The sequence below is a fragment of the Megalops cyprinoides genome, chromosome 20 (assembly GCF_013368585.1).
Source record: "Megalops cyprinoides isolate fMegCyp1 chromosome 20, fMegCyp1.pri, whole genome shotgun sequence".
In the NCBI taxonomy this organism is placed as follows: Eukaryota; Metazoa; Chordata; class Actinopteri; order Elopiformes; family Megalopidae; genus Megalops; species Megalops cyprinoides.
The window spans coordinates 21,715,255-21,859,433 of NC_050602.1; the positions used below are offsets into that span (position 1 = coordinate 21,715,255).

At 43.7% G+C, this 144,179-nt stretch overlaps 5 protein-coding genes and 1 long non-coding RNA gene across 8 annotated transcripts in view; 3 read left to right on the forward strand and 3 right to left on the reverse strand.

Moving 5' to 3' along the window:
- Positions 1-2,733: 2,733 nt before the first annotated feature.
- LOC118795768 (transmembrane protein 161A-like) lies at positions 2,734-9,005 on the reverse strand. Its single transcript, XM_036554487.1, has 12 exons — positions 8,885-9,005; positions 7,682-7,785; positions 7,477-7,560; positions 6,883-6,980; positions 6,615-6,771; positions 5,904-6,055; positions 5,397-5,457; positions 5,111-5,254; positions 4,784-4,897; positions 4,149-4,323; positions 3,638-3,734; positions 2,734-3,060 (listed from the first exon to the last, which is right to left on the reverse strand). Exons 1-12 carry the CDS (start codon positions 8,885-8,887, stop codon positions 2,762-2,764), a joined length of 1,488 nt encoding a protein of 495 aa, XP_036410380.1. The 5' UTR covers positions 8,888-9,005; the 3' UTR covers positions 2,734-2,761.
- A 17,982-nt stretch (positions 9,006-26,987) lies between these two features.
- Positions 26,988-80,183, forward strand: LOC118796159. Its single transcript, XR_005005842.1, has 4 exons — positions 26,988-27,588; positions 47,895-48,069; positions 63,025-64,664; positions 79,373-80,183. It is a non-coding gene; the product is annotated as an uncharacterized LOC118796159 (long non-coding RNA).
- A 12,935-nt stretch (positions 80,184-93,118) lies between these two features.
- Positions 93,119-102,853, reverse strand: slc25a42 (solute carrier family 25 member 42). Its single transcript, XM_036554210.1, has 9 exons — positions 102,461-102,853; positions 98,534-98,623; positions 97,755-97,903; positions 95,774-95,885; positions 95,547-95,572; positions 95,035-95,201; positions 94,661-94,777; positions 93,956-94,107; positions 93,119-93,560 (listed from the first exon to the last, which is right to left on the reverse strand). The coding sequence occupies exons 3-9, from the start codon at positions 97,839-97,841 to the stop codon at positions 93,238-93,240; spliced, it is 984 nt and encodes a 327-aa protein (XP_036410103.1). The 5' UTR covers positions 97,842-97,903; positions 98,534-98,623; positions 102,461-102,853; the 3' UTR covers positions 93,119-93,237.
- Positions 102,854-104,544: 1,691 nt separating this feature from the next.
- On the reverse strand, positions 104,545-107,924 carry armc6 (armadillo repeat containing 6). 2 transcript variants are annotated; one of them, XM_036554746.1, is made up of 8 exons: positions 107,866-107,924; positions 107,388-107,526; positions 107,115-107,200; positions 106,344-106,914; positions 105,876-106,021; positions 105,610-105,741; positions 105,369-105,506; positions 104,545-104,890 (listed from the first exon to the last, which is right to left on the reverse strand). In XM_036554746.1, the coding sequence occupies exons 2-8, from the start codon at positions 107,506-107,508 to the stop codon at positions 104,678-104,680; spliced, it is 1,407 nt and encodes a 468-aa protein (XP_036410639.1). In that variant the 5' UTR covers positions 107,509-107,526; positions 107,866-107,924; the 3' UTR covers positions 104,545-104,677. The 2 variants fall into 2 exon arrangements, with proteins under 2 accessions (XP_036410639.1, XP_036410640.1); XM_036554747.1 differs by having other exon boundaries at positions 107,388-107,516; positions 107,866-107,906.
- A 1,385-nt stretch (positions 107,925-109,309) lies between these two features.
- On the forward strand, positions 109,310-119,492 carry LOC118795762 (MAU2 chromatid cohesion factor homolog). Its single transcript, XM_036554477.1, has 19 exons — positions 109,310-109,582; positions 110,191-110,208; positions 110,570-110,635; positions 110,897-110,992; positions 111,502-111,596; positions 111,788-111,815; positions 112,072-112,227; positions 112,738-112,884; positions 113,592-113,682; positions 113,815-113,918; positions 114,480-114,557; positions 115,023-115,088; positions 115,776-115,859; positions 116,382-116,431; positions 116,745-116,822; positions 117,304-117,415; positions 117,792-117,882; positions 118,785-118,912; positions 119,254-119,492. The coding sequence occupies exons 1-19, from the start codon at positions 109,349-109,351 to the stop codon at positions 119,326-119,328; spliced, it is 1,797 nt and encodes a 598-aa protein (XP_036410370.1). The 5' UTR covers positions 109,310-109,348; the 3' UTR covers positions 119,329-119,492.
- Positions 119,493-126,581: 7,089 nt separating this feature from the next.
- Positions 126,582-144,179, forward strand: part of LOC118795861 (transcriptional repressor p66-alpha-like) — a 35,931-nt gene continuing 18,333 nt past the window's right edge. For both annotated transcript variants that reach the window (XM_036554613.1, XM_036554614.1), the window contains exon 1: positions 126,582-126,707. The gene's annotated coding sequence lies outside the window, so the exon portion shown is untranslated. The remainder of the gene's footprint in view (positions 126,708-144,179) is intronic.

The window sequence follows — 144,179 nt, forward strand, 5'->3', positions numbered from 1 at the left end:
TCTGTTGATTATCTTCTGCAGTGGTCAAAGACCTGTCCCTCTATTTCCCCAGGCTTTTTTCAGACTGTTCATATAATTTAACTTTCAGTTGTGATCTAATACTACTAATCGCTGTTCCTCTCCATTTTGAAGAAGAAAAAAAAAATTCCTGTAAAACACTGATACAGATCCTGTTCCTTCAGAACAAGATAATCTCCCCCCACTCATCCAGCTGATAACCAGCCAAGCCCATCCTTGCCTTTATCGATTCTTGTTTTGTGGAAATCAAATATCACTAAATCATATTGGCCTTCAGACAACTGGTCTCCTCGCCTGGGGCTAATAAGGACACTGGGGAGACAAGGACTCTTGTGTCGCAGTGAAAACAGGAAGCATTTTAAAAGACAAATATTCAGGTCCTGCAAACCCACATTCAGCATGTATAAAACACCCATTAACTGATGTAAATATTGAGAAAAGTGTGGAAGTTCATGCAAGAATTTTACATTGTATCACATTTTAACCTACTATTAATTTAGGTTCCACTGCATATATTAACACGAGTAGGTCCATTAATTTGTAATGCTAAAAACTACATAATAAATTAAAAAACAAAGAAACAGGTTATCACGATAATAATGATATCCATCTATCCAGTCTTTGCTGATCTGTGTGTGCAGCCACACATATGTTTTAAGGCCAATTAAACAATAATGTGCTAAGAGGTCAAAGGTCACAGACTCAGACACCGTTTTATGGGATGTCACTGAGCCGGACAAAAAAAGGGGGGGGGGGTGAGGGGTAGTGTCTGGGACAGCCAATTTCTGTGTGGCGAGACAAGCCATTGTCATTCATGAGGTCTCTCGTCAAAAAGGTTATCCGACGTTCAGCTAAACTTCCCCACGCTAAATCCCGCCACCACACAATTAAATGCAGTCCAGCAACCCTGGTGTCCTTGTGTCATCTCCCACACAGGGAATGTTCTGGAAAACGAAAAAACCCTACAAAATACCGGGGAGGACGTGCTCGACAACTACAGGAAGCACAGTGTGCCAGTAACGGTGCAATGATTTCAGGCCTGGGTTAACACACTACACCCAACTTGATATATTATGCGCTTACTAACTGTGGACCCATCCCACTAACCGCAATTCATTTCATTGTGTTTGTACTTTCTTTGTTTATTCAGTATTTAGCTCCTGTGTATGGCCACTGGAGCCTGCTTGCAATTATAGAAAACCTTGAACTTGGGGGATATCTTTTATGGTGTAAATCAATGTAACACCAAAGCTTTAAAACACCTCATTGTTTTAATCTTATCAAACCACAAGCCAACACACACATATGCATGAATCACACTATACAGCATCCAAAGATTTTCATTCGGTTCACATGTATCTGTTTTAAACAAACCAAAGCTGTTTTGGTTTATATAAATAAGACAATAAATACACTTATTAAATAACCATGTCTTTCAAACATTTTGCATTTCTTCATAGATTAACAGCTCACTGAATATCTGGATGGAGCACACAAAAACTAAACAAAATATCACAGTGTGGCATGTTTCATGGCCATAATGCAGGTACTTTCAGCTGCATAAGGACAATAAATAAACACATAAACACTAAAAATTATAATACCATCCTACAGCTGCATGGCATTTTAGTGTAAGTTGGTGTAACACTGATTGTCTGTATAAATTACGAGGATGAACAGAAACCATTTAAATCCTTTAAAATCCCTGAGTTTCCAGACAATGTAACATTTTTCCACTTTTAAAAAAACACTGCAACCGCCCACAAACATGTCTCCTCCATTTGGCACATTTAGAAATGACAGAGGCTGTTATGGGGATCTGAACAGACTGGAGAGAATATGTATAGATTATACATACACTTGTGTGTGTTTAAGAAGGACCAGATGTACCAACAAAAGCTATGACACTGACTGAAAACTAACAGGCACGACCCAGCAGAGCCCAATACTGGAGAACTGTAGTCCATTCATAGCCTTCCCTCGACCCCAATACTTTGCCACTTGACAGTACTACCGCCTGGTCTTAATTTGCCCAATTCAGCCACGCCCTCCAGCACTGAGGGTATTTATGTTTTAAAGAGAGCTGGAAAATCTGCCAGATTAAGGGCATCTGAAATCAGGAGTGTGCCCCACTGCATGAAACCATGGCTCACAGCACTTCATGCGTCCACCCCCCCCCCCCCCCCCCCTTATTGTAACTTTGGTAAAACATGCCGACTGCACTCTACAGCCGTGGAGTTTAATTGCGAAATCAGTCAAAGACTAAGAACAGACACTGTGTGCGTTAGGTAACTGTACTGCTGCAGATGCTTCTAGTTTCTGTTTCATATGGACCCCGTAAATGCATGATCAGATAAGATTATTACCAGGCCGAGAGACTGCAGTTGACCGTGTACCCAGCGTCTCGCCACTCAGAGAGACAACGCATGGGGCACTGAGCTCCAGGGATGGGGCTCTGGGCATGGGTGTAAGCAGGGTACACTCCTGGAAGATGTATCCTTTCCTACAACATCAACAAACTGGGGAACCGAAAGACACCTACACCCCAGTGCAAGTCAGTAAAGAACCGTGGACAATGGTAGGCAACAGATGTGGATGTTTAAAAAGGCAAGCCACCCCCTTCTAGGGATTCTTGTCCTGGTTACTGGCTGCAGACACCTCCTAGGGGCTGCTGGGAGGAAAGGCAGGGCAAACAGGATGGGAGTGTGAGGGTGGGGGGTGGGGTGTTGGGGGCAGGTGAGGCTCAGTTCTGCATGAGGTACTGGTGGAAGTAGATCCCGAACAGACTGCTGATGAGCTGGCAGGCCGCCACCCACCAGGCGAGGAAAGCCAAGATCCCCCTGAAGAAGATGGGCGTGAGGACCATGCGGAGAGCGCCCATGGCTTCCGACAGCTGGGCCACCGCCGCCTGGACGTCGTCCTCCATGTTGTCCCCGTCCTCGTCCTCCCCCAGTGCCAGGAGGGGTGGAGCTGCTGTGGGGACGGCCGCCTCCACAGGTGTCACGCCTGGGACCTCAGGGACCAGCCCCCAGGAGAAGTCACCTGTCAGCCAGCCACAGCAGAGAACACCGTTACTGACCTTTGACCCCTTGGTCCAGGATGTACAGTGAGACCAGCGTATGTGTTTGTGCAAACACCACCAGGATGTGCAGGAGTTACGCGATCATAAATATTAATAGACTATCCTTGATGTCAGGTCTTAGAGGCCAGGTTTTGTGAAATCTAGAACTGTGGCTCTCACATTTTTGAAATCTAGAACTGTGGCTCTCATCCTTTTTTGCAGACCATTCAATGAGACATTACGGCAAATTTCACATAAGTATTTTCAGGCTTTCACTCCTCAAGTAAAATGTGTTATCTACACATATTTATACCAACTCTGACACACTGCATTCACTGACAATGAAGGAAAGAAAGGCACTATTCCATCATAATTTAACAGTCTTTCCCCTCAGACGGAGCACCTGGGCACAGTTTGAGAACCACTGATATAGAATACGGGTGTACAGGAACAGCTCTTAGCTCTGATTGGTACAGAGTTTCAGGATACAGCATGCTATTGGTCATTAAATTCATGTCCTGCCAGTATCCCCCCCCATAGGCCTTTACAGTGTCTTACCCAGGGACTTGAGCGCCAGTGTAGAGAAAAGAATGAGAAGAATGGGTGCCAGGTACTGCAGTGTGACCACGGTCAGGTAACAGAACACTCGCGTCACCTGCGGGACACAGGCAAATTAGCATTATTCTCAGTACATTAAATTACACTGTCTCCATATTATTGCCGTTTAGGACACAACTAACCACATGTGAACGAGCATCAGTCTCAAAGTGCCGAGATCACAACTGCACACTTGGATCAGCTCGCAAGGGCAATGAACAAGTTCATCAGGTTTAGTCATACGAGTAAGTTCTACAAAATCCTATATTACAAAATTGCAAGCCTTTAACCTTGAGAGAATAGTGCTATGGACAAAGGTAGCTATAATGGACAAGAGATATATTTCCCTCTGCTTTACCACGTTCTGAATGGATCTGAAGAGACTGAAATCGGCATGTGCGGGTCCCTCACTCTCTCTGCTCTCTCGGTCACGGGTTTGGGTCTCAGTGGAGAGATCCCTCCCAGAGCTCACCTTCCTCTGGATGTCGATGGCGGCAATGCGGCCCGCCTCCCTCTTCATCTGCTCCACCCACTTCTGCGACAGGTTCAGGTAGGCCTGCAGGTGGTAGCGCGTGAGCGCCAGGCGCAGGACACACAGCGCCACTACGATCCACAGGCGCACAGAGCTGAAGGTGGAACTGGGGATGCTGAGCGTGAGGGGACATGAGAAACACACATCAAATACCAGTCATTATCAGTTGCCTCCTTAAATGTTTTGTCTCAAGCACTAATCATTATATTACATTATTGGCATTTAGCAGACACTCTTATCCAGAGCAACTTACTTGGGTTACAGTTTTGTTTTCTTTTCTACAATGTTATCCATTTAGATATTTAGACAGGCAATTCTGGGTTAAGTACCTTGCCGCAGAAGGGAATCGAACTGACAACGTTTTGGTTACGAGTCCTGCTCCTTAACCACTATGCTACACTGCTGCCCCCGGCACTCATTGGGTCTATTGTTTTGTTAGTCTCTCCTATAAACTGACAAACTCAGTAGACCCATTACACAGAAATCATGCAGGTATGGATATAAATATGAGTTGCCATGAACCCAGAGGCTTGCACCATGGGCAGGTTTAGTGTTACTGACAGCTGGTCACTTACAGGGTGATGGTCGTCTTTCCCATTGGAGCATTAGCCAGGAAGTCTCGAGCAATGGGTTTCACCCATAACATCAGTACCAACACTGGCGACAGGAAGCTGGCATGCAGTAGGACTCTGAGACAGGAAACAGAAAAACTGTCAAAGGCAGCATCTGACATAATAAACAACAGGTTTATGTTACAGCTTGTTTCTTCAAATACCCTTTGATGACATTCTGCCATGACAGGATTTGTTTCAGAGGAAGGCCTCGAAAGTGTTTTAGATTTTATATTTCTGGTTTAGACCTGCTGAAAAAACCTTCAGTGATGGAACAAGTGATGTTCTTACTGTATGATTGGCCGGTCTGCATTCATCTGGACTGCGTCCAAGTGGGTCTGGGCCAATCGGAGGCCAGGAAATGCCAGCAGAGCGCCAATGAAAGCGCAGATGACTGCCAAACCCAGCTTCACAGTCAACTTGGTCACTGGCACCCTTATGAAAAGGTCAACAGTAATCACAAAAAAAATCAAAACATTCCACAATCCCTCTACAAGTGTAAACAACCAACTAGGCTTGAATATTTACTTCCAATCCTGTATTAGCATGAAAACTATTTTTGAGACTGCATACTCACGACCACTCGTAGCCTTGCTGCTTGGCGAAGGCCTCAAGGTTGTTGAACAGATTAGCAAATCCTATTGTAAATGAATGAGAAACTTCATCAAATATGTAACATACAGCCTAGCTGTTCCATCATTCCAAAATAACAACATATAGATGTACAATTTAACTGATAACCTGTTCATGACTTATTCTTATGGGTCGAGCATTATTGTAATTGTCTGTGAGCTTATCATCAATATACTTTAACATAAAACAGACTAACATTTCCATTTACATTTATTCACATACTCAATTTTCTTGCTCAGTTTAACAGAGGTTTGTGTGATAGGTACATTTTGTTCAATATTTTATATGTTTGTAAGATTATGTAATTGGATTACATAATCATGAATGATTATGATTCACAGTTGTAAGGCTAGTATGTGTATGTAATCACCTACACATACTAGCCTTATTTTTGTTTAGTTAGTACAGTGCTGATGACAGCGATAGGAAACACAGACAGTGATGGGTATACCTGGCTCCAGGCCGAACTCCAGGTAGTCCTCTCTCACCACCAGCACCAACATAGCCACCAGCAGAGACAGGAAGCCGAATGCCAGGCAGACCGAGCGCTCGCCCCCTTCCTCTGAGCTGAAGTAGTGACCCATCAGAGTGTACAGGGTCCTCCTGGGGCCGCCGGAGGTCAAGGGTCACAGCAGAAAGGAACATGTGTATGTAGTTGTGTTTTTTTTGGGGGGGGGGGGGGGCTCAGAAGGGGGCCAACAGGTGCTACATCCCCTCGCTACTGTCAGCCCAAACATTCCCGTGGGTTGATGTGAAGGCAGAGCCACAAAGCATTGCATTTTAGGATGGCAATGTGGGGACTTTGTCCTCAACTAGGGTGTAACTTATCCAACACTGGGGTCACTGCCTTCACAGCCTAAGGAAGGTGCTTAATGTAAACCATGGCAGTAGGTATCCAGCTATGCAAGTCAACATTGTCAAATATAGGTTGCACTAGTAACCTTCAACACAAGCCTGCACTAAACCATTTTAAGAGTAAATAAAGGATCTAGTGCACCGTTTCAGCGCGGTTCATACTAATTTTAGGGGTCTGCCACACTCAGTGACGTCTACCGTGGGCAGAGAGCCATTTCAGCCAAACTGAAAAGGCCGTCCAGGACACAGGTTTGATTCCCCTGCAAGTTACACAATCAGGCGATTTCAGCTGTGGAGCGGAGGATACAGGCAGAAGAAGATGGTCAGCACACACCAGATGGCTCCAATGTTGACCTCTTTGCTGGCATCCACTGCGCAGTAGTAGCCCTCTGTGAACAGGTAAACACCCATGGCGTACACTGCAAAGTCGATCAGCCACTGGTACTCCAGGAAAAAACGCAGGACTGGACACAGGGATAAATTAAGTCAATAAAGGTTATGACAGGGACAAAAAGCAGCTCTTTAAAGACCCCCCCCCCCCCCCCCCCCCCAGGGATTTAGCTCCATGTCCTTACCGAGGGCATCCAGCACGTTCACAGGAGTGGTCTGGAGATGGAGGTCGATGTCTTTGGGCACCGTGAGAGGCTTGGGTTCCCCTCCCCCATTCTGCCTCCTGTAAGGCGAGTGAGATCAGCAGTGACATGAGCATGAGGCTTCATTACATTCAAAAACTGGGCGCAGCTCTTGTGTGCTTGATGCGCTTCTCTGTGAAGAAGTTGTTTGGACGGATCAGTCAAGTCAGTAACTGACAGCACAAGGAAGCCCCATCAATCTCAAGATTTGTGAAGCCTCACATTCCCGTCACTACAGATGTAGCTACCTGGTGGTGCAGTCGTCAGAAATATGGACTCTGGGCCCTGAAATCTACTGGATCAGTGCCCAGTTGAGACACTTCTGTTTTATCCTTCAATTGAATTGAATTGAATTGAATTGAATTTTATCCTTGAGCCAAGAGCTTAACTAAATTTGCCTCTGTCCAGCCATGCGCTGTACAAAACATAACGGACAAGGGTATGCCCTAGGCTTAACAGTCAAATGGTGTAAAATCCAGTCAAGCTGCACCCCAGTCGCTGTTAACGGTGCATCAGTTCCATTCCTCCTGTTCCTACCGGTCTCTCCGGCTGGGCTTCGGCATCTGCTTCCCAGCCAGCGCACACAGCTCTCCTTCTGACGGGTGTTTAAAACGGAAGAGGCTGCAGAGAGAGGGAGGGAGGGGGAGCATGTTGTCGTGTAACGCACAGGTCACAATCCACAGCACTTGCTGCATGTTGTTGGCGGGTTTTTAAACCGCGGTGCGAAACAGCACAGGCTCACCTGCCATTGCATAGGAGCCAACGTGCAAAGGAGCAGTGTGGCGCCATTCTCTGCATGATGCTGGCGGCTAGAAGGCTGACCACCAGCTGCACCCCCATCAGCGCCTGTCAGACAACACGGGGACAGAGTCACGCCCAGAGCTGACCCCAGAACAGTGCTGCCGGTGGGGGCCTACCAAAGGACATAGACTCATACCCAGAACTGACCCCAGAACAGTTATTTTGCTGACCACACTAGGCCAGTGAGGTGGGTGGAGAGACACTGATGACTGAGGACAGATTACAGCGGGGGTGTCCAAACCTCTCCTGGAGGGCCACTTGTCCTGCATGTTTTAGATCTCTCCCTGCTCCAACACAGCTGATTCAAATGATCAACTCGTTATGAACTCCTGAAGCTGCTGAATAACAAGCTGATCATTTGAATCAGCTGTGTTGGAGCAGGGAGAGATCTAACACATGCAGGACAAGTGGCCCTCCAGGAGAGGTTTAGACACCCCTGCTGTATTCTGTCCTCAGTCATCACTGGATTACAGTGTTGAAAAGGGGCGAGAACGTGTGGACGAAGATCTGACGCAACCCCATACATCTAAAATACATTAAGGAAGGTACAATTAGTAAGATTTTCTTATCACAAGATGAATATGGACACGCGTTCACGAGCGAACACACACTGTATCATCTCAGTTGAAGTAAAAACGTAAAGACATTCTTTTGACTAGCTTAAGAAATGTTTGCCAAGAAATATGCTTGCAAAAGGCTGCTACGTTCTTTATGATGTATTATAACTAAGAGTGTTGCGGGTCAGCTGGGCACAATTTGTCACCCTGTCCTAAGACAACAGTTCACACCAACATCGTGGGAGCCCGTTTCAACGCACCTGTGGAAGCCATTAAACTTACAAAGACTGAAGCTAGTTCCCGCAAGTAGCATGCACTGACAGTCCGTTTTAGCAAGCTAGCTAGCTAGCAATACGCTGACAGCTCAAAAAGTAAAACCATCTCATGAAATCTAGCAAGCTGCTAAAAACTGTACCTAGTGAATTAAAAGCTCTATTCTAAATCGCTAAAGCTACTAACTATCAAGTCATAGCCAAAGTTTCATTCTGCTAGCTAACCCGGTAATATTAGCTAGCTAGCTATGAAAAGCCCCCAATATAACCCACCAAACTGTAGCGAAACTACAAGTAAATAAAATAACTTCTCACCATTTTCTTTTATATGTCTTTCAACGCTCGAAATGATCGGGGAACACTTCTCTCAGTCTCGACAAATGCCAAGCTACGCACACGTGAAGTTTAAATCTCTCGCAACAGCTGAGGCTGTCATTTTCACAGGGACCATTTCAGAATGAACACAGTTAGTCCAACCTACTTCTCACGGTGATTGGTGGATCTATACTAAACACCCAATGGCATAGCAACATGACAAGAGTATGGACCAATCTTCGTGAAAAAGCGGACTCGGAAGTATTGTACGGACGGAAATCGCAAACGCTTCTGGGAAATAAAGTCTTTTGCTTTTGGAACGCGAACGACAGAATTGCTCCGTGGGCTGTCCCTACTTTTCACAACGAAGAAAAAAGTTCAGTTCGCCATAGATGATAGAGCTGATGGTGAGATGGGACGTTTCACTTTGCTTTCACTTTCAGTGGAGAAAATTAATGTCTGACTTTGCAGTTCTGCATGTGGCTTTTCAATGACCTCATGTAACCTTACTACGTTACTAGAACTTCTCAGCACCTGTTTTCTTGGTAACGCGAGCTCCCCTTCCCCCATGGGTCTTAGTTAAACATGTTTGTTGGCTACAGTCAAAAGGGACCAAAAAAAAGTCCCAAGGTCCTATTTTTCTGAAAGGGAGAAAAATGAAAAATTGGGGGTGGCAGACCAAGACAGAGAAATGCTGCATTATTGGTTTTTCCCCTAGCTCTTCGATTGCAGTGAGTTGTTGAAGTTAGCACGGAGTCCATGTGTAACTTGGTGCAAAGAGTTGAGTGCTATGCCTCTGCAAAACGGCAGTTAGGGACAACATAACCTTGCTTATCAGAATATATGTCATTATGCCTGCCTTTAATTTGGAGAGATCTTGCTGGTAAGCAAGGCTAGGTATATCACACCGGCTGAAAGACGGGCCTCCATACCATGTGCAGCATGGGTTGGTTGCACAGGGCAAAGTGGGTGGGGCGGTCCGATCAATAATTTCACCTGGCCTCACAGAACGTTGCAACCCATGGCAATAATTTCTTGTTGACTAGGCTACCTCTCTTAGCAGAGCCAGTGGGGCCCTCCCGTAGTTAGGGGAAGCTGGAACGGGCCGATCTGTGACACAATAATCATGTAAAACCACACCATTTGTCCACAGACCTTCTATATGGTGACAGAACAGTCAGCACGGTGTCCCTCACGAGTTCTGACTGTGCCATTGTTAAAGTTAGAAGTATAGTTAAAAAGCAGGCTGATTTGCCCACTGAATATGAACCTTCTTGAGTGGGTGTTGTCTAAAAAAGAAAATCCAGCACCGGTACCTCCTGTTAACCAATTGGAACCTCCTAGACAAAGGCTGGAACATGCAATAGTGCAAACCTGTGCAAACCTCACTGTGATTGTCATAGGAACAGCTGTACGTGTGCTGTTTGGATCCATCCATTATTGTATTCTTTGAGAGAACCCATGCCACTCTGCAGCAATGCCCCATTTTAGGAAGTGTGTTACAGTTGTATATACTGGTTTCGCTTTTGATCTATTTTACTGTCTTTGCAATACTTGCAGCAATTCTGCATGTGTAATATTTGTATGTATGAAGAGTTTATGTAAGTTATGTAAGAATGTGTGAAAAGGATGGTGGTAGCTCTTTAACTATGTTAAATACGTGTCAAGTTATTTGATTGGCTTGGCAGGACAGCATATTAAGATGATGTATAAATGTTCATATAAATATATATATATACATAAAACAATGGTTGTGTAACTGAAGGAAATTCTGCAACAAACTGCAAAAGATGAGCAACTACAGCTGGGGCCACAAGAATAAATAAACACGGAAATGACAAAGCCCATAAGCCTATCCACAGGGTACAAATGGCATCCTCCTCGCACAAGACGCTTTCGTGACCAGGGGTCTCACAGTTCCCACACTCCCTCATGTCTGCCTCATTTTAATACATGCAAATGAGCATTGCTGCCATTGGTCAGGATCCCCCCTCCAGACCCCTCCCACTGATGCTCGCACACTCCCTCCTCTGCAACCCATTGTGCATGCACAGCACTCCGCTCGAGCAGCCGGGCGGCAGAGGCAAATCCATCAATGGGAGGTAAGGAGACGGCCGAGATTCATGAGTGACATTTCAGACGGAGACGGAATCTCACAGGGGCATTGTGGGTAGGGAGGTGCGCCGGGCGCAAAAGCCAACAAAAGGGAGTCACTGCTGAGACATTACTACACCCCCCCCCCCCCCCCCCAATCCCCAGCACGCCTGTACCACCTATCATTGTCAGTACTGTACCGCATTGTGGTGGACCTGAACAGAATTTATTCCTGCAGCGTCGAATATCAGTTTAAAAAAAAAAAAACGCTGATGTTCAGGTCTGTGTCAGCCTGCACCTCTGCTGGGAAAATGAGTGGTATGCATGTGTAATCTGCTGCCATCTTGTACTCCAAGAAGCACAACACTTTGTAGCATTGCTTTGTTGTCATGTGGTATCTGTAAACTCTGTGTTCTCAGAAATAATCAATTAACGATATTTAGTCTGTATATGTATATTTTATATGCAGGCCTATATATGCATATATTTCCATTACTGTCTCTATCTCTTCAAGAGGGGTAGCAAGAGCCAAAGCAGTCTCCCACGCTACTAGCAATGATGCTACCCTTTTTGCTAAAGCCGCGTTTCCTCTGACCCTCCCACGCCATTGGTCAGCTATGACTGATGTGAGCTGGAGGCATTTCTACAGTAAATTGACCTGGATAGACAATATGTCAACCAGACAGCCCAGAGTCTACATGTATCAAGGAAAAGTAGTTATGCGGCCAGAAAGTACTTTTTACATGTGTGCTCACCACATGGTAGCATGGGCTTAACTGCACATCACTGGCAGCTGATGCTAGAAAATTAAACAGATTTGCATATATTAACACTCATTTGCCAAGATCTATTTTTGTTAGGGTTTGTTATGTCCTAAACGGGAATTATTAAAGCACAAAAGCATTCCAATTTCATCCTCCATTATGAATTAGCAAACCAGTCTCACTCATTTGTTCACAAATACAGTATAGACAGATGCCAGCGGTAACAGAAAAGGTCAGCTCTTTAAGATGTTCCAGCATCTGTTTCAGCAGGCCTGAAGCAGCAGGCAAGACTTCCTCTGTTGAAATGCAAGTGCAGTGTTTGGTAAATACAACTGAGGCGAGTCAGCTGTATGATCTCCACAGCTCTGGATGAAGTAGCTGTTGGCTACTGGAACATATCATATGCATGCCATGCACTCCCTGTGTTAGTTACAGGAGACCCTTGCAGTGCTTATGGCCAGGTATGATTGTAAACCCACTGCTGGCAGCAATTTAGGGACCTCAGGGAAACAAAGATGCTTCAGCTTAAACTGTCAACATGACATGCAAAGACCCTATTGCTTCAGAGGTTCAGAGCCAGATTTTCTACAGTCTGCTCTATGAATACGACAGTATTGAATAGTAGCACCTGTAAATGATAAGACATGGTTGTTGTTTTATTTATTTATTTTTTGACAATATTACACTAGAAAAGCTATTATGTCTCTGGAGTATCAAAAAACAAATTTCTACTTTTTCAGGATAAGGTCAGAAGAATGCATCATCTTCTCGCTCATTTTTGAGTTTGCTGTACGTTTGGACTTCAAGAAACAGGGAACTGTTTGGCACCGTAACTTGCAAAACCATTTAATTTGTTTTCTGAAATGCATTCGAGATGCTGTGGAATTTCATTAAGTGACTCTTCTCCCGATTTTCCTAACTAGTGATGGTAAGGTTTTAAGAAAGACGTGCGCTATTCAACGAAATAGGAAACACGCATTACACGTTTGGGTAAGTCGATTCGATTGTTAAGTACTGCCGTCGGGCTAAAATTTTCCATTTTCCATAGAAAAATATCTGTCTGGAAATTAAAAAAAAAAAACCTCAAAGATTACATGGCTAAACCGCCAGGCCTGGCCCAAATAAATATTTGTGAAAATACACGACAAATGTTTCTCAAAACTGTAAGACTTGCTCACATTCCTTATTCAAAGACAGGGAACAGGTGCTAGAATTATATGATCCTGCGGTTGTTTTTCCTCTTCAGCTTGCACTCCAGAGCACCCAGTGCTGTTTAGATTTTACACTAGGCTATCTATTACATCAATTGCTTAGCGTTTGATTATTTCAACAGAATTTCACAAGTTGTTTCACTGTATTGATGTTCTTTTACGATTACTTTTTAGCTGGTTCCTATCTGTTTAGCAGCTAAACAAAGTAAAGCGTGAAGCCACAGGCGAGAATGATTCATTTTTTTGTAGATAAGAGACCCATGCCACGTGACATTTGATTAGCGAATTATGTAGACGAGTTCCGCTTAGCGCCAGGCGCTAGTCACACACAGCTTTCAGCTCATGTAGTTAATTATTTTGTAACGTGAACTGAAAATAATGTTAAAACAGTTAAGTGTTTTTATACAATAATTTTCTTTTATTGAACATTTAAGACAAGCATCATGGAGGTTGCACTGACTGTTCCCTAAAACTTCGTTTGTGTGACTTCTAGTTAAAATGTAGTTGCACATTTAAATGGAGCCTAATTTTCGTCTTCTTTATTATTACTACTATTATTGTTTGATCATAATGATGGTGACTTTGACTTGTTTTCTTCGTTCGTGGTGTACCATTCATCACAGCCTATTGGAGCCAGTTTGACTGCAGTCAGACAGCGCTGTCTGACCCGCGGGAGGTCGACATACCCCAGCGATGATAATGAATGCGGATTCCTGGACTGTCTGCAACGCTATGCAACGCACGTGCACCAACTTTTTAGCGCCTCGAACATTTGTGGCTTTTATTTGTGGCTGTTATTTTTGCTGTTGTTTGAATCACCTGCTTATTCTTAATACACTAGCGGCAATCCTTTCATAAAATATAATCCAGTATACTCCGACATCATAATAATGGATATTAAAACATTATTATATCATACTATTAGTAGTAACCTGGTATTTATTCGTAGTAGCCCACTATCCTTATTGAGGGAACAGTGGTATTAGTAGGAATAATATCAATAGCATATTAATTCGATTAATAAAATCATCTGCTTATTTTTACGACAGCAGTCAAGTCTATTTTCCATTCAATTTTGAAAAAGAATGTTTCAAACTGAAACATTCTTTTTCACATTAAATAGGCCTAGAGAACTACGCAATAGTTCCATAGAAGTCAGTTGACTGCTAAACAATGGCGATTGTTCTGATATAATGACATGACAAATGATTTGGCCAGTAATTTCCTAAAACAATTTTAAATCTATATTCGGAAAATTAAGAAAGCATTTAAAGGGAGCTATTCTTTAAGAGAAAATGTAATCGTCACTCTTCTGTAGCAAGTGGACAGTTGTGCACAATGAAGTTTTTGTGACTCTTTCAAATACTATGACGCATATTTTGTCAAGAAATGAAACATTGAAATGTGGGAGATATGCATTCATATAATTCAATTTGTTATGGATTAACAATATTTAGTCAATGTGGCTGATTATTCGCTGTGTATATGCAAAGAAACAGAGTTTTTGATGCAAATTTTTAGTGATCCAGGCCTTCTTATAAACTCTTAGAAATAGCCACATGTTCGAACGCTATATTGCCTGAGACGAAGCATGCATATTTTACCCCTCTGCAACGTAATTTAGTAGGGACCCCCGTCACTACGCGTCTGGAATTGTAATTGGCCACAAGTTGCGGCGAAGACTTGAGGTTTGAGCTTGAACTTGACCGACGGAATTGCATGGGAAAGGAGACGCGAATTTGCCCCCGTCTTTTATGCGGCGCGAGTTGTTAAGGCTGATGTCAACCCTTATTATCATAAGATTCGGCCCGTTTCTAATTAAAGGACAGCAGCAGCCGCGAGCGAGTCTTTCTCACAAGGCGCGGAGTCGTCTGGCAGCTCCGTCCTCCACGGCGCGAATAATCACCGGTTGCTTTCGTTCGGTAAGATGTTTTAAATTGTCTTTACTTCGGGGAAAAGTTTTCATACTGTGAAAGAGAAGTGTGTCCGTTAAAATGTCTGTGAAAAGTTTTCGTCTTAAATTCGTTAAAAAAAAAGAAAAGTCGATGGGAAAGGTCAGTCAGCGACGGCGGGAGTAACTTGTGTGAGGGAATTTTAAGCGACGTTAGGCGCCTGCTATTCCAAACCTCGAGGCAGTATAGCATTATCCGCATTACTGCCCACCGGTACATTTTGTTGTTGGATTTTCCACAGCTTAATCCACACAGTAATACAGTTATGTCAGCGTTTATTCTTTATTGTGAAAAGTAATATAGAAGTGACTTTTCAAGCAAACAATATTTTTATGCGAATTTATGGGTATAGGTCTACTTATTGTACCAGTTTTAAACTGCAGTACAGAGGCTGATGAAAGTCAGCATATTTACACTTATTTGATCATTTTTCACTTTATTATTTATTGTAGGCATATATTTGAACAGATGGAATATGTGTTCCTGTATTAATGAATAGGGTACGACATATATGCAAGTCGTAAGTGATATGCAGTATAATTTCATACGCCTACCTGTAATTACTGTTTAAAGTATAGCCTTGTGGAGTACTATGGAGTGTAATATCTGTACAATCTTCCATGTCCATTAGATCACATATCATGATACTCATGACAAGTGATTGAATTTCAGATGATCTGATCCTTTCTCCATACTTAGCCAGGGAGTGACCTTTGACCTGAGTAATGAATGTGAACTGACACCCATTTAAAAGATTGTTCCACAGTGAATGAATGCTTAAAAATATTGTTTGAAGTTATGTGTTTGTAAAATTGATAGACAATGCATATTCAAACAAATGTCGCTTTAGCTGTGACCTGACAGCTTGAACCAAGAGCATGCTTCTGTTCATTCATAAACAGGTTTAGAAAATGTATATTTGGTTGATTGTTTCTGGTGGTATGGATGCATATAGCTTTGTTTGACTTATTTAAAGTGTTGACATGTTTTCAAGGTTTTTTACTTAAAAATATTTACATCACAAATTGGACACAAAAAGTGACAATAATCTTTAAATTAATTCAATGTTAAATAATTACTCTTTATTGGACTTCATTTATTTTAGTTAAGTGCCTTTTAGTAGGATTGCGATTTAATTTGCAATTGAAAGGTATACTATTATCAAATGAGCTTGTGTGGAGGCATGAATGTTTGTCTTTAATTTAAAGTCAATGCTCCCGAACTGGTGTTTACAGATAAACTAATTGCCTCTTTAATACAGTTGTGAGGTAAACCTTTGATTTATATTACACATACTGGAAAGATGACTGAAGACTAGATTGAATCTAGCTGAAAAGGTTTCCACTTAAGTTGAAATAAATGAAAGTACATTTTTGTTATTCTTACACATTTTAATGTAATTTTTAGAAACCACCCATGCTATGATATTGTATATAAAGTACCAGTCAAAAGTTTGGACACAACATTTATTCTTTTTTATATATATACTATTTCCACTTTTTAGAATAATAGTGAACACATCAAAACTAAATAACACAAATGGAATCATACAGTGACCAAAAAAGTGAAAAATCAAAACTATCTTATAGTGTAGTGTAGTTATAGAAGTAGTGAAAAATATTTTTTTAATAGTTTTTTTTTGACGCATCAACCTCACTATTTATATTTGTTTAGGAAACAAATTTCAAGCATTTCAACATGTCTTTATATCAAAATGTCTTTGAATGCATGTTTCCCATTATCTTAATCCAAACTTTTGACTGTTCCTGTACATCAGTGAAAGAAACACCTTGGGTACATTTGCCACTCATAATTCAGAGCAAAGCACACTGTGGTTAGATTAAATGTGAGCCTGAATAGTTTGAATTTCTTTGACATGTGTGATGTTAGTGTGTTCCTGTAACTTTAATATTATTCCTGTCGTTTATCCCTGTGTGTGAACAGGTATTCATGTGATGGTGTTGCTAAGAGGTTTGACATGTAGTGCGCCTACCTGTGGGTAACATAAAAGGGATATTCTAAACTTCATGGACAGTTGAGTCATACGTCCAGTGCAGCTGTGTGAAAAAAAAAACAATTTTCAGAATTTATTAATTTTCATACAGTAAATTATTGTAATTGAATTAATCATTTCAGCATTTCATCAGACAGTGTTTAAATTGTTAGCTGTATTAGTGGGCTTATGGTTTTCACGTTCAGTTATTCCACATATCCATGCCTGTAATTTGCAAGTGACCTGAATCAGCTCTTAAGCAAATTTGTAACATTGAATAAGGCTGTAATTGCCTATGGTGAGGAAAGACATGTCATAGGGCCAGATGTCATCTTACCAAGCTTATGTGGTTGATCCTTAACTTCAAAAAATAACTTTCAAAAGTCTTAGGTTTATTAAGAACCATTTGCATATTTGCCAAGGAAATTTTCCAGGAAATTCATGTGTATCAAAAAATGCTGGTAACATCTGCTTAAAATTCACAGTCAACGTTTATGGAAAGAGAAGTTACACTGCAGTTAGACTGAATCTTGGCCACGGTCGACAGCAGCAGGTTATTTGACCACAACTTTGTCTTCGTCTAAAATGGCAGACAGGGTGCCACATTGGTGTGCAAGTCAGTGTAGGCATGGCTGATAATGAGAACGATGTTTGTGCATTCTGGACTTAACCTCAACATGTGACACGCCTCTCCTCCTGTGATGGCAGTATGTTCCCATTCCTGATCTGAGAATATCATTTTCTTCCCCATGATGCAGAACAGAACATGGTGTTCACGTTCAGTCTCTTTGAAAAGTGTGTGTGTTTCGAAGGCAGATATCGGGTGCGGTGGTGTCTGAACATTTGGCTTACTTGAACATATGCCGATGCTTACAGCTCCCTGACACACCCTTACATACCCCCTTCTTACAGTACTGCAGTTGCTTACATCCTTACCATGGCAGGAAAGTGTTCCTACCTTTGTAGATGCTACATTATGAGCTTGGCAGTCTCTGAAATTCAGGAGAAATAATGTGTGAGGATTGAAAAAATTAACTGGTTCAACTTTATAATTGCTCAGTTTTGTCCTTCAATGCTAAGAACAGCATGCAGTTTGGTTAGATTAAATGTTGGTCAATTTGCTAGTATTTCTCTGGGTTTTAAATCTCCTTTATGTTCACTTGGTTTCAGGTCCAAGAGTAGGTGACTGATGTATCCAATGCTAAGGAAACATCAGGCCAGATTCAATTGATCTGCCTAGTTCATTCTGTCCTTTGAACGATCAATTTACGTTTTTGTTTTTTTGTTTTTTTTTAAATTTCACTCAGTATCTTTCATTATTGTCACTGACTGCCAATTGCAATGTGTGTAAATGTTTAAGAAAAAAAATCCTTAAAATTAACTCATTAAATGCCAATGCTTCCCTTTTTCCTTTCAAACCCAGGCTCAATGATTGCAAACATTAATGTCTGTAGCATAGGAAAAAGTAACACTTGCACTTATTTGTTAGTCAACGTTAAATACAATTAATTGAATTCAGCTCAAAGCGCAATGCAGGTAGATCGAGTGGGGGCCCTCGGTGTGGTGTGGTGTGGTGTGGTGTGGATGAGAGGGCGCACAGAGCGATTCAGAACTCAAATATTAACTCCCTCTGTGGCTCAATATGTGACCCTCAGGTCCTTAAGTCAAGCAAATCCCTTTGAAGTAGGTCCCCTGCAACACTCCCCGGCGAGCTCTTTATTACTTCAACTGTAAGTCTCATAGACAACCGCCACAGCATGCGTGCAAGGGATTCTGTTTTTTTTTTTTGTCTTCCTGTCAGTGTGCATAACTAGCCTTGGTATTTTTGCATGATATAGGACATGAAGTCTTTTCACAGTCAATAAATTGATTTCATATTTTAAACTGCGTTTTTTTTATCATTCAGACAGCTGTTTTTTTCATATTGTATGATAATGATTTAAACTTTCTTCTTCTATAACTGAATCAAACTCACTAGCACTCAGTTTTTAAACACACAGACTGCTTGCTGACGTCAAGATGACTGTCATTTGTCGTAGGTTTTTTATGACGGATTTTTTCTTTTTCTTTCACAATTTTTCAGTCATGCTCAGTGGATTTCTATGCTTGCGCTATCCTTTTGTTTCATTTATTTATTAATTTTTACTAATTTCAGTCAGTATGTTCTGGTTCTATTGGTTCTTTATTCTGTAAACATTTTTAGAACCCGTTGATAATTTCCTGCTGTAGTTTTTTGATGGTAAAATCCTTGCCGGTGAAAGATTCTTCCATTTTAAAAATCCCATATCAAAATTCTGTTAATCTGTCAGTCTAATATTGGTCATTGCATTTTACACTTAAATAGGAATAGAATCCAGTCCCCTTGCGTTTGACATGAATAACATATTGATACTCAAGTGATGCTTTCCTCGTCACTTGCGCAACCTTTCTAGTATATTTGAATCTGAAATAAAAGGGAAATACGTTAGACTAACCCAGAGTAAATGTTTATCCTTTCTTTATGAAGTTGCAGTCTTTGCCTATAATGCATGCTATGTAGGCTACTTTTGGAATCAAAGGTATTCTGTTTTCTCTATTGAAATTCGTTATATAATACAATACAATGCATACAATATAATACAATAACATTCACATTCAAATTTATGTCTGTCTGTCTATCTGTGTATATGTGTGTGTATGTATGTATGTATGTGTGTGTGTGTGTGTGTGTGTGTGTGTTTGTGTGTATGTACGTATGTGTTAAAAGCCACAGGTATTAGTGATTCAAGCGTAGACAGGTAGACAGGTATATACATATAGCCTAACATAAATAATCTAATGTTCTTGATGTAAATAAAAGTAAAACTGAAACATTAAGGGTCAGAGTGTTAGAGTGGCATGGAGTAAAATTTGTATCGACGTCGCAGCATCAAATAATCTCCTTCTGCTTTTTAATTGTAATGTTATGTTGAGGGACAAAACCTCCTCTTGCTTAGACCCAATACCGATGCACTCATTGCTTGTGCTTGTCTGATAAACTGTAGGAAAACGAGGGCAAGATAGGGTATACCGAGGGTAAACAAACGGTAAAATGCAAAAACGCCCCAAAGGACCTGAAGCGAAGATTGTTGTCTAAAAAAAGAATGTGGATAAGTAAATAACTCTTAGTTAAAATATGTCCTGTAGATCTGTAACCAGGAAACAAACGACAAAAACCTCACCTTTCAATAAAATCGATAGAATGACCGCGCATGCTGACATTTTTTGGATCAATCCTTGCTGAACATGACGCAAACCTTTGAAACAGGTGTCAAGTGAATTGCTTATACGTTACACACGAGTAACTTCGTTACTGTTCTTTCTCAGTTTCTGTAGAATGAAAAAGTAATGGTTTAAATACGTAAGGAAACATTTCATGTGTCATTTTACCTAGAACGTTGGAATATTAATTTCAGAATTTCCCAGAGCTTAAGGGCAGTGATAGAAAATGAAAAATTACCATAATATTCCATTTTCGCAGTCACTCTGCTGAATGTACAGTATTTTCGATATTTAAGACAAATTCCATATGTGAACAAAAGTTGATATGACTGAGATTTTGTTTGATACGTCTGAACCAAAACTGTTTTAATTATTATTTATAATACCAGTACTATAATACTGTTGTGGTCTGAACAAGCTTCAGTTTCTTTGGTGTGAAATGCATTGCCCCTTTCTCGATTTTTATAGTAACTGCGTTTCCTTTATTGTTACATAATAGGGTTTCTTTAAATAGGTTACATTTTGTTAACTATTGGCCAGACAAAATGATAAAACAACATACATGGAATTGTATCCATGCATTCAAACGGACTGCGCTCAACTGGTTATGTTGTCAACAAAAGAATGAGTGAGACACCAAGCTTTATCTTATATTCTTGGGGAATTCAATCATGGCAAAACTATTGTGTCTTCAACTTCAAATCACAAATTTAAGGCGTTGTCACTTTTGTCAACCCTCTTTCTTTTTTTAATCAACGAAAAACAACGTTGTATTTCTATCAAAAATAAAACATGGCTTTATGGTCGTTATTACAAATTATGAAAAAACTCTAAACAACTTTAAAGTGGGGTTGTCCGACAGGATTATTTACTGCACAGTCCTTCAATCTGACCATAATCCAGACAATTTGACAATTTTTCTGTCAACCTATTAACAAAGCTTGAATTTGCCTGTTATGCTTTGTTGCCGTGATTATTGTCAGTTTGGGCTGTGTTCTTTATTTAAAGCATCCCTGACTTCTTTCAAATGCCAAGCTAATTTCTGTGTACAAAAAATTGCCCAAAATGTCATTAAATGTGAAGGCATCCACGATGCATATTTCTAGATAAGTGGTCCACATTGTCTTCCTAATTCCTATATGATGATCCTTTCTACCGCTTTACACCTTTTGTTTCCAGGTGTTATTGTCACGTTGCATATCTTGAAGTTGCAATTAGCAAAGTTAAAAGGAAGTGTTCATGCAAAGCGTTTTAGTATACACATGTTATTATGGCATTGTGGAGCTTACAGTAAAATTCCAATATGTCCTATCATTAAGAAAATATTCTATGCATTTTGCGTTAGAACCGCTCTAGTGGTACCCCTTGACAATGAGTAACGAATCGCATGAATTATTTTTTCGTTGATGTCAATGATTGCGTAACTCATGGTGATGTGTTTTAAGTGGAATAACTGTTTAACTTGAATTACTGAATTAATGACAAACGTTATCGCAGTCAGATGGAATGTACCACATATCCTTAAAATTTCGAGCATCTGTGCTCTTCTTGGAGGGCAATAAATGATATATATATAAAAAACCCCATAAAACTGCTTACTTGAAGTTGTAAGAACTGAACCAGTATTTTCAATTTTTGTTTACCAATCCATCTGAAATGGTTTATTTCCACAAAATCCTACACAGGTATGGATAACGAGTTGCTATGTTGCTTACAGTAGTCAAAACACCCATATGTAGAACGGAGATCTGTTAAGCAAAGTAATGTAATAGACTTATGACCGCTACGCATCCTAAATGTATAAATTTATTTGTTGTGTATTACTGACAGTACTGATACCTACATAGCACTAAAATACGAAAACATGTCGTTTCTGTTAGAAACCACAATCACTACAATGACATAAAGTAATAATAATAATAATCCCGATGTAATATCTGTTTATGTTATTATTATACTGCATTGATAATATTTGATTTGTAGGATTGTGTAGTTGTGATTGTAACTGTTATGCCCAACAAGGAAAAATCATAAAATATTATGTCCAGTGCTTTGGAACTGCATCCTTTATGACAAAGAGTATTTAACAGACCTATTACGCGCACATAGTCCTGCACAAATGGTTTTAAGGAATTATTTCGACATGCCTGTTCGACCTTCACAACTTTAACCTGTAATCTATACAGTAGCCACGTTAAATATTGGCAAAGAGAGGTCCACGCTGAGCTTCATAAAGAATGTCTCTTTGTGGGGTTACTCGTCCGAAAAGTATGGAAGATTCTAACATTACGGCGCCTAACATCACATCTTAAAACACACATGGTTTCCCACATAATCCTTTTTTCTTTCATCCGACGTGTGTCGCTGTTTCTGTACTGTGCTTTGCAGCTGCACTGTCCCAGATACGCCCCCCCCCCCCCCCCCCCCCACTGCGCGCGTGTTTACACCACTTCATTAGTGCAGTTTCACGAAACAACCTTTCTGTTTTTGCTGTAAACTATGACGTAGACTCATGAACATATCACACAATGCTAAATTACAAAACAGTAGTGATTACAAACGTTCCCCTACTCCTCAGTAGTAGTGTATTCACCACTCACGCTTGATTCTTTTTTTTTCCATTGGTCACAATTGTTTCGTCCATTACGTGTAATTTCCTATCATAGACAACAGTGGTGATTATGGTTCATTATAATACTGATAGACTGATAACAAATAATGAGAAGAAATGAGAGGGGAACTATTTATGTTGTGGCTGTTCAATTAGACTCGAGGAATTTTTTTTGTCTCTCACACCAACCCTGGGACAGAATTTGTAGGTGTCCGAAAGCATCAGGTTAATATGACCTCGTGACCTATTCCTTCCAAACTTCTCCAATACCTTTAATTTAACAGAATATTTGCCTCAGAAAATCTAATTGTTCGTTTAGATTAGAAGAGCTGGAGAGTTGTCACATCGCTCATTGTTTTTGACGAATGCATACCAATAATATTATCTGGCAGTGAAAATTAGCAAGGACACAAAAGTTGAATGTTTTAATACACTGATAATGGTTGATTTAATTTTGGTTTTAAATGAAGTGTGTCCAGTGATATATTTCTGCTTATTTACTCATTGCATGCAGGAGGCAAACCGTGCGTCCCTTGATCCTTAAAATATAACCCTAAAACATTAAATACACCACTGGGAAAATTATAGAAGCCTTTCTTCGTTCTGTTAATTTTACTTTTGTATCCTGTGATGACTAGATAACCAGGATAGCGCGGAAATGAATGTGGCAATTGTCAATCTAATTGCAAGAATCTAGAACTGACTACCTCGACATCAAAGACAAGTAATGTGGTAGAATGCGACGTATATGCTCTGGACCAAAACATGCTGTTGTATCGAGTGATGTGTCCTTACCAGCTCAGGAACACCATTTGAAAAATCTTAACACAGACTGACGAATAAGCAAGATCCTACCTGAAATATTCAACATTACACTGTGACACTTTAAAAGTCTGCTTTGTTGAAAAATACTGCCCTAACTACCCACCCACGCGAATATTCTTTCTCCCTAGCGTTTTATTCCTTCGAATCCATCATAAATCAACTGTACCCAGATTAAACATGTTTTGTATTTATTTCTTAAATGTATGTGTTAAGGATGATCATAATCCATAATAATAATAAGCCTAATAATAATAATAATAATGTTGCAGCATGCAGGCATGAATATTAGAGTGCTAATCTCAGCACAACGGCCATTCATAAATCCAACTCATTCCTAAAATGTCTACATTTTATTATGTCTTCATCACATTCGGCACCCACAACCCATTTCCAAATCCCTTACTTATGGTGGTTTCATTTCACTAATGCAACCTGCAAAGTCGGCCGAAGAGTATATGCGCCCTTTTTCGGCTATATTGTCTGGATAATTCTCTGGCCACAGTCCAGTGGTTCATCACAGCCCCCGTTGGGCACATGCCAACGTTGAGCCTAGTGACGCGGCCGAATTGGGATTACAGCAAAGACAGTGAATATGACAGAGAATTAATCTGGTTCGAGCGCAGCCGTTTGGGCACACTGGAACTTGTGTTCGGTGATAGTTTTACAAGAGTCCTGGACGGGCCGCTCTTTTAATCATATAGTATTTACTTCCGCGCGCACCCTGGACAACACTGCAGTTTGAAAAATGCCCGTTGTCAGAACATATATGATATCCATGGACCGTTATCATTTGGGTGCCGGGTGTGCCATGCATTCGCCAAGTTACAGGATGGCAGGGCATACCCCATACCTGTTCAGCACTGAGAGTCATTCCAAATACAATATTATTTTGTCATACACACAGTGAATATTCGCGCTACGCCACGGCTATGTAAATATTTCTGTCAAGCGCTGTTCAGGAGCTATATAACGCTAAGTGCTTGGAAAAGTGGTTTGGTTTTCAATGGCATATTGAGCCATTTATTTCTCCTGCAGAAATTATTATGTATACAATTCAAACGCCTTTGAATACTAAATTATTCTAGAAATTCTATATACATTCTAGATATATCCAACACGGCCTTGAACCCACCGTTCAAATATACTAATATATTTCCCTGTTTGTCTTATACTTGCCTTGTGCTTTTTCAGCAATATGACACCGAGGCTACGAGATGTTTGGCATTTTATGGTTCGTTATATATTTATGTTTGTCGCGTTTTACCTTGAAACAGGATGACATAAAACAGAATTATGTTTAGCTTTTGTCATTATTTAAAAACCTACAGTAGTTTTCGACTACAGTATTTTTCCCATTGAAAAGCTACTGCGTATGTACTCAAATTAAAGCAAAGGATACGCAATCTCTTATCCTTTTCTTGAAAGCATATAAGTAGCGCCATACTAGGCGTGTATTTGTCGACAAAATTTGCCCTGCTTAAAATTGCTTGGGTATCAGTACATGGTTTATGCCTAATGTATAACTTAAGACAGTTAGGTCAATAATGTTACACATTCCTTCATCTTAAGCATAATAAAATGTATGACCAGGAACGAATTCGTTTGTACTGTTTAAGCGTGTGTGGTGTCCTTTTTCTTACATGAAACCATGTGTTGCACTACCTGCATGTTGTTAGCTTTTGCTGAAGAGAGAGTTTGATACCTATATTCATTTAAAGCAAGAAACACACTGAAATTGTCTCTACACACACACACACACATGCACTCAGTCACCGCTGCAGAATATAAGAAACTTCCCTCGTATTAGTGCAGAAGGCACTATTTTAACGGAGAACATGAAGTAACCGATTAAAAGGCGTGTAAGACACAGCGGAAGAGCGGACATTTAACATCTAACATATACAAATACACACAAAATACAAAGATAGCCTTCTGTTTCCGGTGCAAAACATAATCTGCTTTATTTTTTAGAAAATGAAGGAGTCTTTGATAACATCGTCCAATGTCCTTAAAAGGATGCAGTATGACATGTAATGCAATAGTAATAAATTCAACACGCAACAGACTATAGTCACATCATGTTAAGACGAAACCAGCAACGTTTCCTTTTTAACTTAGAGCACACTGGAAAATTCTTAACTCATGCAGATCTTAATCGATAAATTACTTGATAAAATAATAGAGACAAATTATGTTATTAAATGGAAGTTTTATTTCATACTTGAGAAAATTCCAAGTGGATTGTGTCGGTTTTACGTATTCATCACTACAACGCAGTAAACAGATGGGCCTTAAAGCAAAATCCTTTTAAAACGATATTAAAATATGAATCAGGTTAACCTATCGCGGTCCCTGACGTCAGGACGCAATCACTCACGTAGTAAAATATGGAGAGCTTGGGTGAATACTATTTTTACATCTTCCGACCGAACCCCGGAATCTACAAGCGGCGCCTTCATTTTGTATCCAGACATACAGCAAGGGAACGTATTGTTTGGAGACGTGATTCAATGAGAGTATATTCCAATCTACGCAAGATTAAGCGATGGAAACAAACGGAGACGTATCTGTTTAACCCCACGCATAGCAACGTGACCCAAAACCGAGTTTCAGCACCCGTCTTGCCGTTCTCTCGAGCACAGAAGCGTCTGAATGGTTTCCAAGCACCTTCCGGTGGCTCTCGGTTTTGCCTTTATTTTTCATAGAGGAGAGAGAGCAATTCTATCCTCTATCTCCCTGTCAATGTCACTCACATCCCGTCTCCTCCTTCCTGCGCCGCGGTTTGGACCGCATTATGATTCTGTGTGATAGAATAACAAGCGTATGCAATACCATCGTGTTTATTTTTATTTTATGTGTGCGTTCGCCATGACTCCGTAGCTTGAAAGAGCAGTGCACGCGGCGTGGTAGCTAGGCTTCAGATCTGACGGAAGCTGCGTATTCCGGTCTCTTTTCATTCTAGCACCAGTGCCACACTGGGCATGAATAATTCCATCACGAGCCTCTGGAACGGTGCCATGAAGCTTGTCAAACCAGGTACCTACGTTAAGAGGAGACAAAAGTTAACCCGAAACATTTGGAGACGAAGGGGTCGGAGTGTATCATGCGACATTTTCTTGTGTTTAATGAAGAATATCTGGCTAAATAGATTTTAAGTGTGCATGCCTAGTTAAAAATAACTAAAGGGGCTATGCATTTGGTGTTACAATGGTCGCAACATGGTAACGGCGAGGGTTTGGAGTACCGACTTCTCACTTAACGCATGAACGCTTACGTGTTTTTCACGTTGTTTTTTCTGCAAAAAGGGGCACATTTTCGCCTTTGCAGATTTAATAGGTCCCTCGCTCTATGCCGTCACTCTCTCCCCCCCCCCCCCCCTCTCTCTCTCTCCCTCCCTCTCCCTCTCTCTCTTTCTCACCTCGGCTGCGCGTACGCCTTGCCTACCAAAACGGTTCAGAAAAAATACCCTACGTAACTTAAAAAAGAAAAGAAAGGGGGAAAACCTTCACGCAGAGTTGGAACAAAAGACGGCAATTCACAATGGACTATGAATTAGGGGAGCTACTCTGTTTGGGTTTCTGCACACGTTCGCGGCAGCAGGGCGAATGGAGGGGACTAACAACGGACTTCAACAGATTCACTCCGAGGCGGTGAGAAAATTGGACGTGGGGCTGGATGCTAACAGAATTCGGACGAGCCTCGTGGCTCACAACTCTATCTGTCTCGGGCCAGTCAAGCACAAGTAATCGCTGTGTTTGAAATAAATTGCACTGGATAGGCTGGACTCACAAAACAGAATTTGCTTTCCTACAAAGTAACGAGTGAAAGACGTTTTATGTTTTTTATTTGTTTTTCCTTTCCGTCCCTGGACTTCATACTCTATTTGAAATTCGCTTTTGAACTTGTGATTGCAGAAGTTCAGTGTCATTTTCCGCGTATTGAAACAAACCACCCAATGCGTATTGAAATGGGGACCTATCTTTAATTTGGATTATGTCGAAAGGCCCTTTACATGTAAGTATTCAGCTCAACGATTACTGCTGATGGCATTTCTTAACTTCTTCAGAATCTTGTCTGCTAAATCATGAAGGTAGTTATTTTCATCCATACTGATGTAGTTCTATATCTACTCCTGTTAGAAATTATGGATTTACATATGTGTGGGCCTTAGTAACTCATCTTTTAACTTTAATTAAAGTTAACTGCACTGTTGCCCACTGTTTTTGAGAAATATAATCGTGTACGTGTAATTATGTATATTAATGTAGTTTAAGTGCACAGATTATTATTATTATTATTATTATTATTATTATTATTGTTGAAATCAAATGTGGTTAGCTGAGAATATTAGCAATGTGCGGTGTGAATAGTGCGCCCAATCTTCCTTTATGCAGTCCCTTAAATCACGGGGCGAACTTCGTGGCCCCGGCGCTGGCGTTTAAAGCAAACAGTTGTGCGATTGTTGTAGGAGCCTGGGAAAATGTTGCGGGGTCTGGGAAGTAGTGCCTCGACGCCAGACCCTCTTGTTAAGAAGACTTCTGTGTTCCCAGACGTCATTGTTATGCTAATGAGCGCGCGCACGTTGTTGAACTTGATGTTGACTTCTTTCTTTGGGGCAAAATTTTTCTCGGTCACTTGTTTGTGGGAAAATCTTCTCCCGGGCTACAGTGTGAAATTAATTAATCGGGCTTCTATTGGAGTTGGTAACAATGGAAAAGGAGAGGATCTTGGCAACGCAGAGAAGAATTTCTTTTTTTTTTTCACCGTTAAATAAACCTTTTCATTGCCAGCTAAGAATTAAGTAAGGTGCGTAAATGAATTTATCAGTCCGTTGTAAAACATATCTCAATGTGCGAGACTTTTAATATAGTAAACATATATTTATATTAAAATATACCGGCTTTAATAGATCCTCTCCGAAGTGATGTTTGTCCCCAATGCCTCAATTTTCCTGCAGGTTGTGGGAACTAAGTTTGTTCTATTTTATGTTTGTCTTGAAGAATCACTACACATTACAGTTAGGTAAGTGTACAATATAAATATCAGCAGACAAAATCAGCAGTGAAACGGTGTGTGTGTGTGTGTGTGTGTGTGTGTTTCGCGCGCGCGTGTGTGTGTTCCGATTCAGTGTAAGAAGAAAATTATTCTGAAGATTTTCACTGTTGACTGAAGGGTTTTTGCCATGTTGATATGTTTATTAAGTTAATCACTTTTCCAATTCTGAAATGTGTTGCTATGCAGTTAAAAGGTTTACCTATACATTTTGCGCGAGTCTGCGTTTGTTCACCACTGTTCAATTTTCCGTCCAATTTTGTACAATTGAATGTAGTTTTTAAAAGCCAAGAAAATCTGCAACACGAAATTAATATTGTCTAAATATTGTCGCTTCGTGAATTGGTGCATGTTCAGCTAACTAATGCATGTTGTAACAATATTTTAATGTTTTATGATGGAATGTTGTTCTGAAACGGACTAAATGTATTAACCTCATTGTTTGAAACGCCCGCCGTGTAAAATACAGGGAAAACTTGAGATATTAACTTTTTAAATGATTTTTCAGTAATGTGAATCTTGTTGTGGACACGTGGCAACGAAACTGTACGGATGAGAGCACTTTTTCCTGCTTGCTTGTCACGACGCCGTAACAGCAGTTTTTAATGTCAAACTTAGTATGGCTATTACACATGTTTTATAAGCAACAGGTGCTACAAGAAGAACGCTGTTTTGTACGAAAGATGTAAAACTGTTAGCTGTATTAACCTGTGTTGAGTGTTTCCTGTACAGCGGTTTTAGTGGGTTTTGTCTGTTCTTGTCCGCTTGTCATGTTTGATATACTGCCCGCGTGGAGTATGATTAGAATGGAAGCTCTTCAGGCAACCAGAAGTAGGTTAAGTGATATACAATATGCTGAAAATTTCGCACAGGCCTCAATGTTTCTCTGGCTAGAATAGTGATTTCAACTGTTCGCATACGTAACTTTGTTTTAGGATTGCTCTGTTCATTGCATTTTGATATCCTCTCAGTATTCCACTGTTGGAGTTTTCTAAATAATCTTGATATAATTTCCTCTAAATTAGTGATAGAATAAAGGAAACAGGAAAATGGACTGCACGTTCCCAAAGAAATTCTGGTCCAAATAAATCTACAGTCAGATTCGTAGCCGATATTTCAGTTTCGAGCACAAATTTCTGATTCGGTGGCTTTGTTCAGTTATTGTTGGAGGACCTCGTGCGCCTGACCGATTCTGAATATTACTGGGTTTCATTTATACTCATCACGTGTGGTGACATCACTCCATCCTTTGATTTCTAAAGGGTTGTGCTCGCGTGAACGTGCCCACGTCATAAAATATTTTTCATAGCTATAGCAACAATTTAATTGGCCAAGCCGCCTTCTTCTTATTTATGTTAGACTGCTCATTTGATTTCAATAGATTATAATATCGGCAAAAATTATGTGATTTCTATGATGGAACTAAGTGTGCACACTGTATTTTGGTGGTATTTTTTCTTTTCGTTTCACGGTTTTTCTGTTTTTGCAGATTCATCCTACCCGGGCAGCTACATGATATCATGCCTGTAAAATGTTGTTTATAAGCATTTTGTCTGTGTTTTATTGGGATTTTATGGCCTGTTACAACCAAAGTTAAATTCGTGCCCTAAGGGCCGCATACTTCATAGGCCAATCAAAAATACCAATAACTTTAGAGATGGTTTATGGCCAAGTATATTAATAAATACAGCTTTCTTCATTTAGTGAAATTAAAAATAACGCATTAAACAGTTCAGATGGAGGTAGTGTGTATTTATACAATTGTTTATGAATTACTATGTAACAATTGTAAAACCATTTTTATTTTGCTAATGTAAGAACACCTGTTATAATGTGACCCGTTTATGGAGGCATTTTCGACATTCAGACACCCCTGTGATCTATGTGCATGTCATATAGCACGTCTGATCTGTGGAGATGTTTTGTAAAGGTGTACTTGTACGATAAACATTTTTTATCGGTGTGTGAAGGTAGATACTGGCTGTTGCATTAGATCGCATCTACTTCTCCCAGCTTTTAGTGCCAGTTAACTTCCAAACATTAATGCAACCAGTCGCTGATATATCAGGGTATATGAGGGTATTTTTGCACACCATCTTTCTCTCTCTCTCTCTCTCTCTCTCTCTCTCTCTCTCTCTCACACACACACACACACACACACACACACACACACACACACACACGCACACACACAGTCTTTCTGTCAATATTTGCCTTCATAGTTATCGTCCCTGCCGTTTTTAAACAATTTTGAAACATTTGGTCCTAAAATGTAAATCCTCAAGAGACATGACAAATGTTAGAGACGGAAGAAGAGCCGTGCGCTCTGCTGCTAGAACAAGCAGTTATGTGATTCAAACTTTCCCTTGAAGTTATACACGCTTTTAGCTTCATTTTCTCATTGTTATCACAGAGGGCTGTGCAGTATCACTGGATGAGTGACTAAGACACATGTGGAGAGCTGCAATAACGTACTACACATATCCTCTCTGTTTTCTGTCAGCAACAACCTCGCCTACATAAAGACTGGAAATGCATCAAAATGCGAATAATACACAAAGAACCCAATGGTCTTTCAGCACCGTGGACAGGGCCACACAGGCGAACGTATTGTAACTTCCAGTATTATTATGGCGCGGGCCTCAATTAGAGAAGAGAGACTGCCTTTCCATGGTTGGCCTATACAGACCTTTACATTATTTTTTTTTTATATTTGCGTTGTTTAGGTTTTTGTTTCAACAGCCAACCGCATATGTCGGAATTAATTTTGATGGAAGTGGCGCGTTATCCAGCATCACGATGTTTCATGACATTTTCGGAACACTTAAACCAATAATGATTATAATAACCACGTTAAATTCTATATTTCTTCATAAAAGGCAATACGGTTAAGAGTGTAAACACTGTGAATCTATCACTGAAAATGTAGTAGTTCCAGTTGGGCCGGAATGTAAAGGAAAAATTCCGAATTGTTAATATAGGAATATGAAATTAGGATTCAGGCCGTGTTTGTCTCTGCCGTTCGAAGCGGGATACATTTAAAGAATGAATGAAGCGTCATTTTAGATCGCAAAAACATTTGGATTCTTGGAGTTCCTGCCAATGCTAAGATCGCGGGCTCGGAGGTGCAGGTAACCCCTGCTCTACAGAAGAGAAAATGCGCCTATCACTGCAGGTGTCCAACGGTAAAATGCATACGCACTCCGTGACATGTTAGCATAAGGTGCTGAGCTGAAGCATGCATATCTAAACTTGGTATAGCCTACTGTAAGGAATAAATCTCTCGCAATCGGTTGATGTCATCTCAACACATTTTCGTGGAACATAGCAAATAAGCGTGCCGGCTCTGTTTATATTAATACTTCTCATTCCTGAAACCAGTAAGCTGCCGCGAAAGGTTTGTTTTGGCAAAAGGAATCCAAACCGTCTCGCGAGTTTCATATTTCATATTTCTCTGAAAGAAGATAGATTAGGCATTCCGCGGCAGGGTTCCAGACGGTCTCCTATTAACAGGAATGAAGCGATAGATGTTTGGAGTAGTCCATCAGCCCCGCGTTGTCAGAACTGTCATTTCGGTGTCCAAACAGGAAGTGTAGTCAGAGAGAGTGGTTCCAAGGAGATTACTGGCTAGTAGCCTATACAATTACTTCATTTAACTTGTGATAAGTTCCAATCATGATGTCAGCCGCTGACAGCTCTCGCGATCGTTGTTTTGAACTGGACTGAAAATGGAAGGAAGATGCCAATAAATCGTTGGATATAAGTATAATATTTAGATTGCTTGGTTGGGCTACGATGACATTTACTTTATCCATGGATGTATTATGTGTGTTTTTATGGAGACCCACACACACACACCACCCACCCACCCACCCAAACACACACACACACACACACACACACACACACACACACGATATGTGCATTTAGTAAGCACATATACACAGCATTACTACCTTGTTGTAACATGTTAAGCTATATCTTTTAAAATTAAAAAAACAGTTGTTTTTTTCTTAAAAGAAGGCATCCGAAACTTAAGGCGTTTTGTGGTGTCGAGATTTAAAAGGAGAGAGAGATTTAGAAATGGCCAAGGGTTCGAATTAATTCTTTCTGAGTATTTTAGTAGTTAATTTATTACATTTAAACGATAACGCATCTCACCATCTCTATGAATTCGGAAAACATATCCACGTGACCAGTCCTAGCGCACGTGATGCCTTCATGTTGCAGCGTTTAATATGAAAGCAAGTTGTCATAAGTGAAATGAGTTTTATTACGTGAGTATAAATCCAGTAAAATATTTAATTTGAGCTTTAGAGGAAGTGAGCAGGAATTGGAGCTTTAGAGGAAGTCTGTTACTGCAGGCTGTCTGTGTAATGCGTTTGAATTCCTGTTGATCTAAACGGGTTTATGAAAATATTACACATGTATAAGACCATAGAAGGCGTGGTGTGTATTTTTTTAGTAGTACTAGTTATTGTATTAGTAATGATTAGTGTTACTATTACTATTATGACTATTAGTAATAGTATTACCAATAGTAGTTCTACTGATTGTAGTACTTTAATTTCCATTAGCACAGTAGTAATTGTAGTTATAATGTGAAAGAGGATGATGACAATCTGTAATATTTACAGTTACCTGTCAAACGTTGTGACTTTTCGGTAATTGTTAGGCGTTCATCGCATGTTTGATGAGGAAATATTGCGTCATTTTGGCTTTATTTTCCATGCCCGACATGTTTAATATTTCGTACACCGAAATAAAAATAACTGTGTGTGTGTGTGTGTGTGCGTGAGTGTGAGAGAGAATATAAAATAGTAAAACCATGTGTTTGGCATACCGTGCGCATAGCATATTGATTGAACTGACATTGCCTACTGATTCATCAACACTTAGCAAGTACTGATGAAATCTCCCTCGTCGACCAATGAAAACTTCTAAGCTAATTGTTGTCAGGGCGCTTGATTCCTCATTGGCTGGCCGAACGTTTTCCGGTCCTGTACGAGTACGAACGAGAGTAGGTTCTTATTGATTGACGGTGTATTGGGCATTTTAGGAGTGAAGCTTTGCAAGCACTGGTTGACAGGCGTTTGTAAAAAGTACCATATGGACATTTTCGGTAACTTGCTGATATCCTGGCAGAATAATTAGGAAAACGAAAGCGGTACCGTATCGTAATGTCGATGCCACGACGAGAGATCCTCAGTCTCATCCTCTTATGAAAATGTACGACAGGAAATGCATTTTACAAAGGCAACGACAATAATAATAATAATAATAATAGTAATAATAATAATAATAATAATAATAATAAAACACCGTTTTAAGTTGTGCAATGTACATTATCAAACTAGAAAATTACATAGCTGTTGGTTATACAGTCCTTTACATTAACAGAAACAATTTTCGTCTTGCCGAAAAGAATTGAGGTGTTCACAGAATCCGTAATGAAATTAAAACTTTCACCCAGCAGCTTCTGAAATAATAATAAAACATGTACCAGCTAATGCGTTACTGAAGACATTTCCAAATATAGTAGTCGTTTCTTTTAATGTTACCACTCTCAGCCCCCAATAATACACACAGACACACACACACGAATACTGGTACATACAAACACCATATCACATATCACAGTCCAGGCCGGTCTCGTTATAGTCCAAACAGAAATGCTAAAATCACCTTTCCATATATTTTCAGTTTAGTTTACATTAAGTTCAGAGGTCATGATTATAATTTTAAAGAATCTTTTTTGCACACGCTGATTTCCTGTTACCAAAAAAGTAACAGGTCGTATTTCTTTCTATATTACTCTAATAAAGCAGTCCTTCAGACCTGTTTATTTTGTAACCTATATTCTTTTTTTCATGGCCACATGGTTAGGGTCTACAAAACAGGAATATGTTCTGACTTTGCCTTCCGTTAGCTTCACACATGCAGTTCCACAGTACAAAAGGTGCCTTAATCTGTAACAAAACCGGAAAAAATAAGTGAAATTAGCCTGTTGAAAAAAAATTCAGGATTACTTGATAAATAGGCCATGTTTCTTGCAAAAGACAAATACATGATGCACTTCGACAGTAAAAAAAAAAAAAAAAAAAAAACTGCACGCTTAACAAAGTGCATGAAAAAATTGACTGGAAATAGTAATACATGTATAATTCAAGTCTATAACCTCAACGGAAGCATTTTGTTGATCCAACTGAATTACAAAACCAGCATATAACAAATTATACCTTTGGACAATCGATATTCGGATCGGATATTATTTAGAGAAAAGTGCATTTTAACTGACTGGTATTGTATTATCCCCATACAACAGCAGTATCTATTTTACTTTGTAAAACATCTGATAATTATTTGAAGGAATTTTTAAATCGGGTAGTGTTTGGGGGGGGGGGGGGGGGGGGGGGGGTAAAGCTTCAATAAATCCAACTGAAATTGCATTTTAATGATCAGAGTACCTATTAGGCAGCAATATACTCATCAGTTGTTAAAACACCTGCACTGTAGCTAGAGTCTATGCCTTGTAATGCAAGACGTTGTTATTATTATCAATAGTCATCTACCTGCATGTGCATCGAGTTTAGGGGAATTAATTGTCTTTTGAATGCACTTTTTTACTGTCTTTATTCTGAAGGCACTGAAATGCGGAATAAATCTAATTACACCTCCAATTATCACTTATATGAGTACTGTTCATTCACTGGTGTCTGCGTGTTTATATACATCCGTTTCCGGATACATGTAGAACCTTCGAACAACAGTTCATTGTAGTTTTATAATTAGCAAACATTTTTTCAGCATTGAAAATAAGTTCTCAAATTCTGTGAGGTTTCGTGGCCTGACGTATAATAATTTAGATGTTTTCTTATTTTACTCATATGTTGAAAAGGCAGCTCGGGCTGGTGCTGGCTTAAATATTGAAATTAAAACTAGTAGGTTTTATTTTACAATTGTAACAGATTAAATTCATTACAATCACAATTAAATAGACACATTTAAAAGATACAATCAAAAAGAAAATATGACACCATGGAAATATATTATTTACCTGTCTTGGAAATGGTTCATTCCGGTTTGTAGGAGCCGTTTTGTTTAATACATGAGAGCTTCCATGTTTGGAAGATTCCATGTTTGAATGTAAAATGGGGATTTATCTAGGACAAACAACGAGTAAAGCAGCATGCTGGGGTTGTTAGCAACAACCAACCGTAACATTTGTGTGGTTTTATCATCTTCTCCCTCCTTGTGTGTGTATGTGTGTGTGAATGTATATGTAAACTCTGTTGTGTATATATGTGTAATTGTACTTTTGTGTAAGCGTGTCATTCTTACTTAAGGCTAAATGTGTGTGTGTGTGTGTGCGTGCGTGCGTGCGTGTGTGTGTGTGTGTTTGTATACACACTAATATTCTCAATCTATATTTAATACTACATACTTTGATATATTAGTGTTAAGCCCATTGTGTATATTTGTGCATATTTACCGTACGGCCAATACTTGGTCTCTAGATTTCACAAACTGTTTAAACACAATTAGTTGTAATTCCTGAGTGTTATGAGACGCTGTTGACAGATCTAGTTGACACATCACACAGAAGTGTGTATTTACATGGAAATATTCATCAAACTGGGAGAACGTACATCACACGCGGAATGCACAGTGTCTCACATACTGTCTCCTTATCAATTTCTGAGTAACTGAAATATGTACATTTTCAAGTTCACAGTGTGAAAATTCCAATTATACAGCATACACTGGAAATAATAAACATTCACGTGGTTTGAAAATAATTTGGAAATGAGAGAGGCTCGATTTTCCAGAAAAATAATAGCACATTTAGTAGGGCTAATTGTTAGTCAAGTCGGTAATAATTCTTACACATTAATTTTCTTTAGACAGTAGGGTCATGATCATATTAATATGATCACATATGTGGCCGCCATGCCATTGCGTTTTGAAAATGATCTTCCTGGCGGGTAAAATCCAGACTTTATTAAGTCAGGTGACCTCACATAGCTGATGCCATTGGCTCTAACTGCATTAGTAATGGGATATACTATGAATTTCAACACAAATACGCATTAAATCATTTGACGCCTATTTTGTTCCTCTTCGTATCTGGCATCTGCCTTATTTGTGATTTATAATATACCACTACAGTGACACACAAACCAGCGTAAATACTTAAAAAGACGTAACCTAAATGACGATTAGACATCTTAATATAGAGGCCCACCTCATGCCCAAAACATTGAAGACCTGACATGTATTGTGACGTAGGAAGAAACCGGGACCTCAGCCAGATCTGAGCTCGAACTGAGGCAGTTATAGGGTCCATTTGTATTTCGAAGGCAATATTTATTTAGACGTACCACTTGGCCGCACGTGAAACTGTTCTCACGTTTAAACCTCCCCCTAAGCTTTAGTGTAATGATGTCTGTTTCAGCCGCATGCATGGTTGGAAGCTGAAGCTTTGGGTAAGATAGGATCCTCTATAAATTGCTGACAACGTTTTATTCCTGATTCTGCAGCCAGTTCTAGCTCATAATAGCATAAATACTCCGTGTGACCTAGATCGCACTGGCGTATTGTTAAAGTCGGAGTGTATATCTCGAAATTATTTCTTCGTTTTCAGTGTCTCGAGTTTTCAAATTACAACTGAAAAAAAAAATGTGCGAGTAACTGTGATTTTATTTGGTATATCTAGCTATCGCAATGTGCATATTGCAATGGCCTATGCCTGGTGTGTCTTTCAATATCCATCTCCTGAAAATAACCATGTAGAATTGTACAGTTATTGCAAAGTCAGAAGCTCAACAGAAGAGTGATAAGCAGCCCACTTTCCACTTGTATGCAGCCCAATTAGTCAGATTTCAGTTACCTCATGTCAATCTAAATTAATTTTGCCAATGTTACATCTATTACGATACGCGTAATGTTATATACTCCACTTTTGAAATATGTATTTAAAAAAAAAAGATGTCCTGGCAAGATAATTAAATATATTTTTTTCTTTCCAAGCCATAGCAAAGGAAGACCACGTGCTTGATGTGGATTTCCATGGCTCGTGAATCGGTAGAAACATTTGAACTGCCCTTGAATCTGGAGATATGCTTAGTGCTCAGTCGCAGACGCGAGTGTCCACGTTTGCTCGCCCATGTGTATCAATAGGCATGTCTAATGTCTGTGACATCACGGTTCCAATGGCTAAGTGACCCCCAGTGCCCGTGGGAGTCTGTCGCAGCCCCCCGCGGCCCCGATGTCCAGTTGCTAGACCGGTGCCTCTCTTTTTGTCTTCTCTGAGGTCCCGGCGTCTGCCTGGGCGTTGAGTATTCTCTCCTGGCAGCTAAACAATATGTCGTGGATGGCCTTCCAGCCAAGCCAATGCGCTACAAGACCTTATGCGCGCGAGAGTGTGTTTGTGTGTGAGTGTGCGTGTGTGTGTGAGAGAGAGAGTGAGAGAGAGAGACAGCGAGCAAGCATATGACGGGCGGGGGAAGGGGGGGGGGGGGGCTTGTCTGCCAGCGTTTTGGACAGATTGCGTGCGTTTATACAGATCCATGGCGCTTTTATCGTCGTCGGCGTAAACCTATGTGCGCCGGTACAGAGCAGGGTCTGAAAAAGGACTTCTTTATCTGCCTATTTTGCTGTCTCAAATGTTGATGGTCAGTACTGGATGTGTGGTCATTACAGAAGTTTTCGGACCCACTGGAGACGAGTTTTTAAAAGCTGGACCAATAAAACTGCATCATTGTTTAGGAGGATCGGTCGCTGATCTGTCGATGTGAGTAAACTATTATGCATCTTTCTCAAAATAGCTTAATGCCAATTGCTAGATGTTTCAGAACAGAAGTAATTCAGTCATTCGATGTTGTTTTGGAGTGGTGATGACTTTTTAACGCGGTGTCTTAGAGCTGATACGTGGCTGTTTTGTTCAAAAGGTTTCCAAGAGTATCGAATGTTGTGACATCTTCGTAACACACAGATATGGGTAGACAGTGTTTGAGTCCCTCGCAAAGCTGTTGTTATTTTGATCTGTGGTAAAAATATCCTATTAAGTATTTTGTTGTGATCCCTTGTTTTACGCGTTAAATTTACAGATCGTAATCTGTGGGGACTTTCACGATTAGCCTTTATGGAGTCTTTGAATTTTTTTTTTTTTTGCCCAGTAAACCGACTGGGTCTGTGGCAGATTGATATTTCATAGTAATCCCTCGAACTTCACCAAAGGTAGTATATTAACGGTTGAATGTCCCTGTCATCTAGTTATTTAATTATTTACTCAACATTCGCGTCAGTTTGTGGTCTCCCTGAATGGGTCGATTGGCACTGACATTTAAAAAATACTGTTGCTGTAGTGCATCTGGATATTACATCTAAAGCGTGTGGGCTCTATCAAAAGGACATGTTGAACCTCATTTTCTTGCTTTCATTCCCACCACTCAAATCCGTGTCTCCGCTCTTTTGTCGACCCATCGGTACAGCTGGATGTACTTTGGCCTCGTTTACACAAGTTGACGAGTGGAGGACAAAATACCGTATTCTTGAATTTAAAGGTAGATTTTAAATGGAGGTTGCGGTTGATATGGATAGTCTTGTTGGAGGACAAGACTTGTGTATTTACGAATGACCTTTGGACGGTATAATTCATGAAACACACTTAAGTTATGACAGTGACAGGTCCAACTTCAAAGCCACGTTGTACCCCTGTATACTCTTTATACTCAATTCTCTCTTTCTCTTCCTCTCCTTCGCTCTCCCTGTGTGTGTGTGTGTGTGTGTGTGTGTGTGTGTGTGTGTGTGTGTGTGTGTGTGTGTGTGCGCGATTAAAACTTATTGCTGGCATTTAAGAATCATTTAGCAGTATGTACGTGAACAGTCATCGTTGTATCATGAATGCGCCATTGATGATTTAACAATGTGGCACAAATGAATCCAAAATTAACAGATTCATGCGCGCAGGCAAATAACCTAGGCCCTGTAATCGAGTCTGACACTATAGTGTGTGTGGGCTCGCACAGCAACCGCACGAACCGAGTGTAATGGCTCCATGTGACCACAACAGAGGCAGCATCCGACGCGCGGCGGTCCCTTTAAGAGACGTGGGTTAGTTTTTCTCTTTGGTTATCTAGCTGTATGAGTTTATGTGATATCATAAAGCTAGAGAACCGAATGTATAAACTAATTCTGAGGACTTCGGGAACCGCCACCGGCGCGCGGAGATTCAAGGAAGCGGGGAAGGGGGGAAAGGGTTGAGGGACGCTGGAAGATGCGAGAGGCAGTGTCCGTTTCGGGCGCCAACAAATGCCGATAAAGAGAATCCTGTGGGCGAGAGGGTTTTTCTAACGGAATACGAGCTGCTGGCAATCCGGATATATGGCCCGGAATGCCTGTCAAAAGACGAGTGGAAAACAGGTCAAATTTGAAACCGTTTCAACCGGAGGCAGGCAGTCTTCATTCAAACCGCTATGTAAATACGCGATACAGTAAGGAGGAATGTGTGAATATCTCGATACAGGGGCCTTATGGAATGCACATGAGTGTTTTGCGAGACATTGCTTTTGCACAGCGTGTAAATGTGCATTTTCAGTATAGCTATACGTTATATAATTGTTATAATTGCGCTATTGCTATACGAAATGTTGATGCGTACAAATGGTTAAAAGGAACGTTTCGACTGATTGGTCCATGCTCAGGAGTCACGTGTTTTGGCAAGCAGCAGAATTAGTTCTTGCGCGTGCTATATCATGCAATATGGAAAATACCAACGGCATTAACGTTACCTTTGCTTCCTGTAACCTCTGATGGCTGTTTTGGTGTTGGTGGTGCTTAAAAGACCGAAAAAATACTTACTTTTCTTCCCTTTACGACTTGTGTGAAAAGTTGACAGCAGGATAAATTGAAATATGATCACAGAACTGTTCTAGTTCAAGTAAGAACAACATTACAGCAATTTATATTTTTTATACAATGAAGATGTGATGATGACATCAGTTGTGGTGCATGTCACAGTTGTATGTATATATATATATATATATATATATATATATATATATATATATATATATATATATATATATATATATATATATATATATATGTATATAGGGGCTAGAAATTAGTGTGTGCAGATTTTATGTGAATGTGTTGGCTATACTAAACACAGGCACTTGCGTTGCACCATGTTGGTTTTTAGCATTGGTCCTTGACCACTCACACGGAAACAGGCATATTTATTTTCATATTGTCTTGAAGCAGTTTATTTTCATTCCTTTGCGGCCTTGGTTTTCGTAGGTGTTAGTTGTTCTGCGGCACAACACAAACAGCTCATTTCACATGCTGGTGTAATGAAGTCAAACGTAGATGTCAACACAGTGAGGTATTCACGTATTTGCACATAGAAACAACAAAATGTTATCTGTCTATCTATCTATCTGTCTGTCTATCTGTCTCTATCTATCTATCTATCTATCTCTATCTATCTATCTATCTGTCTGTCTATCTATCTACCTGTCTATGTATCTATATATAAATGTATTACAGACTGCTTGCTGTCTATGAATTAAAATAAATATACTGAAGAGTTGATGTGTTAGGGCCAGGCAAGGTACGCTTGGTATGCACTGGCTTCTTTGGATCGCAGATTGAATGTTAGCAATTGCAAAGACATCAAAGACACACACACACACACACACAGGCACGAGAGATCTTTGGATTGTTGGGTATGCAGATGCATTTCAGTGCTTTTGTACTTTTACTTCTCACCAGATTATAGAGCTGTTTGCTTGGCAATGAGATAATGGCACTGCCTCAACAAGGACTTTTAAGACTGTGTGTCGCCGGCACGTCTCTCAAGAATGTGCGAACTTCAGACATTTTGGAAAATGATCCCTGGCAATGTTGGGTGGGTAGGCCGGGGGGGACACAAAGATAGGGTGAAGATGGGATGCCACATTCAGACGGTTTTCGGGGTGAGTTTAAAAAGTGTCATTCTTCAAATATTATCCTGAAATCACGTGGTGAATCAAGGGCTGCCATCAACAAAATGTAGTTCTACAAAAATTTATGTGAATATATACTGCATTTTAATACTGCAGCATCAGGGTGATTAGTCTCCTTGCATCACTCTCAGCCTATAGCAGGCAGGGCTATTATAGGTCAATGCTTGTACCATAGTATTGGAGGTGTTGTCAGGGGAACTTGTTTAAATCCATCTCAATTTTGCATTTTTTTTGTCATGGCAGGGATCTGATTTTGGACGAATGTGTATAAGATGAACTATGTGTATATATATATATGAGTGATCTCAGGTGTTTTGGTACACAGACACACAGTGACCATGTATCTACTTTCTATCAACATTGTTTCTCAGCCACCGTATTCTCAAAAAGCACTGTGCACTGTGCACTGTACTAATAGATTAACAAGTGTAAACCTATCACATTAAACAAGGGATCACAAGAACAATATGTTAAATACTTTAATGGATGAATATCTGGATAACTGATCAAATGGAATTCCAACCTGTTAACCTTCTGGTTGCAAGATTTCCCACCCTGCTGGCTGAGATAAAGAGCTGAATTGTGAAATTATTTGTCTCCATTAGTCCTGTAGTTCAGTGATGTAATGCAGGAATATTAAATCAGAAAAGCAACAATAATAGTGATTGCTTCTTAGCTCACAAGAGAATCCCCATAGCAAAATCCAGATTCAGTCTAACCTTAATATAATTTACATAACCTTGACTAAAATTATAAGCAAGTGTTAGTTTTTTATTAGAGTAGTTGGTTTCTCACATGTTTGTGAATGGCTTCAATAACTGATTTTACGGCAGTCTGTACTGTTTGTATTAAACTGAAATAGAAATCAAGCAGTCCACACTGTGGCTAGTTTGAATTTGGGCCTAGATCCCTGCTTGTTGGCAACATACTGTTGATGCAGTCATATTCTTGTCAGTGATCAGTGGAGGTGAACCTCACTCTGTGGGACCTTCCTCACTCTCCTTATCTGATCAACCTATGGAGATATGCCTGCCTCTGACTAACGCTGGGATATGTGATCTCACAATACAGGCCGTGCTTTGGTTGCTTTTGAGTCCAGCCACCTTTCAGCTTGTCTTGGATATTAAGGATCATGTGTTATACACTGAGATTAGACAGGGTGAGTACATTTAAAAGCATACCACATGAGTCTAAAGGCTTCTTTAAAGATTGTTTAAGGAGAGCATGCATTATAACTAGGGTTAACTGGCAATGATCTGCAATCGGAGGCTTGTTTGAGATTGGGATGGCTATGTGCCAACATGGTTATATGTCTGTGCTGACAGACAAACCCTAGGCATTGCTCAGCACTTGGCCTTGCGCAGCCAGTTAAGTTGAATTCCGTAGTAAGGCTCTGTGGTCAGATGCAATGCCATCATTGTGTGTGATAAAGCACACTATGTCACATAAAACTATATTCTGTTGTGAGAATCTGTATAGAGTGATCCTAACACCTGCTGGACAATTAATGTAAAGAAAAAAAAACTGAGAAAAGAATAATAAGCGCATAAATAGGCCTCTAGTCAGTCCTACCACTGCTCTAGACAGCTGACCTGAAAATTTTGTTTCTCAAAGTTAAGGAAACAAAACAGTTTGCAGTTACAGTGAGCAGAGGCCTAACCCCAGTCTTATTACAGACTGTACCCTAAATGAAGTCTCAAATGGAGATCCTAAAGCGCTTGAAGCCTGCTGTAATCCCTGCCTACTGTAGTCCGTGCCATACCGATGGCTCACAGTGTACTCAGGCTTTGACAGGAAGAAGAGAGGATGTGTCAGAATTTAGATGGGTTGTAGAGAGTTTGGACAAGGTTGGGGTTGCATCTGGGGCATAAGAGTGTGTGTATATATATATATATATATATATATATATATATATATATGAGTGTGTGTGTGTGTACTGTAACTCCCATCTTAAGGTAGGAAGGAAGGTGTCCTCCCCTTAATGTTTGCATGTGGAATGCTTGGTTTTCACTGCAGATGCATATAATTCATGCATTGAACTGTGCTGAAGTGAGTTGTCAAGTGTGCCGTTTCATTAGTCTGAGAATTCTCAGCATAGGGTAGAAACACAGGCTTGCATTTTTGTGTGGGCAATGTAATGGCTTTTTGAAATAACCCGTTGTTGCTGGGCAGGCTACCTGTGCCATACATAGGGTCAGATTCAATCTAAGTACAATGCGCTTTTGTGTTTTCCATTTAACAAGGGGTTACATTTTTATCAGTCTTTGCATTATATTTTCATTAAAGTATGTGACCTCTGTGCTCATGATGTTTTGAACATCTCTCTCTCTCCTTCTGTCTGTGTGTGTGTGTGTATGGATACACAGCACTTGTTTCAATTTATCACTCAAAGTTAAGTAGTAACCACATTGTGGTTTGAATGAATCTGGGGCCTAATTACTGAAACAAAGGAGCACAATACTTAAACATCCTTGTTTATTCTGTGGCTAATGGCGCTCCATGAATGGTCCATTGTGTTAGGACAGCATCATACAAAAGGGAGGCCCAAGATGACAAGATGACAACAAAAGGAGTGCTTAGAAAAACTCAGCCAATGGGCAAATCTGTCTGCCTCCACTCATGTCAACCACTTCAGCTACTCACTACTACTATTACTTGTTAGTTAAAAGCCACGTTACTTCATTTTACAAGCCAGTGCTAATTCATCTTACAAGCCGATGCTAATGCAGCATCTCTGGGACTTACAAGCCTTGTGCTGCATCATTATTTTATTTTAGTTTTATGATAAAAAACAGCTACTGAGCTGAATTCACTCCCCTAAATACCTCTGTAGGAATGCATTGCTGTTGTTATCTCAAGCACAGATTTACAAATATTAGAAATTGTGCTCAACGAGGTGGGAAAAATGGGGGTGAGCGTGTGGCCCGTTAAAGTTTGAGAAGCACTAATATACAGCCTTATCCTTGCTACCCCCTAGACTGGCCTCTAGCCCTGTCCCGCTCTGTGAGCGAGCATTGCGCGCGTTCCAGAACCGAACCATTAGAAACCACGGAACAGAGCAGGAATATAGTATACAAATTTAATGTCACGTAAAATGGGGCCCGAGGTTTTAATGTAAACCATTCCACTTATTACGACATAGTGATTCTGTTTAACCGTTAATATTACCGTTTTTAGGCCTACAGTACATTTTTAACAGTAGGCACGTGAGGTAATATTTTAGATGCTTTTCACTAAATTCAAACTGTCAATGTCAACGGCAAGAAAAAAGTATATTATGTAATAAAGAATATCTAGCTATTTAATTTTTTGTCTGAGCTTGTGAAGTCTGACATTGGTAGCTTAGCAACCGCCTCTGACCCGTGTAACGAAATAAAAGAATGAAAGCTTGATGTGCGATTGTGGCTTTTTTAAACCTGTGTAGCATGCAGCCTCTCTATTAGTGCAGCGGATGAAAGAAGTGCGGTTTAATGTAAAATACTTTGTCTCTGGAATAACGTTAATGGCGACCTGTTAACAGCACAAACAGCAGTCTCCAAAGGGAGAATACACTGAACAAAGCGAGTGAATAATGTATCTGTGCAGGCTGTGACACTCGAGTATTAAAAAGGAAATACTAGAGAGAGGGACATATTTTTGGGGGCTGATATTTTGTATAATTCACACAGATTTTAATTGTCCAGAAAGCTAAAAGGACCAAATCATACCAGACTCGTTCCTTGGGGTATGATTTGGCAATGTGATTTTATGAAATCGATGATCCCCCCCCCATATACGTGTCAAATTATCTGTCGTTTTTTCACGCACTGGGGGCGGCCTCGGTTTTTAATTGGGTTTATGCGACGAAACGCTTGACTTTGGTTATAAAATGTTATTGTGTGCATGTAATTAAAATAAGGACGGCTAGCTGTCTTACCACGTTAGTGAGAGATGGACAGCTGCGACCGCTCAGAGTAAACAACGGGTCTGGGCATTTCTGATGAGATGCTGTCCCAACGAATCCCCCCACTGAGTAATTCCCATAGAAATACTGTATCAGTACACTTTCATTGTGTTTGACAAATTTTTTTTTTACTCGATTATATTAAGGATTTTTTTCCTCAAAAATGAATGGGCCTACTTTTTTTTGAACAAGTAGTTTGTTGTTGTTTGAAGCTGAGTCATTATTACACATTTTCATTTATTTACAGACATTATTTATATTTATTTTTATATAGACCTGTATCATCTATCCGTACATTATTTTTATTTATTTTTTAATAATGTGAATTGTAGGACTGCGATCTTTCGCAGTACAGTATTGTAATGAGCCCTGCAAGGATGGGCGGACAAAAGCGTTATGTCATGCATTAGGCCTTAGCATCAAAATATTAAATAAACATCCCAATGTTTTTCTTCATTCCTGTATCACCCTGTCTCTTTCTAAAATGCATTAATTTCTTCTATCGTAAAGGGGATCATAGCGTCAGAAATTAACTTAAAGAACAAAAGAGTTGAGTGTTTAGGACAACACTCAGAAACAGTGGGGCATAAAGCTCAAATAACGATTTAAAAACATTTTGAAACAAGGAACTTAGTAACAGCCTTGGTTGTATTTTGATGTTAAAATGGACTCTATATGTATTCGTGAATTTGATTTCGTGTTGTAAGTATACAATTACTTTAATGTTAATGTTACCGTAAGGTGTATGTTTTACTGTAAGGTTAGTTTTTATTTTTTAAGACTGTGCTAAACGCAACGTGCTGTTCAGTTCTCTTTAATTAGCTATTTAGTCTTGAGTTGATTAACTTTAAACAGTTTTATTCACGTTCTTTGCGTGGACATACTCAAAATATACCCTTTCGTGCCGTGCTTAAATTATTGCACTGTACCTCACTTTTATACGACTGAAATAAACGGGGGAAATAAATACTGTTTATTTTCAAAATTATATTTCATAAGATTTCCCGGGGAAGTTTTTAAAACATCTAATTATTGTTAACTTGGGATAGTATCAACATAAATATTACATGAGTAAATACCATATATAGGAAAATATTGAAGAGAGTCGGTTCAGCATATTTACCAGTTTTAAAAAATTAAACTGCTTGAGTGAACCGAATGAAATATTTTAAGTTTTTAAATTTACTTTCGATCTGAATGTTTTTGGATGACCTTTCCAAATCGACACGATTACTGCTATTTTAAACCGACCGTCTGCATTCTTATGTGTTTTGTTATTTTGTTTACGCTTTCATATGAAATGTAATAAACAAAGTAAAAATCTTTCAAAATGACAAAATGTAAACGCTAACATAATTACCAAACTGACGTTTTAAACGATTAATGATATACTTTAAACACACGAGTATCATATGTTGTTTCAAACATATGATACTCGTGTGTTTAAAGTATACATACAATGCATGTATGCATCTATGCATATAGACCAAACAACAATGCCGGTCCTAATTTAAACAGTGATATGAGCATATATGGTATGGGCCTGTATTTATGTAGTTTTGATGTATATTAATGTTTACCCTGTCAAACGGCAGGCACAGGGTTATATGGTTATAATTAGACTTTTTATTTGGCACTGTCACCTGAAAACAAGCCAAATGAGTATTTTGGCAAAAAAAACACAGAAGCGCAGATGCACTCTTTGGCCATAATAACCATGATGAAGCTTACTTCCTGGGAAGTATGGTGACCAGTTGAATCAGAGGTTGGTATGTTTGCACTGGTTGTGCAAACATTATATGAATTGTTGCCAATAGAGTGTGTATGTACGTATGTATTAGCATCTCTGTTTCCTTGTTACATGTGTGAAGGTGGGGTTATGCATGCACAAGCATTTGTGCATCTTAGGTGTGTGTGTGTCTCTGTGCACATGTGTGTGTCAGAGAGAGGGCTTTAAAGAGCTCCTTTAATTGCTTCGAGATTTTACATTACTCTCACTTGTCTCCCATTATGTAGCAGAGCGCTGCTATCCTAACCGATTGCATGGATTTCAGCCTCCCAGAAAGTACAGTCCTCCCATTGTACTATACTCCCACCTCCACTCTGCTGTACTTCATTACGCTGCACTATACTCTGCTATACTCCGCAATTCCTCCGCTCCATTCTGCTGCAAACGTCAGCTCTATTGTGATCACTGAGCTGTTTGGTATTGCAAATTTTATTTCAATGTGCTGGTAGGGTGGGGACGTTTTCTGCCTATGCTGAAATCCAAACCCTTGTTGACTCTGTTTCTTTATTGTTATTTTGTATTGAAGAAAGAAGATGGACGTTGGGACAGTAGCCCCTTCAAGCCCCACCGAGTGTGTGTGGTTGTGCAGGACCCTTTTACCTCCACCAGGGCCCCACCCCCCCACTCTGAAAAAACAGCCATGCCACCACAGCTGGAGAGACGTCTTGCTGCTGCTCGTACCCTTAACCCTGCTTCACGAGGTGAGATCATACTGCTGTTTATTCCCAAGGTGTGTGTGTGTGTGTGTGGGGAGCATTATTTAAGAGAGTGGTTTAAGGGGTCTGGGGAGGCTGGGCTACCTGAACCCCCCCCCCCCCAAACCAACCCACCCACCAACCCCCTGTTCTGTGTAGACTCACAGTGAAGGTCTAGACCAGGCTCAAAGCTCCTGCGGTCTGGATCAGAGGAGACTTACTGAGAGAGTAAACAGGACACACACCATGCCCCCCCCCCCCCCCCCCCCCCCCCCCCCCCACACCACCACCACCACCACCACTTCCCCATCATTGCATAACCAGCACACCTCCAGCTCCAATTCCGTCACCGCCATTAAAGTGCACCGCTAATGAATGAGAGTGAATTTACTGTGGATGCAGTTACCTCCTGCTGGTGCCTTTGCCTGTGATTTATTATTTTTAAATCTGTCACTCTCGGCTTAAAGGGCACCTAATGCTCTAAACACGCTTCTCTTTTTACTTTTTAAAAATTCATCTTGTTCCTCCCCCCAGTTTTACACAACTGAAAATGGCTTCATACCATTAATCATGTAGAGCTAGAAATAATAAATCTGATACACAATCTTGTCATACACAAGATGCGGAAGTTGCAGTCCTGGTGTGTCCCAGAATCTACATTACATTACCCACCCACCCACGCCCAACACCCTACACCCCACACCCTGACTGTCCCTGTTCACCCAAATCACCCTACCTCCTACCTACACACCAACCTTACTGCCACCCAAACTTATTTTCTCTTCATGACATATCCTGTTTGTTTCATTTTAAATGATGATAGTTAACTTTCACTGTTAAATTCTTTTCTGTTCTTTTTCATAATATTATGGGCTCATTATGTTTACCCAGCATTACACAGGCAAAATCATAACAGAGCATATAGAGGCCTAGAGATGTTTTACTCATCACATGAATAAAAAGGCAAGATAGGCCTCAGTTGAATTTCTTTGTAGTAATGGTTGATTTTTACCATTGATTTTATTAGTTCTACTTTAGTGATGCTTGTTGGGTTATGAAGCCTAGTCCTCAGATCTGTAACATCTTTGGCACTCCACACCTCTGTTAAGTTGGAAAAGTTGGAGTCGCTGCCCGACTCAACAACCTGACCTTTAAGATCATCTCCTGTCACTTTTCTATGGTAGATTTGGATAGATATTACCCATTCTTTTTTTTGATATTTCATCTCTCACAGTAACAACCCATTAAAACAGTATGTTGCTGAAATAAAACAGCAACGTTTTTTGCCACCGTATCCTTATAATGAGAAGGTGTATGTGATGTGGTAATAACAAGCTTCCCATAGTTTTGTGTTGAGAAAAAAAATCGCTTCACAGCAAAAATCCTCTCTGTCACCTTGATCCTGAGAAATGCTGGTATTTTTTTTTCCACACTGCTTCCTCACTCTCTCCCTCTCCTCTCACTCTCATGTCTTTTTCCTCCTTTTAAATAGTCTGATCCAATTTGTCAGGAACTTCGGTTTGGGTGGATAAGGTCTTGGGGTAGCCATTTGTGTAATCTATATTTGAATTCCTTTGTCCCATGCCCTTATCCCTTTAGGTTACCCAGGGTGTGAGGGACGGGCGGATTTTGGCAGCGTCTCTGTGTAGGGTGTACTCATGTGGAAATACTTTGAGGGTGGCTTAGTCCCTCACCATCTCAGACCCCCCACCTCCCCTAACGCCCGATCCCCCTTTCCCCTCTGACCCGCCCCACACCCCCCCTATCCCTTCCTCAAACTCACTCCAGTCTCAGCCCTGGCCGCACAATCTCAAGTCGGAGTTCAATGCCGTCTCTTCTCCCAACCCCTTTTCTCATTTGTCCTTTTCTTGTTTTGTACGTGGAAATCTCCCTCTGCCACGTTGCATCAGAAGAGCATGCCCTCTGTTGCCAAGGGCAACAAACCGTTTGGTAGTAGTTTGAATGATGGCGTGTTTCGGTGAAATACAAAACAATGATCATGATTAGCGCTGGAGCGTTACAGGCAAAGTCATGTCTCAGTTTTTTTTTTCTTTTAAACTTGTGTATTGTTTGTTGTTAAGTGAATACCCCTTTTTTGTAGTGAGTGTATGTTTGTATGTGTAACCCAAATAGATGAGAGTAAAACTGTGACCTGAACTACGTAAAGGCCACTAAATTAGGCTCCCTTGAGGGTCATTTGTGTTAAGATGGTACTGCAGGTGGTTCTGTGTCAAAGTAAGACTCAGGGAAATTGCTTTGCTGAATGAACCAAACGTTTACAAATTTCCCACGAAAGAGTCTTGATATAGCAAGCCACTGTCCTTAGTGTTTATGTTCAGATATTTATAGACTTATTTTTTTTCCAGAAAGTTTTAATTAATCTCAAGCCGCAATTACGTTAAATGGTCATTTTCCAGATGAGTTACTGATCGGCTTTAGAGATCAGTCCCTTGGTGTTTTTAAATGCAGATGGTTCTGGTCACGTGTCGTAATATCAGGAGGTTGCTGTGGTCTGTAGTGCAAAAGCTGCCGGGGCCAGAAGAATCAGTGGCTTGAGAACATGGCTTTTTAACCATAAGGTTTGGGGATTTGAGGTGTGACACAGTGCTGTGGGAAATGCTTCAGCCATTGTCTGAGAGGATAATATGTTAAAATGCGGAGGAGTTTGGTAAATAAATATATATGATGTGCCCTTTTCCTGCTTTCTGCAAGGAGTTGCAAGCTTAATCATCATCTTTGTTGTGCAGATTCCCCCCAATGGGCATCTTGAAGGAACTATACCGAGGCGAGCCCTTTGGACCGAGACAGGGAGAGAACACCTACAGAAAAGGAAGTCAGGGAATTATTTGTGGGGTGGGATTGGGGGGGGGGGGGGGGGGGGGGTGCAAAAAATTGCTTTTCTTTAAGGCCAAGAAAAGAAAAACATTGAGTGACATTGGCCTAGTTCTAAATCAGCATAGTGGTGTAACCCCAAGGAAAAAAAAAAAAACTGCATCTGAAAATTTCACAACAGTAGACGAGAGGAGAGCTGAAACCCTGTGGCTAACATCCATACGCCGCTGACATCTTTTACCCCCCTCTCTGCCTAGCTCTAAGCTGGGCTCCGCACAGACGCCCGCGTCGTTTGCAGGGTCAGCACCGTATCTGCACAGTAGATTGATCGATGCAGATGCGTTTCGGATGGAAATGCAGGCAGACCAAAGGTGGATATTTAACAAACCGATAGCTAAGAGCAAACAAAGCCAAAACGCCAGGGGAACGGGGTACGTGTATCATTCCTGTAAATGCTGCATGACATTGGGTTTGTCACCGACCTGCATCCTCATGTAATCATTTGCAAAAAGGATGCAGTATTATCTTAATCCTCTTTTTGCAGGAAGACTTATTTTCAGGCCATTTTTAAATATCTGTTGAGTTTAGAAACCCCCTTTGTTTAACATCACCTGTAAACGGACCACAGACCATAGATCGCTACATGGCATATCTGTCATTTGTAGCATGGAAGGAATAGATAAATAACACAAGTGATCTAACCATACTAGCTGTGGTTGGGTGCATTTAGGTGCATTGAGTGGTTTCAGATTAGCAAGTTAACACTGGTCTGGGAGTATTGTTAGCCTGGTCTGACACTGTTGTTCATTTAACCTGGAGGGACACACTGCAGTTCTCTTGTGCTGGAAGTCGCTCTGGATGAGTGTCTGCTAAATGAATGTGATGTTAAGTGCAACTGTCTCTGAGAGTGGAATTTCAGTTGTAGAAATCCCATCTGTGCTGGAGGGATTTTGGTTTTGGGGTGCAGTAGTGGTTGCACTCCATTCAGTTCGGATGAGGAGAGGGCCTCCTCTCTGGGCTATGCACCCTCATCACTGCATGCCCATTGCATTCTGGGTAGCTGCCATTCCTGTCTACAGTACATCAACATTATCTACTCAGGGGTGCCCTGTTCTAAAAGGACACCTACAAAGGGCTATAAAAGTGATATAAAATACAGTATATGCAGTATGACAAAAATAAGATTACATGTTCCAAAATATAAGAATGCATATTAATACTCCACACACATTTTTAGGAATAGTGACATGAAATGAAATTATATTTGTTTAGCAGACACTCAAGAGCAACTTACAGCGTTTACAATGTTTACAGGTTATCCATTTATACAACTGGATATTTACTGAGGTAATTCGGGTTCAGTACCTTGCTCAAAGGTTCAATAGCTGTGGCCCAACTGCGATCAAACTGGCAGCCGTTGGGTTGAACCACTGCACCACAGTGCTGCTTACAAGGAAACTGGCAGGTGGTATTACATAGAAATGGACTTGTACCTGAATAATACCTCCTTATTCCAAGTATACACCTATTTTTATTGTAGCCAGCCTTTGTTCTGAGCATGTGACTTGCCAATATCTTCTGAAAGCTTATCAAATTAGCATTCAAAAAATGTGCAGCACAGCTGTTGGTAAAAGTTGGTTTAAATCATTCCCAGTGCATTATGCAACTTGATAGGGAATAAATCTTCTTAAATGAATTCAGTGAATGAGTGTTGCAGTTGGGGGGGGGGGATCAGGGTGCACCATGGGGAGAATACCGCTGTATGTTGACATAATTTAAAGTCTGTCTGCTGCAAGTTTGGGAGAAAGAATACAAGTGTGTGTGTGTGTGGGTTGGGGGGGGGGGGGGCAGTCAACAGAAACCCACAAAATGTCTCGTATCTGAAATTAAGTTGAGTTTTTTTTTTAGGTGGGGTGGTGGTAAAATGTCAGACAGGAGTGCTGCTCCCCGCCATTCCAACGGCTCTAGATTTTCAGATGGCAGGAAAAGTGTCAGGGCCTTCAGCGGCAGAATAGGCTTCTTTTGGCATTTCTATGCAAACTAGTTCTTGAATAATGAGGTGTATTTATGAAGGCAGGGGAGTGTGTGGGGGGGGGGGTTCGTCTCTGAAAGGCGGCAGGCTGGTGACTGAATGGGAAAGAGGGAGGGGGGAGGAGAGGGGGGGCGGCAGGCCCCTCATTGGTTCAGTGTAACGGCCAGAGCAGCTGTGAAAGGAGGGCTCCTCTTTTTCCCACGCCCAGCGCGACGCCGAACACTGCTTCAGCCGGCCAGGGTCAAGTCACATCGCTAATATATACACAAGGGCCTGTGTACTTATTCAGTACATTCAGCCCCGGCTCATTTGTTTTATGTGCCTGCACTCAGACAGACGCATACCCGTATGTGCGCGTGCACGGTCTCTCATACGCACACACATACGCACACACACTCATACACACACACATACACACACGCACACGCTCACACACACACACACAGACACCCTGACGATAATTTCGATCACACTGGAGCCATTGTTCGGATCTGGCCTGATATTGTAAGTTGTGACCAAGCTGTCTGAGAGCAGACACACAGATCTCGTCCTTGACACTGAGACACCTGCCACCCCCCCTTCAATGCCCCCCAAGGGACCACCAAACTCGCTTTGTGGGAACCAGTAACTGCCGTCCTAAGGCTCAGATGAAAAACAAACTATTCTGATACCCTCATTTTTTTTGATTGGGGTCTACTAAGATTATTGAGGCATTGAGGTTGCCTGTCTTTGTTTCAAATATAAAATAATTTCATCACTCCCTCATTTCTATTATTAACAGCGATTTAATAAAATATTTTATTCATTCAATTTTGTATTAGTTGGTATACATGGTTTAGTAAATAATACTAACAGTGTTGACCTTGATCAATCACAATATCTTTCTCTTATATTCCAGCCCATATTTATGCTATGCATTCCTGTATGTGAAGTATTAGAAACCCGTTTAGCCCATAGGGTATGACGTTTTATGAATCAATTCGGGGCAAATTCTCTTCAGAAGCACAGAAAATACAAATGCTTTGTCCTGAAGTCCCTTATAGCTGTCTGTGCTGTGTCGGTCTGTGTGCTGTGTGATGTCATCGTGTTTGTCAGACTTGTGACAGACACTTGGCCATGTGGACAGTCTAGAGGTGGGGAGGGGGGTTGGTGGCGGAGAGGGGAGGGTTTGGGGGGGCGGGGGGGGGGTCGGGGGCAGCCATGCGTGTGCCTGTACCCAGGCCCCGGGTGAAAGACAGAAACAGCCCAATCTGAGTGAAGCCTGAAAGAGAGCTAATTTAAACAAGGAGGAGGGGGGGGGGGGAGCGGGGAGACGACATACCAACCCGCCACAAACGTCTCCAGGCTGGACTTTCAATAAGAGCCGTGATCTATGTGGCAATAATGAAGGAGGGGACAGCTGTATATTAGTGAGTTCACCCCTGCAGCTCATTCAGAGCGAGACATTTTTAAATAATGCAGGAATTCTACCGCTGACACACTGTTAAAACAAGTCTGGATAGAAAGAGTTCTGTAGATACCGCTGAAATGAGTGTAGAACATTGGGTGGGATTCAATCAACATTTTGTCCTTCAACTCAAAATTAAATAGAAGTGTTATTTCATTTATTTTATTCTTTACAAATACAAGTTTTGACAATTTAGCTGTCACCAAGTTAATGAAGTACATTATGTTTGTACTTGAAAAAAAAGTTAAAGTAGTAAAAACCACTTGCATTTTTTTTTTATAAATTTTTTATAAATGATGATTGAAATTAGACCTTTGTGTACGGAACTCTCTGGGCCCAACCTATGAGAATGGCTCCTCTTCCAAGGTACATATCTCAGGAGTTGTGGACATTTTTACAGCAATGTGTGAAAAAGAGCAGTGTGGTAAATCTCTGAGGAGTCAGAGCTGGGGGAAGAGTCATCAGAGCAGGTGTAAATGAGGGGGATACTGTGCAATCGTTGTAGTTGGTGCTGATGAACCGCACGGCTTTTCTCATTAGTTAATCACAGCATGTGTCACTGCCTTGGAATGTGATTATTATTTACTGTACTGCACGTAAGTGTGCTACTGTCTTTGTTAGCCAGCTTGCTGAGAGGTTATTACGGGCGGTACTTCCCTCCGAAATGTACACAATGGCTTTGCGTTCAGTGAAATAGCCATTTTTCTCTCCATTTTTCATGACCCCATGTTTTGTCGTGGCCAGTCTTTGTGGATAGATCAAATTAAACGCTCATCCTGGCACCATAGCTTAGTCGGCCCCTCCTCTGCCTCAGCCCAAGGTGTGCTCTTACCTGGCTGCTCGCGTCTTGTTGCCTTCGTTTCTTTCTGCTTCCACGGCTCTCCCTTTTCTGCTTCTTCCTGTTGTGGTTTAACCAGGAACTGATTGCCGCAGACATCGGCCGGCACATTAAGGTGTCAAATCGTTATTTTTCATTGCCATTTGGATCCCTGTGAGCTCAGCGTCTGAAGTGTGACACTGAATGAGATTCTAGAAAAGGTGTTTTGACTGGGCTGAAAATGGATTGCAGCTTGTAGGTCCTGGCTGAGGCAAACTCAAAGGCACCTGGTGCACTGGAGTCTATACATTGTTGAGGCAGTGCATGATTTTTGTATGCACAAGTCCAGTGTCCAAAACTCATAACGGCTATTAGTGAAGGTAAAATGGGGCCAATAAACTGTGTTTTGTTGATATTTTGTAGGCCTAAGACCAGTCAATAGTCTATATGCTCTGTTCCCCACTCCCTATTTAGTTAAGCTCTGTTAAGCCTTCAGTGACCATCTTCGCCGGGGTCTTCTCTATTGTGTAGTGAAATGTAGTTGTAGTGACACAGCCTGACATTGTACAGTATAGCATTGCATACAGCCGGGTAAATGATGCTACACGGAACAATGACTAGTTGATTCTTCTCCCTCATTTCCTTATTGCATGTGTCCCTGTCATGTAGCCAACACAGGTGTGGGCACCCTGAAGAGGTCGGAGGAGCCTTGCAGTGATATATACCTCAACTGTGTCTCTACCAAGAGCATGTGCGCTCTCTCTCCTGTGGGGTGTCAGGAGTGTACCCACCCCCAAAGACACAAGCCCGTGCCCTCAATAAAACACACACTGGCCCGTGGCTGACCCACCTTCCCTCCACCCCTCCTGTTCCGAATCAGAGGGTGAAAGGAAAGAGGGGAGTGGGAAGACAAGAGAAAGAAAGAGAGAGAGAGACTATCTTTAATTAGCTCAACAAGAGGCTGCGTTGTGGCAATTAGTGAGGACAATGTGTGAAAAGGCGCAGGGTGTTAATGTGGTGTGTGAGTGGAGTCTATATCCAGCAGTGTGAATGCCTCCTCTCCCCAGTCTTTGTGAAGTTTACTTCTGTATGCAGCATGCGGCCGGGGCTGTGTACGATGGCTGCGAAACACCAGACGGACAGAACCGTGCCCCAGCAACGCCCAATTAACTCATATTTAGACCAGGTCTGACAAGGTTTGACCAGGTTAACATCGCTAATTGATCTTGTAATGTATACTTTTAATGAACAGTTGTGGTTATTTGTTATCATTGTTTTTTCATTTTTAGCAACCAGTTCTCCTTCATGTCCTCCTTCATTTCTTACCATTAACATGGAATTCAGGATTGGTTTTCAGCTTCTTTACCCTACATTTAGTAGGTAGGATTCTCAGCAACGTGATTTGGGAAGGTTTATGGCTGTGGTAGGAGGCTATGATTTAACAGATGTTGGAAGTCACTCTGGATAAGAGCATCTGTTAAATGAATGTAATGTAATGTAATTTGTTGAAAGTGAGGAGATATGGAGGGAAGGTGTGTGTGAGCCGTGGGCAGGTACTGTGCGTGTGTGTAAGAGCTCCCTATCCGGGCCTTCTGTCAGGACACTGGGCCGTCCGCTCTCCGTGCAGGATCAATAATCGACGTCGAGCAGCTCAGCGCTTTTGGGAGGTTGGGTGAACGGCTGGAGCTTGGGGGAAGGGGGGGGGGGGGTGAGGGCTGGCTCTGCACATCTTGGAATGCAGAAGCTAGCGCGGCGTTGATCTGAACACAGGCGCCCCCTCTGCCAAACACGATCAGATGTGGCCCCATCAACAGAGCTGCCAGCAGCAGCAGCAGCGGCAGGAGCAGCGTGAGGCTGCCAGGGAGTGCCACTGGAGCATGGCGGTGCCTGCTGATATTCCGCTGCACCGCCGGAGACTTTAACTGTATTCTCAGCAAATAAACCAGGATTCGCTGCTGAACACAAGCGAATAAACCAGGATTCGCTGCTAAACACAGCTGGCTGCCTGGGATTGGTTCATTGCCGGGCGGCGTATAAAAGCGTGTTGATGCAGATGCGCAGGGATGGCGATGCCACGCGGCTTAACTGTGAATCCCAGGACCGTTTGTTGTCGTGTGGACTTTAAGCACTGGCTTCTCTGGACTGTGTCCTGTGTGTGTGAGTGTGTGTGTGTGTGTGTGTGTGTGGGGAAGCGCTGAGGTACGCTTGTGAAAGCTGTTTAACCGTAGTTGCTCCAGTGAATATGTGTCCAAATGGTCAAATGGATGATGTGCATAAAAAAGGCATATGTTTTCCCCGTATGTTGCGATTTCTGCTAGTGTAATGAAGAACGCTCTATCTGCTGCGTGATTCACTCCATCTGAGCCTGACCCCTGGCTATACTCAGTCCTGCTGTCCCCTCTCTGTCGCACTTGTCCTCCTTCCATCCCTCCTTCTCGCTGTGCTCTAATTGAGTCGGTGAACAGTTGACCCCGCCCCCCTCGTTCCTAGTAAGCTTTGGGCCCTTCCCTCTCAGGCGGGGGACATTGTCTGTCCCCATACTGACGATGTAATCCCCTCGGCTCGGACAATGGCCCTCCCGTTAGCTCCCCAATGAGAGAAGGCAGGCACCCCTCCCTTTCCAAAAAGCAGCCCCCTACCCAAAAGCACCACCACCCCAGCACCATCCTGCAATGGATCCTGCTTGATCAGGACCTTGTCTTTCCGATTTATTAACCTGTAGCATGGCCTGGTTAAGTAGCCGTGGAGGTGAGAGGGTTCTCTCCTTCCGGGGCGGGGCCCTGATATCACCAGCAGAGAATAAGGTGTTTCCCTCTCTAGAGAAGGGGCCATCAATTATATTACATTATAGGCATTTAGTAGATGCGGTCATCCAGAGCGGCTTACATAGGTTATAGGGTTTTTTTTTTGTTTTTTAGATTTTATCCATTTTATCCATATTTACTGAGGCAGTTGTGAATTAAGTACCATGCCCAAGGGTACAGCAGCAGTGCCCCAGCAGGGAATCAAACCGGCAACCTTTTCGGTTACAAGTCCTGCTCCTTACCACTATGCTACCCTGCCACCCCATCCACATTGAAAGCACAGGGGCATAATTTAGGAGCTTAATATAGTGCAAATCAATAAAAAAACAGAATAGTGAAATCAGCAGTCTGAATCCCTTTTTGTTTTTGGGAGGGCTTTGTTTTCTGATAGGTGAATTAAATAAGAGTCAGTAAGGAGGTGTAGGTAAGGTCAGCAAGAAAATGTGAACCGTCAACAGAAACGGATATTTTTTGTCGGGCAAACGCTTGCATGGAGAGTGCCGCATGCTGTGTGCTACACTCAGGTCGTCCAGGTGCATGTATGTGCTGGTTGAGTGTACCACTGGGGTTGTGTGGATGTGTAGTGAGGATGAGAGGAGCATCCCCCCCCCAGCTGCAGGGGAAATAGGGAGCGCCGCCCCCCTAGCCTGGCATCAGCCACGCAGCGACGAGGAGGGGAGGTTGCCATGGGAACAAATTTGTCAGAGTTAACCAGAGGGGAAACAAACAAAGTGTGGTCAGTAAATGTGTGTTGCCCAAAGGTGTGAACCGCGCGACGGGAACTGGAAAAGGTTGAGCGCAGCGTGAACCGTGCGGTCGCTGCAATCAGGATTTTTACAGGGTGAAACTTGGGGTCTGTAAGTGCAGGCCGTGTACACTGTGAACTGTGTGGTGAGTAAAAGCAGGTGGATTACAGTATAAACCATGCAGGCAGTAAAAGCAGGCTGTTTAAAGTCAGTAGGAGGTCGATTGCAGTGTGGACAGTGCAGTCAGTAGCAGCTTGATTTCAATGTGAACGCTGCGGTCAGTAGCAGGTTCATTAAGGTGTGGACAGTACACTCAGCAGCAGGTTGGTTACAGTGTGAACACTGGGGTCAGTAGTCCCTTGGTTAACTTGTGAACGGCGCGGTCAGTAGCAGGTTCATTAGAGTGTGAACTCTGTGGTCAGTAGCAGGCTGATTACAGTGTGCACAGTACAGTCAGTAACAGGTTGATTACAGTATCGTAGGGGATGAGAAAGCCAGGCACTCATCTTTGTTCATTACTTTCCCAGTATTTGGCAGCTTCTTAAATGACTTGCAAATGTTGAATAATAATAATAAAACTTGCTTAAATTCATTACTCAAAGGTTTGAAAATTATGCTGTAGCTCACTGTGCAGCTCCTAGACTGACCCCCGTGGCATGCTTCGGATAGGAGGTGCTCTGTGCTGTATTTTTACTGGGAGTGAGGAAAGTGGAAAGGTAAACATGATGCATTAAGGAAGTTTTCGCTCACGTTTGTGTAGATTCTTCACTGAAATATTGCAGTCATATCGGACGGTGACTGCCTAGCTCATGATGATGGGGACGAATTTTTAATTCTGAAAATTAATATACACACAAGGAAGCAATCCCTCTTTCTGTGTTCACTTTCACCCCAACCTGCTCTCTGCCCTTAATGATGTGACACATGGTTGTCACATCATTACATATATACACATATTCATCTTTTGTTTATCGTGCCATGGCATTGTTTTGATCCTGACACTGTGGTTGTGTTGTGTCAGCAACAAATCCATGGAAACCATTATTATTGGTACAGTACTATATATTGGTACAATGCTGTACCGCTCAATTTTGTAGGATCTCTATAATGTTTTCCCTATCAATGGCTTAGGTCACCTGTACCTGGTTAAATTCTCTGCTCTCAGAAGTTAAGAGCAAAGTGCCATAGCAGATAGATTCAATTCCTCTCCTGGGTGTATTTTTTCAGCTCCCTCTGTGATGTTTGCAAATAACGCCTAAATGCATTACATTTTACATTTACATTTTTATTCATTTGGCAGACGCTTTTATCCAAAGCGACTTACATAGGTTACAGTTCTTTACAATGTTATCCATTTATACAGCTGGATATTTACTGAGGCAACTGTGGGTTAAGTACCAAGGGTACAGCAGCAGTGTCCCAGCGGGGATTGAACCGGCAACCTTTCGGTTACAAGTCCTGCTCCTTAACCACTATGCTACAGTGCTGGGCAGATGGGTCTGTAAGCATCTGTAGTCCAGCGGTTAGAGAGCTGGAGTTTTTCCATGGAAATTTAGTCTGAGGGAAGCAAAGCACTGATGTCTGTACACTGTGTACAGGACAAAGAGTTATGTCTAAATTTACAGACGACAAAAGTTTTGCATGCTGCCTCTAATCTGGGGAACAAAAAATGCTGCCAGAGAAATGAGCTCCGTTCAGCTGTTTGTCATGAGCAATTAGGATGTGTTACACACAGCCCTTTTCCCCCATGTCTGTTCCTTACTCTCACTCTCCGCCTTACCGCACGGCAAACCCGCAGTGGCGTAAATAGGTGTTGGAGTGTGAACGTGGCGTGGATATGCACTCCCTGCTTCTTTAATGAGGACCTGGGTCCCTTACCCCTCCCTCACTGAGCTGATACACCGCCCCCCCCCCCTTTTTCCGTGTGCTCTCTTTCTTTGCCTGCTCTCTGAACGTGGGTTGGGGAAAACACGGAGGCATCGAGCAGCGGGAGCGAGAGTCTCGCGGTACTTGGACGTCAGCCGAGGATCATCTCAAGCTCAGTGACAGCAGCGGCGTGTCTGCCTCTTTACCTCTCTCTCTTTCTGTCTCTCTCTAACCCTCTCTCCCTCTCTCTCCGTCTCTTTTTTTCTCCCTGGATCTCCCTCTCTGTCCCTCTCTGTTTTTTTTTTTTCCTGCCGTTCCTCCTCTCCTGAGGCAGGGAGGGGAAAAAAAATGGAAATATTGCAATTTTACCCACGAACAACGTCGCAATATTCAGTCCGCGCCCGCCAAAAAAAGGGAAGCACCCTCCCTCAGTCCTCAATATGCAGTTCACCCCACCGAAACTGCCCCCAGCCACCCCCACAGCATCGTTTTTCTGTGCTATAGTTCTGCACTTGTCTGCATCAATAATATTTACGGCATCACTCCTTCTCTGTCTCTTTTTTTTTTTTGTTTTTTTTTGCGTTTTGTTTTGTTAACAGAAGTCCAGTGCAGCGGGGCCGGCCCTCCCTCCCTCCCTCCCTCCTCCGAGCTGACAGATAGACAAACATGGGGTTCTCTCTTTCTCTGCTCTCTCACTCACCCCCTCCAGCCTCCCTCTGTCCATCACGGCCCTGCCCTGCGCAATGTGGCCCCCTTTATCCCGCCAGCCCTCAGCTAACAATATCACACAGCCACCCCTTTGTATCCAGGAGGAGGGGAGTTAACACCCATGTCTGGGCCCGATGAATGGTATTATTGTGTCTGAGACATCTACCTAACCCCCTGTCCCCTCCCCTCCTCAACCCCCCCCCCCCCTCCCTGTCCTGGGCTGCAACCCAGTGGCCTCGATTTAGTCAACGTTTTGCCCTTAACTTTGACTCACAGTAAAATGCATGTTTCTTTTCGCGGTCCACAAATACAATTTAGTGTGTTGATAGCGATGGCCGAAATTGATGAAAGAAAGTGTATTGAAGTGACACTACATTCATTACGCAATGTTAGTGTTAGTCAACGTTATGGACGAAGGTCGCAGTGTCTCTCTCAGCCTCAAACCCGACCACCCTTACCTAGTCTCTTTCTCCAACACCATGTCTGTCCTGAACTCACACCAACTACTCCCGACTCTCATATCTCTTAACATCAGTCCACTGTGGGGGTTTGATTTGGTCTCTTTCTCCCTTTGCCTCATATTTCTGTGGGGAGAGGACATGGGGCTCCTTTTTTGGGGGGGGGGGGGGGGTTGTTGAGGCCCTTTCACGGTCAGGGGACACAATAGGCCCAAAAGTCCATAAAGGAATGTCCCCTCATCCATTAACATAATAACAGGATGCTGAAACCGTCCGAATAATTTCACATAATACACTTGGAAAAAGTTTTGGGTCTTACTGAAATTTTCGCTCTCTCTCTCTCTCTCTTTCTCTCTCTCTCTCTCACTCGCTCTCTCTCAAAACAAAAATAACAGACTGTGACACAATGCCTGCTTTTCTGAGAACGCTCTGGGCAAACAAATATAAATTAAGAAACCGGATTGCGACGGCAGGGAAATATATTATCTCCTGGCAGCATCAATAAACCAAAGAGGCTCAGTCAGAGGTGCATCTGAGAACGTGGCGCCGTGCCGCACCTCACAAGGCTCTGTGTCCCTGTCTGTTTTCAGTTTCCAAAGTGATCCTTTGCCATGCACCCCATTAGTCATGGGCAAACATAATGTACAAACACACCGGCCTGGCAGAATCTATCACCGCTGCCATGAAGCTTTATTGGAGAAGAGGCAGTAGGCAGAGGACTTATTTTGAAAAGCTAAGCCTTTTATTGAGCGCCCCTGGTGCAGTGGTGATTTTATAATACGGCCCAAAATTCTCTGCCACTGACTCATCTGTAGAAATCATTGCAGCGGTAGCAGTGAAAACGTTTGGCAAGCAGTTCCTTCTAGCTTCCAGACTTGGAGTTTAAAAAAAAAAGAAAAGAAAAAAGAAAGAAAAAAAAAAAAAACACGGGTTACAGAGTTCACGTTACAAACCGAGCGCGAGTCTGTGTCAAAACATTCACCTTCCAATCTCCCTGATCAAAGAGTTGGATTGCTGTTGCGTGTGGACTTAAGACCGGGTGAAGAACTGAGCACTGATTTCTCTCTCCCTCTCCCTCTCTCTCTCGCTCCCTCCCTCTCCCTCTCTCTCTCTCTCCCTCTCTCTCCCTCTCCCTCTCTCTCCCTCTCTCTCTCGCTCCCTCTCTCTCTCTCTCCCTCTCTCTCCCTCTCCCTCTCTCTCTCGCTCCCTCTCTCTCTCGCTCCCTCTCTCTCTCTGGTTGTTTGTGTGCAGGAGAAAGCGGGAGTGAAGAAGAAGAGTAGGAGGGGGCGATGAAGAGGCCTGGTTGAAGGGTGAACCGAGGAGCAGGGCAGACCCAGCCGCAGATGGCCGGGGGGGCTTCCTCTGCATCTCTCCTCCTCCACCTCCTCCTCCTCCTCCTCCTCCGGAATGTTCCGCTCCTCCTGTGGGCCTGTGGGAGACGGCAGGCAGGATCCAGGCAGGAGGCGGCAGGAGAGTGGGCAGGAGAGCTGGGCTCGCATCCCCTCCGGAGAAATCAATACGGAGGAGAGGAGGCTTCTGCTCACGAGGAGGGGGTTTGCCCAGCGCCACCCCTGGCCTCAGAGCTGCAGGAGCTCCAGGGTTGCAGATACTCCCCAGCGGCCGTTCCGGCTTGCACACGTCAGGCTGGGTCTCTGTGTGAGCCTGACACCACTGGATAAAACTGCTGGAGAAGCTCTGTTTTTTTTTTCTCCAATTACATTTTTTTCTTGGACCGTTATGATTATGTTTTCTCTCGGACTGCTATGTTTTCAGCAGTGATTTGAGACGTGTTTGATACTCCATTTCCTGTAGCTTTGCATTGCTACACTGATGCTCTCGTAGTGAGTTCGCCCAGAGCACAACCCAGAGAAATCTTAATAGTGAGGAAAATTAAACCACTATGTGCTAGCAAAGTGGCCAACTACAGTGATCATGGTTAGCTACATTGCTGAGTCAGACAGCCCTTGCAAAACACAACATGCATAAAACAATTTAGTTTTATTAACGTGTGTACTTGGTTACAGTTAAGTAAATTAAATTAAGTTAATTGGCTAAGCCAAGTCCATGGAAGACATGAAAAGGAATTACACATAAAGGATATTAATATTAGAGAAATTTTACCACTGTGGAAAGTTTTTTCCTGGTGGTATACAGCTCTATATACAAATATATATAGATGGCCACTGGTATATATATTCAAATACATGCATGTATATACAAATCTCTCCTTGTTTCATTTAACCACCATCTGTAAAAAGTTCCTGCTGCTTAGGCACATCTAATCTCAGGCAGACACCATCACCTGCTGTAGCCTTTCTGATGCTATGTTCTGGTGGGCTAATGAGGCAACATCTTTTAAATATAAATGTATGTAAATATATATTCACATAAATCCTGTTGGAAACTAGTTATATGTAGTCTGTAAATGGTTGATTTCTGTGGAGGGAGATCCCAAATACAGTATATGAGGACTCTTCAGCGGGAAGTGAAAGTTATTGTTATTAGGTGCTCCAAGGACAGACAGGACTTTACAGCACTTCAGGGTGGCATGGGAGCTTCAGCTGTATGAGAACGAGACGTGGCTATGCTGAAGTAACTTTTCACGTGGCCGTTCACTCCTCTTTTTTCACACGAGATTGCGGGTGGGGGTCTTTTTTTTCTTTTGCAAAACCAGAAATGTGTTTTCGAGAAGGTGGACTTTTTTGACCGGACTGTTAAATTCTGCAGCAAAACGGGCAAAATGTACAAGATGCGGTGATCCGGTGTCAGCCTCTAAGACTTGACGTCGACAGCCTTCTCCAGAGAAGATTCATCCGGAAGGCACAGGGTGTGTTTTTTCGTTTACGGGCTGTGATGGACTACAGGACATCCCTCCAGCTCCAGCTCTTATGGTGAGTCCGGAAATCTTTCCTGGATTTCTTTCATGACTTGAGTGGAAGGCAAACCATTGTGTCCTGATTGGTCAGAACGTGCAGTATCAGATCGGAGAATCTCCAAGTTTCTCTGTGTCAGTCGTTCTTGTGTAAAGTGGTACCGGAAACATTTCACGTGTCCCAGCACGTATTTTTTCCTTGTTGCATGATATGAAAAGCAACGCAGGAAACGTTATGTGCAGCGCAGTCAGGATGTTAGCGGTAGGAGCAGCTTTGCCTGGGTGCATTTCCCCCTCACCAACATCTCTGCAAAGCCTGCCAGAGGGAGCATAGCATGTTCACCACCCCGTTTTTCTCTCTGGGGAGGGAGAGGGCAGGGGGTCGAAGCGGGGTGCCCAATCTCACCCCAGGCTACGGGCATCCAGAGGCTGGTGCGGCGCCGTAGCTCCGGCGGGCACCGCTGCGGACAAAATGGCCGCCGCCTGCCGTCTGCCTCCCGCCCCAAGATGGTGCCGGCTTTTAAGCGCTCGCCATCTGCGGTGCCATCAGCGGCTTTCAAATCGCCGCTAATTGCATTTGCATATGCGTGAATTAGCCGGCCTCGTAGATTATCCGTGCCCGCTAACACGCGCGACCGCCCCAGACTCGTCGGGGGGGGGGGGGATGGAGCGTGGTGAGAGGGAGAGACGCTCGTTTCGGCTCCTGTCTGTCTTTTCTCTGCATCCTCCCTTTGTGTCGGTGCTGGAGGTGTCGCGTCTGAGGCCGGGAAGACGCTGGTGGGGACGACGGGGCGGGCTCTCGTGCGGTGTCTCTACGCGCGCGGCCATATGGGCCATCTGTGTGTCTCGGCCTCCCGTATGCAAATCCCACACTGTAAAGGCGAGGCGCAGACGTGCCATAATGACCTCATTATCATGCGCCGCGGTCACTGCCAGAGACACACCACTGTGTCCCTCCTCAGACACTCACTGCGGTACAGTGTTTTCCATGTGGTGGGAGTCAGAGCATCGCGGGGACAGAGGGGTGACGTGGGCACTGCTACTGCTGGTAGGCACATAGACATGAATGAAACTCGCACACAGTCTGATCCAAATTCACTGATCTGCTCCCCAAATTTAATGCACTGAGATTAGAGTCAGTAGGCCTGTTGTCAGAACAATAAAGCGACCAATGCATGCATGCACCGTATGCGGAGAAAGGGGGAGATCCCACTGGTGCACAATCAGTTGGAAAACATGTGGGCAGGGATCAGTCAGGCTGCGAGTCCCAAACAATACAAGGAAACACAGTTTCATATTATAATATATCAGTGTATAAGGCAAGATTCTATTGTCTAGGATCAAGCATATAATAATAGAACTGAACAGTATATAGTGTATGGTTCATATGGTTACTCATTGCTGTTTTTGTGTGGGATATCGTGTTCTTTCGTGATAGGTCAAGGGATGTGTCATATTCTATATTTCTGTCTCACCTGGGTTTGCCTTGGAAATTATGTAGAACTGGTGCCATTTTAAAAGCCGTTAGTTTCAGTCGAAAATGTTGTTGATGTGACAGCGTATGGGCTACCGTCTGGAAGTTTATCAGTCAGGATAGTTGTGGTCAGATTTATCAATGGATAAATGGATGGTCAAAGAATGGTCAGTTTTATCTGCCCAGCTCGGTGTGGTTATTGTGGCTAGGTGTGGTCATGTTTATAGACTGTGCTGGTCTTATTTGGTCTTACGTATTGACCGCACTATGTTTGGTTACACTCACCCATGTCATAATTATTTACTTTAGGAATACTCATTGTGTTTACTAGTATAGCAGTTTGTTATGTAGTGACTCCCTGCAGTGGCGTAACAGAACTATAACTTGGAACTGTAGACCAGCTAATTTTTTATGACTGAGACCAAATTATGAACATTTCACATTTTATATTAAACATCTACAAACAAGTTACTTTACCTAAGCTCCTGCGCTGTATGTGTGACTTACCGATGTCAGTGTTTGAAGGCAACGGACGATGGCAGAAAGAGAGCGTGTAAGCTGTGAACGGTACCAGCTCATGTGCGGAGCGTGAACTGTGTTTGACTGTGTAATATGCGAGAAGCGGATGCATTCATCCAAATGTGAGCCGCTCGAAGCGAGGAAGGAGAGAAAAGGAAAATGGGGAGGGAGTAGATTACGGAGTGTGTGACAATCAGGGGGGTTTCGGGGTGGGTGATGGTAAGGGTACGAAAACCGCGAGCGTTTTTTTTTTTTTGTCACACTGGGAGAGGTGTTTTTTAACGCCCCTTTCATTTCGCATTCGGCTGTTTTAATTGAGGCGGGTGTCTAACCGGCGGGGCGGTGCCGCGGCGCGGAAACGGGGTGGTGGCAGGGTTCGCCCTGTGCGAGCCGGAGAGCGGCTGTACAGTGGCTCTCCTCGGTAAAATGGCGGTCATGCCTACTGCGTCGTCTGTCTGTAGCAGCAAGGGGTGGCGGCTGTGGGCTATGGCTGGAGGGTTTGCAGGGTAATGTCGAGAGGAGAGGGGAGGGGAGATTTTGGGTAGGGGGCGGTGGGGGGTTGGGGGGGGGCTGTCTGGCTGGGACAGTACGCATAAAAAGGGGACACTGGAGGAAGAATAGTGTGTCTGGTGGGGTGGGGGGGGGGGGGCGGCGTGAGTGTGCCTGTGATTCAATTTGCATATTCAGAACAGCTTGGAAGCCCATATGCTTTCAGATGCACCAGACGTGCTGCTGGTCACCCTCAACAACCCTTTTTATGCCCCACCCCCCTTCTCTTGCCCGCCCCACCCGAGTCCGATTTAGCTTTTTTTTTTTTTTTTTTTTAAATAGACACTCCCTGGGAAATACAAAAACACCAAGCCACCCCCCACCTCCACCCCCCCCCCCCCCAAACCAACAAAAAAAATGGCTGTAATGAGCCTTATGTGTATGAGGCGTATGGTCGAGCACGCCACAGCAACTCTGCATAATTCAACGCAAAGCAGAGGAGAGGAGGGAGGGGAAGAGGGGGGATGGGGGGGGGGGGGTACAGTGAGTGAATCCTACTGGAGCAGCAGAGGGCAGGAGAAGCAAAGAGCCGGGAGGGGGCTGAGGTGCAGACTTTACTCCTTAGGTGCCGGAAACGAGACGACCTGATTCGCTGCTGCGTGCAGTGGAGCGACGTTGCGGTCTGCGTGGAGGACCAGCGCAGGTTTAACCCCCCTCTCCCACTCACTTACTGTCGCGTACCCCCCCCCAAAACCCCCTCCGAGGCCTGATCCAAACAGGTCCGGACGGAGTGAACTTTACAGCCATCGCCTCCATGTGAGGTGTTCTACTGCAAACAGATTCAGCTTCTCTGGAGCAAAGAAATTCTGTCCTCCCACTGATACTGTGGTCCCCTGCAGTCAGGGGTTTGGCTGCTACAGTACAGAGTTCTGCACCTTTACTGCAACCAGGTCCCTTTGTGGCTCAAAAATCATCCCAGAAATAAGACAATCATATATATCCATGTAATATATTCATGCAGGTTCAGAGTAGTTATTTTCTCACCTATTTGTGTCTCCTTTTCAGAATCAGTCTCTTCTTTGTGTCGTGCACAGACCGCTGTAATACCATTGTTTAAGGCTCTGCACTAATTTTCATCCTTCCTACGTGCACACACCTTTGTGGCCAGGAGACAGATAATGACTAGTGATTATGAAAGTGCACTTTTATGATTATGACTGTGATGTTAGCTTGTCATGTGCTGATAACTCCTAACATGAGACTTAAATTGCCTAATTTATTTGAAAATTGTTCTTTGCTTCATAAAACACTTGAAACGGGTTAATTTTTTCTGTTTCCATTTCTGCAGAAAACTATTGACCGCACTTGTATTCCTTCCTACGTGCACACACCTTTGTGGCCAGGAGACAGATAATGACTAGTGATTATGAAAGTGCACTTTTATGATTATGACTGTGATGTTAGCTTGTCATGTGCTGATAACTCCTAACATGAGACTTAAATTGCCTAATTTATTTGAAAATTGTTCTTTGCTTCATAAAACACTTGAAACGGGTTAATTTTTTCTGTTTCCATTTCTGCAGAAAACTATTGACCGCACTTGTATATTTATGCATTATTGAGAATTTTATTGATTCCTTTAAACAATTTATGTTGTGTTGGACAGAGCCCCTAGGCAAACAAGAAGAGTTTCTTTTAAAAGAAAAAAATGATTATTATAGAAATGTATGTTTTAGGTTTGCAAAGAAGCCTTTTTTCTTTAGATTTGTAATCACATCCTTTCAACGTAGATGCTAAAGACAATATATCCGTTTTATAAATAGAAATATTAGAACTATTATTATTTAAATGCTGGATTGAGAAATTTGATTCTGTTGTGAAAGATGTGACAGTGTCATCCCTTTATGGACAACCACTGTGTTTTAATATTTGCTTCCTCAAGAAAAATTTTAATTTAATTTTAATGCTTCAGGGAAGCAACATCATTATCAGAAAAAAAGTGGTCATAAGCCATGCGTGTTTCTGTTTCTCATATTTAAGATATTTCAGAAAGAGTCGCATTTTGTGCAGTGATTTAGAAAACAGTGTGTTTCGTGTTGACCTATTTTAAGGGAACCGTGATCATTTTATATGTCTTGTGTTACAAAATCTGGTTAGCATATTCAAAGGCACTTTACTATATTCCGAGAAGCACAGATGCAGCCTTTCTGCTTAAAAGTAAAATGCGCAATGACTTAATTTACATAATTATAGTTATAGTTGTATTTAATTTACCTCATTATAGTACATTTAATTGGATTTACTGTACTGAATATTCACTGTATTGAATCTGTGTGGGGTGTAAATTGATAAGGAGAAATAAAGAATTTAACTAAAGCTTCAGTTCCTCTTGAAGATCTACTGATAGAGGTCTGTCGGTCTGTCCTCTGTTTTTGTATGTAACCATATTTTCATGACTGAGACAAATCTTAATAAAATAACATTCATCTGCACATGTTGCCACGCAGCAGTTGGAAGCTACACCCCGATGCTCAGTGAGGAGCTGTTCCTTTAAAACTGCGGCAGGCAGGAGAGCCCGTAGTGTTTAACCGGCCAGGGGAGAACACTCAGCGGCTGTGTCATTACAAAACCCCAGCCTTCTCAGGCCAGCCAGCTCTGGCATAAAACTGCACTACGTGGTTTAAAAAATAAAATGGAAAATATAAAAAAAGAGTGGTGTAGCGTAGGTGTGATTAAACCGCCTGCCCTGGAGCAGGGCCGGGAGGGTGCAGGAGGATGCAGGGGGGGTGCGGGGGGGGTGTGTTGAGGTGCCGGTCCGAGACAGAGCTGTAATAAAAATGTATGGGAGGCGAGAGGGGGCCCGAACTCCAATCCATGCCCCCCCGACACCCACCCACCCCACCTTACCCCCTCCATGAGGGGAAGAGAGAGATATTCAGACAGGGACCCAGCAGGCATGGCTGAAAATTCAGAGGGGTGCGGAGTGAAGATGTTAACGACGAGGGGGGCTGAGTGGATCTGAAAACCAACTCTAATACCTTAAAAAAAACAGAATACCTTTAAAGAAAAGCGCCGGCAGCAGGCGTGTTAAAGGGGGCACTAGTGATGCGGGGGAGAGGTGAAAACCATTCCCCCTCTGCTGCTTAAAGCTACAGGCCTCGCCGGCACAGATAGCTGAGGGCAGCCACTCACAGATGCACTATATAAATATTATATGCTGATGTGGAGTCACTGTGGAGTGCTGGGGGCTGGAAGCTGAGCGTGGGAACACAGTAGAATGTGTGCCGTCCTGTCAGGCGCTGGCTAGATGGCCCAGCTGCGCTGAATGCCTCCGCTGCAGGTGAAAAAGGACCCCGGAGGTCAAGGTCAAAAAGGGGGAGGGCTCATCTGTTGTGCAGGCCCAGGCTGTCTGGGCCCATGCCTTGAATGAGTTTGCTTATTTAATAAGCCGCTGCCGCCATCGTTTGCATATCCGACACCCTCTTGTCTGTTTTTCGAGGGAGGCGAGACAGGCTTCAGGCAATGGGGTCTAACCATCATCATCCAACCCCCCCAAAAAACACACACACAGCTTGCTCCCCCTAACCCCCCGAAGCCATCCTCCATCAAAAGCTGAATCTTGCTGTTTGTCCTCTCTGTCTCTCCGGTTTGGCTGCACAGTTTGATTGACAGTGCCGTCTCTCTCGTCTTGACGCTGAAAGAGTTAAGCTGTTATCTGCCTCCTATCCCAGACTCCTACATCTCATTTTCTTGTGCTTTATTCATCTTTGCTGCTTAAGAAGTGCTGTTAAATCGACACATGCTAAAATAAGATTAAATCATTAACTCGAAGAGACTGGCACCAAAGGCTTTTCTGCTAAAGTTTGCTAGTAGCTTTCCTTATATGTCAGTCATTTTGTACATCTGATCTCAACTTGAAACCCGATTATACGTCAGTTATAAGTTGTATTAAGAGGCAGCTTTAGAAATACCTGTGTTTTTTACACCAGGTGCTTCAATGCCTGGTTTTATATCTGTTCCTTTTCATATCCATGTTTCTAATGAAGCACCTATACACTTTATTACATTAAATAGAGAGAAGCAATCAACGCTGGTCTTCAACTTTGACTCAGAATGTATCAGAAGTCTTACTTATGTTCCTCATAAGCAAGGGTTTTGTGAGTTCAGCAACCACTAAAATTTATTGCATAAATTTTATTTGTGCTATTTTCCAGTCAAGGTTAAGGACACGTGCTGATTGAATCCAGGCCTGAAAAATATGTAAGGATATTGACTGTAAAAAAGATTAGAGATGTATTTTCAACTCAAGGCCAACTTGATTTTTTAAAATGTTTTTGGTAAAATGATCTTATGTGAAGTGCACAAATTCAGATCACCTCAGATGCGGTCGGGAATAAAATGAATACGATGCTAATGGCTAATGATCCTTATTTAAACAGTCCTGCTTCTCAATCACACAGAACAATGGAAAACAGCTTCAGGGCAATTGTAACGTGAAGTCTGGGTTCACAGTCTCCCTGTCTGTAGCTCACCAGCTGCCACTAGTTTGAATAGCGGATATATGGAAGAACCGCTATGACAGGGGGATTGAATTCCCCCTCCCCTCCCCCACCCCATCCAAATCAACTGAAATCTCTGTGTGGTTATGGAGTAATCGTGCACCAGGTTACAGAGTGTTTCGTTCCCTTCTTTGATTGAATCTCGGAGAGTCATTGTCTCAGTGAGTGTGCTGATGGGTGAGATGGTTGTTGTGATAGGTGTGTTTTTTATCTGAAAAGCAGAGCAGTGTGGATCCTTGGTTAGTCTTGCTTACCAGTCTTAGCCATTCCTTAGGCTAGCAGAACAGGTCAGGCCAGACACATGTCTGGAAAGTGATGCCTGGCTCTTTATTATTACATTTATATGATAGTGTTATTATATGTTCGTTATTTCTATGATACCCTGCACCCTTGGGCAAGGTACCTAACCAAGAATTGCCTCAGTTAATATCCAACTGTGTAAATGGGTAACATGTAAAGTTGTAACCGATGTCAGCTGCTCTGGAAAAGAGCTTCTGCTAAATGCCAATAATGTCATGTCATGTAATGTAATGTAATGTATGGTAAGGTAAGGTGCAAGGGTTCCGTATTGTTCGCATGCAAGGTCAAGTTCAACGCCTTCACAGTAACATTAGCTGAAGACATGAGGTTAAGATGGCGAAGCGTCTCATATGAAGAAAGCTGCTGTCATTCAGAGACCTGAATGACCATCAGCACAACAGCAGTGCTACCTCTCCTCTACGTGCCATTCGGAGTAAACCATACTGATGTACAGTGCTCCTTTAAGAGGTGGAACCATTACCTCATGAGATTTTTTTTCCAGAGAAAGGAAGTGACTGAATAGGAGACGCGCGCACACCCTCCCTCCCTGTGGTAGGTTCCATTATTCATCGGCGGTTCGGCTTCATTAGTTCGGCTGAAAGAGACCTCCCTCCACATCGCCTCTATAGACCTGCCCGAGGCCCTCAACCCCGCCCCCCCTCTCCCCAGCCTAATCGTCTCAACTCTTGCTGAAATCAAGCTTAGTAACGGCACTTTAGTGAGCCCCCTCTAATGCTCTCCCCCAACCCCCCCCCCCGCCCCTCCAGTTCCCCTCTCCTTCATTCTCTCACCTAGCATAGCCAACGCACCCACCCACCGCTTAAACCCTTATCAGCATGTCAACAAAATGTCTCCCCAGCTGGGGTCGACAATCGCTTCTAGGGTTTAACTTCATCCCTGCCATCCTTCTCTCCTTCCCTCTATCTCTCTGTCTCTCCCTCCTTCGGCAGCCCTCTCTCTCTCTCTGCCCTTACACCTCACCCATTCCTTAACACTGCAGTGCCGGCTCAAACCCTGTGCTGTGGCTAAAAAAGGATAGTCTGTGTTGCTGTGAACAGGCTGCAGGCGTCCCAATATAACAGTAATTGCCATATTTTTGTCGTGTTTTTATTAAACACTTATTTCATTTTATTACTTAGACCTTACTTTCATATGTTATTTCAATATAATGTAATATTTTGGTGCTTACATCTGTATCAGTCAAGTTAAACCGTCAAAATGTAGTAATAGCACTTAATTTCTCTGTGCGTGTGTGCGTGTGTGTGTGCATGTATGTGTGTGTCATCACCACACGCAGATGGGCAAACAAAGTTTTAACATCAGGCCTTTAATGAGGAACATACTGCCCCGGGTTGATTAATACTTAAAGAGCTGGGCAGTGTTAAGGAGGTGGCTTTACCCCTGGAAAAGGGACCCTGAAGTCTTCAGCATTTAACCTCGATCTTCAATTTGGCCCCTGATAGCCAAGCCAGTTATACAGTGCACAGGGCGTAGGACATAGTACGCAGTACAGTCTAACACTTCCATCAGAACATTACGATTTAATCAGGGCATCAGGAAATATATCCAGAGTATAATACCAGTAGTATTATACAATATCAGTCCTTTGGGTCATTTGTATGGGAAAATGTATCATTTAAAAATTTATCTTTTTTTTTTACTGTTGTTGCCAATACTGTGACTGTTGTTACATGTTTATTTGAATGAAAGTCTATTCAGCTGGATGTGTAGTGACTGAGCTTACAGAAATAAAGGTTCTACTTTGATTGTTTGGTTATGTTGTGATGGAGCGTGTGGAAGGGAGGTTGCTGGTTTGATTCCTGAACAGGGTACTTTTCATTCATGCTTGAGCAGTGATAGTGTTTAATTCAGTAAATATCCAGCTTCACAAATGGATGATATTTAAAAACCTGCAACTGTCCAACTTTCCTTAAAGGTGTCTGACAAACAGATTAATAATAAGGTCATATCTAAGAATAATTAAATTAAATGTAATGAATATGAGGAGAGTTTAATGACTTGTCTGCTGGCTTGACAGTGAACTATGGACTGAGGGGCAAGAAAGGGCAGTGTCTGTAACAGTTTTAAGGGGGTTGCTTGGGATCATAGTACACATTGTAATACATTGTAATGTGTGTGTGTGTGTGTGTGTGTGTGTGTGTGTGTGTACGTGCGTGCTCGTGCATATAAATGTAAGTGCGATATAAAGCTAGCCAGTATCAAACTCCTTGCCAGGCTGGTGCCTTTATTCACAATCACCCAATCCCTATTCACCATAATGCATCGTCGCCATTTTTGCCAGTGTAATTTGGCGGGATTTAAACATACAGATCACATTTACCAGACCTCCCAAGGTACACCGCAGCCTCTGTGTCGTCTCACATTTGTTTAAATTTGTACGCTATTTTTTCTTTCATTCGCGTCACCTCCGTCGACACTGCTTGCAGACGGTGATTTGCAATGGTGCTTTTTTTAAGAAGAGGCAACTCCTGTTTAATGCTACACGGTACATACTGAAATGTATTCAGATGAATTCGTGACCAGGGCTTTGCTGGCTTTAAAAGAAAAGGGTGGGGGGGGGGGGGGGGGCGACCAACTATTTTTCAGATTGGCATAAAAGACAGACGAGACAGACTATGTGGGCGTGGGGGGGGTTGGGGGGTGGGGGTCCTCCACACCACCTTGTTTTTCCATCAGGCGTTTGCCGCAGACAGCTACAGAGAAAGCATCTGGGGTCCCCTTAGCTGTGCGCGTCAGGAGGAGAGCAGAGGGGAGGTGTGTGTGTGTGTGTGTGTGGGGGGGGGGGGGGTGTTTAGGGGGATCTGGGGGGAGCAGTGCGATCTCCCATGTTTGTCAGCACGTCAGGGATTTATTCAGCAGCTGCCTGACAGGGCGCTGCGCTCCGTACACACTCCGCCTCTCTCCGTCCGCATCACTGTACATCCCACCTCCTCGTCCGGGCTGCTCTCGCTTAGCCCTGAACCTGAACCTTCCGCCTTCCCCCGGCAAACTTCACTCCGGGCAAGTTCATTACTGACCGCCCCCCCAACCCCCCACCCACCCACCCCCACCTCCAGCTTTGCTCCATCCTTCCCAGGGGACGCAGCTCCAGTCAGACGGACCATCTCAGACCCTCGCAAGCTCCATGAGCAAAGAGCCTCCCTAAAAAAAAAGGTGAAAGATCACAGCACGAATCCTGCTCAGCCCTAAATCAGCAGTACCTGGGCGGGCTGTGAGAGTGTGCTAGCTGGGGATTCCGGGTCGGTGCTCCACAGACGCTCAGACGAGCGGGCGAGAGCCGGTCACGGTGCAGAGCTACAGCGAGGCGGGACCGCAGTTCACTTCACCGAGTGACCTGCGCTGACAGCAGCACAGCCTCCCCAGTGATCACAACGCACCCCGTCACTGGACTGTACTCTTTGTGTAATCATTGGAAGGGGATCCAGCTCTGTGCTGTGTGTTCTGGAGATATGAAAATGGCGACCGTGACACCCGGGAAACTGGAGATATTATTAAGCCCAGGAAGCACCAGCGCCGTAGAGAGGAGGAATTTTCACTCATTATTCCCACTCAGTTTCTTTCTCGCTTTTTTTATTTATTTGTGTACTTGTGCGTCTTCTCTTTTTATTCTTTTTGTCCATCTTGCTTTCATCCTTTTCTCTTTTTTTGCCATTGAAATGTACACCAAAGCACCAGGCTGAAGTTCGCTCTGTGGAGTTTTTATAAAAAGGAGTTTAGAGGGAGCAGTGGCAAACACACATACAATGGTGAAGGTGCCCCCCCCTTCCCTTCCAGCCAACCCCCCGCCCCCCCTTCGACGAGGTCCTTCCCACGGGTTGGGGTACGGCCGGGGTGTGGGGGGGTTCTATTGGCACAGCCATCCCAGGCACCCCATTCAGGCCTCAGTCATGGTCACTTATGGTGAGGCCAAATCGCCTGATTCACACGAGGTGTGATCCAATGACATGTATGTTCAATGAGGGTCTATGTCTTTGTTGGGCAGGCACAATATCAAGGCCAGGGAGAACAGGCCAGGCCAGGCCAGGCCCTCCCTTTCCTTCCCAGCCCCTATATGGCCGGGCCAAGTCCAGAGACAAAACAAAAGAACCCCCCCGCCCCCCCCCAGGCCACTGAAAGGAACCACAGAGTGCCTTTCTTCTGCTCCCGATGCCACATCCCTTAGTTACCATGATAATGTCATCAGAGACGGGCCTTCTCCACTGCTACCATGGAATGCATGCATGTGTATTTATGTGTGTGTGTGTGTGTGTGTGCGCGCGCAAGTGTGTGTGTTTGTATGTGTGTTGTTTATGCGTGCATGTGTACGTGTGTATGTATATGTGTGTGCAAGCGTGCATGTGTGTGTGTGTATGTTAGCGCTTTACTCAAAAACAACAAAATGTGATGTGACATGGGGAAAAAACTCAGCCTCCTATCAAGGCATCAATGGGAAATGATCACTTCCATTAGATTCATTCACTGCAGCCAGGAGCCTTTATCTCTGAATCAGTTTGAAAATGACTGCCAATGAACCTACAAGCCAGCACTGGTGTTTTCCAGGCTGTGAAATGCTTTATGTATCAATACCATTATGTTCTGTACATGCACAGTGTTCAGTGAGGCTGTACTGAACACAAAATCATCCAGTTCAGCCACACAGTCGCCAAGGTGTGTCAGCACGTCACTGGGGTTCGGACAGGCAGTGCTCTCGAACCCAGAACCAGTCCAAAGCTCTGTACCGAGCCTGGTCTCACAGGTCGTGTGCTGCTCCGTGACCACCCCTCTGCCGCAGCAAACCCCCTTTTATTTAAGCACCCTGCTTCTCATGCAGGCCCCCCATTCATGTCTGGGTGATGCCGAATTAGTATGCAGCAGACGGCTCTCTTTAAATAATAGGACCCCAGAGCTGCGGTCCAGCAGGGGTTAAACAGCGCTATCCTCCCCAGCCCTCTTCTGACCAAGAATGTAATAGTACATCAGTCTGACAGTCTGAATTGAGCAGGGACCCCAAGCCAAACCCCCCCCCCCTCCCCCCCTTTGCACCCCAGCCACCACAAACCCTCTCTGAACACACATGCACTGCCTCTACCCTCCCTGAGCTACTGAGAGTTCCCAGACACCCCCCCCCCCCTCCAACCCCCAGCCAAGCTGGGAATATATTAAAGCTCTCCCTGTGTTTCCAGTCAGCAGATTGTAGTGCGTTGTCCTGCAAGCTGCTCTGTCTACCCCCCCAACTCTGCCCCCCCCCAACCACACACACACACACACACACCACCTCTGCACTGTTCAGTCTAATTACTTAATAAATCATCTCAGCCCATCTCCACCCCTGCCCCTGTTGCTTTCTGAGTTTAGGTGCCGTTCACTTCAACCTGCCCACTCCGAGACTGTAAGAGGAGTCCTCTATTTTGTCTCTGCAAGCAGGGTCCTGTGCTGGGACAACTTAAACAAGGTTTAGTTAGACTGGGTCTGGTTCTGGGTTTCCATAAGCATTTTATCCTTAACTTTGACTCACAGATGTTACTGTTTTTCATCACAAACAACATTACTGTAAATTTTCTTTTTCTGGTGATCAATGAATTCCCCCAGACTGTGTTTGTGAAGAAAAGAGTAAATCTCCTTTTTAATTGTGGGTCAGAGTTAAGGGCAAATGTTGACTGAATCAAGGCTGGGTCTGCTTAGGCTGGGTTTCTGAGCCTGGGTCTGTTTAAGACTGGCTCTGCATAGGCTGGGTCTGCTTAGACTGGCTCTGTATAGACGCTGCATAAACTGCCGTAGCCTGCAGCACAGTGCCTTATAAGGGTGCAATTTCATTCAGCTTGGTTGAGCTTAGTGTTTCTACTGATGTGAGTTTGTGTTTCAGGGTGTCAATGAGTGCACAGCATTGGGGTGAAGCCTCCATCCTTTTGCTCGCTGTGTGTCTAAGACATAAGGATGGGATTATGGCAGTCTGCAGTTCTCCCTCAGACTACATGGGGAAGAGACGTTTCCTGTGGAGATTGTTTATTCATTTATTTATTTGCCAGGCACTCTTACCCAGAGCAACTTAAGGTTAATATATGTTGATGCGTTAAATGCACATCACATGAGCAACAACATAGATTCAGAACAGCCGGCACTACAGTACATAGGAATTGGGATAACCAGTATTAATATGATTTGTAGATGTATATTTATGCAAAAAAAACTCATTTTAGACAAAAGACAAAAAATACACTTTATATTTTCTAACACAATCCAAACTAAAATGACTATGTGAATCATGTATAATGATACCATGTAATCATGTGTAATAAACATTATACCAGTGTAATATTATGTTATTTCACATGATGTAGGAAATCAGACTGGGCACTATGCCATGAAGTGGTCCCCCTGTTTTTATTTGTGTGGTCTAGTTAAACCCAGCGCAGACTAATCGCAGAATATGACGCTGCAAAAAGGCCCTAGACCGGTGTGCTGTGTTTATGCGTAGGGTCAGCAGTTAGCGTGTCGCTGTCTTAATCCCAGAGGTGATATTTGTCTGGTCTCTGGATGACCCCCCTTCTTTCCTTCCCCAGTCCAGGGGTCAAACAGAGAACCCAGACAGGCCGTGCGCTGACCTGTGTCTGTCTGCAGGCTCGGGGTCATCGTCCCCGGCGATAAGGCCCCCCCCCCAACCCCCCACCCCACCCCCAGGACTCACATCCAGACATAGGCAGTCCCACAGCGTGGCTGATAAGGGGAACAGAAGCTTGCATGCGCTGCGTCACCCCCGCTGTCATTGTTTATACACCGGGGCCACGCGCACACAGGCCCGTATCTCCCCCTCCCATCTCCTCCTCCTCTCACTCCTCTTCCTCTTCTCTCATTTATTTCTTTATTTAGTCCCAGAGCTGCAGACGGCACAATCTTTTAGGGTGAATGAACCTGTATGGTGTCTGCTGTTCTTAACAATTTCATTTTAGAAAAAAAAAAAGAATAATAATAAAATTATTAGAAATAATTTTTTAAAAATTAAAAATAAAACACTGTGTAAATTTATGTAATCCTTTGTTATTTGTTGTTAATTTTTGGGGTTTGCTGATGAAAGCATAACTAACAAGTGTATGCAATGAATGTTTGTTATGTCATGATGTAATGAATAGACTGAAATACAATTACTTTAAGCTTTGTTTGTAATGCACTGTATATAATGATTACTTTGATGGTGCTCCCATCACCCCATTTCTTTAGGTCTTGGAATTGGGGTAAAGGTTTGAAAGGGGCTGTCTTAACACTTCTGTTCAGTAAATGCTTTTATCCGCACTTACTAGAGTTTGAAGCTCATGAAAAGCACCCTAAATGTTCCAGCTGCCGCTCTGGGGCATCCTACTCAGTGTCTGCTCTTGTGCTGTGTCTCCCCAGATGCTGTTCACAGGCAAGGCTGCAACGAGTAGCCTAATGGCCATTTCAGGCTAGACCTGGCCAGACCACACCCACCCAAGAGTGATGTCACAGAAAAGACCCTCAGTCTCCAGAATCATAGTGAGGACCAGAGATTCTGAAGGGATGGAGAGCTGGGCCATGAACTTTGGAAAACTGGGCTCTTCAAGGGTGTGCCCCCCAATAAGACTGTCCCAAAAATCTCTGCAAACACACAGGTGGAGCCCAGGAAGCTTAGACAGGATAGCACCGTTTGTTTCCTGACACCACTGGTGGATGCGATGGTGTTCCACAATATTATACGCAAATAGGAGTGTTTCACAGCACAGGTGAGTGACTGTTTTGTAAATGCAGGTAAGTATACAGGCAATCTTTGCTCTAATTACTGTTCTTTTAGATCTGCAGTGTAATCAGCTCTCCGGGGTAATGCAGTTGTATGCTTCAGTGGTGAGATCCATGACCAGCTGAGTACAGCACGTGCAGACATTTCAGAGAAATGTTCCGTGTTGTTTAAGCCCAGACTGAAATGACCCATAGACTGAACAGACTGTGGTAATGTATAACCAGGAGGATTAAAAGAGGACAAGCAGCAGGATTGACTGCATTAGCATGGAAAGTGGAATCGCTTATTTTGGCTCGGGCAAATTCATGGCCAGACACTGGTCCCTAAGGGGTCCTTGCAGAGCCGTGCCAAGTGTGAGGAAGTGACGGTTGACAGCACAGGAAGTCAAAACAATTTAAATTTTAAAGAGAGGCTTAGAGCTAATTTATGTAATAAATGCATTTTTTTATTTCTTATTCACCCAACTAATTTCTGAGCATTATTAAATATTCATCAGAGATTTATCAAGGTAAGTATTACTTTCTTTAGATAAATCAATGACAGTATTTCAATTATTATTGTTTTTAAATTATTGTTTTAATTTAAAGTAATAAATGATTTGTACTGTTCTCTAATGCTTTGCAAAGAAAACATTAGTGCCTTTTCAATAAACATCTAAAATGAAAAAAAAACTTGTGTCTGCTTTTTTCATTACTTTTTTTTGCAAAGAGAACATACATCTTTGCCTCCAAAACTACTGGACCAACCAGTTAACCAACCAGATCTCATGATTATCTTTCTAACTCTCTTTGTAACTAAACATTTTTACAAAGACCACAGATGTCAGAAGATAACAAATTGTTGGGAATTGAATGATGTTAATTTATTCATTGTGTTTTGTTTTTTTTTTACCAAATTTTGCCAAATCAGAATCCAAAAAAAAAAACAGATTCATGCCTGATCAGTACATCTTTGATCATCCCTCTCTCTCCACAGCAAGGGTTTTGATAGTCAGGACTGAAGCAGGAGAGGAAAGAGAGATTATTTTAATTTTTTTCCTTAGTTTATTCTTTATAAACTTTATAAACTTGCTGTTATTATTAAGACATCAGTTACCCATGCAAACATACATAGCTTATGGTGTTTCTGTATCATGCACTTTTTTTAGCTGAAATTTATGGACATGAGGGTTCAGTGGCAGTTGTGAGTTTCTACCTGGGATTTGAATCTGCACCCCTCTGGTTACGAGCTCAGCTCCTTTTCCCCTTCCATGATAGGGGCAATCCCGCTCTCCATCATGGAAAGGTAGGGAGGGTGCCATGCCCCTGCCCCCACGGCCTCCACCCCATCAAGAGGGCCCGATCGCAGCAGAGGCTGACCCGAAATTAAGGGCGAGCCGCAGAGGCTGCCATCTGAAAGAGAGAGGGGGATTATCCCATTCCTGCCCTGCCTGGCGTGGGACTGCCCGCGATGGCCACCCATGGAGAATCCAGTGAGCCGTGAGATAGGCCTGGTGTCCATGCTTACAGGGGCATGGCAGATTCCCTCACTCTCACCGGGGATAAACCACAGGGCACAAGCCTCTTAAAGCACACACACGCATACACACACCCCTCTCTCCATCCCCAAAGCCCCATAACCGGCCTTACCCCCCCCCACCCCCACCCAGCTCCCCCCCCCCCTGTGAGGAGTTCACTCCACTTCTGCCTTGAGAAGGGGAGGGAGGGTGTTATTTGACTCAAGATTTTGTACAATCTCCAAAAACTGATACTCCTTTTGAAAAGAAATAACCAAGGTCCTATGACTTGTGTCATGTGACTTTGTCCATTTTTGCATTTCCTTGTTATCTAGGGCAACTTTCAGGGTTTTCCTTTAACTTGTTACCCCCTTCATATAGCTGTATGTGACACCGATGTAATTCTGCTCAAGTACCTTGTTCAAGAGGGTGAAATAGCAGCACCGCATCAAGGGATCCAAAGCTATAGCCCTATGGTTAAAATGCAAGTTTTCTCACACTGACACCCCATTCTGTCATTAGGTGAAGTGCTATCATTTAGATGGTAAAAAGGGAGGGTAACAAAGAAACTCAAGTCAGAAGAAAGCTGAGTATTCAGTGTAGTGAATGGGCAGTACTGGGTTGGAAAACTAGACCCTTTTTATGTTTAGTAAAGGTGTGAAAGGTCTATCGGTGAATTATTTCATATACCAATCCATCAGGAGGCCTCTCCGCATACTCCCACTTGAATTAATTGGTTGCAGCCGGGTTTTGGAAGTCGATGAAATTTCACACATCTCCCAGAATGTATGTTAATTCTCATTAAAACCTGTAAAGATTGGCTGTATTGTCCAGTACTGAGGCAAAAAATGAAAGTAAACACACTTGTACATAATACTACACAGATCTATATATCATGGAAATTAATTGTGAATATCCTCCTATTGAGACACTTCATAATTGCATATTGGAGCCACAACACTTTAATGACAGTGTTAAATATTTGTGATACTGAGGCAGTTTGTCAGTGTCAAACATGACTAATATAAGATCTCTGTGGGGAGGAAATGTTCAGCAATTAGTGTGTGAGCTCTTGTTGGGTCATAATATATACTGCTATAATACTACTTATAATGTTACAAAACAGAGTAAGACCATTCTCATTAAAAGTGTCAAAAAATATGGCTCTGCCTATTGGTTAGGTCTAATTTATTTTTAGAAGCAATATGCTGTTCACAGATAATACAGAAGGAATTATTCCAAACACAATATCGAAATTGATTAAAATATTTCTTTTTACAACTTAACAGTGCTGCAAAATAACAAGTCTTAATGCAAGAACAGACAAGATATAGGCTATGTTTAAATGAGCAAGTTCATGACCAATTCAGTCCCTGCTCACCATGTTAAATTACTTATTTAAATGTTGGCCATGTATTTATTTATTGTTGTGTAACTAACCACACCCCCATAAATTTTTTTTATCAAATGTGTCATTGTTTTTTTTTTTTTGTAGGATCTTCGTCATCTTAAACGGATGTCAGATAGAGGGTACTAAATTACACAAGAATAAGAATGAATTAGTAGTGTGTATTTAATACTAGACGCACATGGGCAATCCTTACAGGAAATTCATATAATAAAGTAACTGTGGCTGGCAATAAAAATTAGGCTTTGTGTGAATTTCTACTGCAGGGTTCTCACACCAATACAGCAGGAAGAGGCCCAGATTTATTTTTGCTGAAATTTTTCTCAAAAACTATAAATCTAGCAAAACCTTTAATGTAAGCTGGCAGACTGGCAAATCAGTGTCCTGGACAGAATGTTCAGGAAAGGAAGAAACAGTAGCTTTTGTGGCCCATGTAGCCTATTTAATTAGTTGCATGACACAATTCATTTCACGTCAACTGGAGGGACATAACATAAAGTCATAATGATGCCAACGGGGTACGTTGCTATTTTAGTGGTGCTCCAGGTGAGCTAGCCAGCTCCTGCCGTGAAACCTGGCAGGATATTCGTAAACGGAATGCAGTCATCTGAGGCCTAACCGTGCCACCGCGGTCGGTGGTCAGCGGGGGTATAGGACTGAATGGAAGCGTGCCAAACATGCTGGGATTGTAAACATTTAAGAGCCTTAATAAGGGCGAATTTAAATAGCCAAACCCGCAGTGTACACGCACATTACACAGAGCGAGAAAAAGACAACTTCGCATGAACACTGGTGTTAAACGCGCTCGCTGACAGGGCGAGCCGCTTTTATTTGGATTCCCGCATGGAGACACAACTGAAGAACCGTTGGGCGTGTCATAGATGACCGAGTTAATGAACTATAAAACTACTAACAGTTCCCTCTAAAAACGGAACCTTTCTGACAAATTACTGAAAAATCGCATTGCAGTTTCTTGAATTTCAGAGAAGAGGTGGCAAAATAATAAAGTTATCCTACAATTATACCCTTCTTATGTTTAATTCTGTGCTTTCATAGAAACATTTAAAGCAGTGATCAGATTAGGGTGTTTTAATTAAAGCAAAACAAAAACTGGAATTTTTATCACATATTAGTATTCTGATAGATAGGCAGGCGATGTAAAAAACTGAAATGATCATACAGCCTCGGTCATATACTATTCTTAGAACTTTAACAGACACCGTTTTAAAGTACAAAACGAAAAACCCGTTAACAATCAGCACTGGAGTTCAATTAAACGCCATTTCCTTTTGAACTAAGGAGGTTTGGACAGTAGGCTAATTTAGAAGTGAGATGTTTTCGCTGCTTAAAATAAATGTCGGTTTCATTATCAGTTGACATAAAACAATTAATTTGAGTCTATTCGTTATGAGTATTTCCAGTTTTGTTCTTTTAGTCATTTGTTCAAGTTTTAATGAAAACATTTTGCTAATGTTAAGTCTGTCCTTTTTTGGTGGATACTGGATAAAAAAGATGGTTGGTTATTTGTCTCATTGGCACATTTCTTCGAAATTAATCTTACAACACATCGCCTTTAAAATGCAGGATATAAACTACTGTTGCCTTAATTTTTCTTTTAAGAAGTTGAAATGTGTTAATGCCGTAGCCTACGCATCTATTTAGCTTACCTATTGCCGTCCGATTGGTCAGCCTCAAAGTCAATGTCAAATAATAATAGTAATAATAATAATAATAATAATAATAATAATAATAATAATAATAATGCTATTAACTTACTTGTGCGTTTATTTATAATTGTGAAACTCCACAAAAAAAAAATAAAGAGGGTAATTTCTCTTTATTAGCCTTCCTGCAACATGTTTTAGATCTTTTTCTTTCAAGGATTTTAAAGTAATGTTAAGTGTAAATGTAAAGTGAATGAGAACCCTTCCATAAATAAATGTAGGAAATTATCTGAGATAGCCTACTGTAGCTAACTTGACGCACATTGGTATAGCGTGTACCTGAAAATTCCACCATTAACATTGAAATTAGCTAGCCTCATATCTGCAAGCAGCACTGCCCTCTAGCCTTGCATGCAAATACCGAAAAAAAAAGAAAAAGAAAACCACATTAAAACTGTGGAGAGATGCGGTGAGGACCGTGCGCCGGGACTTTGGCAGTTTGTCATGCTAACCATGCCGCCGCTATAGAGCGCGGTGTCACGGTTAACACAGGGAGCAGACGGTTCACAGGACCCCGGCTTTTGTCATGCTAACTCCGCCGCGAACCCCCACCACCCGAAGAAATACACATATATTTATGTATTGCCGCACTGTCAGTGCTACACGCTTTAAAGAGGTCCCCCTTTGCATAGTCAGTGTCCTGAAAGACACACGGCTATTAGACAATGTCTCCGCGCTGCTGTCTGGCGGTCAGAGGGAAAAGAAAAGTTGAGCATAACTCAAGGGGCTGAATGAGACCGATGTTGAAAGGGGGGGGGACGCAGGGCATCAATTTTGTAAGAATGTTTTCTCTCCGTCGTTATTAAAGTCATCTGAGATATTTCCAATCTTTTCCCTGTCTCTCTACTTGACATCAATTAGATGATGCATTTTTTTCTCGTGTTTTACGTTCACAGCTTCTCTTCAGAATGAATGAATTTTGCACGAAATTAAATTGGACAAAAAATTTCAGGTGTTATCGTTATTGTGATTTGCTGATTTGTGAAGAATTCGAATATAACCGGAAATGTAAATTGTTGTTATTAACTGTTATTCTTGTTTTTGTAGGAATGGCGCGAGCAGTATTGTTACCATCGCCATTAATATTATTAATATTATTATTAGCTGTCGCAATCATTGCGTCTGTTTTTCATAAGCTTAGAGCTTCGATTTCTATGGCGCTGCTTGTCCAGGGGTCCTGAGCACGCGCCACCTGCCTGGTAAACACTTCCCACAGCGGGAGCTTTTTGGCCGTCCAAAGCTTTCACATAAGCTTGAAAGGGCTTTAAAATACATGCAGAGATGCGTGGCAAAGTTTTAATGTGATCAATTAAATAGTTCACATAAACCTGAGTAGCTCATCAGATCAGCCCTCTCCCCTCTGATTCTACTGAAGCCCTTCTGACCCCCCCCAATTCAATGGGTGCTGATTTGGTGCTGGTTAAAGATGCTAAGATGCCCATATTTCCATGCCTGCCTCCATGAGCTTGGCTCTGACCAGCATCACTGTAGGTGAAACGATATTGACAGTTTTGATGAACCATTCTCAACATTTACTCATTGCAGGCTTCAAAGGGGCCTGCTTACTGATGCGTTACCTGGATGGTGCAGGTATGTCATGGAGCTGCAGGGGTAATTAAAGGGCATCTAGGGCTGTTGTCTCAGCAATGTTAGACCTTTACCTTACTTTGCTTCACCTGAGTCTAAAACCCAAGGAAAGCGTTGGGTCTGATACACCAAGAACACAACACTAGTCAAGCATCCCTTGGATGACAGATTTACAAATGTACCGGGCATCCAGATGAAACCCTCTGCTAATTGCATTTTTCCAAATAACGACCATAGAAACCTTGTGAATGTTTATTGAACGGTACTTATTCGGAATAAAATCATTCAGGAAACATAATGACAAAATGGTATGTTGTTGTGTTTAAATGTGATGTTTTTGTTATATATGTCTGTTATTTATGTGAAACTTCTGATGCCACGGGATGCAAGACAAATTTCAGAACAATCTGACAATAAAGTGAAATCTTATCTTATCTTAAAACATCTGCCTTAAGCATTATCACTACCTTGAACTTTTTGAAACTTTGTGGTGTGTCAGTGTAGCCTTAGCTCTTGGCTTATGAGCTTAGCTCTGGCAGATGAAGGAGGGAGTGCATATTCACTTACAGGAATCAACAGCTGGAGTGCCAGTGTGAGGACAGAGCAAGTCACTGTGAGAAGTCAGCAGTGTAGCATAGTGGTGAGGAACAGCGCAACCAAAAGGTTGCCGGTTCAGTTCATTGCTGGGGCACTGCTGTTGTACCCTTGGGCAAGGTACTCAACTCAGTAAATATCCAGCTGTATAAATGGATAAAATTGTAACATCCGTAAGTCCCCCTGGATAAGAGCATCTGCTAAGTGACAATAATGTAACTGTCCAGCCTGAACATTCCCTCAAGCTGACGCTTTCCACTGTGGCATATGGTAAAGTAGTGCTGCCCACACCTTCACAGTAATGCTGTTTAGAAACCTGAATCCTACGTAACTGCTGCTGAAACTGGGGTAGGTATTTGAAGAGTTTGATGGTAATGTGCTAGTATGTGTGGTTGAGCTGATGGCACACATCACATGGCAGGATAGACAGAATCCGATGGCTTTTTTTTTTTACTTTTTATGTGGGAGAGAGGATTCTTTATTGTATAATTCTCTCTTCTCTGCTTTCCCCTATTTTTGGACCATTTAAACATTTTCACTTGCAAGGTCAGTCACACCTCTCACGGCGTGGTCCGTTGGCGGTGTTTAAATCAGGGAAGTGGCCCCTTAGCGGGAAGTGCATTTGCCTGTGGGGCTGACTAAGGCTGCCAGAATGACTCTGCAGCAGCAGTTTACCCAGAATGCCCCAGCGGTGCCACATGGCTGCCTGTAAAGACTGGGCGGCCATGTTGTTTTTTTTGTGCCGTAGCTGTACAGTAGGTTTAAAGCGGCAGAGGGTGGCGGGTGCTTTTCTTTTGGCGGCGAACTTGTTTTATACGGCGCTTTGAATGCTTGAACCTGCAAAGTGTGGCAGCCTCCTGCATTTGGATGAGGGCGGGATAAGGGGGTGTTAGTATTGTACAGGCAGCGGCAGCAACAGCACGATAGGAGGGCAGCAGACCCCATTGACAGCTCTTTTTTTTTGTGGGGAGGGGCAGGGGGCGGCACGGACTTTCCTGACAGCTCTGAAATCACGGTCCTTTCTGTTGTATTCCCGTATCCCTCAGTCCACACCCTCCGCCAAGCTCCTCCAAGTTTCTCACGCAATCTGTGATGGAGGTGACGGAGGAGATGGGGCGGGGGTGGGGTGGGGGGTAAGCGAATACGAAACTCCATTGTGCGCCGCATTCGAGTGTTCGCGAATGTACATCACACATGCATCATTTGAATACATGAAAATGAGCTCCGGCGCTCCTGGCACAGTTCCAGGTACCTATGGCAACAGCATCTCCCAGGGGCATTCCCCTTCTCACTATGCCCCATCCCCACTCGTCTCCATGACAATACCCCCTCCCTATTTATGGTTATACCCCCGTAGCACCCAGCGGTCTCGTGGTTTGTAGGTGATGGGAGCAGACGTTCTGGGTTGCCCAGAACTCTCTGTCAAGGTCAAGGGCAGACAGAGGAAGATAGAGGGCTTTACCCTGTTCCCACACAGATTTATTCTGTAGCACACCGCCCCCTACTGGACATTCTTTGGGGTACATCCTGACCAGCTGTGGAAGTGGCTTTCACTGGAAAGATTGACAATGGTCTCTAACACAGTCACAAAGCGTGAGATATGGCATTGATGACATGTGGCAAGAAGACACAAAAAACGTTATTCAAAACAAAAGTTCAGGTGCAACAAAATATTTACCACCTGAAGAAAACCCACAGCAAGTTCTCACTGAGATATCTCTGTAGAATCAGACACAATTATACACAATGCAAAGATGTGTGATGATCATCCAGACCAGGGGAGGTTCACAAGCTGAAAATTAGGGAGGCTAAGAGCTTTGCTTTTAACGTATAATTGTCCAACACCTGCTCTGATTGTTTTACATGACTGACAGGTGTGCCAGTTTAAAAAAGATCACCCATCTCCAGCTCTCCTCTTCTATGTCTAATGTGGAGCCATTACCTTTATAACCTCTGTGCACTTCACACAACAATTTCAATAACATTGAAACTTTAAACATTGGTTTAAAGTTAAGACTGATATTCAGTCTCTGTCTTATAATTAAAATAATGTAACCTACTCGCTTTGTTAAAAAATGATAAAAATCATTCTCAGGGAATTAGATAAAGGTAACACAGCCACATTAGGTGCAATCAAGCAAAGTGGAATCAGCTGCAGATAGCTGATCCTCATTTAAGTATGCATGGCTCTTAATTAAGCAAATCAATCAAAACCTGCTCTGTTGGATAGCAGTTTGAGGTAAGTTTTTAAACTGCTCAGTTTCAAGCCTCCACTGGTCAATACACTGCTAAAACACTGCTAATAAGCAGCCATCAGTCACCATATCTGAATTTCCAGTTAAACTTTGAGCAAGGGTGATTGTGATGAAACATACAATCAAAATACTTGGTGACAGTGGTTTATACAGCAGGTAATTTCTAATATTGTCAATGTGTTTATGGGATGGTGGTAGAGGAATGTGATATGCTGTGTATTTGTATAGAAATACACTGTATTTTATTGCTTACTAGTTGAAAGCTGCCTTCAATTGGTGGTCCTGGATACTCTGTGGCTGCATTAACACAGGCACTGGGGCCGCTCGGTGAAGGTCAAGTTCAGGGCAGTACAAAGTCTCAGAGGGCGGCGTTGCCCACCGCCAAAACCAGTGTTGTGTGACACTGCCACCTAGAGGCATGTTCCGTTCATAACCGCTTGCTTCGGGGCAGTGTTTCTCCCACCGTTCGCTGCATTGTTTCCAAATTGAACTTATTTAATTCGTTTTCATTGAGCTGTTCAGTGAAGATTGAACAGGATTCGATAAATAAATAAATAAATAATGTGCGGATCGAGGATATTTGGGTTAATTAATGGATATGAAGTTAAAGCTGTTTCTTTCTTTTCACCTTTGATTTTATTTTTTCACTTTTTAACACTAAACCAGAATAATCTTTTGCCATACGAAGGTCACGGGCGGGCCTTGATAAAATTCTTTTATTCTTCTTAGGGAAAAAATGACTTCACCTGCTGCCTTTCGCTGTCAGATTAGTGACATGAAACATACTGCTCATGAAACCGAAATTCAGTTCTGAAACTTAATAAGGTATATCATTTCTAACATTTTGCTATTCTCCTGTTAAGTACTAATATAACCTATATGCAGGTATTATAAAAATAATTTTCAATTTCTACTTAAAATTTTAAATTCAACCAGAGCTGTGCACAATACACAAGATTCATTACATACCCTTATCCAGGGAAAAAGTATGACACAGTTCATAGCTTATTTCAGTTGTCTACTGTATTGCCATTTGCGTGGTCCAGATTCAGCAATTGGTTTATGGCTTCTCAGTAGCTCCCTCTAGTGGCCAGTGGGTGGTACTTTTTTAAATCGTCACCACCAGTTTATAACGCCTGGCATGGATTCGTTACTGAGACGAGTTGGCAGTGCATAGCCTACCCCATACCTAAACAGCACCGAGACTTTTCCAAGATTTACACATGTAGAGTCTCACTGTGATTTCCAGGAAAGCTTGTGACTACAAACAAATCTAATCTAGTTATCTAGGCTTCAATTATGTGTACAGTAGCTACTGGAGAAATGGATCTTGTTGCAGTTTAGAACGTCATGTCACATGTTAAATATAATTTTATTTTGTTTCAATCAATCAATGATCTGATCGTAGGCTACCTCACTCAGACTGAAAAGAAAAACAATATGTACGATTTGTATATTGTTTGTTGAAAGAATAGTTTTGTATTGCACCAGCAAAAAAAGGAAATCAAGCAACGATCCTGTTTTATTAAATGAAACTCCAGAGATCGTTTAAACCGTCACAGCAGTCTTCAACCACTTCAAGTACAGTGAACAAATCAAATTAGATGTTAGTATTCGTTTAATAAACATTTTTTCTTGGCACAGATAATAGAAATTACATAACAGTCGGAATCATGGAAACATTTTAAAAATAAAAGTTTGATCAGATAAAATACTGAAAGCAAGAACACTTTTTTTAATTTCGGCGTGGATGCCTGCACTCTGTCCAGATATGTATAGGTACTGTTTGTATTAACTTCACAGTACAGGACACTGCACACACGGTATGACAGACAGTACCAGAGAAGGATATACCTAATACTCCGTTTAGCGGCACACAGAGAGGGCGAGTGCAACCCCTTCTTCTGACGAGGAGAGGGAATACGATTTGGAGTGATTCTCAAGACCACTTAAAAGCCGTTAGTCCGTCCCACGATAAAACGTCGTGGTCGAACTTCACGCCAATTTCCCCGACTCAACTTGCTGCTGTTTGTATTTTAGGCACATGGGCGACTCCAGAGGCAATTCGGGAGTATCACAGCACATTAACCGTGAACAAGCGCGACCGGGAACACACGTGGACAATCCACTACCCCCCCGAAACCCACCGCTAATGCTAAAGGGCCAGCCGGCACGTAAGTGAACGAACGGACTCGCAAGCCATGTGAAAAAACCATTCAACTGACGCGGTGGTGGCAGGGGTGGTTTAAATGGTTCCCAGTGTCTCGCTCTTAATACACAACAACCTCTTTCGACAAACATAACATCTCATCTGTATTCAAACATCGTTTTGAAATAAGTATTTGAAATAAATTTTCTTAAAACCCATAGTGAGCTACAAAAGTTCTCCAGAGAGATCCTTGGAAGCTGTATGCTTTTAACAAATCTTAGCAAAAGCATTCTGAAGAATGGTGCTTTGGCATATCTAGATTGTCCTTTAACTTGAAATCCTTTAACTTGAAATCCCCTTGACAGGAGAACTCAGCCGGAATTCATTTATGTTGACCGACATAAAGATTTATCAAACTTATTCTCACATTTTCCCCATCCATAAGTAAACAAGTGATATCCTTTTGTGTTCTTATAATATATAACTTCTTGTTTCTCAGATATTTACTGCAAACTTTAAACCTCCAAGTCTGTGGAGTATCCTTGTGCAACCTGGACACACCTTGCATCCTGCAACAATTAAAGGCAGTGAGATTTTAAATGCATTACATGTTCCTTGTCCGTATAATGCACCTCTGATCATCACAATGCATACAATCTCCTTGAAAATGAACATGTATAAAAACACAGAGCTTCATTAACAAATGCAAATTTGTACAAAACAAAACAAAAAAAAAATATTGGTGAAAAGTTATCCGGTTTAAATTTAGTGGAGATATTAACACTTTTAACAGGCACTTCATTAGGATCAGCAGTTGCCTGAATCCAGCTTTGTGTAGTGTCAGGTGTGCCCAGGTATGGCAATAAACACACTTGTGCGATGAACACGGATGAAAGGTCAGAGACACGCCGCGCGGGGGGCTGGGGGGGGGGGGGGGGGGGGATAGGACCCGCTGATTTCGCACCCCTGGACGGGAACCTTTCTGCTCGCTCCACGTTCCTCTCCGGACATGAGAGCAGGAGGGACCGAAGGGCAAAGAAAAAAAAACAGCAGGAGGGGTCCCTCCGGTTAGGTAAGACTCCCTTCCCTGCTGCGTCAGGGTCGGGCGTTTGGGCAGGAAGGCGATATCGCTGGCAGTGCTGACGGAGAGGCTTCAGGCTGCCCATCTCCAGCTGACCCTGTCACTCAGCCTCAGGCATGTGTCATGAAAGCAGGCCAGTGCAGAGCGAAAGCTCCAACTATAGCAACAAGGTCTAAGAAAATTTATTTTCACCCGCTACCAGCATCAGTGCTCAAAGTCAGTGCAGTCCCTGAGCTGCTGAATAAGAATACTCAGAACGGCTTCGAACAGCATCGCTTGAACGTGTTTGGTTTGCCTCTACCCGTGCAAAAAGCTCAATGTGTTTGTCAATTCCAGTTTTATCTAGAGATGAGAAGTTATGCATCGTTATGAAGCAATGCACTGCGCTGTGTTGATGTTTTTCCACAAGTTTCACATTGCTCTAACTGGGGAATTATTTACACCAAAATGAAGCATGAAACCTAACAGTCATGTTAGTTTACACTCAGGACACACACGCACTCTCTCTCTCTCTGTCTCTCTCTCTCTCTCTCTCTCACACACACACACACGCACACACACACACACAGACACACACACGCACTCTCTCTGTCTCTGTCTCTCTCTCTCACACACACACACACACACACACAGACACGCACACACCCATTATGGAAACCTGTAGATATGTGTGTTTTGAACAGCCTCTCCTGAGCTGATAGTGCAGCGGGCAGGACATTCAGGAGAGACACGTTGTCACCAAGGTGTTGTAACAGGATGAATGGCCTCAATGACCCAGCTGTCTTTGAACATGTGGGTAAAAGTTAAGTACACTAACTTTAGGTGCTCTGCAACATACACTTCGGTTACCCTGAAAGCTCAAAAAAACACACTCTCCCTCTAACACACACACACACACACACACACACGCATAATGCACACGAAGAAGCATTCGCATGGGACACAGTGTGTGTTTTCCCTAAACAGTGGCATTTGTGCTGAAAACAGGTCATGAATGTGCTGTGCGCATGCGTAAGCAAGCACGCACTGGCTGCGCATCCAATCGCCTCACACCCCTCCCTGCAGCGCCCCCCCCCCCCTGCGCCCCCCCTCCCTCCCAGGGCGCAGACCTGCCAGCACCGCAGAGGCGGGGCCACTCCTCCGTCCCTGCCTCCCTGCTGTTTCACGATACCCCGCTGCGAGTCCTCCTCTCTGCAGCCCCCTGCTGGCCGTCAGGGGAAGTACCCACGCTGCTGCAGCTTGCGCAGGAGGATCTGCGTGAGGTCGAAGGTCGTGAAGCTGATCCCCACAGCGATGGGGCCCTTGACCCAGTTCATGCTCAGGCCCTTGTACAGCCCCCGGATGAGCCCCTCCTCGGCCACGATCTCCCGCATGGTGCCCGTGATGGTGCCGTAGGTGTGGCCCGTCACGCCCGCGGTCTGCATGCGGCGCCGCACCACGTCCAGCGGGTAGGAGGCCGACTGGCCGATCAGGCCCGCGCACGCCCCGAAGGCCAGCCGCTCGTACGAGTACGGCTGCGTCCGCCCGCTCTTTTCTGTGGGCACAGACACACAGAGAGTGAGGGGCAGACACAGAGAAAGAAAAACGGGCAGTGAGACAGAAAACCCCCAAAAGCAGATAGACAGACATGCATTACATTATTGGCATTTAGCAGATGCTCTTATCCAGAGCGACTTACATATGTTATACTATTTTACATACCCATTTATCCAGCTGGATATTTACTGAGGCAATTCTGAGTTAAGTGCCTTGCCCAAGGGTACAACAGCAGTGCCCCAGTGGGGATTTCAACCCTGCAACCTTTTGGTTATGAGTCCAGTCCACGATTATGCTACACTGCCACCTCAGACAGAGAGACCCACTACATGGATACCTCCATGAGTGACGCTGTTATGACACCGAGCAGAGGTTGGTCCTGTGAAGCCCTACCTGCGTGTAGCTTCTTCAGCGTCTCGTAGGTGAAGAAGCTGAGGCCAGCGTAGGGGACCACGCCCAAGATGGTGGGGGTGAAGCCCCGGTACAGGGTTTTCAGGCCCTCCTCGCGGGAGATGCGCACGAACACGTGCATGATATTACTGTACCTGTGGAGAGGGAGCGGGGGCAGGTGGGCACACTGTACACTGACGCTGTGTAGCAATGCATTGTGGGGTTTTTACAGCACTGCTCACCTGTACCTCTGTGCATCAGTACCAGTAAACTGTACCAGTAGCTCGCCTTAATAAAGAGCATTCCGTTTATGAGAATTACTCACAGACGGAGTCAACGGAATATTTCTGCTTGAAAGAACAAGCTTACGAGAATCACCCTGGGCTCACTCCCAAACCTGTAATATTACACTCAGTGGAGTCCAGCGGTGCGTGATAAGTGAAAAAGACATTTGCGTCTGCTGAGATACTTCTTGTACTTAGTGGAAATGTATCTGAACATCAGACCCTGGAAAAGCGCTCAGCTGGACATGCCAAACACATACAGCGCGTAGTCCTTACAGGGCTTATTATTTTAAAGCATGGCATGTCCAGATAAACACTTTACCTGGATTTTGTCCACTGTGCCAGAGGACAATCCCTAGTCCTGCTGAAGTGTCAGGCATTTGAGCTATTTGAGAAAGGAGGGTGGATAGCGGTATCCGCTTACATTTCCTTGGGGGTGACGGCCATCCTGGCTCGAACCATGTCCAGGGGGTAGGTGAGCATGGCCGCTGTGGTTCCCGCCAGCGACCCAGCCAGTAACCGCGGAATCGGCGGCAAAGCTCTGGAAGCGCAGACACAGAGAGTCAAAGCCACAGTGAAACACAGTGAGTCACAGTGAGTCACAGAGTTATACAATCAGACAGTCAGAGTAACAATGAGTCACAGAGAGACAGTGAGTCACAGAGTCATACAGTCACAGAGAGTCACAGAACACCACAGGCAGAGACTCTCACGGGCAGGTGCTCAGACCCTGTAGATTGGCAGGCTACACAGCGGTGAAGGTAAAGCATGGCATGGGGGTGCTGTCTCAGTGCTTACTTTCCCTGGAAGCCATAGTAGCCTCCCAGGAGCCTCTTGTACTGCTCGTGAGCGCAGAACTGGATGGCCGCATAGGGGATGACCCGCACCATGGTGGCCGAGTTGCCCCTCCACAGGCTGAAGAAGCCATCCTTCAGGTAGGTGCGGTAGATGAGCCTGTAAGCTTCCTGCAGAAAGCCAACAACACCCTCAACACCACTGAGGAGACGCCAAGCCTCCTCCTCAACTCTAAAAAACTGCATTTAGCCACGGCTCTAATTGGGCTATTTAGCCATTGAGTGGGTGTGATTATTTTTCTCCTCCATTCAAACTTTATTTTGTTAATCTTTGTCACCACTGAAATTATTCTAGCAGGTCAGAGACAGGTCGTCTCTGACCTTAGCAACAAAAAAAAGGAAAAACTGCCTTGGATTCATTAGCGAACATGCAAAGCGAAATGCTTCACCCAGCCTCTAAGTGGGACTTCACATGAGGTGATGCAGGAGATCTGTCATGAGCAAAGTTATTCTTACCTTTGCAGAGAAACGGTTTGAAGACACTGCAAAAGAGAAAAAAGTGTGAATTCTTCATTTCCCCTTCAGAGAAACAGACGCACAGAGAAAAGAGAAACACCTGAACTTATTTTCTATAATGTTCAGGTAGACTATACTTGACTATACCAGACTATAAGTGTTTGGTAACACTGTGCTTCTAGCTGGAGTTATGAGTATTTATGAGGATTTAGAGAAGCTGCCCTTGCCTTGGAAGATGATCTTGGTTCTGTCCAAGGGGGCCACTGCAGTTTTGGCCACAGCCCCGGCAAAGGCCCCGCACAGGAGGGACTTCAACACCGTGCGACTCTGCTTGAAGCCCTGCAGTTAGGCGGGCAGACAGATGGACAGACAGGCCCCCAGGGTAGAGGATTAGTGGTTTTCAAAACAGCCACAAGAAGAAACAAAGACAAATCAGAGAAAAAAAACAGAGAACAAATCAGGGAAAGAAAGGACCGAAACCACACATTTCCGGAAACGATATCGGGGTAGTGAAAAACAGTCCGTGTGCCTCAGCTTGCAGGTCAGGTGACCTCTGATGTTGTTCCCGACAGCTCAGATCCATGCAGCGGTCCTTGTTTGAACTGCGGTGTATGATTAAGCCGGGACTACAACACGAGATCGCTATCTCACTGAGAACAACGGGTGCTCTCTGCTGGTGGCGAGGTTTGCGTAACAGCCAATCTGCCAAGTCCTTACGAAAACTGAGACACTGTGACACAACACTTTACTACCCGGGAAACAAGACAAATACAGGAAGTGTGCAGGTATGTGGACATCTGGTGCAGCGAGCTGGTGGTGATGCCGCTGTCATTTATGCAGTATGGGAAAACATTCTGTGGATCAATATCATTACAGTAACAAAACTTTATGTTAATGCTCCTGAAAGCAGCTCAATACAAAGAAATTAATATAAACAAACAATTGGCAGGATGATTTTGCTACCTCCCAGTGACTACATTCAACAGCCATATTTGGACACTAGCAAATTCTTCTGAATTTAGACACTCTTGCCAATGAATACAAAATGAACAAAAAAAAATCTGTAAAGCTGGAAAGCTGTAATATCCTCCAAAAGCAAAAGCAAGCTCCCTCCACATGTGGGGTAGAAGACATTGTTTTTATGGAGAAAAAAATATCAACAGCATTTGGCCAGTTAAAATAAACTGTATTCTGTGCTCAAGTTCCAGCTGGACCACTTCAGTCTTCCTGATATGACTCACACAGCCTCAGTGACCTGGCAGGCCGGTGGAGATAAGCCTGGCTCTCTTCAGTACTTCCACACAGTGCGGTGGGAGAGATGGCTGGCCCCTACAGAGGCCCTGATAGGGCGGAAAGAAAGCAGGGTGTGTTTTTTTTTTCTGAGAACCCTGAGAATGACAGGCAGCACACCACTGCAGGGGAAGGAGACTTTGGCAAGAGCTTGGCTGTGACTCCCCTTCACCCCTGCCCAGCTGTTTTGCAAGGTTTTTTTTAGACAGGGTGAGCCCACGCCTGCTGTTAATGGAAGAGGTAGAGACCAGCACATTTCTCAGTGAAAAATAGCGCAACCTACACACCTGATCCCATAATTGTGGGCCTGTGCCGTCTTGCACAACAGCGATATTGAGACGCCGCATTCCTTTTCTCGCGCGTTAAGTCCACATTCAAGAGCCTCTTAACATAAAGGCATGCTGATCCAACACATACAAAATAACACGACAACAAACTACAGTGGCTCTGTGTCACTCTGCCATACTGACTGTGGGAACGAACGCAGGATACTGTCCTTGGATAACACATTACATATTACATTATTGTCATTTAGCAGACTATCCTATCCAGAGCGACTTGCATACATGTAGGTTACAATTTTTACACGTTATCCACTTATACAGCTGGATATTTACTGAGGCAAGTCATGGTTAAGTACCTTGCAGCAGTGCCTCAGTGAAGAATCGAACCAGCAACCTTTAGGTTATGAGCCCTGCTCCTAACCACAATACTACACCGCTGTTGCATGCTGAACTTATTGCCCTTTAGATGACCTTATATCCACTCCTGGGAAATATAAAAAATCTCAAGAGTGGATATAAATATCTCAGGATGAAACTGTGTTATATATAATTGCTTTGTAGTTGTAGCTCTTAATGTACGTTTCTCGCAATGGTTCCCCAGCCCCGCCGCTCCGCACGCCGGCGAGCGTCTCACCTCAGTCTGGCTGGAGGAGGGCAGAGGCAGCACCTCGCCCTGTGTCAGTGCCCGGGGGCCCTGGTGTTCCTGCACCCCGTTCCCCATCCCTGCCCCTCCACACACATGCAGGCCAGCTGACGGGGCACGCTGGGACCCCCCCTCCCGCACTGTGGAGAGAAACACACACACAGACAGGCTCCGGGATCAGCACACTTCCATGACATTACATTACATTACATTACATTACTGGCATTTAGCCAGTGTGACTTACATATGTTATGATTTTGATGTCACCCATTTATACAGCTAGGTATTTACTGAGGCAATTCTGGGTCAGGTACCTTGCCCAAGGGTACAGCAGCAGCACCCCAGTGGGGAATTAAACTGGCAACCTTTTGGTCAGGAATCCTGCTCCTTAAACACTATGCCACACTGCCGCCCCACACTTCCATTCTCTCACAGCTGAACGTGTGAGCTTCACTGGTCACTCTGTAGCTGAGGCTGGGAATATGCCATTTAGAAGCCTCAGAAGGCGGCTTATTGGAAAAACAGCACATGCATGCTGCAGTCCGGTGACACATTTATCTCACTGGAGCTGTACATTAACTGCAAGTACTCTGCAACAAACAAGCGTGTAAAAATCTGACACAAAGAGAGCGCTAAGCACAAACTAAGCAGATCATCTTTTCAAGGGTGTCTGATTAATGCCCAAAACGTCCAGCCAAACCCTTTCCATGTGTGTCTTGCAGAGAACTGCCTGAGGCGACCTCGCACTACGGCGCGGATTTGGTACTCACGGGGGGCGGATCACAGGTGAGGCTCTGTGTCAGGCTTTCTCACACCACACCTGAGACACTCGGCGTCCACAGAACCGGTCCTTCCAGGCCCTAGTGGATCAGGTGACATGGGAGAAATCAGCACAGTGCCACTTCTTTTTTTCCACCAGGTCAAGGCCTACATTATTTATAAAGGTGATGACTATTAATACAGCACTTGAATGTGGCACCGTGTCAAACCCCGACTTAGACAAGGAGGAAAAAAAAAAGAAAAACACACTAACATGCCCTTCCAATGAAACCCCAAGGCTTCCGGTTTGACTCTCAAGTGAGGAACGTTTGTTCACTGTTCTTATAACATATGAGCTATATGTATGTAAATCACAATAAGTAACAAGATTATATAGTGAGCAGATGAGTATGAAGATATTTCATTACTTCAGTACTCTGTCCATTTTGCTTGAGAAAGGCTTACGCCTTCTGCTCAAGGCCACAATGCGTTACCCTGAAGGGCTGTTTATTAAACAACAAACGCTTCTGGGCTGCTTTCTGGGTGAAAGGTCTCTTTATATATAGGAAGTGGGGCAAAGGTAAGAGCTCAATGATTCTTAGACTGCGCAGAGATCAAATAAACCCACCCCGTCCTTGCTGAAGCCAATGTCGGCCATCCAGGCAATATATTTTATGGCATTTTGCGTTTGCCAATACTTGCCAATAATGTTTATAAACAAATTATGTGCATACTTAGTAACCAATAATTGACACTGAGGCAGGAGTAGGACACAGATTGGCATTACAGAATACAATAAAAATCCTGAAACTGAGAAACACAGTAAAATTACAGGACCTAAAATAGATCAGATATGTACATTGGTCTCTGTCTTCCTCTCACCCTCTCTTCATATTTTATTCTGTCTTTCCATTTCTCTAACCCCCCCCCCCCCCCCCCCCCCCCCACCACCACCACCACCACCACCATCCAGTCTCTCTCTCTTCTCCCTCTCATTCTCTAATTCTGTCCTTCTCTTTCATTATCACTCACTTCATACTTTCGACAAAAACCAAAACTTCGGCTCGGTGTAGCCTTGAAAGAAACAAATCCAGATTCAGTGCAAAAATAAGGTGCTCTCATCCTCTCTGAGATTCAGAGACAGTGGAGTAGCTACATTACTTATTTACTGACTCATTCACTCATTGATTTATTTGGCAAGCACTCAGTCAAAATAACTCACAAGGTTACCATGGCATGACACAATACAGGATTTGCATATAACAGGCACTAAAGGAACAAATAGGTACAGAATAGCCAGACTTAAAGCATTACATTACATTATTACATTACATTATTGGCATTCAGCAGAGGGTATAGCAGCAATGCCCCAGCAGGGAATTGAACTGGCAGCCTTTTGGTTACCAGTCCTTAACCACTGCCTCCCCAAACCTGTAACACAGGCACCGGGGCACAGCACTACGCCCAGCTTCAGGCACTGTGCGATGCTACACAAACCTGGACCACCACACATCTCAAAACACCGACCTATGGCTGCATTATGGGACCCTGAGGCTGCAAGCTCCAATCCCAGGTTGCTGCTGTGTTCTTGATCGACTCGACCTGCATCGCTTTGCTAAGTACCCTGCTGCATAAATGGCCAATACGTTAAGCCACATACGTCACCCTTATACGTGTATCTGCTAAAGGAAAACGTGTGAATAAACTTTGGCAAGTGCTGTCTATGCTGGCCGAAAGTCCCCAGACAAACTCCACATTTCCCACCCACACATTAAACAACGTCTCCTCTGGTCCAGGAATAAGCATTCCTTGGCAAAAGAAATTATCTTAAATGCTTGCTTTGCTGCTGTTGTTGTTGTTGTTTTGGCTTGGGAAACCGCCTTCAGCGTGTACGTGCACAAGTCAAACTTGCACACATTCCTGACCTCCTTCTGCGGGAGTTCAGCCTCCAGCACCTGGCAAAATGCAGGAGTGGGCCCTGGTGAGGTTCACACTGATCCTATATTTATTTTTGCGTCTCCGCACTGCGGCGTGGCCTCCAGTGCTTGACCTGACTGACTGAAGTGGAGAGAGTCCTCTTGTCAATGGCCAATTCCACCTCTCTCACACAGGCTCCATTCTGTGCTTGTTTTTTTTTTTTTTTTTTTACATCACCGAGAATTCACATGTTTGTCTGTTAAGTGTGTAACAAACCTAAACATGCAGCTAGTTCACAGGGCTAAATGTGGACTCTCCTTGCATTCTCCAGAAGCTCTGCTAAATCCACTTCCTCTTAATTGAAGTGCATGTAAATTAGCCATGTGACTGACGCTAGACTGCTTAGGGAAATGGGTGGGAATCACACAGAAGTGAGTTGTTTGCACTGGCACACGCTTGCGATTCCTCTGCGAATACTGAATCACTTATTGTTTGAAAGACAAACAACCAGATGTTGCAACAACTCACTTGGTTTAAAGGTCGAAAAGAAAGAAATTAGTTTAACATCTAACACCTGCAGAGTCAATCATTACATTAGGTTTTATGTGTCCCTGAAAGGGACATAACTAAAAACAATTATTTCTCTGCATATTGTAGCTACAACAAAACCTGCCTTTGTGCTTTGAGGCTTCAGGTCCTAGTGATTATTAGCAACATGACTTTGCTAGTTATTAGTTATTACCATAGTGACTTATTATTTTGATAAACGACAACAATAACAATCGTTTTTAATAATTTATGTTATTAATGTATGTGCCTATTAGATTTTTTCTACGGGTTACTGTAGTTGGCATCAATGCGCATCTGACAGGATAAACCGTAAGAGGAGACTTACATTATATCCTACGTTTACTCATACGACGCATTTATCCTTGGAAACGTTGCTCAATTTCCCCATCATTATCCCTTTACACAACCATATATTTACAGAGGACCGTCCGGGAAAGTTCCTTACTCAAGGGTACAACAGGAGCGCCCCTCTCTGGGTTTGAACCTGCAACCTTGTTTACAGGCTAAATTCTCTCTAGTCTTGAGCTAAATCATATTTGGCCAGAAGCCTTGAATAAAAAAAAAAATCAGCCGGATCAGGTTCATCTGGGTCTGTGACTCCCGTCTGTGCAAATACGCAGCTGGTGTCAAAAATACGAAAAATGAAGGAGGTCGCCATACAACGTAGCTGCAGACACGTCCAGGACACAACTTAAAAACCAACCCACACCTGCGATTGTACAAACGAACCATTTCATTTCATTTATTGTCTATATTGTAAGGCTTTATTTCAACATTAATGGTGACGCAAATACGTTATATTATCCTTGTCAATAAAATGGGGATTTGTTCATAACATTATGACACATTTCGTCATCATTATCGTATTCGTGAAAATTCCATAACTTGCGGGCCGCGTTAAATGATACCGTTACATAAAAGCAGCAGACACGAAGGGTTTGGGGGACAAATTAACTCTCTGATTCACTTCTGGCTACCTGTAGTACAATATAACCTTGGGTAGTGTATCACTACGGCTTGCTATGTGGCTAGCCAGCTAGATATGCAGCTGACTCGTTGAACAACGCGACAAACCTGGTGACGGATTTAGCAACGCATCGCATGTAACTGACATGCTTAATCTCACTGGCTAGTCAAAAGTCCAGACTGGGTTTAATTATTCACATGAGACATATGTGAAATCGAAAAAGAAAAACAACACAAATGACCACATGCTGTAATCAACGAGCAAGTTCAACTGTAACGAAAACAGTAAAAAGGAGCAGTGTAATTATACCGAGGTTTCTGACACCAGAAGTAAGCTAGTTAGCAGCCAAGCTAAAATAGCCAAATGGAGAGAATGTGGCCAGCTGTAGATGGCTTTGCAAGCTACGTGCATTCCATGGCACCCGGGTAATCTGCCTATCTATCAATATCTTTCTTCGACCACTGTAGCAAATGGGTTTTCTTACCGATATTATTGCGACACCACCTGTGGCTGCCCGTGCTTTCCCGCTGCGGTGTCTCTTCGACTCACAGAGTTTGTTTTATAGTTACCCAGCTAGCTACATAGCCAGATAGTGTAGCTAAATCTTTGACAGCCAGCACTTCGATGACCCCCCTCCTCCTTGAAAGCTAGCGCGATCGCTAGCTAGATAAGTTCTCAATTCAATTCAAATTCGGATCCAGCCGGATTCTGTCACGTCAGTGCGCTTGATCCCCCGAAGTGTATTTGTCTCCGAACATTCCTTCAAAGCAGCGACAAGTTGTCACCATCATTTTCTGATGTTCATCGACTCCTGTGACTTTCAGCAGTACGAGCCAGTATCTTCCATGCCGCTCTGTGTTCTGCTGTGACACCAGCGAGTTTTAGGTTCGTAAGGATGAGTTCGATGGGCATTGTGGGAAATGTAGTCTTGCGCACGGGTAGCTCCGATAGGTTATCTTGAGGGGCGTGAGAGGAACTGAGTTACTGTGAGGACAGAAGTTGAGTAGCGCAATTTTGTCTGTGGAGAAGAGCCGTGGTTTGGGGGGCAATGAGGCCGTTTTCAAAGAGGCGTGTCATGTTTTGTGCTTCTCTATGGCAAATGATTGGATCTAGCGCCGTGGATAATCGCTGTTTCTCGTGACCTCGTGGTGAGGACAGACTGCTAAAACGGCGGCTTTGGTCAGACATCGTTTATTTAATTGAACCCCTACACTTAATGTTCCAAATGTTAATGGGCTAACACGTTGAAAATACACTTTATTTTTAACAACCTAATTCAACATAACTCAAATGCTTATAAATAAAGTAGAAAAAAAACATAAGCACACAATTTTCATTTTTCCCTCGAGGCAGAGTCGCACGTGAAGCCTTTAAAAAACGGTGTCAAAACGACCCTGTCGTTTACATTTACATTTATTCATTTGGCAGACGCTTTTATCCAGTCGCGGTGTTGCATTCAGGGTTTCCTAGATCTCCAGTCACTCTTTGTGTCAAATTAGCCCTCAAAAATGAAGTCAAGCTCAATTCCTCCGACGTTGTAGTAAAACGTTTAACAATTAAAAATGTGATGCTGTGAAATGGTTTTCAGATAGATGCATTGCTTTTTTACATTCATTTTAAAAGTAAAATAAAAACCATTGCCACACTTTGCACCTGTTAGCATTTTAATACTAATCTTCCTATATAGTATATATACTTTATATTCAATTTATAAAGTAATATCAATACTTAGACTCAAGAAAAATCGAGAAATAACTCAAAATACCAATGCTTTTTTTAAGCCAACCAGTCAAGAAAACATACAAAAAAAAGTCGCATATGACACAAAAAATGCCAACCTAGCAACCCAAGTCACAATCCCCCTTCATTACACCCTGGATACCCAGCAAAAACATGGTGTTGGCTGAGGGACGGATGTTTTAAATTGCGCCCGTTTTCACACCACAGATCTAAACTTTCTGCAGGACCAGAGTGCAGTGGAGTTTTCTGCTGAGCTCTGTGCCTTCTTTGGCGAGATGTAGTACGCTTATGGTAAGTCACGCTGTGATAAATAAATCGAGACAAACAAAGCAGACATTCAGAAATGTTTAATAGTCAAAAAATACAAAAAAATAATCAGTCCAAGGCCTTTTTGTACATCACAGTTCAGGGCACAGATTCGCAGTGTGAGCAAGGTGCATATATATTTCAAAGGCCAGAAGCTACACAGCAATGCACTTATAGAAGAGGCCAGCAAGTACATTTGTAGAGGACAAATACTGCTCTCTGATCAGTGATTTCAGTATAACAGGAAGACAAAGCTTTTTAGTTCCCCCTTTTAACTATATTAAAGGTACATGGAATAGACTGATATACAGTATTTGGTTCATAAATAAACGACAACCACAATACACGAGCACATTAAAAAAAGACATGCCAACATTTGTTACCTTGAAAAATATGTACAAAACAACAAAAAACCTGTTTACATGTAAGATACGCCTTGTAAGTATGGCATTATGAATAGAATGGAAACTTCCAGCAGATGATTCTGGTTGAGGGCCATGTCACACTGCACAAAAAAAAAAATTCAGAATCACTAATCTTTACATCACACGGACGGCTTGTCCCATCCACTGGATCCCATGTGTCAGCCGATCCACATGGCTTACAGATAAGTGACTCAGCGCAGCACGATGGCCCCCGGCAGCTGAGCGGGGAGTCAGTTGCTCAGGCCGCCCTTTTCTCCCGTCCACAGCTCTCGCAGCTCCACCTTGCAGCCCAGGTCCCGCAGTGCGGCCCGGGCCACGTCGCTGCAGTCCCGGTGGGAGGCCAGCGCCTGTCCGATCAGGGCCTCCGCCCCCATCTCCAGGATGGACTGGCTGAAGCTCTGGGTGCGAGAGACCAAGTTCCGCAGCAGCATGCAGGACTGCTTCTGTGGGGGCGGAGTCACACAGCAGCAGGGACCCCCTCAGTCACATCACATTACAGGGTAACTTCACCTACCAGGTACAGCTGGGCTGGACTTTTCAAAGGGCACCTAGAGCCATACTGTATAATGTTATTAGTGGTTTACTTCAGTCACAATGTTTACATCTGCAGCTTGCATACACCTTTGGTAAATGTGCAAAAAATAAGCATTTAGTGACAGCATTTAATACTAGATCAACAGTGAATACCAATCTTTACCAACAGCCATGTATGCTTCAAATGGCAAAATAGCAAAATATGTCATTATTCTTACAATTATTTTACCTCCATTTCATATTATCCTAAAAAACAAGCTGGACAGGGAATGTTCAAAGATGACAAAAGGGAACAGTTTTTTTCACCAAGGATCATCGAAAACGCTTTAGCTATGATGAGTGGTTGCGCTCGTCTCTGTGCATGCGTCTTGTTCGCAACACGCTTACCTGCACGTTGACCTCCCCTGGGTGCGCCTTCATGGCCTGCAGAGCTGCAAGGGCCCCGCCACTGTCCATGATCACCTTGCAGTTGTTGGGTTTGCGCAGGGCAAGAACACACATGGCAGCACAGCCCTGTTCGCAGACCTGCGCAACAGCAACAGCCAATCAGAGCACACGACATAAAACACAGGGGATACACAGGACTTCAACAGTTATGTTTGGGGGAAGCGCCTGCTGAAAGGCCCACCTGTGCATTGGCCATATGCCTGTTCATCGCCATGACAATGAGCTCTGTCCCTCCTGCGTTCACGATGGCATCTTTCACGTCATCATTCATCGCTATGGCTCGTAGGGCACTTAGCACTTGCCTCACCAGCTCCTGTGGAATAAGGTCAGAGAAGTCAGCATTACACCCTCTTCCACCTCCTCAAAAATAAACCACGTTCAATTCTATACCTTTGAGCAGGCCTTCTCTAGGCCCTAGTCTCCTAGGCACTAAGCCCCCCACCATACCTGGTGATCCAGACTGTCTGCCAGCAAGGTCATCATAAACTTCAGCCCCCCCAGGTCAACAATGTCTTGACAGAACTCGTTCCTCACAGCCAGACGAGACAGAGTACTGCACAGCTCACTCAGGACACTGGTGTTATGAGGGTGAGCTGGGAGAAAAGACCAAAATCATAAGCCATATATATAACATTCCTTCAAAATGCATCATGACAATATTAAGTGATCATTTGTAGTTGAAAATTTTACTTTGAATACCCTATGTTTTTTTGCTTCTCAAAATTTGAATACCCCATGTTTTTTTGCTTCTCAAAATTTTTCTTCCAGTTTAGATTTGTGAAATGGATTGCTTTAGAGGTGGTTGTCTGCTAAACAGGCAACTAATAATTTTCCCATAGGCTGAGTCAGAGGTTCAGTAAAAAAACATCCTTCAACCCATGTTTTTAAGCTTCTTTCTTTGGTCTCCTGCATTACCTTTGGCCGCCTCAACGATGACTTTCAACCCATTGTGTTCCAGAACTATCATTTTGGCATGTTCATGGGCGTGGCCAAAGGGGACCCTCACGTCATCGTCGAAGGTCATGACCCGGAGGGCGGCGCAGGCCTCCTTAACCAGCTCGGGGTGGCCGCTGTGCCGCGTGATGCTCCTGGTGAGCAGTGGCAGCACACCGGCCTTAACCAGGTCCTGCCTGTTCTGCTCGTGCTTCAGACAGCAGTGCCGCACCACGCGTACGCCCAGGCAGGTCACAGCTGCGTCCGCGTGGTGGGCGTTAAGGACGCCCGTCAGGAAATCCCGGCCTTCCGCGTCCAGCAGGTCGGGCTGTCCGTCGGTCAGAGCCGACAGGGCAGCGAGGACCGCTAACAAAGCCCCTTCCTCCTCCGTGGCCTTTTTGCAGCAGGAGAGGATTGTGGGATAGGCGTCCTTCTGGGCGGCCAAGTACCGCTGGGCAAATCCCTGCTTACACTGCTCTGTGAAGTGTTCCAAGTCTTCCCGCATACTGTCTACAGATGAGCCATTCAAAGAGTTTTGAAGGGACTGTAGTGCCTGTGGAAACAAACAACCAATGTATTTTCCTGACATACACACAGTCCTCCTACAGGTTTATACGGTTAAAAAAAAAAAAAAAAAAAAAAACACAACGCAGGTTCCTCGGGACACTGGTTTATCGTTGAAAGAGTATGTGATTGAGGTTTCTTTGGAACTGCATGGGGTTGGAATGTTTAGCATTTTCTGCAGATCGCTACCTGTAGAACTTCGTGCGTTTGATCCTCCTTCGTCTCAGCTGTGGCTGCTGCTGGAACTGCTTTTACAATGTTGCTTAGGTCCACGCCTGAAAATGTTGAAGATTTCACTGTTTGCTCAGTATTAAGCATTTACTGTAGTTTTTAATCTATGACAGCTACCAATACAGGTCAACCACTTCTGTATCACAGTCGTCATATGAATTACAGCACGCAGCTACTTTTATACTTCTTTTATACACAACTGCATGATATCAGTAGTAGCTAGAGCTTCACCTTGAGACTCAAACTGCTGTATGGCCTCATTCAGAGCCTCGTCGGGCTCCATTTCAAACTCGTCTATGTTTTCCTTGACCACCGCATCAAACGTCTCCTGCGTGATCCTACGTTTTGCCATCTCCACACCTGTGACCAGCTCAATAGAAAGAAAAAAAATGTGTTCATTAGACACTAAACCCAAAGATACTCAGACAAAATACACAATGTATATGATTATGCAATAATGTCGACAAATAATGTTTGCGAGCTAAACACTGCAGCGTAGCTAGCCATCCTGCTACAACCGTTAGCTAGCTCGACTGTCGACAGCTAGTAAGCTTGTTTCCTTGCATTCTCAAAGAAAGACACCGTGAAAATGTCTTTGGTTTTCCTAAAACCTGCAAATTTATGAAGCGAACACACATCACAGAGATATCGGTGTATTTTTAAACAGGCATGTGCCTAACTGATGTTAACTTAATAGTAAAGCACTCACCAACCGCGCCTGCTTTCAGACATTCAACTTACAACGGACTGATAGACGTTACCGGTAGCTATAGTGGTTTGTCGTACGTAACTAGCGTTACAGCACATTTCAGACCTCACGTTGGTCTTTTCAATAGCGGTACTGGAACAAGAATGGCCGTAAACGAAGGACACCGACTAACTAACCGTCTCGGGTTGTGAATGCAGAATAATACAAGGTTCCGCAGACGTTTTCTTCACATATACTGTAAATACAATGCTCAGAAATAATAATAATAAAAAAACTACATTAGCTACATTACAACGACGAGGATGGATTATGTGAAATTGTGTGGTATTTATGTCCTCTCATGGAGGTATGAATCAAGACTGTTTTAAAAAAATAGCAGCTCTGGAACATCCTTACCATCATTTTACATTATGCCACCATTTATTGTTTCTTTTCTAAAGCAGGTGCATTCATTCAAAACAAATTAAATTTTCCCCTTCTAGACAATAGGTCTATTCACAGACATGATTTAAATTGCACTGTTTTTTTTTTTTTTTTTTTAATGAACAGCTTTCCACCACCCCAGCCTTTTAAAGTCAGGTGTATCTTGGGAAACCTGGAACCCGCAAAACAACCATTTCAACTACTTCCAGGCTACAAAGACCTAATGACAACCAATTGACAGCACATTCACTCTCTCTTGGGATAGCCAGCCTGACTCAGAGCTGAAGCTAGAATTTACACATATTGTTGCTTTTATGGCCCACAGTAGAAAGGTTTTTCCAAAATTGTAACATATGAGTCATTTATTATACTGAGAATCCTGTTTTAATATTCATCAAGGTAATTTGCTTGTAAAATGTGTTCTTTCTTCACACATGACATAAGGGTGGAAACTGGAGGCTGATGGAAGGTTATTCTGTCAAACATAATGTTGTTCTACTGGTTTAATGTTTCGAATGGGATGACAGAGATAAGAAACAACCACACCCTGAACCATGAACCATGAGGCCCACTATGTTTGTAAAAAATGCATGTAAAATGTAGCATGAGGACCAAGAGTGCAACACTGATGCACGCTGCATATTGGTTTACAATCTAACACGAGGCACAATAAAGAAGAAGGAAAAAAACGTGGAAAAGGGAACAAAATGAAAGGGCCAGCTTAGCTGTACTTTGCTGGAAAGACCGTTGAGTGGGAGACCACCTTTCCTAAAGACAGGAAAGTACAAGTACCTATAACAAGCTGAATTCAGGCGTCATACAGGCAATAGCAAAAGCTTACATTGAAATATAAGATGAATAATGCAAAACTATGTTGTAAAATTGATTCCACTGAAAGAGCTCGTATAAAAGCAGTATAGTGATACTATTATAATTTAAACTACGTCTCCCGAGAAACCATTCGTCCCCAGCTCTTGTTGTGTTATCGTTGCACAGGCTGAAACCCCGCGGGGATGGAACAGCGACAGTGGTGGTGGTTGTTGTTGTTGTTATCGGCAAAATGGCGTCTGGCGGAGAGGCCCCGGAGTCGTGGTACCTAGCGTTGCTCGGCTTCGCGGAACACTTCCGTACTTCGAGCCCCCCAAAGATTCGCCTTTGCGTCCACTGTCTCCAGGCCGTCTTTCAGTTCAAGCCCCCGCAGAGGGTCGAAGCCCGAACGCACCTCCAGCTCGGCTCGGTGCTGTACCACCACACCAAGAACAGCGATCTCGCCCGGAACCACCTGGAAAAAGCGGTGAGGAATGTCCTGGGAAAGGCCGGGGATGTGTGCGGTAGACGGGGGAAAGAGAAGGCCGCATCTGTAGCAAGCGGAGCGAAACCAGCAAAGGCTTGTGTGAATGTTGAGCCGCTGCCAAACAAGCCCGTAAAACATTGTATCCAAGATTGCATCAGGTGCAGCCGACCAGTGATGCGTAGCCATATGTTTTTCTAGCTATGTTCCTATAACTGCTCTGCAAATTAGCATAGCAATTTGCTAGCTAGCTAGTTTGCTAGCTAACTACTGTTGTGACAATTGGAAACGGCCGGCCAAAGTAAGATAGCTAGCTAACGTTTCATGCCTTTGGGTTTTCACTATTAAGCTCACTTTTAGAAAAAAAGTTACCAGGTTTGATATTCGAAAAGACTTACCACATAGGTTCTTATTTTTAGTTTTGTAAACGCAGACAGCCAGCTTTGAATGTATTCGAATCACTGCTATGAAATTGAGGTTTGTGAACCCTAGAAATCTAATTGAAATATTGTTTTCCTTGTCATTTCCGGTTCTTTTTTCATGTGAATCCGTGTGCATATTACAATTTGATGGACCTCCCGACATTATCTTATTTTCTTCTTGTTTTTCAGTGGTTCATATCACAACAAATATCCTTTTCATTCATGACTGAAGAGATGGTGGACCGCAATCTCGCCCGAAAACTCCACATGTCTGTTTGTGTGATGGGCAGCACACCAGGATACTTGTCATTTATTGCAAGATTCTCATATGTCTACTAACTCAATAATTTCACCTCAGATGAAGAAGATTTGTTATTTCAGTGATGATTATAATGGAATGTCAATGAGTGAAGATTAATTTGCATTTCAGTGTGAACTACCAGGTCAAGACGACTTGGACGTTAAATATAACTATTGTAATTAATGACATCAGTATGTTAATGGTTAGCAGTCATGAGGTAATGGGTGAGAGTTTATGTTGACAGTTTTCCTTGACAAAAAATGTAACGTCCCACAGTTTGAAGATGTTAAATTTGAGGCTGCAAGTCTTCTCTCAGAACTGTATTGTCAGCAGGTAAGTGTTATATTCCATCCACTATGTCACCTCTGCCAAGGTAATTATCTTGCTAATGTTTACTGAAGGATTTTGCACGTTAATTTATTTGGATTTGTAAAGATGTTCTTTTATGTGCTGCAGAATACTTAGAGTATGCTTTTTCCACACCCTGACATCTTCTTTTTACACATAAATTATTTAATATTAAAGTTGTCAAGCAAATGTGTGTATGGCACCAAAGCTCAGCGTGTTGTTTCTGTGTTTCTGGCTGTTTTTAAGAATCTGGTGGATTCTGCGAAGCCCCTGCTGCGAAAGGCCATCCAGATTTCACAGCAGACTCCTTACTGGCACTGCCGACTGCTGTTTCAACTGGCTGTAAGTCAGGAACTGCCCCTGCATTCCTGTAGGCTCTCATTCTTTAAGCGCTCTCGCTCTCGCTCTCTCTCTCTCGCTCTCACACACACACACACACACACACACTCAGGGTGTATCAAAATGTACAGTGTGAGGGACACGATGAAAGATGTAACTGCTTCTCAGATCAAAACTAGCTTGTTAGCCGTCAGCTCAAGCCAAATTTTCCCCACAGTTGCATCATTGCACATTGCTGTCATATGTAGCTTACCTTCTGAAGGAAAAGGCCAGTGTTCCCAATAATCAAAAATAATTTGCATGTCTCATTCGTGTCCCAGTTTCTGGGATACTGGGATATTTCTGTTACTAACGTGGAAAGAAGGAGAAGTAAAACAATTTTCATTTGCAGCAGTAAAGAGAGTGACTTCATTTTTAAAAAGAAAGTCCTAAAATTTGAATTTTTAAAGTGGAACAGGAATGCCTCTTGTTTTGCCAAATCATCTTTATCTTCATTGTCTTCTTCCTGTCAGCAACTCCACACCCTGGAGAAGGACTTGGTCTCTGCCTGTGACCTCCTGGGTGTGGGTGCTGAGTATGCAAGGGTCGTAGGCTCTGAATACACCAGGTAAGGCATGATCAGCTGCTGCTCTTTTACATGCAACTCATCAGAATAATGAAGCAAGATGGGCTTAATTAACCTTTACATGTAGACATTGAGCTTATTGGTATAGCAGATTATTTTTATGTTATTAAAAACTAGTGTTGTGCTTTCGATATATGATTATGCTGATTTTGGTTTTTTTGTTTCTTTTACAGAGCGCTCTTTCTTTTGAGTAAGGGAATGGTAAGTTTTTCATTTTAAGGGAATTGATTACACCCCAACTTACAAATGTTAAATCAGTGCTTAATTAGAAGAGAATTCTGTCCTGGTGACAGCATTGATTTTTCTGTGTAATGACAGTGTGAAAATGATCTGAGTGTGATGGCAGTGTTAAATATCTATCGCTCTCTCAGATGTGTTGCAGTGATGCTGCGTTGTGTGTGTGTGTGAAGGCAGTGTTCAGTGGCTCCTTGCTGACAGTGATGTGCTCTGTGTGTAGCTGTTGTTAATGGAGCGGAAGCTACAGGAGGTGCACCCCTTGCTCACGCTGTGCGGTCAGATAGTGGAGAACTGGCAGGGAAACCCCATTCAGAAGGAGTCCCTGAGGGTCTTCTTCCTGGTGCTACAAGTCACACACTACCTGGATGCAGGACAGGTAAGGCTGGCTCTTCTTGGTTGCGATTGACAGCAGTGTGGTTGAGGAATTAGCCTGTTGCAAAATGGACATAATTTTCTGCTTACTGTTGACATGCATTTAGCAGACGCTCTTATCCAGAGTGACTTCCAGCACAGTAGAACATAAGTGTATCCTTTCAAGTTAAGTGAGCAACAGTGTCAGACCAGGCTAACAGCACTCACAGACTAGTGGGTGTGAGCAAAACACCATTCAAGCCCTACCACAAGTTAACTTGTGCAACCTGACCAGGCAACGGAAGACAAGTACATTGCAATATATCAGTCACTAGAATACAGAATCCAAAATACACTAGGGAAAAACAGAAAGGTGGTGTCTGATGAATGCATTCTGTTGCATGTGTTTTGTCTGCAATAAAGGTAGATGTGGACATCTGTTGAGTTCTGATTGGCTGATCGCCTGCAGTACATCATATGACTAGCACTAGTTTATCCCTCACAGTGAGTCTGTGTGTGCACGTGTGTTGGGCAGGTGAAAAGCGTGAAGCCATGTTTGAAGCAGCTGCAACAGTGCATTCAGACCATCTCCACACTCCATGATGACGAGATCCTACCCAGCAACCCTGCTGACCTTTTCCATTGGCTACCCAAGGAGCACATGTGTGTGCTGGTCTATCTGGTGAGCTCCGCCCCCCTCACTGTTACCCCTAACAACAAGTCTGACCTGTGGCGGACAGCTGGAACAGGAACCAGCACAGCAAAGAACTGGTCACTTTTATTCACATTTCCTGGCTATACCATTGGCTCAGTAAAGAATTGCCGAGGATCTCCTGCCAGAAATATGGGCACTGGTCATTTTAACTTCCCTTTTCTCAAGTAATCCTTAGACAGTGTTTCTCAACCTTGGTTTTGTCACTGCAAGCTAAAATATTGTAAACGCCCTCGCATAGATCATCTGCAGATGATATTTTCCATACAGAGGCACAGCAATATTTTTCATGAATTCAGCTTTTTTTTCCCCCTTCAGACCCATCCCTGCTAAATGAATTGTTATGCCCCTCTTGTCACAATTCAGGCCTCCAGATCCTCTTCTCCACTACTCCATAGATATTTTATCCATGATGGATAATGTTAGCATTATATTGTTTATCCTTTAAAGATAATGCAGTATTTTAAAGCTTTTCCGGGGTTCCATTGATCAGGACAGTAATTTATATTGACCTTGGCCAAGCCTCACTTGTAAGAGATTTTTCTACCTTAGTGGGACTACCTGGTTCAATAAAGGTTATGTCTGGGGAAAAAAAGATAATGATAAAAAGGATACTTTCTGTGTGTCTGCACATACTTACCGTGACTGATGTAATTGTTTCTTTGTATGTTTTCCAGGTAACGGTCATGCACTCCATGCAAGCTGGCTACTTGGAGAAGGCGCAGAAATACACAGACAAAGCACTCATGCAATTAGAAAAATTAAAAAGTGAGTGCACCTCACCCCTCTCTGTCTGCAGTAGCCAATGGCGCCACGCAGGGCTAGGCTCTAAATTCCGATGCGGTCATGTGCCAGTCTGCCATGCGCTGAGCCTGTCCCCTGTGTCTGTGTCTGTTCCAGTGCTGGACTGCAGCGCCATCCTCTCCTCGTTCCAAGTCATACTGCTGGAGCACATCATCATGTGTCGGCTAGTCACCGGCCACAAGGCAACAGCTTTGCAAGAGGTCTGTGAGGACAGAACCGTCCTGCCTTCCACTTCCACTGCGGCGTTTTGTTATGGTGAAATAATTCCTTAATGTCACCTTCTTCTAGAGATGTTTGACTTGTTCTGTGTAGATGCTGAATTTGTTCCAATGTTGGTAAACACAAAAAGAGTCTAGGAAAAGCAATATTGTCATAGGGGGCAGCAAAACAGCAGTCTTACTAGCTTGCTTATGTTATATGGAAGTCTGAAAAGAGAGTCATTTTCTGAATGCAATCCAAAGCATGCAGTAACTTTAAAATAAAGTGTAATTATATCTTCTCAAAATTGAACATATCCTAAGAGTAGATTTCCTAATAATTACAGCATGCCATGGATTTGAAAAGAATGCGCAAAATGTTATTTTGTGTTTGACTTTCATATATTTTTTCTTACAAATTGGAATGCATATGTTGTTTGCGTTTACAGCGTTGAGGTCTCTTTGTCAGACACAAGTGCAGTGTGTTTGAAAGCAGCTGGCTGTGCTGCAGCACAGTATACACAGAGTCCTTATTGAGCCGGGTGTTTCTCTCTCTCTGAGCAGATCTCCCAGGTCTGCCAACTGTGCCAACAGTCGCCGAGGTTATTCTCCAATCACGCTGCTCAGCTTCACACTTTACTGGTGAGTACACCCGGATGCGGGGATTGTCCCCGTGGGGCTGCCGTACAGGAAGTCACTCACCCTGATCTGAATGCTTTTGATGACTCATTTATCGACCCATGTTTCTGCATCTCTGTAAGACAGTAGGCAGTAGATGGAAGAACTGACAGTACTTTCCAATATGTACCAGTGATTTATTATTTCCAGCTCTTAGAGGATTGTTTTGAGCAGAAATAATATTTTTAAAAAAAAACAGAAATTGCAACAAAACTCATTAATAGATTGACTCGTCCGTGGGGTGCAACCTCTTTAAAACACTTTCTCAGTTTGCTTCTGTTGTTTTTCAGTGTAATTTTAAGTGTGCAGGCTGGAAGTGGTCAGCTGGAAGTGAGTGGGCAGTTGTGCTGGTCAGCTGGAAGCGCTGGGTGTGTCCAGGCCCCTGTGAAACCTGTGTTGTGTTGTGTGCCCTGTGCTGTTTTCCCCCAGGGTCTGTACTGCATCTCTGTGAACTGCATGGATAACGCAGAGGCCCAGTTCACCACAGCGCTGCGGGTGAGTGCTGAGATGACACACCTGGGTTGCACCTGTGAGAGTGTAAAACCCTGGGGAAGGCATTTGTTTGGACGCCTTATAGGTGTGAATGATTAATCCTTGTAATAGCTATTGACTGCTCATGCACTGGGCTTCTTCAGCCAAACGCTTTCCCCAGGGTCCCTGTGAAAATGAGCTGAGCTGGACTCACTCTGCCAGATGTATGTCAGTTAGTGCTATAAGGGCTGTCTGCTGAATGTGTACGTGACATGTCTATAGCCCTTAACTCCATCCTCACTGGTTCATGTGCACGCAAATGCTTGTTGACTGACTTGAATAGCAAACTCCAGTTCAAGCCACATATTAAATGTTATTTGGAGGTTAAGATGCTAATAATTGTTTTCATATGCATAGTGGTTATGCATGTATTCTGTCAGGCTGTAAAATTAAACTGGAGTTGCCTTCTACTGTCAATGTTGGCTGTGAACCAGAAACCGTATCCATAGTACAGCATCTTGTGAAGTGTTTTGTGGCTTAGTATTTGTGGGTGTTTCCACAATGTACATAATCCAATCAGCAGTAACATGGATTACCTGTAGGTGTGTAAAGCAGCCAATCAGCAAGAGTGCAGGATGTTGTGCCCAGCCTGTCATACCCACGGCCTTTCAGAAAATGTCACGGGTGACCTTGCCCCTGTCTCCCCTGCAGCTAACCACACATCAGGAGCTGTGGACGTTCATTGTGACAAACCTGGCCAGCGTCTATATCAGGGAGGGAAACCGACACCAGGAGGTGATCACCACTGGACCACACACGTGTATATATGTACACATACACACACAAATGCACACACTCACATATACACACGCACACACGCTCCCAAGATGGACAGTAATGTATGATAGTGGGAGGGGAGCAGGGATTCTGTATGGTTGTAGGTTTGATTCCAGGATAAGGCATTGCTTTTGGATCCTTGACTAAGCTACTGAGCCTGAATAGCCACAGCAAAATATCCAGCTCTTAAAAGGTACGCCGTGTAACACATTGCCCTGGATAAGGGCGTCTGGTAAGTGCATGAATAATGAGAAGAAAAGTAATTCGTAAAAGCTTCTTGGAAACAGCTGTGAGACTACAGCCAAGATAAAGTCTAGCTCAAAGAAATTTTTTTATGCATTTCATACACCACTCTTTCAAGCTGGACATGCCCTCAGTCAGACACAGTCTAGCCGGAGACCGTGGAAGTGAAGAGTATATGTGTGCTGTATAATGGGTTCTTCGTAAGGGTTTTCTGACACCAGGTCATTCTTCTCACAGCTTTACAGCCTTCTGGAGAGAATAAACCCGGATCACAATTTTCCTGTAAGGTAAGAACGCTGCTAACTGGACTTGGAATTGCTCAGTGCTTCTAAGGCCATACATTGCCCTGTGTTGTATTAGAAGGATCGGATCATTCCAATAAAGAACATGTTTCCACACGTGTAAACGTATACGTGTGTTTGTATATGCGTGCACACACCACACACAGACAAAGGCATACATATTCATATATGTGTACAGGCATAGAATTAAGGGGAGCTGTAACAGACAGGTGTGACCTTGTGGGGCTGGGATAGCGGGCGGGCAGGGCAGCTCCAGGTGAGCGTGCTCTAACCACACACATGCTCTGTGTGTCCCCAGCTCCCACTGTCTGCGCGCCGCCGCCTTCTACATCCGAGGGCTTCTCTCCTTCTTCCAAGGGCGTTACAACGAGGCGAAGTGAGTGCGCAGAGCTGCTTTGTCCAGCTTGCTACACGCACACATGCACACACACAGACACACACACACACACACTTACACGCACACACACACACACACACACTTACACACACACACAGACACTTTCAGACATACACGCACGCACACACACGCGCGCACACACACGCACGCTCTGGCACACTCACACTTGCACACTCGCATATGCACAATCACACTCACACACACACACACACATGCGCATGCATACACTCATGCACTCACGTGCATGCACATGCACACACACACACTCGCATCTAATGTCTCACGTACACACACGCGCATACACACACACACACACAGACACACACACACGCACAAGGGCAGCGTGACCTTACTGCAGTCTCTCTCAGCCGGCCTGGGAGATCTGATATCTGCCATCGTGTGCAAAGCGGTTGCCTCAGTGGGCTGGGCTGTACATCTCACCTGCCATTTCTCCTTTCAGGCGGTTCTTGCGAGAGACTCTGAAAATGTCCAACGCTGAGGACCTGAATCGCTTGACTGCCTGCTCCCTGGTCTTGCTGGGACACATATTCTATGTGCTGGGAAACCACAGAGTAAGTAGGGCTGTGTCACCCACAAGTGAGTCTGTGCCAAGGTTCCAGAATATTCCCTCATTCCTCTTCTGTAATTGGCTGCTAAGAAGGCTCTGGTTCCCTCAGATTCCGTCTCCTTCTCTGTGTAGAATTAGCTGAAAGCTGTGTAATGGCCGGCAGTGTAGCGTAGTGGTTAAGGAGCAGGACTCGTAACCGAAAGGTTGCCGATTCGACTCCCCACAACCCAACTGTGGGTTAAGTACCTCTGGGCAAGGTACTTAACCCACAGTTGCCTCAGTAAAATATCCAGCTTGTAAAAACCTGTAATTGATGTAAGTCACTCTGGATGAGAGCGTTTGCTGAATGCCTGTAATGGAATGATTTGTGTCCCTTCCAGGAGAGCAATAACATGGTGGTCCCAGCCATGCAGCTGGCTAGCAAGATCCCGGACATGTCAGTGCAGCTGTGGTCCTCTGCCCTGCTGAAGGGTAAGTGTGAGCTGCAGATGAGCTGTGTTACATTTTCATTTACGTTCACACTCATTTGGCAGACGCTTGTATCCAAAGCGACTTACAAGTGAGGTAGAGTACAACACAAGCAAAAAACCATAAGGAGTCAACGATATTAGAAGCGCTGCATGACCAGGTTTTAGCTGTTGGCCAGACAAGGTACAAGCTAGCTGGTGGAAATAACGGGTGCGTTAAACCATTAGGTTACGTTTTTTTAATAGTTTAGTAGGAAACAGTTTTGAGACATGAGAAATTCCTTTAGGGGGTAGTGTTTCAGGTGCTCAGGTGAGAGCGGAAGAGCTGTGTCTTCAGATGTTTCTTGAAGACAGCGAGGGACTCGGCAGAACGGATGAGGTGTGGGCAGAACGGATGAAGTGTGTTACCAGCACAGTTTAGTACGCTGAGCTGAGCCCCACTACGAGTGCAGTCTGGTACACTGAGCAGTGCTGTGTCAACAGCACAGTTTGGAACAGCTGCATATTTTGGACTTTGGATTTGAATAGGAGGGTAATATTTAGAATTGTCTGGAAGCCTGACAAAGGCCCCAGTGCAAACCGCAGACCCTAGAGTGCAGCGTCAGCTGTAGGTGCCGTCGCCGTGCTGTGCGTGACTTTGTGACTGCGCAGTAAGGTGAGGGTGACAGGGGGCAGCAGTGCGGCGTAGTGGTAAGGAGCAGGGCTTGTAACCGGAAGGTTGCTGGTTCAATCCCCAGCAGGGTCGCTGCTGCCTTAGGTACTTAACCCACAATTGCCTCAGTGAATATCCAGCTGTGTAAATGGATGAAATTGGAACCTGTCCGTTTCCCGGGATAGGAGCATCTGCTGAATGACTGTAAAGTAATGTAATATGTAATGCAAGGTGACGCTTTGCTTTGTGCGCAGACCTGAACAAGGCGTGTGGCAACACGATAGATGCTCACGAGGCAGCGCAGATGCACCAGAACTTCTCCCAGCAGCTTCTGCAGGACCACATCGCTGCCTGCAGCCTCCCAGAGCACAACCTCATCAGCGTGAGTAACTGGTCTCTAACCTCAGAGCACCACATGGCTCATCCATACTGTCTGTAACCTCTGATTGCCATACCTCTCTTGTCTGTATTTCTGTGTGTGTTTCTCTATCTAATTCTTTGTCTGTCTGTGTGTCTCGTTATATTCTCTCTCTCTTTTTTTCATTTCCTCTCTCTCCCTCTCTCTTTTATAAATTCTGTTTTTGGACAGTACTGTTATCTGTCCAAATATGTTAGTCCTTGTGGATAAGGGGTAAAAAATGGTATTGCTAATCAGAGAATGTATTTTTTCCCTCTCGTAAAACCATCCATGGTCACCGTTTTTCCCGTCCCTCTTCCCGGCAGTGGACAGATGGCCCGCCCCCAGTGCAGTTCCAGGCCCAGAATGGCCCCACCACCAGCCTGGCCAGTCTGCTGTGAGCCCGACCGGGCCAGAGCCAACACTGTGACCCAGAGAGAGAGCCCCATCGGCCACAGGCCCTGAAACACACTCAGAGGCTCCGCTACTTGGAGCCGCCGCATCTTCATCCAGAATTCCATAGACACTGACTTTTGGTTCTTTCCCTAACAGGAGAATGAATATACGAGGGGGGAGGGGGGTGCTGGGTGCTGGGAGGGAGGGGGCGTGGCTTTCTGCAGGACGCTGCTCCTACGGCGAGTGTACAGACTGGGGTGGAGATGGACGTGAGAGTGGAACAGAGGGCTGGCCCAGTGATTGGGAGAGAGGGAGAGAGAGAGAGAGAGAGAGAGAGAGAGAGCATTTGAGTGGCTCCCACCTCACCCAGCCGGGTGGGCGTGGTCGCGGCGGGGTGGGGCGGGGCGTGGCCTCCACGGGAGCGGACTGTTTCTCGCACAGGTGTGGAGGAGGAGAGCAACACATTCCAGCAGAGCAACTGCGTGCGCAGAGGGCGGGTCACAGATGCTCTGCAATGACCAGATACTCAGCTCCCGCGTCCCTTTCGTTCCGGTCGCCAGTGGGAGGTTCCGGTGCTGCCCGTGTTCGTACACTGACTGCCGATGTTCTGCTTAAGACCACACCTTTCGCAAGAATGTTCACAGTCGTGCCAGCGAACGACAACGCTTAGCTTCAGCAGTGGCGGCGACAGAGCTTTCAGTGTAAAGTTCAGCGAGCCGCCTACCTGGTCAGGAAAATCTGTGGCTGCCTGTGAGGAGGGCGGGGGGAGGGGGGAGGGGGGTGCAGGGCCATCAGGAGAACAGCCAGCCATTACTGGAACATGGAGACAGCAGAGCAGTGCCCAACAAGATGACACAGTACCTACAGACACTGATCTCTGGCAATCACTGATCTCTCTTACATTTTATTATTATTGCTATATTTGTTATTGTTATTATTATTATTTTCCCTGTTGGACTGGGGTAAATATTTCAGTACCACTTAAACCATATAAATGAGTCAATGGCAGTGCTGTCCTCATCTTCCCCACGTTTTTTTTTTTTTGTGCTGCTGTTGTAGCTGCAGTTGCACTGCGGTCGGTGAACATGGTTGTCATTCGTTTGGCAGGTTTAGAAATGAGTATGTCTGAAAATGTTTAAGATTTGAAAAGACCCATATGCCTCAAATTTAATTTATTTACATTGACCTTATTTCTAGCTTTTTGAAGGAAAATGTTTTAGAGCCCCGGTTTTAGAGCCCAGGTTATGTAGCCTGACACCTTTTTGGAGGATGCTTGCGAGCGCATTCAGTCAGATTATGTTTCTCTTTTAAATTCTTGTTGTTTTAACCACTGGTTCACTTTTAAAATTAATGCAAGTATAGTGCTGCCTGTACTTCTCAGTGAGGAGGTGTTGGGAAACTCATTCATTCACTTGACAGTCTAGGCATTAAAATTCTGGGTGTAAGGATTCATGTTTGTCTCAAGAACCAGTATAATTTCTTAGGTCAGGACAAGTTAAAAATTTAAAAAGGCCATTTTTTTGTATTTATGTGGGTGTAACTGAATGGTCCATATGCAAAGCTGCCTGCCTACTCACCCATTCAGATTTGCAAGTTCATCAGATGCAATCCTTCCAGTAACCAGTAGTGGTTGCTGTGGAGCTGTGTTTGAGGAGCTTGCCTGCTTGACCATGAAAAGCTTTTTTATAAAAAGTAACTTTTGTTTTTACTATTGGTAGGCATTTTTACTCCTATCAGATCTGTAAGACACCTTTCCAGAATATCATAACTATCTTCATTTACTCTCATAATTCTGAAGTTGTATTTTTTGTATTGGGTGGCACAATGCAGGTTGCTTTTATTAGCTGTACAGATTTTAATAGCTGTACAGGTCATGTTTAAACAATATTTTGTTTCTAAAGATACACTTTTTGCTTAATTCTGCAGTTTGAACAAAGAAATCCATTTATTAAATTTTGTAAAGTTTTAATATTTGTATACCACAGTTAACAATATTATATTAATCGTTCTGTTTTCATTTGCAAAAACTTTAGTTTGTATAAATATTGCAAAAAGTCAAATGTTGTGTACCATTTTAGTTTTTCTTTCCACCTAGAACATTTGTGTATAGTAAAACTTGCTATGATAAAATAAACATTTAAATGTCAGGTATGTAATGTATTTTGATGGTCCCATGTAGACTAAAGTTATAGCTGTAATAGCCACAACTTAGTGTTTATATAAGGAGTCTACATATTAAGACAGGGATACAAAAATGTGGGTTACTGCCATGAACTCATGCTTGTCTTTTTGAATGCTGGTGTTTTTTTTTTCTTTCTTTCTTTCTTGTTTTTTTTTTCCAAAATATCAGGAAAATTTTCAAATAAACTTGAAGAAAGAAGAATTTTGTCTTTGCGGGTCCTGTATGTTGTGAAACAAGCTACTCTTATTGTTGCATTTTTCCAGTTCTCGAGAGACCCAGTGAAAACAGCTGTTCCACTGCTAATAGAATTCCGTGTTATAAACTCGCGGTTTAAACCCCCTGTTAAGGTTGTTGCAATATGCCCTAAAACGGTCGGTGCCAAAGGTGTTGCCAGGCAAGACCAAAATAAACCTGGCTTAACATTTCAGCGGTCACATGAGGTGCAGTTGAATTGATCATGTGATTCAGGTTGCTTTACGGTCACTAGTTATCTCAGCCGGAGGGGAGGGGCGAATCTCCTGAGCGGGGGCTGCTGTGAAATGGCAGTTTCCATCGCAGGATCCAGAGGTTTCCAGTACCGTGCTCTCTGCTCCAGGAGAAGGGTCAGGGATAGCCCGATTCTAAAATTCCCCTCCCCTTTGATGCTGCACCCCGTGTCCCTGAAATTGAATGTGTGGATGCTTGCTAGGGGAACATCTGATCGGTGGATGCAACCACCAGGGGGAGGGTGCAGATTTTTGGACAGATCTGCCCAGGTCTAGTGCTATGGGGGTGCCCCCAGTTGTCTCCTTTTATCCCAATGTCTACGTAGTATTTGTGTTTTTTTTTAAAGACATGACGTTTTGTGCCCCTCTGTGGATTGCAAGTGCACCCCTCTGTATTTTCTCTGGACGCCAAGCCTGGATCCACCTCTGGGGTCTGCGGCCAGCACCCACAGAGCCCCAGAGGTGATCCAGAGGGAAAAATGGAAGACCGCTGGGATCTGGCCTCTCGTGTGTCTGACAGCCCCTGTCGGAGGTGCCTGTTGTCGAGGGTACGGTTTACCCGTAGTAGCTTCTTTGCTTTGCTGTTCTGTCACACTGGGACTGGTAGCAGAGCTGCTTTGCATACAGCAGAGACCCTAAGGCAGAACAGCAAGGTTGTTGCTGGCTGCTGACAGTTGTTTCGCTGGTGAGCTGACCTTGTGGCTGATGGCGAAGCCGGCCTAACCCCTGCATAGCTCAGCATCCCACTCCCAGTAATTGTCTGAGTAAGAGGAGGACGGTATCCAAATTCTGGTCCTTTGACACATGCTGGGATTGGAGGCAGGGGGTGGGGGCGGCGGGGGGGGTTTGCTTCTGTAATATCAGTACCTTTCTGTACCTTCGGCAGCATTTTGTAACACCCCTGTTTATATCCTGTTCCCCATTCACACTTCCATTTTACTATTCCTAGTGTCATCCACAAATATTCACGTTTCCCAAGGCAAAACACTTTTTAAATGTTACAAGTAACTGTAACCACTGATTTTTTTTCCTTCCATGTCATTGAAGTTCTTTCAAGTCTAATTCTGTTGTTTTTTTTGTAGGTGGAGGACTACTGTATGCCTGCTGACTTTAAGAGATTACAGAGACCTTTTTTATATTCGAATAGGAAATAATATGATTACATGTTATAATATTCATCATCGTAATCACAATAATAATCACTAATTGTGACATCATCAGCCATTCAAAAGCCATACCTTTTATTCAGTTTCACTAAAAAAACTCATTGTAATTACTATTACAAACTAATCATATTTATGTAGCCCATACTCTCAAGAAATCACTGTTTACAACTATTTTTAATTTTGCACGATATTATCAGGTGCTCAGTCTAGGAAAAAAAAAGCACCAATGACATAAAGCAAAATCCAGAGATGCCTGTATGTTTTAAGACCCAAAATATTGAGAAGTTGACAGCAGCATTTTACTATCATCCTTTATGTGCACAAAATAACAGTCCTCTTATTTCTAATTTTTCTATATATTTTTCTATAATATTTCTAATATCTTCTATTCAAAAACTGACAATGCTTATTCACATTTCACCTTTTCACCCCACTAAATTTTTTTGATACCTCCTTCAGCCTCTGAAAGTTAGCCGGATCAATATCTCACCAAGAGCATGACAGATATTTTATTTCTGTGAGTGAACGTTTTTAAATGGATGTGTAGTTATGTGTACTGTCTGTCGCTGTCCTTGTGTATTATGTAAAAGTCCCAGTCCGGGGCTATACCGGGCCTATATTTGACCGTAACCTCGCTCGCCGGCCATGTGCAGGGCTAGCCGAGTGAGGCAGGCCCGACAGGCTGCGCTTGATGGTGAATTACAGCTGGGACAGCTGCCAACACTGAGGTCAGCCTTGCAGTTCTGGTCACATGACTATTTTTATTTGCAGCCTGCTGTGCAGTAGCTGTGACATTCCTCCGATAAGACTTCCACTCTGCAAGTTTACGTCAAGGGTTAAAGATGAAGAGAGAGAGAGAGAGAAAAAAAAAAACGCTCTCGATCCGGCTGATCTAAACCACATTCGACATGAATACCTTCATCTCGAGAGAAGGGAATGAGTAAGGATAAGCCAATAAAAAAAAAGGAGAGAGACAGATCTTGAACGCCGTGATCCTAGCTGGTGATGCTTATTAAGTAATAGACGTCGGCACTGAAACAGTGCTGAAAGAAGACACTTCCTGCCAAATAGTGAGTCCAGCTGATGGTGACAGGGAGGGGTACTTCCTGTATTGTTACTGTAGGTTAATGGGGATTAAGTTGAGCCTGTCATACTGTTTGTGTCGGCCACTTGCTCACGATGTAAACTGCTGGCTGACCTTGGAGTTACGACTTGGCTCATAGTGATGAATAGAGCACAAAACCCCCTCAAAGTTAACCTGCAGGTTCCTTTATATTTGTCTCAATAGAATGTGCTCAGGCTTGAGAGTGATGTGAAAGCATTATTTTGTCATGTTTTGTATTTCAAATGTGAAACAGGTTCTGAAAGGTTCTCACTGCTTAATCGTTTCCTTCTCCCGAAATTGTACATCTGTGAGGGAGGAAACAGAATTAAAGGGTGAATCATTAGCAGTGACACAGGCTGTTTGCAATCAATGATATCCATACAAATGTGTTTTTCCTTTCCTGGAGATCCATACAAATGACATGTACATATTAATTAAGCATTAACCTGATGGCAGTTGACGGACACAGATTGTGTGTCATCCTCTCTGTCCATGAAGAGGAGGCCATTGTGCTGGTGTTGGACCCTGTACCATAACTCGTTTTACACAGTAACGGGATGACCCCCCCCCCCATTAGCCCTCACACATGGAGATGGGGGTTATCTTTTAGGTTGTGGTCGTGGGGGAGTGTCAGCATGAGAGATCAAGAAGTCTTGATTTCTTGTGTATATTAATAACACTTGTGCAAGTAGTGATCTCCAGTTAAATCAAAAATCTGTCAGTCTGAAAGTAATACACTCTGAAGGTCTGAATGAGTAACAGCATCAATATCTGTCTTAATTTTCTCTTAAACTCTAAATGTGAAATAATCAAGGTATTAAAAAGGCAAAATGAATGGATTGGTAGAAATTCTTATTTGCAAAACATTTTAAAGTAGATTGTTTTAAGTTGCTTATTCTCCATCCCATTACTACTTGCCATACATCACAGCAGCTCTTGTGTATTTATACTGTAGACCTAAGCCCCCATACAGTGATATTTTGTGGCATGCCACTAATTAAAGTCCCATTTAAGGTTTATTGAGGTTTTTTTGATGAAGTTAAACTTTCTCTGCAGGAAGTCATAATTATCTGAATTCGCACAGGTAGAGGTCACTTCTGAATATGCAGTCTCTCTGTGTGAAAAAAGGCCTGTGGCTCTTGATGCTATAAATGCATGCCATCATGTTTTGCATTTCTTAAGGTTTCAGTGTCTTACTAAGGGAAAAAAATACATTCAGCAGTTTCAAGCCGTTGGAATTGTTGAGAATTGACTAACCTATTACTTTTATTATTTATTGCCTTCATACAAAGGGGACGATGCACAATAATCAACATATCAGCAAACCTGTCAATGCACACTGTGTCAGATTTAGTTACCCAACTACCTTTCAACTGTAGGTCCTTGTAAGGAAACCATATACAGGCACAGTGATAAAAATGACAAAATATGTTTATAAAAATGACAGTGTGACAATGAACCATGCAGGTGTTTAGCATGTACTGGGCATAGTCAGATGCACGTGTCACAACTACACTGATTTACCTTAGCCAGGTTTCAACATTAAAGATGAAAGCATTTTAACTGGAGCAGCTTCTGATTTCAATGCGTAATGTCTTCGTGAATTGAGGGGTTGTAACCCTTGGCCTAGTGGTCCTTCGTTAAAACAATTAGGAGAAGGTTAAAGGCAAGTCCTATGGCACAGTTAATCAGATCGGGTTGATTAATGACACACAAGAATTTGGCTTTCATTTCAGCTGTTGCCTTCTGCAGTATGGGTCAGCCTGTTATCTTATTGTCAAAAGACACTGCAAGCCAATGTCAGGTGCTTACCTGGGGTTTGTCATAGGGTGCAGGCACTGTGTATTTATGTCTCCGACTACACTTGCTGGTAACAGCAATCATAGTTAGGGACTTTAGAAACTGACTTAATGAAAATATACGAATTTATTCAGTCCCTGTCCTTCAGGCTGTAACTTCGTATAAAAATGTGAAGAGGAGCAGTTCCTGCCTTGAACTATCAATCAAACATGGCCAATGTGAAAGTGACGTCACTTTGCCACTTTCCTAAAAAAAATGATGAAGTTGAGATTGGATTAATGACAGCTTCCCCCTCCCTTAAATCCTCCTTGGTCAAACAGTGGGTATGAATAACAGGTATGAGAAGTAGCCATTGTGGTTACCAAGGTAGAACGGGATGCTGCAGTGTAAATTAGGGTGTCAGCTTGCTCCTTGGTGGTCAGTGGTGTGCACTCGGTCCCCCGGTGTGCTCAAGTGCGCATGCTCACCGCGGTGACGCCGCAACTCCATGTGTGAGAAGGGCATTATTTGGCAACCGGAACGGCAGCGGGGAGGGTTGAATAGGGGGGGATCCCCAGGATTTTTTAACACCGAATTACCGGGGTAAATAGTCACCCAAAACGCGAGGAAAACCCGGACACAAAAGGCTCAGCACCACCTCGACTCCGTAAGTACACTAAGACATCCATAAAGTTTTTTTGGGAAAAAAATTATAATTTGAATTAACAAGCAAGATAAATTAAACTGAGGGAGTTTTTTTCTACCTCATAACGATGGCGAACGTAGCTAGGTAGCTAGCTGATGGTGTGTCTCTGTGTGTGTGTGTGTGAAATTAATACGCCGCTCGTCGCATGCAAAAAAAAAGCAAACCTTCGAGCTAGAGCACAAAGTAACCAGAATTCTTTTAAACTTGGATTTACGGATGCTTTGAAAGTCGCGCAGCTAGCTAGCTACGAGCTCGGGGATGGATATTTGAGGAGTATGCTCAACTATTTTTTATGTTTTATTTCACCCCCGAACGTGTATGCGCTGCGGGTGACTTAACCCAAGTGTCTCTGGGTGGGTTGCGAGATGTCCGTGGGAGTTAGGATTCGGATTCTTTCACGGCTCGCCTCACTGTCCGCTTTAGCCGATCCATATAGTTTCAAACCCATGAAAAGTGCAGCTGTCCACGATAATTATTTCAGCGGCTTGTTTTTTGGTCGTGTTTTTACGCGTATATCTCGAAACTTTACAGTAAAAAGTTCAAATTTTCCGCTGATTTTTTTTCTCCTAACGCAATGTAGCTAGCCAGCTTGCCTAGCTAACGCCTCGGTCCTTGATTGGCTCGAACTGAAGTCAGAGAACCCGGTTGTTGTTGTTTTTTAAAAGCAGGGAAGTAGCTAGTTTTGACATTTTTAAAGACGAGCTTTATTTTGATCTTCGAAACAAGAATGCTGGCTAATCATATTTGGGTCTCTTAATCACTAGATATCTAAGTTCGCTCGCTGAATATCTAGCTACGTTGCAAAGAGCGCGGTTTTAAATCTCTTAGCTAGCGAAGCTAGTTACACGGGACAGCCGGCTTTCCCAGCATTTTGAGCTTTAATGGTTTGTTTATATTTTTTTGCAAAGAGGGGGGGTGTTGTGCGTGGATGTTGGGATTTCGATGGTCGGGGAGAGGGGGTTCGATGGTGGCGTAATGGTGGACGATTTTGTGTGCCCCCAGTCGTGGCACTTAACCCGACTGGCAGCCAGTCTGTCTCGTTGTCAGAATAAAAGTCCCCATAGTCTTCGCACTTGGTTTTCATCCCAGTTTAGCAGGCGGCCTTCCTCTTCCTCCTCATCTTAAAGGCGTACACACACACATACACTCACTCACACACACACACACACGCGCGCGTCGTGGTCCTGGCCGATCCGAGCCTGTGCGCGCAGTGTTTACTTTAGCCGCCTGTGCGAGAGGTTGTGTGAAGTTGCGTTGATGCACGTCGTCTTTTATCGCACTGTCCCCTTTTAAAGAATAAATAGCGGTTGTTTCTGTCAGACCTTTCATACGGCGGGATCCCAAACGGGGCACTGAGGTTATTAGCGTTGTTCCCTTTTTTGTGGTTCATGTTTCTAACTCTTATTCTGAGTGCACGAGCAATAATATTAGGTTTTTTCCCTACAGTAGATATCCACAAGCAGAACACCTGCTAACTCATGCACCGCACAATGCGTTTCTTCAGATAATAACAGCAAATACAGTGAATGATGCAAATTGTTTTATCATGATCAGGTATTGGCTACTCCAGTCCAGGGGCTGCCCTCATGGAAAAGTATTCATTGGATCTGGGCAACCTTATTTAACGTGACCTCAGGTGACCCTGCATTAAAATTGGATCCAATGCCGAAAAATTGTCAACAACCATTTTACTGATACCCTAGATGCTGTCTTGTGAACGTTCCCCATGACGGACTCAGCATGGTTCTAGCTCTTAATATAGAACTTTCAAAGTATAGCTGTGGACTAAAATGTGACCGCCAGCTCTCGATCCAACGTCACACGGTCACGTTTTTCTTCGCTTTCAGTTTATATGCACACGGCCAGTTTCACACGAATGCACTTCTGGATAATAAGCCGTCTCATGAAGGTGTTCTCAGGGTGAAATACCACAAATGCTTTTGTTTCATGGAGGAGACAACATTTTCTTGCACACTGGTCAGTTTCCATAGACATGCCAGCAAAAACAAAACCAAAAGTGAAATTGCATACAGAACCAGTATTGGTGAATGGTTGACTCCCTGTGTGCTTAAAAAAAAAAGAGCTTCTTGCTAAGTAATGGATTTATGATGGTGGGGATCTGCTTGCAGTCATTGTTCTTCCGAGTCTGTGCCGTCAGATCTTTGCTTTGCCATGTGACGAGAGGTAATCAGGGGAGTTTTTTTCTTTTGCTTTCTCTTTTTCTGCACATACATGCATACATCAACGCAATCATGCATACATACATATATACATATTGATTTTGGAGGTGATTTTCACTAAATTCCCACCAGTTCACTGTGGGAGCAGGCGGCAAGTGGTCCGTTGGGATCAAAGAGGAAGAAGGCACAACGAAGACAGAGGAGCTGGATTTGTGTGATAAATATCCTGAACCTGTGTCTGAGTGTTTTAATAATCATGCCCATTTTGATAAGGATGATGTATTAGCAGTTCAGATGCAGTAGCTCATGCAGTATGTTTATGCATTTCACAAGGTGACCTTGAATTACTATGAAAAAAAGTTCAAATTTAGCGAGGCATGTTTTTTATAATCAAAATGATTCAATATATTCCAGTCTCTTTGTTAAATTTAAACAATCTAGTGTGAGGAGAGCTAAAGTAATTCATATGCATTAGATGCAATGAAGTAGAAAGGAATCGGCTACTGATTGCCAGCACAGGCCAGGACCACTGCCAGTGTGAAGGTAAGTCCTTTGCCTCTCCTGTATGATTGGAGCTGGTTAGTCAGATAAACCTGCAGACAAGTGAGGTGGTCAGGAAGTATTTTGCTTGGGTCATAGCTTTATCTGAATAAGATTGGAGTACTGCTGAGTTTTGTGTTCAGTTGTGAAGGAGACATAATCTTAAATAAAAATGGCTCGATCAAATAACTTTGCTGCTTATGTTCTATATGCAGAGGATTTTAAGAATGTGGTTTACACTACTGCCAGTGTCAAAAATTGTGTAGTCCTATATCCTAGATGTCATAGGTGTGGGTCTGTATCCTGGCCTGTATTCTAGATTTTTATCATCTTTGATTCGATTGTAGCCATTACATTTTTTTCTGTGCTCAGAAATCAATTAATAGTTTAATTTTGTGCAGGTTCAGTGCATTTGCTTTGAAATCAGAGGAAGGAAATTGTTCAGCTCAGTGGAGAAAAACTTTCACGGTTCTGGAATGGCCAAGCAATTGTTCTTCTGAATAATGGCTTGGAGTTTCTTTGTAGCTTGCAATGTCACATGGTGGCTTTGCTGAACCAGGGGTTCCCTTGGTGAGGACCCCACGGGTGTCGACAGAGTGCCTGCACAGAATTCTTGGATACACTTACCGGGCCATTCTGACTCAACCATTGAGGATGTTTGGACAGCGACCACGGTCCAATTAGCATGCTAACCAAAGCCTAATTCTGTGTGAAATCGGCTCTGGTCGGAAGAGGAGCAGAAATCCTCACACACACACATACACACACACACTCACATTACGTAATAAGACTGCAGCACAGAATGTATGATCTCAGGGATAAAGAGAGATTATCTGCTGGTATAACATACATTTTTTTTTTGCCAGGCTGTGGATTGGGAAATGTTTCAGCGAATTAGCAATCACAGTCTATTTTGTGAATTCACTTGAATAATACCCCTCCCATCACGCACTGAGTCATATCTTTATAACCAGTCTTCTCTTTGAAATTTACCATGTACAGTAGAACATCATTAACAGAAATTAAAGCTGATCCTGGCAGATTTGAAATATTAACAGTTGTGAGACTTGATAGATCAATATGCATAAAACTCTCAGCAAATTTCAAAGGCCACTGACATAATGGGGTTCACAAAGAGCCTTTACCTCATTCTAAGATTACAGCCACGTCGTTACGGGGATCAAACATCGCAAAGTCTGAGAGGAAGCATGGGTGATAGGGTCTAAAGCGACAAATTAGCAAATCGTCAATTCAGTCTCATTTCAACACTGATTTAAAACAATGGCTAACTGTAATTTTGCCATAGTGGTCACTTCAGTAGGAGAAATGAATGTGTGATCGCTCAAGAGTCTGACGGGCCGATTTCACACAGCGCAACTCCAGGATGATGTGGGGACGGTGTGGACAGTTTGTGGGATGTGTCACATTGTAGATGGGGAAGAGTGTTAAGATTCACATCTGTAGTTGTTCATCAGTCTGGTGGTGGGGGGGGTCTAACAATGAATGTCATAACATTGAGTTAATCAGTAGGAGCGATGCAACTGGTTCTTGTTAGCAGTCTATGAAACGCTCATGTTTTGTGAGATCTCGCCCATCAAACAAATCCTTTTATTGGACTTGTGAAACCATACGCTGACGCTGTACACATGGTGGAAAATTTTTTTTTTCTTCTTCAAGCTCAGTAGTGGTGGGCCTTTCTTGTGGTACCATGGTCTGTCGTTAACGGTACATGTGTGCGTAGGTGGGGTCTAATGAGGGAGTATTTTAAAAAGCTGCAGCAGGTTGAACCTGTTATGTTTGTTGTCGGTAAAGGGCCGATGTCTCTGCTGTGGGATGAAGAGGGAGCATTTGACTGTTAAATTGGGAGGTACAGTTGTGACAGTGTTTTAGGGGTTATGAGTAAGGGTCCAGGTCTGAAGCTAAGTGCGTTCTGGTTTTTGCAGCCCTTCGCCGTTAGAGGTAGAAGGATGATCGGTCCTGATTGGTGGGCTCTCTGAGTCCGTTTGGCTGGGGTGAAAGCCTGTGGATTGAGGAACGCGTGGAAACCAGGAAGTGAACTCGTCTTGGCCTCCATGCTGGTGTGACTGAGGCAGCATGTGAGAGAGGGAGAGGGAGGGAGAGAGACTGAGGGTGCCATGTCCTCTGCTGACAAATGATAAAAGATACCACTGTGTCCAGTATAGAGACTGGCAGAGTGAGTGTAGATGTACAGTGAGGTGTTCCATCAGAAAGATGCTGACTTACGATGTGGGGGGGGGGGGGGGGGGGTGTGACCAGCAGGGCATGGCGGACTGGGAGAGAGAGTGTTGAATGTGGGATAACTGGGGTCAGTTTGTTGGATTGGGTGACAAAGCAGAAGATGATCTCATTCCCCTCTGTTAACAGGGAAATCAGGAGGGATGCATTGCACTGGACAGATAATCAACACTGTGTGGCGTGCTTATCGCTAGGAGCTGTGCCCCCACCGTTTTTTTTTTTTTTTTAAGCTGGGCATCCTGATTTGCTGCCTCGTTATGAATATTCAAGCTGCGTGCCTGAAGGCAGAGCAGTCATGGCCGACACAACGAAGCTGACAGCACCTGGGTCTTCTGTTACCCACAGCAGGCTGCAGCGTAAAGGCCTTTGCACACCAAGTCTGTATTTTCTGTCCAAAATCATCGCACGTTTAAAAATAAATGCGACCTCACGTTGTGTCAACGTTGTGTTTACACGCCGACTCCGAAAGTTTCGTTCGTCATTAAAGTTTTCAGGACAGGTTTGATTTTCTGCGTTTTTTTCACATCCATCAAAAGCCTTCAGAGAGTTGTTTGACCACTCAGAGGCACCATAGGTTATTATTATATTATTATTATTGTTAATAATAATAATAATAATAATATCATCATCATCAAACTGGACCACTGACATCCTGAAATGGACCTGGAAACGATTGGGATAATTCGGCAGCTCCTTTATCAGCAGGTGGAACTCTTTCCTCCTCGTGCATTCTCAGCATTGGATGGACCCAATGTTTTTTTTCTTTTTCTACTTCCAGGAAGTGAAAGGACCACAAAATCTTCCTCACTGCTTGACGACTCCGTTTTGTCTCGTACTGCGAATTTTCGCACCGAATAGAATAATAAAAACGCATCTGACTCACTGTGCAAGGTTTCTGTGTGTAACGATTTCTATCGGGTGACGGATTAGAAAAACGCATACGAAAAATACGGACTTGGTGTGCAAAGGCCTTAATGCTGTCTGGGTGAGGAGACGCGGTGTAAGGGATCGCTGGGAAGGGCCTGCTCAGACACTGTGGCACCCTCACACTGTGGCGCTGTTTTACATGGGGGAGGGGAGGGGAGGGCATGGCACTGCCTTGCTGGTTCTGCTTGGACCCGAGAATGGTGCAGATGGCAAAAAATGGCAAGAAATCACCATGCGGCTGTAGTGATGTCATAACCCCGAAACCAATAGGGTGACGGCAGGCGTTGCCCGTGCAGGTTAGATTTACAACAGCAGTCTGAAACCAGTCAGGGGCTGGGGGAGTTTGCATCGCAATGCCAGAGGAGAAAACATCCCTTGGCCAAATTTCGTTCATTTTGCAGGCGGTGGGGTGACGGGGGTGAATTCTGCCCACTTCTAGGCACCCCCCTGCCCTCCTTAGTCACAAACAGCGCAGTCAGAAATTAAATGTGAAAGCGGTGAGACAGAGACACACCTCTGGAGCGGAGTCACAACTCTTAGGTGTGTCACATCCCTGCTCAGGACAGCAGACTTTAGAGAGAGATTTATTTTATTGTTTCGTCCCGTTCTCGTGTTAAGGTAAGATTGTGTTGCATTTGATACAGTTAGTGTCATCAGTGTCATAGTGTCTGGAACACAGGTAGCCACACGGAATCCCCCCGTGATTTGAGGCCTTGACTGTGGATAGACTTGTACTGTTGTTGGAGGTGCTGGTTAGCCAACCTGCCTTGTGTCCAGAAGGTGGCAAGTTCATGTTTTACTTGGGACACACCAGGTGTACCCTTGCCTGAGAGTGAGCCAATGTCCAGCTATATAGATGGGTACGGTTCATGCAGCTCCATGACATGTACTTTGCACTCGTTCTTTGTAAATCCCTCTGGATAAGAGCGCCTGCCAAATGACAAAAATGTAAATAATATATAGGGGGAAAAAATGTATGTGAAGTACACTCTGTAACTCCTGGGCAGCCGGTAAATCACTTGGTGTAATGTTTGTCCTGCTGGCATTAAGGGGCCCAGCAGAGCATCAAAGCAAAACCTTGAAGTGCCAGGAGTCTTTTTTGCCTCTGTGAGTGCCTGCTTTTCCCAGACTGGCACGGATTGGACGGCCGTTGCGCGAGCAAGCAGCATGCAGAGGCCAGCCGTGGCAGGTGCTGCCGGGGTGAGCATGTTCGGCTGTGCAAAGCGTAGCCTGCATCTCTCTGATGGAACGTGTCTGCAGGACCGCAGTGGACTTCTGAACTTCTTTCCCCCTCTGTGTGTGTGTATGCGTGCGTGCGTGCCTGCGTGTGTGTGCGTGTGTATGCGTGTGTGCCTGTGTGCGTGCCTGCCTGCATGTGTGTGCCTGTGTGTGTGCCTGTGTGTGTGCCTGTGTGTGTGCCTGTGTGCGTGCCTGTGTGCGTGCCTGTGTGAGTGATGCTGTAGCAGGAGAGTCTTCGGGGGTATGGCTTCATCTTGTTGGCTCGCCTGTTGTCAGGTCTCCTCAGGAACCACTGGATATTAATTATGAATGGCTGTGTCATTTTTTCCCTGCACGTACTGTACGTTCTCATGTTACCATTCATCAGGACGGCTTCTCTTTCTCAGATTCTGATTGGCTTGCGCCCTCTCGACAGACAGACAGACAGACAGACAGAATGGGAGTCATCTGTGCTTTTCTGTCCAGTGGATGAATGACAAAGTGGATGGGTTCCCTTCGATAACTGTTTGACATATATTTTACAGAAAAGACTGCAGTACACTTCCCTGAGAGGTCGGCTTTGTGTGTGCGTGCATGTGTGCGCGTGTGTGCGTGCATGCATGTGTGCGTGCGCATTTGTGTGTGTGTATGTAGTGGGAGAGGATCCCCAGCATCTTGAGACCCTTGGGAGCGAGTTAGCCCCCAAGCCATTCTTTGTTTGGGGAGGGGGAGAAACACAAGACTCCACCCTCAACACCCCCCCACCCCCTCCCCTGAAACGGTGAAAAATATACCGTGTGAATGGTTCTCGTGGTGTTCCCAGAGAACTCATGAATAAATAAAAAGCATACTTTATTTTACACAGCGGTTAATATTTTTGCATAATTCACAACATCGCTGGGGCTTTGAGAGGGAGCTCGGCGAAATGAAACCTTGCTCTGTTTTTACCGCCGTATCCCGATGCAGACGGCTTCGCAAATTCAAATAAAAACCGTTTTCTTCGTAACTGCAGAGAGGCTGGTTTCCTGAAGTGAGGAGAGATTGCCTCTTTGTAGGGCCCTGTCTCCCATCAGGGGGAATCTGGGTATTGCTTATTTGCAAGTAATTACTACTTTGTGTGGGCCCACATATGACGAACTGTTTGAATTGAATTAGGCCAACTCCAACGCCATGGACTTCAGTCCCCAACTCACTTTTAAAATGAACTGATTTAGTTATATCTGATCAGATACGTGATCTTGTCTTGATCTGAAACGGCAGCGCAGAGCTTGCTGCTCTCTTCCATACTCCCATGCTGCCTACTGATCACACTGATTGCTACTCTTGCATTTTTTGGTGTGTTCATGTGTACAGTACATTTGGTTTTGTGGTTTTGTCACTGTTTTGGTGTTGTGTCAAAGCGTACCCGGGGTTGATTAGCCGTAGGAATTTCTCTGTAGCAGTCTCAAGTTGAACCGTGACTGCACAGTGGTAGCGGCATTGTGCTTGGCATTGACACATGTTCGGACATGGTTGGTAGTGTCCTGTTTGTGCAACTTGTCATGCCGCTTTGTTAGATGCACTTTGTACTTGTGCTTTGTAGGTTGGTCTGGATAAGAGTGTCTGCTAAATGATGAAAATGAATATATAATGTCTTAATGGCATGTAGTTGAGAAGCAGTTCTAAGGAAAACTGTTTAAAAGTGAACCCCAGGGAAGGTGGTGTGTCTCTGCCAAGAACACAAGGTCCTGGTCCTTTACATGGCTGGTTTAAACCCGCTTTCCTGGGTTTGGTGGACTTTGTATCAACCCTTAGCTGCCCTTTTGCTCCCTGCCTGAGAGGGCTCACCAGACTATTATTAGGACGAAAGCCTCCATTGGCCGGGTCTGGCTGCAGGTTTCTCCTTCTGAGAAAGTGCAAGCGCAAAGCTGCTGTTTTTCCTCCTCTCGTGGCCTGGCTGCTCTGAGAGCACTGCTGGAAGTGACAGAGGTTAAATCCTCTGTCCTCAGAGCAAAGGCTGAGGAAGAGGGAGGAGCCACTGAGGCCTTCCTGTGCTGTGATTGGTGCAAAGTAGAGGCTGAGGAAGAAGGAAGAGCCGCTCCTGTGCTGTCATTGGTGCAGAGTATATTACATTGCATTATTGGCGTTTCGCAGCCGCTCTTATCCAGAGAGATTCACATCACAATGTTTTACACGTTACCCATTTATACAGCTGGATATTTACTGAGGTAATTCTGGGTTAAGTACCTTGCCTAAGGTTACAACAGCAGTGCCCCGGCAGGGAATCGAACCATCAACCTCTCGGTTACGAGCCCTGCTCCTTACCCGCTATGCTACACTGATAGCCCATTGGAAGGCTGTGGAAGAGGGGAGAGAGACTGTGGCCACCCTGTGCCGTCATTGATGTAGATCAGAGGACGAGGAAAAGAGAGGACCCATGGAGGCTACTCTGTGCTGTCATTGGTTGAGGCTGAGAAAGAGGGAAAAGCCAATGAGCCCACAGTCGCTCAGCCTGGCTCCAGAAATGCCTTCAACGGGCAATCTGACCTGGCCAGGCGTTGATACAGCAACTCCGCAGCTCCAAGCTGCAGCTGCATGGACATAGAGCCAGGGCAGGCAGGCAGGGTGGTCACAGGGGGACTGTGATGTCACACGTCGCTGCCCAATCAGGGAGCAGGAGAGTGGGCGGTCTGATGGAGCCGGTTCGGTGATTGTGGCTTGGCTGGAGGAGGTTCCCGATCCCTCAGAAACCTTTTGCTGTCTGGGTTCAGGGCTTATTTCTGTTCTAACTTTTATTATCGTTTCCTGCCTCCGTTACTCCAGTGAGCAAAATCAGATAAGCTCTGTGTGTTTGGGTGCCTGATAACTTGTAAGGGAAGCACATGCGGTTTTTTTAGGCCTTTATTATTTAATGTTAAATTATTCAATGGTAATTTCATGTTTTTTAAACCAAACACTGGCACTGGGTTTGCTGCCAGTCCCAAGTAAAGTAAAAGTTGAGGATTGTCTGTTTCAAGGTTTTTCAGTGTGCTTACCACAGCCAGTGAACACAGAGGCATCGTTTGTGTAATTGAGGTTGATTGGATGATGACACAATACAGGCCCTGAAATTTTCTTCTGTTGTGTCTAATAGAGGGCATCTTTTTGAAATCCCGGGGGAAAAATGACTTGTGAAACATTTCACAAAGTTACGCAAATAAATAGGTGAGTTGCGTAAGAAGGCGCAAGTGTTTAAACCCCTGGTTGAACACTAATCATGTACCCAGTTCAGCAAAGTTCACCGGATCCTTGCGCAGCTGACGTCTGGTAAGGCCTGGTTGGCGTTCCGGAACATTCTGAACTAGGGAACAGAGTCCCCCCAGGGCTGTAACGGACATTCAGATAGCATGAGAAATGTACAGGCTGTATGTCAGTGAGGAGACCGAGTGCGCAAGGAAACATGGGCATTTTTCATCAATATTTGATTGCGCTGAGGAGAGAGAGGAGGAGAGCGTCAGTAATGAGGGTAAATGGGCGGCATGGTGCCATATAAGGCCAGAACGTTGCATTGCATCAGCTTCAGTTTGGGGTCATTTTTACATAACTATATTTTAGGTTGTCTGGAATTAAGGTAGAAATGTTACCCTGGTTCTTCCCTGCAATGTAACGGGTGAATGTGAAAAGTTTAATATCCATATTAAAAGCCCCTGCAGTGCGTTTCCGCGTGCAGATGAGGTTCGTTCATTATTTTTAACTTGTGGTGACGTACAGTTTTCATATCATGTTGTGAGCGTGCCTTCCTGTAGCCCCGAACCGAACTGAACCCCCTTCTCTGCTGTCAGCTGCCTCTGTTCTGGAAGACCTGGGTAATTCTGACCTTGGGTTTAGGGGTTTCCAGGCCTGGAAAGTGCCGGAGGAAAAAAGAAACAAATTGTCTTGGGAAAGCGCTGGAGAAATATAAGATGCTGACACAGTAAACATGAAGTTGTAAAAACGTTGCAGACCCTCCTCCTGTGCTGTGAAGTCAAGTAGCCTAAACTTTCTGCTTACAGTATGACTCATGAATCAAAGTCTAAAAGAGCTTTATTTGAATCAGAGCTGTAATTTTGACACCACCCCTAAAGCGTGCATTACGACATCATCATGTCTGATTTCTAATGGCGGTTATCTTTCCAGAACGTATCAGAATACATTAAGTAGATGTATTTAAAACGTCCCCACGTCGTCCCGGAGAATGTCCTGGAAAATGACTGGGAAAGAGTGAGAGCCCTGTTGTGGAGTTAGGGTGGGGGGGTGCAGGGGGAGCGGGTGGAATTGGGGGATTATTTTTGTTCCCTCCTTTTTTCCCCAGCGGGAGTCTGGGTAATCTGGTGTGGTTGTGCTCCGCTCTGTCTCTGCACCTAGAATTAACGCGGTGCCATGTCCCGGGCCTTGCTCCTCTCAGCCTGTCCGGCTCTGGTCCCGGTTCTGGCCCAGAAGGCCCAGGGAGGGGTAATAAATCCCTGGAAATGTGTCACTCAAAGTAATTACTTGAAACCAAACGGGTCGGACAGCCGGCTGGTTTGTGTGGCATAGTTGACGGATGGGGCCGTTCAGAGGTACATACAGCAGAAAGAAGTAGACAGGCAGGAAGTATCAGGGTTTTTTTTTCCATCATGTGTCCACACTGCCCCTGCTTCTGAGATGGAGACTATCCCGACATGTTAATTACAGTCGGGGAATTACAGACCCCTGTCTCCCTTTCGTTTTCGTGTGTGTGTGTGTGTTGTACATGTGTAGCTACATGAGGGCGAAGCACAGTGGATGTGTGTGTCCAGTGGAGGAGGGGGTCACACGTGTTTGCTACAGTATGCAGCGTGTCTGCGTGGGTGTGATTGAGTGCGTGCGTACATGCCTGCCTTTGTGTGTGTGTGTGTGTGTGTGTGTGTGTCTGTGCTCCACTTCCTGGACTTGCGCTTGTTGTTGTCATGTTGCAGGGTGAGGGAGGAGGGAGGAGGAGGAGGAGGGGGAGGGGGAGGGGGAGGGGGTGATCCAGGTGGCTCTGGCAGACGCGGGGTTAAGGACCTCCATTTTGTTAGGTAACGCCCCTCATGGCCTGATCTGCCAGTGGCGCTGAAATGGCAGGGCTTAACCCCTTGTGTGCCAGAATAAGCCTGCTGGGGCACCCACTGGGAGCTGGAAGAGCAAGTCTGCCAGAGGACAGGGCACGATCTCTCTCTCTCCCCCCCCGTCCACCCTCCCCGAACTGGGATCAGTGCTCTCGCGACCTGCTCCCACTGGGCCCAGTGACTGGGCACAGAGCCAGCTGAACTCAGGTCAGGCATTCATGTTGCACAGATTTAAGGATAAAGAAATGTTTGAGGTTGTGAGTGGCGTGTATCAGGGGAGGGGATACATTCCCATCTACAGGCTGTTTAAACGGTGCTGTGTGGTGTGAGGCCAGTAGTGGTCTTTGAAAAGAGAAGTTTTTCAGCAGTGAGGCTAAAGTGGTTGTGAGGAAGAGGAATCAATGTTACTGTGCCTTGTGATTCATGGCCAAAAACACAAGGCACATCAGTTTATAATAATCTCCAAATCCTATTTATGGCAGTTATGTGACAAGGCCTAAACTTTTGCCGCAATTTTTTCATAATTTCCATGGATACACTATGTTATTTCAAACTGTTTGTGCAATATACACAGTAGTTTTTTCAATGATCAGCTGCCAGATTAAATAAGCTTTGCATCTGAATCTTTTTGCTTCAGTAGTAGATAATGTATAGTTAATTATGTACATTATTTACATTATACAATATTCAAAATGGTTCAGGGTGAATATGGGCTCAAAATGGGAAGAGTGACGCTCTTATCGTCGTATAAAAACACATGCACAAAGATGAGCACTGGGCATATGCATTCAAACAAACAGTCATGTCCATGCATGTGCACATAGATGCATATCCGCACACAAATGTGTGTGTACGCACGTGCGCACGTATGCACATAGGGAATAAGAGGTATATATGTATATTATACATGTGTTTGTGTATTTGTATGTGTGTACATGCGTGTGGGCACGGGCACATGCACACGCACACACACGCCTGCGCACTAGTGCGCACACGTGTACACATGTACGTCTGAACACGTCTTATTTTGCAGGCCGGCTGAGTTGCGGCCCTGGGGGGGGGGTCATTACATCAGGGGCTATAAATAGCGCATGAAAGCTCCTTTCCTGGCCGAGCTGTTGCAGCCAGCGGAGGGGAGGAAGCCGGGTGGCCACCCCGTCTCCCGCTCGGCTCGCCGGGACGGGACTCCCGACGGCCTCCGAAAGAATGCTGTGCAATAAGCAGATTTCTGCCCCGCTTCAGCTGATAAGCTCATTTTCCCGGGCCCTGCGCGTCCAGTTCCGCCACATAGCGCCGGGGTTGTGAGGTGAGGCGGCGGGGGGGGGGGGGGGGGGGGGTGGTTGCAGTGCATGCTGGGATTGCTCCGTGGCTGGAGAGAGCGCAAACAGAGGCCCGTAACGCTGCGGCTCTTAGAAAAGCAAGCGGCCGGCTAAGCCCCCGTGGCTTTGCGGGGATCGTCTGAGAGGGACGGTTTGATTCCCAATCTCCACTGGAGTTATTTTTACAGAGTCAGCCACATAAGGGGGGGGGGGGGTGCTTGCCGTTCTGGCTCACTCTTTTGGATCTGAACCGTCATTACGCACAGTGGGAGGGTGGTGTAACCAGGGGGTTGCAGTTTTAAATCTCAGTGCTTTCATGCCTCTGAGCATGGCTCTGATTGCTGCTGTCAGTGTGCAGTTGTGTACATGGGCCCCCTGTGTGATGTAGCTGAGGAAGCTGTCCTGGGTGAGTTTGTCATGTGTTGTAATGTACAGTACTGGCTGGGGTCTTCCCAGCCACTCGGGAGAACGCGTAAGAACTGCTTTTGTGTGTGCGTGCGTGCGTGTGTGTAGCTTTGTGTGTGCATGTCGTGTTCATGGATGCACGTGTGTGCATGCGTCTTATGCTTGTGTATGTGTGTTCATGTAGCTGTGTGTCCGTGTATGTTTCTGTGTGCATGTTGTGTGTGTGTGTGTGTGCGTGTGTGTGTGTGTGTGTGTGCGCATGTATGTGTGCGCGCGTGTGTGCATGTGGGATCCGCTCTGTAGTCCTGTGTGCTGAAGCACTCCTGCTTGTGGGCTGCCATTATGCTGCATTCTGGGCCCCAGGGGGTCCCCTCTTCACCTGCATCCAGAGCTCAGAGCCGGAGCTCGGAGCACGCTCACCTCCCTGCAGCCTCTCTCCTGGGCCTGATGGATATGCTCCTTCCAGTTTCCCACCGGGGATTTGGATCAGACTGGCTGGTCCTGGGTATCTGTATCATTGTCCTCTGGAGACCCACCTGCTTTCACACCTCCATTACTTACCTTTAGTCCTAGTGACGGTCATTTCGACAAACTGGAAGTCTTCTAACTGTAACCAGCTGGCTAAAACTAGGCAGCAAGGCTCTATTGCCAATGCACTTTGTCACAAAATTACTTTGTGGCAAAAACAATGACGTCGAAAAATGGCTGAACTGTGAAGTGGCAAATACTGCATTTTTTTTTTCTTCAAAATGTTATGCTCTGAAGCCTTGAGGAGCCGTTCCCAGCTCGGCAGCATCAGCGGAGAATTGTGGGCCGGATCTCGGTCGCGCCTCCACAGCGTGGGTTTCCCCAAGGCCGCGGGAGACAACAGGATGCCGTCCTGTGCTTCCGCCTCTTTGAAGTGCAAAACTGCGCCAGAGAGGCAAAAGCTCTCTCTCTCTCCTCGTGTGTCCTCACAGGAACCACTCTATTCAGCTCCACTTCAATTACACCGAACAGGTGTCTGCCTGGCCATCTCCACCCCCCCCCCTCACACACACACACGCGCACACATACACACGCATACTGAGTCGCACGCACACACACACAGGCATGCTCCCTCCACTCTTTGTTTTGCGGTTGCTTAGCTGCGGGGCATATCGAGCGGTGCGCGTTGCGTCTTTGTGACGGCAGCGGTCTCCAGTGCGAGGCGGCGGTGACTGTCCGTGGGGCGGTCTCTCACGGGTGATTCATTCCCCGAGCTCTGAAAGGAGAGCATCGCTCGGGCAAATCACACCTTTGCTTATCTGTCATCAGAAAAATTGCTATGACTGTAAACATCCCGAACAGTTGTCTTTAATGACTTCCTCCGTATTCCAGAAGTTGTCTTATCAACCGAGGTTTCATCTAGACCTGTTTTTCGGTTTCGCCATTCAGACTGACAGACCCTGCCCTCAGAGGGGGTGACTGTACCACCCCACCCCCCGGAGGCAGTAGTGGGCTCAGCCGCACTCCAGACCGTTAGGAGAGGGTGGACGCCCATGCTGAGAGCCGGGAACAGGAAGTGTGACGTCACAGCTGCCATCTCCGACCCCCTCACGGGAGCGATCGCACATTCTGACCCTGCAGTTTAGAGAGGGAGAGAAAGAGGGAGAGGGAGGGGGAGAGGAAAAGAGAGAGAGGGGGAGGGAGGGGGAGAGGAAAAGAGAGAGAGGGGGAGGGAGGGGGGTCTCTCAGTGGTGGCTCTGAACTCTGACCGAACCCTCTGCGCTCCAGAGCGGAGCCCCTGGGTGTAGGGCTCTTTTACGCCACAGCTGAAGGTGAAACGTCTCTGTGATTCAGCTGAACGCCGTTACAATAGTGGCAGAGACCTGGAGAAAGACTGCATTTTTTGAAAGCATCTAAATATGCAAAGCTTGTTTAAATTCCTTGCTCAAAGTCGAGGGCAAAGCCATAGGTCAGACTCAATCTGGGCCCTGGTCAAGTCATCTTCTGTATTTTGAAGGGAGCGAGGAACACTGTCCGTTCCCAGCACTACATATCCATACTATAGAACATTCATCTACCTCCCCATTCAGGCACAGGGAACAGCTCCCAGCACACTGGGGGTTAAAGCCCTGTGCTCCGAGCCAAACCCTACTCCGACTATCGCTCAGATTTAGTCCGGATCTGTCCTGATCAATAAGGATATTGATCCCTGATGCGTTGAACACAGCTGTGACTTCTGTAGCGGAAGGTGTGAAAGGATGGTTTGTGACCTGCGCTCCAAAGAGTCAGGGTCAGGCTGCTTCCCAGTGCGACACAGGTGCATGATGGGGGATGGAAGGGAAGGGGGCGTGTTTGGGAGCCCATTTAGGGCATGCTCCATCTCATGACGCAAGAAGAGCGGAAAAAAAAACATCGAAATGACAGAGGCAGTGGCCTCTGGACGTCATACTGGAACTGTGACACGCACACGCTGTTGATGCAGTCAGACATGGTTCTGAAAGTGGGGTATTTCTCACAAGTCACGTCCTCTCCCACATTATTCACAGGCACTGACTGATATCGAGGGGACTGCAGGTGGCGGTGAGTCAGCCTGCAGAGTAATGTTGGATGCTGGGGAAATAAATTGCATCACATTTGAAGATGCAAAACATTGCTGACATTACAAAACATCACTTGCATTACACAACATTACTTGCATTACAAAACATTACTGTGCAAAGCCTAATGTGAGACTCTTGCTTCCATTGATCTTTCAGTTTTTGTAGTCTGACAGTTAAAATTTTTGATTGTTTGTAATTGTGGGGTGGAGGTACGTGTGGCTTTGAGTGAAGGGCAGTTACTAGTAAATCCAGATTTATTGCAATTGACTAGTGATTATTGCAAAAGGATTTGTTGTTCTAACTCTTGACAGATGCCACTTGATAGCTAGATGGATATTAAGGTGATCCAGATTAGTTTGAGCCTTGAAGTCCAGCTGCAGTCATTTGTTACAATTTCTGTTCACCTTTTAAAAAATTTTACGAAAATTACTCAGTGTAACCACAGTTTTCTGATTGTGTGTCCATTTCATATAGCAAAATTCAATACCATCTGTGGTGAATTTCTTAAATTTTTTTTCAGGAGTTTCTCACTGTGGCTGTGGTTGAATGGAACGCCATTGAAATTGACCGAGGTCGGCACGAACACATGTCGCGGGGTGTTAGGCGAAAGGAATTCTGGGATATCTCACCAATGTAAAGCGTGCGTGCGTGCGTGCTCAGCGAAACGGAGCATCCGAGGGCACGTAGCAGTTCCTGTTCCGGATTGGGACACCCAAAGAGTCATGTGACTCTGCGCCATTTTGAGGGGAAGTGCTCCGGGAAAATTGGTGAAAATGCCCTTTGGAACGCGGTCTTAATCTCGATGCCTGGCGGCTCCTGACGTAGGACAGCGGGGGTTTTCAGCCTCAGTCCTGAGGTGTGTCTGTTCAGCGCAGGGTTTTAACTAAAGCGGCCCTTTATGATGTCTTATGCACTGTTCTTTTATGTAAAATGACTTACTCCAGTGCCAGCTGCC

Excerpts from the sequence above, each read along its gene's own strand:
- armc6 (XM_036554746.1), bottom strand. The coding sequence starts at position 107,508 with ATGGCAAAACGTAGGATCACGCAGGAGACGTTTGATGCGGTGGTCAAG. Across the intron at positions 106,915-107,114 it reads AAACGCACGAAGTTCTACAG|GCACTACAGTCCCTTCAAAA; the intron begins GTAGCGATCTGC and ends TTGTTTCCACAG. Across the intron at positions 106,022-106,343 it reads CATCGTTGAGGCGGCCAAAG|CTCACCCTCATAACACCAGT; the intron begins GTAATGCAGGAG and ends CTTTTCTCCCAG.
- LOC118795768 (XM_036554487.1), bottom strand. Across the intron at positions 5,458-5,903 it reads GGAGTTCGGCCTGGAGCCAG|GATTTGCTAATCTGTTCAAC; the intron begins GTATACCCATCA and ends CATTTACAATAG. Across the intron at positions 5,255-5,396 it reads CAGCAAGGCTACGAGTGGTC|GGTGCCAGTGACCAAGTTGA; the intron begins GTGAGTATGCAG and ends CCTTTTCATAAG.
- LOC118795762 (XM_036554477.1), top strand. The coding sequence starts at position 109,349 with ATGGCGTCTGGCGGAGAGGCCCCGGAGTCGTGGTACCTAGCGTTGCTC. Across the intron at positions 112,228-112,737 it reads ACTACCTGGATGCAGGACAG|GTGAAAAGCGTGAAGCCATG; the intron begins GTAAGGCTGGCT and ends TGTGTTGGGCAG. Across the intron at positions 117,883-118,784 it reads GTCCTCTGCCCTGCTGAAGG|ACCTGAACAAGGCGTGTGGC; the intron begins GTAAGTGTGAGC and ends CTTTGTGCGCAG.
- slc25a42 (XM_036554210.1), bottom strand. The coding sequence starts at position 97,841 with ATGGGGAACGGGGTGCAGGAACACCAGGGCCCCCGGGCACTGACACAG. Across the intron at positions 95,573-95,773 it reads AACCAAGATCATCTTCCAAG|TGTCTTCAAACCGTTTCTCT; the intron begins GCAAGGGCAGCT and ends TCTCTTTTGCAG. Across the intron at positions 95,202-95,546 it reads CAAACCGTTTCTCTGCAAAG|GAAGCTTACAGGCTCATCTA; the intron begins GTAAGAATAACT and ends GGCTTTCTGCAG.